Here is a 144,179-nt window from a genome sequence, read left to right on the forward strand (position 1 = left end):
CACACACCAAGAGCTCAATATGTGTCCAGATGGACTGACAAGCAACACGTCCAAGGTTCCCCTCCTATTGCCACCCCCTTTTCGATGGAGGGGGTTGCATGTCCGGACGGCGCATGGTGCGCAGGGACCTGCGCATATGGCTTGTTTGTGTTGAGCTTGCTGGCGTGGTTGTCGTGGATGTGGACGGTTGTGGCTCAGATGCCACAGGACGCCGTTGCTCCATGCTGTTGGCCATGCGTTCCAGTATTTGTGCTACGGATGCAAAGCCCTCATGGACCGGCTTTGCTGTACGGTTTATAGCCTGGATGATGGCCACAGTGTTCTCTCAGTTAGCCCTGCGTGTTGCCTCCCCATCAGACACTTATTGCTTAATCATGTCATGCATTGACTGTTGACAGGCATCCATTCGCGACATTCGTCCATCCATGTCTCGGATTGAGGTGGTTCGGGATGGTTGCATTGCTGGTGGGGACATGCGCAACACGGGCCTGTCCTCTGGTGGAGACCTCTCCTCCTGGCTGAAGTGAGCTTCAGGCTCATGCACAGGGGTGCCCTGTGGTGTGTCCTGTGGGCTGGGCTTGTGTACACCATCCCCCAACATGCTGCCTCCTGCGTTTGGGTCCTACTCTTGACCCTCGTCCTCGTTAGCACTGTGTTGTGCAGATGCTGCTGCCTCACCCACAGAACTTGTGGCTGCCGACTGCATGCCGTCAAGGTTGCTTGCCACTGATGTGGTCTCATCCCCGGCAATGTGTGTCTCCTTGGGGGCCGATGCATGCATGTCGGCAGGCTACCTGCCCGCAACATCTTCATGCAGTTGTGCCTTGCCGGCACGGGTGCCTCCGGACTGGTGCTCCATGGCGACAGGTGCAGGTTGCTGCTCGACCTGTGTTAGGGGCACTGCACCTGGTTGGGCACTGGTGTGTGCTTTGTCAGCCCCTTTGCTCATCCGTGCACCCCTGAACGTGGATGGCCTGGTGCCACCGTCCTGACCCCTGGACTTTCTTGCAGGTGTTGTTTGCTGTACCGCTGCATCATCCCCGTTGCTGTCATTATTCTTGCCTGTGAGAGGATAGAAAAGCAAGGCATCAGTGATGGAGGGACATGCATCCTGCATGCATTGGTGTTGGTGTAGTTTGGCCCATGTGCTTCGTTGTGTGCTTGTTGGAGTGGCGGACATGGTGCTTGTAAGATTGGGGGTGGGGGATTGTATTGGCCTCCCTCAGGTGCAGACATGTTTTCCATGGTGTCTGTTGTGAGGCCTAGATGTGTGTTGTGGCTTGTGTGATGTGTTACATGTGCTGTTTGATTGTGTATCGGGGGTGTATTAGGTATTGGAGAGGCATGCAGCATGCATTTTAATGTGGCGATGGTGGGGCCAGCATGTCAACAGGGATGTGTGTATGTGTGTGTATGATGGGCCATGTATTTGCTCTCATCATATTCACATTTGGTGGCCAATTTTGTACTTGGGATGTCAGGGGTGTGTGGGGACTTACGTGGTGCGCAAAGGGTGACTCACGTCATCATCCGATGCTGGGACTCCATACTCTGCTCCTCCTACTCCTTCAATGGCCTCCATGTCCATGATAGAGATGCAGGTTTCCTCCCACCTGGACAACTGGATGGGGGAGTTTGGACCGCTGCCTGTTGCCTGCCCCTGGCTGCGGTTGGCTGAGAGTATGTTACAGACTCGCAGGCGCAGGTCATCCCATCTTTTCCTACAGTCCTTTACGGAGCGTGTTGTAGTCCCCACCGCACTGACCTTCCTTGCAACGTCCTCCCAAACTTGTTTTTGCGCAACTGTGCTGGACGCTGCAGTGTCAAGATCACCGCAAAAATCCAACCCAAAGTGTTCAACGACGGCTCTTGCCCGTTTCAAAGAAACTCCGTTCCTTTGATAAAAAGCCAAAACACCCTTTCCGAACCCGTGCTGCGAAGTTGCCATGGCGACTATGGCGTCCTCTCCACAAACAAACTATCACGCGGTAAGGAAGAGGAGGGGCCAATCAAGTTCGCGGCTACCCGTTATAACGCTTCCGGGTAGCTGTACTTGCTGCTTCTGATTTTCGTCAAAATCGCTGCAAGCTCCCAAACCCACGTCTTGTTTCCCTTTGACTGCGCTTATCCTTTCCTGGCCTTTTTTGACCGCAGTCTGTGTTTCTTGAACTCTTGTTTCCTTGTCTGTTTACTGTTTGTTACCTCCTGAACTGCTTTCACGTTGCCAGACTCCGGAACGCTATTTAACCTGCCTTGCCTGCTGATTCTGATCTGCATCTCTGTCCGCACGCTGACGAACCCCGGAACGAAATTTGACCTGCCTTGCCTGCTGATTCTGTCCTGCCTTATTGCCGAACCCCGGAACGTTATTGGACCTGCTCTGCCTCTACTGTTCGCACCGGCTTTCCAGCAAAGTCCTTTTCAACATTTCAGATTCAACACGCCGGATTAAGGAACAACAACTGTTTTTACATTGTGGCACTATCATCACCTACCTCAGCAAATCTGCATGCCCGAAAGAATAGCGCAACGAACTAGAGACTGATTCCTGGCGCTCAGGTCGTTATGCGTCCTCGTTTCGTCGGGATAGTCTGTGGACTTGAGACTGCCAAACTCTGTCTAGGCGTCCTCATTTCGTCGTGACTTAGGATAGGTTGGGTTTGCAGAGTTTGCTCAGTAGTGTCCTTCCCTTGTCTACTATTGGTAAGTCTCACTGCCTATTATCTGATTCCTGATTGTCATTTTTGTCCTTTCCTGAAATTGTTTGTTTTCCGCTCTATGCTCTGAGTCTTCTTTAACCCCTACAGCCTCTATTCTCAGTGTACATCAGCCATTGTTCAGTGTTCCTTGATCACCTGCTTGTCTACGCTCCACGGCGCCTGTCTCCATCTCCAGCTGCAACAGTAGAACCATCTTTCGACTAATTGGTTCCTTTGTAATTTTACTTAGAAATACAAAGGGCCACATTGGTAGGAAGAACTCAACGGCTACACTTCGAGTTCTTCTACCAGGCCTCCTGATCACGAGTCGGCCAACTTGACATAATCAGACGCCTACAAAATAGAAAGATGGATGTCAATGATACTCTGGTCAATCTTATGCAGTTGATGGCTGAATTGAGGACCGATATGACGGCCGCTCATAATGCCACTCAAGCAAGAATTGATGAACTACAAGCACGTGCCCCTTCTATGGCGCCAGTGCCCCCACCGGCAGTGGCCTCAGGTTCTGCCTCTCTGAATCCCCAGCCAGCTGTACAGCCTTCGGTGGTCATGGCCACCCATTTTCCATTAGCTCCCCCTGAGCGTTTTCATGGCGACCCTAAAGTTTACCGGACCTTTCTGAATCAATGTCGCCTGCACTTCTTGTGTCGCCCCACGGCCTTTCCCGATTCGGCTACAAAGGCAGCCTTTGTCTTGTCACATTTAGCCGGTACCGCAGCCACGTGAGCTAATCCTCTACTGGAGGCAGGGAGCCCGCTCCCGCTGCTCTTTAATTGTGATGCCTTGCTGGAGGCAATGGGTCGGGTGTTTGACACTCGTTATAGAACCCAAGCCACCGAACTTGAGCTTCTGGCCATTCAACAAGGGGACTCGTCTTTGTTATCATATATAGCTAAATTCAACCAACTGGTTGCTGAAACAGCTTGGCCTGAGGACAAGAAGGCCTCATTATTCTATAAGGGCTTATCGGATAATATCAAAGACATCCTTGCTACGGTTCCAGTGGTGCCTACGGCCTTCCATGAATTGTTAGACCTTGTCCTCCAGATAGATGCTCGGAGAGCGGAGAGAAAGGGTGAAAAAAGAGGAACAATGCCTGTCTTGGTCACCCCTTCCACTGAATCCTCTAATGCACCTGAGCCTATGCAAATAGGTGCCGTGCGGAGTCCTTTAACATCCATGGAAAGAGAAAGGAGACGTTTGAATAATCTCTGTTTCTACTGTGGGTCTCCCGACCATCTTTTGAAGGCTTGCCCAAAGTAGCCCAAGAAGTCGGGAAACACATTGACTCGGTAGTGGAAGGGGTCCCCCTACTGAGTCCAGTGTCCCAAGACTCCATGATGCACTCTCCGGTCACGCTCAATGTCTGTTTCCAACCCGTGTCGGGTTCTTCTTGGTTTGGTGATCCGATTCTGGACTCGGGAGCCACTGGAAACTATATTGATCTCTCTTACGCTCGTGAGAAAGGCGTGAATCTTGTGACCAAAACCCACCCAGAAGTAGTGAATGCCTTAGATGGTACTTCGTTATTGTCCGGCTTAGTCACTGAACAAACCGTGCCCTTGATTATGACCACACTCACGGGTCATGTTGAAACTATCATCTTTGATGTTATCGCAGCACCACAGTTCAGAATCATCCTTGGTTTACCTTGGCTCAGAACTCACAACCCTACCGTTGACTGGATCGAAGGGACAGTTTCTTTTGACTCTAAGTACTGTGAAAAGCATTGTAAAACTCACCAAGTGCCTAAGGAAGCTCTTTGTCGAGCTCTTATTGAAGTAGCATCCGCGGTGGGTGCTCTTGTTGTCATGTCCTTGCCTCCCGAGTATTCGGCCTATCAGGATGTCTTCGATGCCAAAGGAGCCAAGGTTCTACCACCCCACCGACCCTATGACTGCCCTATCGGTCTAATCCCTGGGGCTAAAATACCTAATGGAAGGGTGTATTCCTTAACTACCAAAGAGGATGTTATCTTAAAAGAATACATAGATAAAGCCCTCAGTACGGGCTTTATCCGTCCATCACGGTCTCCTGCGGCCTCACCTATGTTCTTTGTACCCAAGAAAGAAGGGGATCTTCGCCCCTGTATTGATTACTGGGAATTGAACGCAGTCACAGTCCGAAATCAATACCCAATACCGTTGATTTCGGTACTCTTAGACCAATTAGGCAGTTCCAAGATATTCACGAAATTGGATCTAAGAGGTGCATACAATCTTGTGAGAATGCGTTCAGGAGATGAATGGAAGACCGCATTCAAAACAAAATACAGTCTCTATGAGTATTGTGTTATGCCCTTTGGGCTATGTAATGCTCCTGCTACCTTTCAGCATTTCATCAATAACGTCTTTCGAGACATGTTGGACACTTATGTGGTGGTATATCTTGACAACATTCTCATCTATTCTCCATCGTACCAGACCCACATTGAACATGTCTCTGCAGTCCTCCAACGACTAAGAGACAACCAGTTGTATGCAAAGTTAGAGAAATGTGTATTTCATGCTACCTCAATTGAGTTCTTAGGGTATAACATCACCGACAAGGGTGTACAAATGAATGACACCAAGGTCAAAGCGGTTTTAGAATGGCCGGTTCCTTCTGCCCTTAAGCAGCTACAATCCTTCCTAGGGTTTTCAAACTTCTACCGGCGTTTCATAAATTCTTTTTCCACTATCGCTGCTCCCCTTACTTCTTTGACCAGTTCTAAACAAACCTTCCGGTGGAGTCCAGCAGCCCTAACGGCTTTTGATCATCTGAAATCCTTGTTCAATCCGCTCCTGTTTTAATGCATCCGAATCCAGATCTACCATTTGTGGTAGAGGCTGACGCCTCGGACATTGCGGTCGGGGCCATCCTTTCACAGGAATGCAAGGATAGTGGTCAGTTACATCCGGTAGCCTTTCATTCAAGGAAACTCACCACTTATGAGGCGAACTATACTATTACAGAAAAGGAACTCTTGGCCATTAGGGATGCCTTCCTCGTATGGCGTCATCATCTTTTAGGGACTGCTCTACCAGTTCAAGTGTTCATGGATCACCGCAATCTCTTGGCCCTGCTATCAGTGAAATGGATTACCGCCAGACATGCCCGTTGGCATGAATTTTTCTCCATGTATCATTTCCAGATCACCTACAGACCTGGTTCCCGACACTCTAAAGCAGATGCTCTTTCCAGATTGCATGTTGTTTCTCATTCATCAGGGGACGAACAAACAGTTCTTCGACCTGCTCAAGTAGCATGTGCTTGTGGAATACAAAAACATTTACGATTAGCCCTGGGTTAAATCCAATCCACAACTCATTCAAGAATTGACTCTGACTGTGGTCCATGGCGTTCCTTACCATGATGGAATGGTGTATCTCCCTGACTCGGAGACTCGTACCACTGCTATGCGTTGGTGTCATGAGACCATATTCTCAGCTCATCCTGGCAGTCGGTAAACGTTGGAGTTGCTACGACGCTGGTCTTGGTGGCCAACAATGTCTAAGGAAGTTCTGGAGTATGTGGACACTTGTGCAATATGTGCTCAATGCAAGTGTATTCCAACCAAACCTATTGGTCTCTTACAACCATTGCCGACTCCTGGAGAACCATGGGTCATGATCTCGATGGACTTCATTGTCGAATTGCCATGCGATCGAGGCCATGATACCATTTGGGTCATCATTGACTACTTCACAAAATTGGCTCTTTTTGTGCCCTGCAAAGGGCTTCCTACAGCGCCTGCTTTGGCTAAACTATTCTTGCACCATGTTTTTAGATTTTTTGGTCTTCCCCGGGTAATTGTAACAGATCGTGGATACCAATTCACCTCTCGTTTCTGGCGAGCCCTTACCACCTCCTTGGGTATCGAAGATCGTTTCTCCACCGCATACCATCCCCAAACGGATGGACAAACCGAAAGGTTGAATGCCACTCTTGAGCAATATCTTCCGTGTCTTACCTTGCAACACCAAGAATCGTGGTTGCCCTTGTTGGAAATGGCAGAATTTGCATATAATAATTCGGTGCATTCATCCACTGGAACATCACCCTTTTTTGCTATGTATGGACGTCATCCTCGTACCCTGCCCATGCAGCCAAACCTGTCATCCTCGAGCTCTGCGGCCGGGGCCTGCGTCCGGAACTGGGCTAAGATTCGAGTCGACGTTTCTTCACATTTGCGGAAGGCCAAGCTGCAACAAAAGGATCAAGCCGACGCTCACAGACTCCCAGCGCCCAATTATAGGGTGGGTTCCAAAGTCTGGTTGGCAACTAAGAATCTTCATATTCCTGGTCGTCGTTTCCTTTTGCCTCGTTTCGTTGGTCCCTATCGGGTGACTGAGATCATCAATCCTGTTGCAGTACGTCTAGATCTGCCGGACAGTTGGCATACCCATCCCGTGTTTCATGTTTCTTTGTTGAAGCCCTGTCTTCCCTCCACTAGGTTGTCTCTGCATCCCTCTCCGGTCTACGTTCAGGGTTGCAATGAATATGAAGTGAGTCGCATCCTGGATACCAGAGTTCGGAGGGGGGTTCGTCTTTACTTGGTGGATTGGAAGGGCTATGGTCGGGAGGACAGAACCTCGGAGCCTGCTGTGAATATACATGCTCCCCGGTTGGTTGCCGATTTCTGGTCCGGGAGAGGGAGGCCTTCTTTGGGGCGGGGAACTGTCAAGATCACCGCAAAACATCCAACCCAAAGTGTTCAACGACGGCTCTTGCCCGTTTCAAAGAAACTCTGTTCCTTTGATAAAAAGCCAAAACACCCTTTCCAAACCCGTGCTGCCATGTTGCCATGGCGACTATGGCGTCCTCTCCACAAACAAACTATCACGCGGTAAGGAAGAGGAGGGGCCAATCAAGTTCGCGGCTACCCGTTATAACGCTTCCGGGTAGCTGTACTCGCTGCTTCTGATTTTCGTCAAAATCGCCGCAAGCTACCGAACCCACGTCTTGTTTCCCCTTTGACTGCGCTTATCCTTTCCTGGCCTTTTTTGACCGCAGTCTGTGTTTCTTGAACTCTTGCTTCCTTGTCTGTTTACTGTTTGTTACCTCCTGAACTGCTTTCACGTTGCCAGACTCTGGAACGTTATTTGACCTGCCTTGCCTGCTGATTCTGATCTGCATCTCTGTCCGCACGTTGACAAACCCCGGAACAAAATTTGACCTGCCTTGCCTGCTGATTCTGTCCTGCCTTATTGTCCGCACGCTGCCGAACCCCGGAACGTTATTGGACCTGCTCTGCCTCTACTGTTCGCACCGGCTTTCCAGCAAAGTCCTTTTCAACATTTCGGATTCAACACGCCGGATTAAGGAACAACAACTGTTTTTACACTGTGGCACTATCAATACCTACCTGAGCAAATCTGCATGCTGGAAAGAATAGCGCAAGAAACTAGAGACTGATTCCTGGCGCTCAGGTCGTTAGGTGTCCTCGTTTCGTCGGGATAGTCTGTGGACTTGAGACTGCCAAATTCCGTCTAGGCATCCTCGTTTCATCGTGACTTAGGATAGGTTGGGTTTGCAGAGTTTGCTCAGTAGTGTCCTTCCCTTGTCTACCATTGGTAAGTCTCACTGCCTATTATCTGATTCCTGATTGTCATTTTTGTCCTTTCCTGAAATTGTTTGTTTTCCGCTCTATGCTCTGAGTCTTCTGATATATGGTTTAACCCCTACAGCCTCTATTCTCAGTGTACATCAGCCATTGTTACAGTGTTCTTTGATCACCTGCTTGTCTACGCTCCATGGCGTCTGTCTCCATCTCCAGCTGCAACAGTAGAACCATCTTTCGACTAATTGGTTCCTTTGTAATTTTACTTAGAAATACAAAGGGACACATTGGTAGGAAGAACTCAACGGCTACACTTCAAGTTCTTCTACCAGACCTCCTGATCTCGAGTCGGGCCAACTTGACACACAGGTGCGCATAGAATACAATATCGGCCTGCTCCACAAGGGTGTCTGAGAGCATATTCAGCTCATTATCGCTGAAGCGCGGTTTGTGCTTGCTAGAAGTGCCTTTCTTGGTCACTTTAGCCATTGTCTTCCAGCAGAGATTGGGAATTCTGGTGCACAGGTCCTGTCTGCCGAGGATTGCAATGGATTGTGTTTTTCAAGATGGCCGCCGCTCCATTTCCCATTACGGCGTGATGACGTTACTTTCGGTGCCGGCAATGACGTTGCCGGTAATGGCGGTACCGGTAATGACGGTACCATTAATAATGGTACCATTATTTAGGGACACGACGATGACGGGGGAGGTATCAGCGCATTTCTTGATGCCGCTATCAGGGGCCAGGGGGACGTTACCGGCATGGCGGTACATCCGTTACTGGCATGCCGAGACGCGCATGCATGCAAACTCGTAATCAGACGTTGTTTCTGGGGTAAGCACTGCACGGACATGTTCATACCGGCATGCCGGTAATGACGGATTTTTACCGCCAAACTCATAATGAGGCCCACTGATTTTGACAATCCATAGTTTATTTAGGCAGGGCAATCCCGCCATAGCGATGGGACTAGATAGGCATTTCACCGATCATGATTCATTGAATAAAGGGTTTGAAACTGTGTCACCTGTGTATGTGTCTCTCTTGTCTGTCTCACAGTAGAGGGAAGGAGCCGGTGGAAAAGGACTGTTTACAGAAATCACCCAGGGAAGGCACAAGGAAGGCAATATTGTCCTTGATAGTTCTGGAGGAGCAGGAGAGCACCTGTTTGGAGCAGACTTTAATAGAGAGGACTAGTCTAGAGCCCTCATGCAGTGCTTTGGGAGAGAATGAGGAGAGAAGTAGGGAAGGGGAGAGGAGAGTCAAGGGAGGCATGACAGCTGGGGATTGAGGGTGGTAGAGGAGAGTGAGGATGGAATGGCCTGGGTTTTTAGAAAGGAAGTGGGAGGCCAGAGAGGTGCGTAGGGTAAGGGATGGCAGGGGAGATGTGGAGACTGCAGAAGGATTGGTGAGTTCCTTGCAGATTTTAAACAGTCCACCAGAGCTGTTAGATGCAGACTTGGATGTGAGCCCTCTTCTTTGAGTGAATGGAGAGTCTGTATTGCCTTTGGAGGACACAACAGGCCAGTTTGGCGGAGGATGCGTCTGATGCCCATCACTTCCGCTCAGCTACTCTGCACTTGTGTTTCAGAGAGCCTAGATCGGAGTCATACCAGGTGTTGCGCTTGGAGGCTGGCTTCATTCGGATCCTCATAACAGGGGCAAGGATATCCACGGTGTTGGTTGTGGGAGTCAGTGGCAGAGGTGCGAGGGGGGAGGAAGGTGGCAGCCAAGGCAGCAAGTGACACTTGCTTCATCGGTCGAATGACGGAGAAGGAGACAGGCAGTGCTGGCAGAGGCTTAGCAGGGGGACCTAAGAGATCCAGATGAGAAGACATGGGGGAATAGTCATACCAGGAGAGAGTAGTGGTGAGAAGGTTGGAGGTAGGAATGTCTGAGGAGATGAGAGTATCCAAGGCATGTCTGGCAGAGTGCATCTGACTGGAGGGATGAATGGTGAGGGAAAGAACATCTCAGAGGCTGTGGAAGCGTCCAGTGGCCATCTCGGAGGAGTCAAGGTGAATATTGAAGTCACAGAGGAGGAGAAGTTTGCATATAGAGGCAAGAAGGGAATAGGTGAGGTCATACCACTGAGAGAGGAAGAGGGTGACTGGACCAGGGGTCCTGTAGATGGTGGCGAGAATCAGCGAAAGGGTTGAAGAGACTCTCAGCGTGCGTAGGAGGCATTCAAAGGAGGAGAAGGACTCAGTGGGAATGATAGTGGCACGGATCCTGTAAGGGAACATCAAGGCTACTCCGCCTCCAGACTGGTTAGGCCTGGGCTTGGACAGGATCTTGTAACCCTCAGGCAGAAGTGTGCCAAAAGCAGTGACAGAGCTGGCAGTGAACCACCTCTCAGTGAGGGAGAGAATATTGAGGTCAAAGTCTTTGAGGAGGAGATATCAGAAGCATGCTTGATGGCAGAGCGAGAGTTGAGGGTAGTTACCACCTTTGAAGATCTTCCGAGGGGGGCTATAGGGACATGGTACTCCCATCCGAGGTGTAGAAGGGGCGGGGGGTGGCCGCTGGAGGAGTGATGGGAGAAGGGAGGAAGTTGATGAGAGACGGAAAACGCCTATCAGGAAGGAGAAGGTTGGGCTGAGAGCCCTGGTCCATGATAGTGCCATTGTGATAGGCATTAATGATGCACCTGGAGGATGAGAAGCCCGCCATCTGGTGCTTCCATTAATGGGATATGAGGATAAAGGAGAGAGGACAGAGACCATATGTGGAGTCCATAGGTCTGGGGAGGGAGTGACAAAGAGGATGTCGGTGTCAGTCTGCCTGGAAGAAGCGTTGATGTAGGTGTCGGTGATGGGCAGGTCAGGATTGGAGACTAGGAGATCCATTGTGAACCTTTTTCTTCCAGGCTTCGAGAGGGAGGTAGGATAGGTGACAGAGTAGCAGTTAGAGTAAATAGGTGAGATGGAGAGCACCATGGAAGGAGGGAGAGAGCAGAGAGATGGAAAGAATGAGGGAAGAGAGAACGGAGCACTGCACAATGCACAACAAACTCACCATGTGGCCTAGCAGCAGACAGATGCCGATAGACAGGAGCAGAACGTGTCTTTCCGGACTCTTCAGGGCCACAATGGCCAGTCAGGCCCTCCTTCCAAAGGACAGATGCAAGATGCAGCGGGTGAAGGCCTTAGGTTCTTAAGTCAATGATGCCTTCAGGTAGGTAGGTATTGTGCATATCATGACGATTTTACCAACTTTCACAGGGCTGTACATGAGAGCACCACCTGTCCTTTGGATGCATCTGAATCTTGCTTATAGCAGTCCAAAGGTGCGCTCAATGCATGTCCTGGTCCTCCCATGTGCCTCATTATAGGCTATATCATGCGGTGTACTGGGGTTCCTCACAAGTGTCAACCAGTATAACTAATAAGTTAACAAACCTCAACACTTCTACTCGGTGGAGGGACTTCCAAGCTAGTTAGGAAATGTCACACAGACATACTACACTTTCAAACTTCCGTAATTACTCTGTGCTGCTCCTTAGCTTACCCAAATGCACAGACACTTTCTAAGCCTTTCTGAGAATTTCCCATGCGTCCCACCACAAGTGCATTGAGACCATAGCAATAGGAAAAGGCGCTATACAAATGAGTACTACAATACAATATAAGGCAGAGTTAGCGTTCAATAATTGATAGGCATCAAGAATGGCGTGGGTGTGCAAACAGAATACCCAGACACTAGTTCCTCCTCCCCTTGATTGCATAGACACAACCTGTTTACGAAGATGATTAACTCAGGGTTATGCAATGGAACATCTTTAAATCAGCACATGGGGACAGTTGGGTTTCAGCAACTAATAGGCCGGGGGTCTGATTGGGGCACATTTCTCTGGCCTGATGAAATATTGTGGCCTAAGTATCGCACTCAGGCCAAGCCTAACTGTAGCTTATATATGGAAGCCTTGTGACCCTTGTGAGCAAGAACTGTCAGTAGCGTAAGAGTGTCCTGTTCACATGCTTCCAAAAAGGTTGAGGCCAGCAAGAGATCGCCCATGTACTGCACCAAGAAGGACCCTCCTGTGAACGGACCCTCGTGTGAACTCAAGCAAGTCAAGATCTCTTTTCAAAATTTGGGAAAATAGGGTGGGGCTCTCTACGTACCCCATTTGGAGCTTAGTGAACATGCACTGCAGGGTTTTATAAGTAAAGGCAAACAAGTACATGGCTGTTGAGGTGGATATCTGGCAGTGCAGCTCTTCATGTTTTCCTTTTGGTGAACAAAATCCATGGGATACCCTTATGGAACCCATGGGTTAGGGTACACCATGGTACCCCTTAAGTTTCTTTTAGGGCACCTGTGTGTTGACCACAGAGCAGGGTATTGGCTGGTGGCAGCTACATGCTGACTTGTCAGTGGATCTGAGTGTCCTCCATTTCTGGGACACCCCAGCCTTGCCGTAGGAATCAGTGGATTCCTGACAGAAGGCAAGTTGGTCTGACCCCTGTGGTCTCTTGGTTTCTGTTGCCTTTTACCCGGTTATCCCAAAGTCCTGGGGAGTGCTTACACTGTTCCTTATGCCTGACTGGCTGTTGGGTGGAAATACCATATATGGCTCTGGGGCTGCCTCCTGTCAGACTGACTGGAGCCTTCCCAGGGGCTGTGTGTTGTGGGTACACCCTAGGGGGGGAATCTGTGTGAATGGAGTCTGAAATGAACTCACATTCTGTGTTACGGTGCCTGGTTTCTATGTGTGACACCATGACTGAGACAGGCCTGACTGAAACTGACATGAATGCAGTGTAGTGTGCTGAAAGGCTGGGTGCTTACCCCAATCCACATTCGTTGTTATGGGTGTCTGGGTGGAGTGAATGGCCTGAATGCATGTGAGACTGAACTGATTGGCTGCCTGCCTGCATGAATGCCCTTCTGCCTGATTGGTTGACTGAGCCTGGCTCAGCCTGAGTAAATGGGATCAATGTCTATAACAGGGGACCTCTCACTCACCAATTTGTTCAGAAGTGAAGTCGAAGCTGAAGCACGAAGAAGCTGTTGCTTGAAGCCTAGTTGGAGGAGATGTCTGCTGCTGTATTTTCTTCATGGTATCCAAAAGCGGCTGTGTTCCCCCAAGGACTAATCTGGAGAGGACCTGCAAAAGGAGACCTCTCCCCGAGCTATGAGGGACCATTGTGCAGCCTGCTACTCTTCATCAGAAGAACCCTGGAAGCCAGTCCTGTGTGCCTGTCATCCAGAGAAGGCATCTTTGTGAGTCCTCAAGAGGAGTGCCCAGACATCTCGAGTCAAAGAAGTCCATTGGTGTCACCCAGGGTCGGTCCAGAGGTGTGTTGCAGGACCGCTGGAAGCCGTTGCAGTCTACCGCCCGTAAGAAGGGGTAACCTGGCATAGTGCTGCTGGACACTGTGAGAAACCTGAGGGTATTCTCCAAAGTCAACCTCAAGGAGCCCTTATTCTGGTGCCCAAAGGAAGCCTGACATGCTCAGATCCCAGCCCTGAGGATGAAAGAGTGAAAGGGAATCACCTAGGTAAGGGAGTCCCGGGCTGTGCTCGGGGAAATGCCCCCAGTGAGATGCGGTATTGTGTTAGAGAAGGAGAGGAGGGCCAGATATCTGAGGCTTTCATGGGCTGTATTTCATCTGCCTCCCTTCCTCCCATTAGATCTCTCCTGCCCACAACCTACAACCCGTACGTAATCAATCCTATAAAGTCCCAATCCCGGTTGCATCCAAAAAGCAGAACTACCAGAATCCTGGTTTCACCGGTTTCCATTCAAATACTCCCCATCCTTCTTCTTCACCACCTTCTGATTATTATTTTCCGCACTCCCTACCTGATCAGACAAAACACTACGATTCCCACAATACCCTTGTTCATTTCACAGTGCCAGCTATTCCCGTTTGCCCCACAAACCCAACCAATCCCATCCCTCTGATTATCATTTTCAGAATTCTCACTAACACTGCTGCTTATTTCACATACCCTACAAAGTCTACCCTTCCGAGATCACCGTAAACCCTAATTCTAGGGTTATAATTCCATGTATCACCTCTTTCCCTTCCGACTCTGTAGGATGTTTGGAAACTCTACCACCCGCTTTTTCCGATACTCCAACCCCTTCCTTTTCCGACATGAACACTGGTTTACGGACTTGTAATAGAACTGTATACCTGACATGTCCCGACACAAGGGTCAGGCAAAGTCAGGCAATTAACTTTAACCACACACACCTGACGGCCCTTCCTTTTCCCAACAGGGATAAAAGGTGGAGCAAGAGAGCGCAGTATGAGCAAGGCAAGCACAGCAGACAGCACGACGAGGCAGCTACCACGCGGCAGTTCAAGAGAAGGAGAAAGGTGCCAGGAATCGAGAGGAAGGCGAGCAGAGAAGTGACCATGCCCTTTTTGTGCCAGACCTGCGGAACATTCGTGGAAGAGAGCCTAAGACCGCAAACGATAGCACAAGTGTCCTGCAGTAAATGCCAATGGTACACAGGGCAAGCCTATGCCGGTAAGCAGGAGCAAGGGAAGCTACCATGCCTGGGGTACCGGCCTTGTCTCCCGAGAGAAAAGCCAAGTGGTTCATCACAGCCAGTGAGTCGAGGAGAGAACCGATGAGAACTGGGCTGTGTTGAGTGACAATCGCAGGAGTGGCAAGTTTGAACCATTTGAACTTTGAATGAACTGTAGAAAGTGCGAAGGGGAGACCAGCAAAAGGGGGGAAACCGGCACCAGGTGGGTGCTAACTCAAGAGAATCTGGTCGAATCCCATCTGAGAGAAACTACAGTTACCAAAAGGCCGTAGAAGAGCCAGCGAAATAGGTTAAAGTGGTCATACAGAGGGTCAAGTAAAATCCCTGAACAATCGAAAGACTTTGATCTGCAAGCACTGTGAAAGAAAGGGAGGTGAGTCCTGCAAACATTGAACTGTGTAAAAAGAGAACATTGAAATGAAAGAGGAGTCAGCGCCCAGAAGAGGGGGACCCAGGGGTGAGCCACTATCACCCTGATCGAGAGCCACAGTGCACTTGGTGAAGAGAGGGTAAGACTCGAGAGGGGTCGTAGCCCGGCAGAGGGGGATCCAAGGGTGAAAAGTTGTCACTCCAAGATTGAGAAAAGTGAAAATAGAACTTTAATAGGCGGCAAGAGTGATCCTGTAGGAGGGAAGTCAGAGAAGAAGGGTCTGAGCCCGGCAGAGGGAGATACAATACAGAGATGAAGCTATCATCCAAGTACTAGCAGCCAAGAGGGGTCAGATCCCGAACAAGGGTGATTCAGGGGTGAAGCCATCACCCGAGTACTGCCAGTCAAGAGGGGTCCGAACCCGACCAAGGGAGATCCAGGGGTGAAGCTATCATCCAAACATCCATCAAGTAAGAAAAGAACTGACATATAAATTAAGGAATGCAAGGATTGCTCAGTGGAATTTCTACTGAGTTTGGAGATGCCTGATCTGTAGTAAATACTACTTTTAAACTAACATTTCGATTGTTGTAGAATAGTGATATTTCTCACAAGGTCAAACTGCTAAGATTGATAAAAGAATTCACTCCATGTAGATTCAAGTTTCTATTTTGTGTAAGATTGTCTTTATTCAAACATTCATTAGCAGAGGCCCATGCCGATGCATTTCAGACTTGACGTCCTTCCTCAGGGCAGGCTCTAAAAAAACACATTAACAGAAATGGGGTTAACATCACACCCGTTTGCAAAGAATACAATATCATGTCACTTCATTTAAATAAGATAGACCTTTTTCCTTAAATTACTGAACCAAACATACCTGTCAACTGGTTGTATGCTCTTCTGTAAATTACTGTTTTGGTTTCCCTGTAGGCACAGTTATCTGTTTGTAGAGGGTCACAAGTGAAATCCGTCATACGTGTGTTTCAAACAATCCTTATACTTCTATAGCGTTGTTCCAAGGAGCCTGTTGCATTAAAGTTAAAGATTGTATCAGTTTGAATTGCAGGCAAGTTTTTGCCTATATCTTTAACTGTTGTCTGAAAAGAAGGAGAATGCTGTGCTTAAAACCATGATGGGATATAAACTTGCTTTTACCTGTTTATCGCTAAATATGCCTTTATTTTACACTCAATATAACCGTTAGTGGTTACCTTTACTAAGCGCCCACAAAATGTGCCGCCGACCCAACGTGGTAATAGTGGCTAACGTGGTCGTTTGATTCGAATCTCGAGTCCTCTGTAACCAAGGAAGCTCGAGTTAGCTATACGATATAAGGTTAGGGCTGAGTATTGGGATGATAGCACTGTCAGCTTAAAGACATTTACTTGGTCAAAAAGGTTGTTCGTGTGCGAGCTCGCAGGGTCTGGCAGTGTTGCTGTGTCTAGGGCAACGGATGTTACCCCTGACAACACGACGCCGGGACCCTTGACTGAGTTATCTATTTCCACGTCATCGCGTGTCTGCGTGATTACGTGGGTGCGTGCATGTCCTGTATGACAGGAATTGTAGTGGGAAAGTCAGACGACACTTGGGATCACTGTACTGTTCGTGTAATCACTTAACCCAAGCCCTGTTCAGTGCGAGTATACATTTTCTATTGCTGTAATAATGTGCAGTAACTGGAAATGGATGAGTTATTTGTGAGTATGTGATTGTCTACTAAGGAAGCCTTTACCAGTTGTTTGCAAGAACTATAACATTGAGATACTGCAGTCTTTTTTTTGGATGTTAGTTATTCATAATGAATGGACGTTAGCTATTCATAATGAATGATGCTAGTGTTGGTGAGACTTGTGGCCACGATGTTGGTGCGAGTTTGTTGAAATAACACCTGTGCGTTTGGTATTGTTATTCATGTGACTGTAGAGCATCTCATTAAAGTAAAAAAGAGGGGGAGCTTAATGCGTATGAGAAACAAAAAGTATCAAAATATGGTGTCTCTTTGCTGTAATGTTCCCGGTGAAAAATGTATATAAATGATATACAATAATCTTCTAAACATTACGCCCTCTCGCAAGTGATGGTGTGCTCGAAGACACATGCATCGCATCTAGTCGCAAGTGACAGGAAGAGAAAGACAAATTCAACCATCTTCTTAAGATTACATTACCTGTTACAAGATAGTACAATTGAAAATATTAGGATAAATAACATGTTTCATCCTTCCATATCCATTATGTATCCAATACTATGGTTGTGTATACAGGGAATTCTTTTTGCATTAGATGTTAATATACAGGCAGCTCGCTTCATTCAATATTAATATATAACAGTCTAATCATGCAATGTTTACAGAAAACAAAGTAAATCGAGTTCTTCATTAAGACCTGATGGGGCAACAGTGTCAAGTCTATCAATTCAAAACGCTTCTCATTGTTCTAACTTTTTTGTCACATTCATATGTAGATCCTTGGTCTTGATCACTTTCAGAATTTGGAAGCGTATTTGTGCAAGTTGTGGTTTACAGTCATGAAAATGACTTGCAATAGGTGAGTGACGGTTGTTTGTTCTTATGTTTGACTTATGCTCATTCCAACGTATTCAGGCTTTCTGGCTAGTTTGTCCTACATATGTCAAACCGCATGGACATTTGATTGCGTAAATAACGTTCTGAAATTCACATGTTGCATAGTCCTTCAATTGTACTTTCTCTCCTGTTTGAGAATATGTAATGATGTTCCCTTTAATTATATTGTTACAGATGTTGCAGGCAAGACATGGGTAGGTCCCCGGATGCTTGCTAGGTTGCCTCTTTCTACGGTCTGGATGTGTGCTCACAAGAAGATCCTTTAGGTTATGGCTCCTTTTGAATGTGAAGATTGGTTTGGTATTAAAGTGGTTCTGTATTTGCTTACAAACACCAATGGTCTATCTGTTTTAACGTTCTGTCTTATTGGTGTTAACAAATCGCTGCGTTTTTCAAGTTTAATTTAGATCTTGCTTCTTGTAATTCTGATTCTTGGTACCCTCTTGTCTGGAATTTGTCAAGCATTTTGGTTGATTCAGGTCCCCAACTGTTACTGTTGTTTACATTTTTTTTACCCTCAGCAGTTGGCTGTACGGTAGACTCTTGATTGTGGAGGGAGGATGGAAGCTTAATCTCTGTAGAAGGTTATTTCTGTCTGTCGGTTTGTGGTAGATGTTTGTGTCAAAATTAGGGGCAGACGGTATAATCTGTACGTCCAGAAAATGTAAACCAGGGTTAGTGATAGCTGAGGTGAACTGTATTCTTGTATATACTGCATTGAGGTACTTTAAGAAGAGATCTAGATTCTCTGGTGTATCTTTCCAAATCATAAAAATGTAATTGATATACCGTCCCCAATGTTTTATGTATTTCTGCCAAACCGGATGATGCAAAATATGATCTTCCTCGAACTTGAGCATGAAAGCGTTTGCATATGCTGTGGCCATTGTTGTCCCCATCGCTGTCCCGCTTATTTGTTGATAGAAGGTCTTGTCAAATTTGAAGTATGAGCTCTGGGCTATCTTCTCGAGCATGATCATAATGAATTCTGTAGAGGCTCCAACGTTTTCCTTTTTCAGCAAGATCCAATCCACTGCTTGTAGTCCTAAATCATGCGGTATTGAAGTATACAAGATGCATACATCAATAGTGACCAAGATATCTCTATCCTGTGTAGTCTGTTTAAAAAGTCAGTAGTGTCCTTAATACAGTATGGACATTTTTGGATAATAGGTTGTAGAATTTTGTCTACATAGTTGCCTAATGGTTGTAATAGTACATCTGTTGCCGCTACAATGGGTCTTTCTGGTGGTTTCTGTAGGGTCTTGTGTATCTTTGGCAATACGTAAAAATGGGGAACCTTTGGGTATTGTGTTGCCAAGAATGTTTTAGTTTGGTTTGTGATCCATTAATTCTCCTCTGCTGATGTTAACATTGCTTTGATATTCTGTTTGATTTCTTGTGTCGGGTCCCCTGGTAAGACTTTATATGTTCTGGTGTCATCTAGTTGCTTACGGCATTCCTCCTGGTAGTCTGTTGTGTTCATTATTACATGTGCTCCTCCCGTATCTGCTGAGCGGATCGTGATATAGTGGTCTTCATAGAGTTTCCTGATTAATGCCATGTCTTTCTGGTTCAAGTTTTTGTATTTGGGAGGTTTAAAGAAGACTTTCTTTAAATCTTTGAGTACATCTTCTTGATATACATCAATAGTTCCATGTGAGACTGGTGGCATGTATGTTCTTTTTGGGCACAGTTCTAAAAAGTCTGTGTCTGTTGTCGTTGTTTCCAATGTGATATCTGTGGAATGGGCTTTCAATTGAAGTTTTCGTATGAATTTGAACAATTCGATTTTAGCCTAAAAAAAGTTGATATGTACGTTGGTAAATTAAGGAATACAATACGTGAAGTGTCAGCGCCGAGAAGAGGGGCACCTATGGGGTGAATCATTATCACCCTAACAAACTTTCATTTGGTTAAAGGAAATTTTGTTCTTGTTATTGAACACGTCAGGCCCCTAAAGGCAAGAAACTTTCAAAGGAAACGAGACTTGGCCATCGACGGTGCTGAAAACTGCCATTGGAACTATCGTCTCATGCTGGAGAAGCACGATTATACTGTGCTCCAAGCTCCCATCTTACCCTGTACTCAAAACATGGGGATCGGAGACCCAGGCTACCGCATCCTGACATTTATTTGAAAACACTTCTTTCTTCTCTTGATAACTATCACACACCCTGTCTATACTAGTTGTAAGGTTTGGCAATAGATTTTTTAGTATAGGCCCCTTTTGCTTGACACAACACCACTAGGACTGCCTTATTTTCATTTGATGGTTGATGCTTGCTCCCATAGGCATTTTTCCAACCTGCATACAGCATTTATTGTTCAATAAACACCCTTGAACTGTGATCACTTGTATCTGTCTTACTTGTTGCCACCATGAGTTCGTCACATATGGTGTAAGGTATTGAGATATGATCCAATTGATACTATTTGGAGAGCCAACTTTAATAAAGACAAATCCTGTCAAACAAATGTTTCCCCCAATGGTAAGACATTGATGGAGAGCATAACACTTCCCCTCCCACCTTTGGTCAGAAAATGGGAATACAATTTCTCTCTTGACCTCTCAAGCTATTTTCCCCAACCGAAAAACGATAGAGGGAAATAGCTATTACCTCCGATGTCCCTACAATTATCCGATCCGAGAGAAGGATAAAATTGCGACCTCTCTAGACTTACAGATGAGATATTCTGCCACCTTTGCATCTATATATTACCACTCAAACAGCAGGCCATATACATCTTTCCCCTTATATCGTATGGAAATTTGCTAATATTTGTGGTACTCAACTTTTCTCCTCTTCCCAGAACTATTTGACAGGGTGAAATACTGGGAACCCTTATATATGAAAATCTATGGAGCTCCCCACTGGAGAATACCATTGAAGAATCAGAGAGGTTTAGTGAATCTCCCATACATCCTCCGTTCCTATCCCCGGTGAATCACCATCTCTCTAGACATAAGAAATATAGAGCTCCATCATTAGAGAATTCTCCTTCAAATGCATTCCGGGAGAAAAGCGATTGTATACTAGATACATCTACCTCTCACAAGTTGAAAGCAGGGGAGGACAAGAAAAAACCTAGAGGTCCAGAGTGGAAGAAAATACCTGAAAAGAACAACCTACATAAAATCTTAGAGGAAACACCATCTCGTGACACATCAGGAGGAAGCTTTTTAAACAAAAACGTATTTGCATCTAATTGATTACAATTTTTTAGCAAAATATGAAGATACACAATATCCGATCCTGTCCAACAAATTATTTTTTGGAATCTCAGAAATCTCCGTAAAACAATTTAGTTAAAAATGTAACCATTGCAATCACATGTCTGATCTTTCTTCCGTTCATCAAGATAGTCCACGATTCTTTTGGGTCCAGTACCGTAAAATCAGACATCAAGTGTCCAAATTGTTTAATTCTTTCCTCTGGTAGGACTGGACAAAATATAAGAATGTGCTTCATAGTTTCCACAATGTATTCCTCTTTGCAGAAGTGACATTTGTTCGGTTGAGTTAAACCTCTTATCATGCTCTCAGGAATTGGTCCCGGAACTTTCTGCTAGGGAACTGTGTTAAATAGTTTGGTAGGACATTTAGTTTCAGTGACTCTGTCGCCAGATGTGCTGCAGACTGGTAACTGGCCGCTGCTTCCAGAGTCTGGATCCAATCACACTCTTTAAGGTTTTTCTTTACACTACGCAGGTTTGAAAGTAACACTTCAATGGATCCCCCAATTTCTTTCAGTTTTTCGATATTTATCTTTGCCCAGTTGTTCAACATCAAACTGTTTTGAGACATTAGTTCCTTATGGGGGACACTCTAAACATTACCTGCAAAGAGCTAAGCTCATCCATTCCACTGTAAGATAAAAAGACTCAGCTCACGGCAGATGATCTGGATCAGTGTGGGTAGTGGGAGACCTAGTACTTTTTTCCCCCAAAAAAAAATTTAGTTAAAAATGTAACCATTGCAATCACGTCTGATCTTTCTTCCGTTCATCAAGATAGTCCACGATTCTTTTGGGTCCAGTACCGTAAAATCGGACATCAAGTGTCCAAATTGTTTAATTCTTTCCTCTGGTAGGACTGGACAAAATATAAGAATGTGCTTCATAGTTTCCACAATGTATTCCTCTTTGCAGAAGTGACATTTGTTCTGTTGAGTTAAACCTCTTATCATGCTCTCAGGAATTGGTCCCGGAACTTTTTGCTAGGGAACTGTGTTAAATAGTTTGGTAGGACATTTAGTTTCTAGGCCATACAGTCTTCAGAATATTTAACACCGCCTACGCTCCATAAATCAGAGAGGGTCTCGTTTTCGATTTGTAATAGTTTATTACTGGGATAATCGAAAAGCGACCATATTTTTTGTTTAGCGCTGAAGCTCGGCTTGCTAGTGAATTACTTTTCTCTGTCAAGTGATTCAACATTGGCGTTTCAGTTTGTTCGTCACTGAGCCACACTCCCAAGTATTTGAATGATTGAACTTGTTCAATTGGTTCCCTGTCCAGGAACCATGCATACCGGTTTTTCCCTTTGTTTGAATTTCCAAATGTCACAATCTTTGTTTCATCTTTGTTTATTACCAAACCATTAGTCTTGATGTAAGATTGGAGAGAATCCAGTTGATGGTGAAGGCCGACTGGGGTTTGATCACTCAAGACCAAATCGTCAGCGTAGAGTAGACGTGCTAACCGGACCACCCCCCACCGTCGGTGGAAATGATCTCACCAATGGGTTGTGTTGTTTCATGTTGGCCAAATAGAAGTTCAACAAGGCCAGAGCCATCAGAGAGCCCTGTTTCACTCCCATGGCCTTTGGAATTTCGTTTGACAAAAGACCAGACTGGTCCAGGGGAACTCTCATTGTTGTGGCGGAGTACATTGCTACTATTGGGGCCATCCGTGGTACTGGACAGTTCCGAGATTTGAGCTTCTCCCACAATTTATGTTGGTTTACTTGGTCGAAGGCCTGGACTAGCTCTACAAAGGCCATAAAGATCTTTGGCTTCCCTTCCCATACGCGGCCCTTCAGCATGTTAAGTAATAAGAGGTTAACTGCTGTACCAATACCTTTGATGAAGCCTGTCTGAAAGGGTCATTACAGCCTGATGATGTACACCAGTTTTGGAACTGTTCCAGGATTACTGAGCTGTACATTTTCCCTATTACATCCAGGAGGGCGATGGATCCGTAGTTCTTCCGGTTTTTTTTTCTGATCACCATTTTTAAATATGGGGACCACTGCCGCCTTCCCCCAAGAACGCAGTATTTGTTTGGTGGTAGTAACCTGTTCAAGTAGATTGTATATAAATCTGGCCCATTCCTCTAGATGTTCTTTTAACATGGTGTTTGTTAAACCTTCTGGCCCTGGGGCTCGTGAGCCATTTAGTTTTTGAATACGTGTCACGATGCCTACCCCCAGGGACCCAGACCACGTTCAGCAACCCCGGAAGCACGCATCAAGTTATCCTAAGCAAGCCCAACAACCCCTGCTAGGGGCTATTTGGGTCCAGTCCTGGCGCCTATAGCGCCAGGCTCATATGGAGAATCAGTCCTGGCGCCATAGGTGCCAGGCTCATAGATTAAAACTTACCTGATGCAGACCATGCTGCAAACTTACCTGATGCAGACCATACCGCAAGAGCTCCAAGCCAAAAGAGGCTTGGAAGGGACTACTTTACTTAGGGACTATTTTTTACTCGGGCGGGGCTGCGGAGGAATACTTACCTGGGACTACTTTGGAGGCTATTTAACCCACGCCCGAAGAGCAGCACACGCTTCGGGTTATTCTGCATCCAGCAGCGCAACGCTCACCGTGCCTGCAAGTCTGCATCCAGCCTTCTGCCACACCTGCCTCGAGTTTGGAGCTCCTAGAAAAAGGGAGAAAGAAGGAGAAAAGGTTAGAACAAGAGCAATACCTTTGATCCTTACCTGAATTCCCGATCCATCGCACCTTCGAGCTGGAAGAAAGAAGTTATTTTATGCACGTCGCCTCGCCTGCTGCAGCGCCACGCTGAACTCACCGGCCTTCGCAGCATCTTCACATTCCACCGCATCCTCCTGCATGTTCCCGCCGCACTCCGCCACCTAAGGAGAAGACAAGAACAGCAAGGTGAGCTAAGGGAATACACAGAGGAATATTAGTTACCCCCCCATAGACTTACCTGATTTTACCACCGGGGGTATTATTCCTCTTCACGGGTCGGCGCAGCTTCCACTGCATCTTCGCCGAACCCCGGCCCCTAGGGGGAAACAAAAGGACAGCAAGTTGAAACAAAGGGACTAACAAGGGGAACCCTCCTCACCACAATAGACTTACCTGATTTTACCGCCGGAGGTATTATTCCCCAAAACTTCATACTTTCTCTCAGCGCCTGAATAAGGGAGAAAGCAACAGGTTACATATTGACTTTATTTTATCGAACTGTGTTGGAAAATACAAATCCTTACCAGAATACTACCGGTTGCCACGAGGAACTCTTCATTAGGGTCAAGCTGCAACCTGCAAGGAATCGGACAAGAGAGAAAGTCAGGCATTTGAACTCTTACGAACTTTATACTTACGGCATCTTGCCAGGAATCTCGGAGTCAATATTGTTCTGGAACTCACCAATTCCTTCTCGCCAGTGAAGCAACTGGTTATCAACGCGCCCCTGCGCTCAATGCAGTATGGAGAGCTCATCTTTTCAAACCATCAGGTGTGACTATAAGAGGGAACATCAAAGGCGATCTGTGGGGAGAACAGCGGGGCTGGGGGGATTTATGCTCAACTCCACGGGTGGTTAATTTCCTTTCTCCATTTGCAGAAGAATATTCCTACGGGCCAAGCAAACGAAGCTAGGTGGGCCAGTCCAGTCCGTCATCTCGGCCTTACGCGTAACATTGGTGGAGACCGCAGCTGTCCAGTTCCGATCGATGCCTCTGTGGGAGCCAGGTGAGCATAACAATACGCTTCTTGATATCTTCGACTTCATACGGAAAGGCCCAGGATCCTGACCCACTAAAAGAGTGCCAATTTGTTACGGGGTACTCTTTTACAGCATAAAGTTTAGTGAAGTGTTAAATCCATTGTTGCTTGCTTATGGGATTCCCCTTTTCATCACAGGACGTACATACTGCTGATTTTACCAACGCCAAGAAGTCCCTAGTTTTCCGACCACAGATTGCACTAAGCATTATCTCAGCATACTTCTTGTACATTGTTAGTCTGTGAAAGCGTAACCATTGATTGTACTTCCTTTTTTCGATACGTACATTTGCCTCATCGTTTGTAAGTTTACATTTTTTTGCCACTCGTATAAACTTCCTCAATGCTTTCCTTATTTTCACAATTTCTACATTAAATGTATGTAGACTATTGGAGGGCTGTAGGAGACTCTTTCTGTTTTTTGTATGCTATTGCCCGAGAAGGGGGGTATACTCCACTTTTGATCGTTCTTGTACAAAGTCTGATGCGAGTTTCATAATGCTGTGGGTTGCCAGTTTTAATCTGGTTCCTCCACCACAGACTGCTGCTTCCTCAGGGATATTTTGTTTTTCGCCAGATATAGTAGCTGCCCATTGCATATATAGCAAGTGGTGGTCGCTGCTTAGCGTCTTAACTACTTAAAACATTGTGACAAAGGGGAGAAAATCCCTTGAGACAAAAATATAGTCAATTGTTGAAGAATGGTCTTCACTCTCCTGTCCCCCTTCATGCTGCTGTTTAACATATGCATGTCCTTAAATGCCATGAGTGCTCTCCACATAGTGCCTCTAGTTGTTCATGCGTTCCATTGGCCTATCCCTCTCTGCTGATGGACATTGTTTATGGAAGGTGTATTTAGGTCTCTGCATATGATCACGTTGGAGGTCTGCTGGTTTATGTATGCATCATCGATCAGGTCTGAAGTCAAGTTTATAAATGACTCATTGGAAATCGATTGCAGATTCCAGTATAGGTTGATAATTATCAGTTTTGATTATTTGCTTACGCCCAAAGCCTTAACCGGAGCCTGCCAGCCTGCAAGGAGTTCCTGAGAGAAGGGACTTGCTGAGACTGTTCCCATGAGGTTAAGGGCATTGCCTGATTTAACGGCTGTTAGTAACCCTGAGGTTGGTCGTCCTTTTCTACCCTTTAATGCAGGGATATCTCAAATCCATCAAGGGTAGGTTTGTCGCATAACCAGGTTTCTTGAAGGCACAGTAGGTCGTTATCACACAAAGTTGATATCACTGGTTTTCTTGAGATGCAAAAAACCTCTTGTGTTCCATGAAGCCATTTTTAATCGTGATGTCCTCTGCATATCCTGAGTTTTCTGTAAGGTCTCTGTGAGGGGATCTCGGAGCGGGTTGGGTGGCTACAGGTGTTCACTGAGCGTAAGCACTCTTGGCAACCACGACCAATCCGATACTTCCCTTCTCTGATAAGGGAACCGGGGCAAAAAGCTGGCTTTGTTAACTTGACGCACGTCCCTGTTCGAGTTGATGGTGATACTCAGCTCTGTTCCTGTCCCCTCTGGAACTCTGCCCGCCTGTAGCGGATCCAAGTATTTTGAACCAGATCTTGAATTCGCAGATCCTTGGATAGGTTTACTGTATTCTACTCCGACTGCTCCAGACTCTGTCCACAGTGGTTCATGTTGAAGTGGCAGTGAAATAGCTGTCGCTAAGTCCTTTACCTGCATATAGTCAAAACCCAGTATCAAGAGACTTTCGGCAGCTTCAATCAGCATGTCCTTGACCACAGGTGAAGTAATGTGTAGGAAGATAGAATCCATGCAATGTTCATTACCAAATTAAATGATCTTCAAATCATTTGAGGACAGTTGTCTTAAATTAGGAATACATTGGAATAATTCCATCACTGTTCTTCTATTAAAAATCAGGTCATCATCCTTATCCAGGATTCTCTCCAATTTCAGAGAGCAGTCTTTCTGATTTTGCATTCTACTGACAACTGATCGAGAAAATGTGGCTGAGCATAATTGAACCTCACCGCACTTTGTTCTTGTGACCTCTTTATAATTCGTGATCTGAGTCGGGTTGAAGGTGGATCACTGGTTGTAGTCTTACCTGTTTTCACATAGACATCACCAGCGTTGGTATTTTTTTTTTAAACCTTTATTTTAATTCTGACAGGTACTTCACATAGGTACGTTATTACTCCACCAGGATAGACAACAGGTTGTAACAGCAATATCACATTTTCATACTCATTTTTAGTTCAAAATGTACACCACTTTGTTTTATTTTTATTCTATAGTCTCGCTGTCGCTGTCTTGGTTGCGGTCAAGGTATGATTGCAATGGAGCCCATATGTCCTTCGGTCTACATGCTGCAGTCATGCTTTTCACGTACTGTTCCTCCCTCTCTTGGACATACAGTAGATCGCGTAGCCATGTTTTGTGATTTGGGGCTGTTTTGGCTTTCCAGGATTGTAGTATGTTCCTTTTGACAACTGCCCCGGCAATAGCTACAAAGCGGCGGGTCTTGACGGATGCCTTGCCTATGTCACCCAACAAGTACTTCAGAGGGGTAGCGTTGGTAGTTTTTGGCCAAGTTACAGAGACTGTCTTTTGAGATCTTGAGTGGTTTTCACACTACTAGATGGAACCAAAGCTTTTGTCTCTGTTAGATTTAGAGGGCAAGTTGAGGATCTAAGAATTGAATTATTCGCAAACTTTTTCCTTCTCGCCAATAGAGTGTAAAGGGCGCTGATTGCCTGTTTCTGAGTGGAGATTCAGAGGATATTTTGTCCCTTTCCTTGAGAGCTGACAGTCCTGATGTCCCATCCTCCGTCATTGGCTCCGGATCATGCTGATCCATTGAATAGGCCAATAACGTCATAAGGATTTGAAGTGTCGGGCTCACCTCCTTCGCTTTCAATGAGAGGTCCTCTGCTTCCTCCTCGTCAGCTAACACCAAGACTACTGGTGGGGCTTGAAAAAGATGGCACTCACCCGATACATACTTTCTTGCTGCTGGTTTTGGGTGACCCTTGCTGCTGTTTTGTGCCTGGACAGTTGTAACCTTAGACATTGTCAAGTTGCTGACAGTAGTTGTCTGGGCCACTGTCTGATCTCTCATGAGACTGGTCATGTTTTTATTCTCAGAGAAGATGGCATTTGAGGATTCCTCCGGGCATGAAGCCATGTTCTGAATTTCATCGGCTTCTTGTTCTGATAATACACAGGCTCCTTGCTTCATTTTAGGAAGATCCAAGAGACCCCCCTTCTTCAGTGGATTTAGATGTTTGCATGCTGGGTTTCCTGTTTCACCTGTTAAGTCCACTTTATGCAAGGCGTGTTTTGTCTGCGTGGCTTGTGCATACATTAATGGCTGTCTGTCATCTCTAGGCTGCACACTGTTACCGTAGTGAGGTTTTGGATGATCATCAGATTGATTTCTTAACTTGTTTTCTGTGATGAATCCTTCCAAAAAAGTTTCCTGTGCATCACTGCCATTAATGTAGTGTGATCCTTTAGAGTATTGTTTATGGATTCGTAAAGTGAGCGCCATCGCCTCCTCAACTGCTTACACTAACAAGCTAATCAATGCCTGTAAATCCTACCTTTCCTCCACCAGCTGTTTGACATTAGCCAGAGCTCTAGCTCTCTCCAAAATAGACTACTGCAACACACTCTTCTCAGGCACCTCTGAAACCAATCTAAACAGACTCTAGATCTTACAAAATAACTCCTTAAGATCCGCCCTAAACATCTCAAGATCCAACCACATTTCTAGCCACAGACAAAATGCTAACTGGCTCCCAGTGCGCGACAGAATCGCACTTCGCACCTTGGCAATCACCCACAAATGTATTTCACACACCGCTCCTAAATACCTCTCAGACAAGTTCTCCCTACATCATGCCTCCCGCCTCACCAGATCAACCCACACCCACCGCCTCTCAGTCCCCAAATTCAACCTCAAAACCGCTGGTGGAGCTAGCTTCCCTGTCCAAGCGGCCAACCTTTGGAACTCGCTACCCCCGCACAACAGACTAAAACCATCCTTCAATGCCTTCAAAGCCAACGCCAAACTCTAGCTTATTGATAACCCTACCACCAACTGAGCCTAAATGATCCAGCCTCACAGTGATCGTGCATCACAATCCTTGCTTGGCCAAATATCCTGCTGCACCCACCCCTACCGCACTAGCCTCACCTGGTCAGACTAACGCTGACTATTGTCGTTATGTATTTCTACGCTCCTGCCTTATAAGGCCTGATTAATATGTAACCCAGTCAACCTGTCACTATGACTGCGTACATCTGTACTTATCGTGAATGCCTGTTCAATATATAAACTGTAACCTAGATCGACCCTTCCGCCATCACTGTACCTATCCTTATGTAAATATGTATCTACCTTATTTTTCTGTCTGTAATATGCCAGGTTTTCCAGCGCCCTAAGGCTTAGAGTGAGGTGCGCGTTACAAATAATAAACAAATACAAAGCTTAGTGAATGGTGCCAGAGCAATCGTTATCGTTGACATCATTGTTAACAAATCAGGTTTATTATTTCTTGTCGCTGTGTTCGCCTGCTCTGGACCATTCCCCTGCTCAGCCAAATTTGCATTAGAAAAATGTATGCCTGAAGTTGACAAGGAACTCCTGTTTGCCGGTACCTCCGGGGAGCGTCTGTTACAGGAGAGTTCATCCTGGTCCGGGCTTAGATGGTCTTTCCTAGCAAATTTTAACCGACTCTGGGATAAATCTGTGTCCCCCGATGTCCCTTCCTGCTTTCTATTTTCTCTGGTGTAAACAGGTGGCTCTTGCCCCTGCTTTGATAGTAATTCTCCCGTTCCGGGGCTGGATCAAATACTACCTGTCTATGTACAAAATCGGGAGCATGGGTTCTCACTGGTTGTACATTAGGCCCAGGACCCAGTGAGTTTAAGGTTACACTCTTATTTTTGATGTTTTCCTCTGGCTCTATTTCTTGAGAGGAGCCTTCAATTAAGATGACTGATGGATGGTTAGCTACCAATTTATCCTGTTGTTTTGATTTCCCTTTGTGGGCTATCAGTTTATCTTGGGTTATGATGCTACAAGAACTAGGTCTCCCCAGTTCTTGTCCTTCCTCACTGGCTTTTGGCTTTCGGCCAGTCTCTCTGGCGCTTTTGTCAAGGACATCCATGCCCTCAAGCATTTCTGCATCTGAGAGGTCTCCCGGAGACAAATCGTTTGTGATGCTTGCTATTTTTGGCAAGAAGAATGAAGACAAGGTGGAACTTAATCTGCTAACCTTCGGGTTTGTGTTGCGGTATGTTCGGGAGGATTTCCCGGTTTTGTCACTTCCCGAGTGCAGGAGTTAGAAAGTCTAAGGGACAGATGCAAAGGAGTTTGTTTTGCGTGCTTCAAGGCTGAATGTGTTTGATCAGGAATGTATCTGTAGACATGCAATTTCCTTCAATTGCCCCAGATCTCCTTCACAAATTGTATTCGTCACAATTGATCTTTCTTGCTCTGGTGGTGCCGTACGGATTCCAGGTGGCAAAGGTGCTTCCTGCAACTCACTCTCTTTAGATACCAGGAGGTCCGAACCCAAGCCATCTGAGGACTGGTCATATGCTGCATTAATGACCAGCCTGTTTTCCACCTGGCCATTTAAAGAAATTGGTAAGTGGGCCCTCTTAAGTGCTTGGTCATCCTGAGGCAGGCCATGCATCTGTGCCTTTATTGATACCGTTGGTAGTACCATTATTGGGATCGGGATCCTCTGACAAACTGGCCTGCCGCCTGCTTCAAAGGCAGTACCGGCTCTCCGTTCTCACCAAGAAGAGAGCCCTTATCCAAGCCCGCATCTCTGCGGCATCAAACAACTCCGCCGAACTCTTTAAAATCTGCAAGGAGCTGGCCAACCCTGTTGCAGTCTCTACCTCTCCTGTCCCCTCCCAGGCCCTCTGCACTGCACTGGCCTCTCACTTCATCTCTAAAACTCAGGACATCCTGTCCTCGCTCTCCTCCTCTCACCTCCCTCCCCCCCTACCCGGCTCTTCCTCTGGCCCTTCTGCGGTCAACCCTCCTCCCTCTTTCTCTGCCTTTCCACCCTTCTCTGCTGACGAGGTTTCCAGACAAGTCCGATCAATGAAAGTCTCATCTAAACAGGTTCACCCCTGTTCCTCCAAAACTATCAAGGACCACATCGACTCCCTGGCTCCTGCCCTGGCTGACTTTTGCAACCACTCCTTTGCCTCTGGAGTCTTCCCTTCCCCCCTCAAGCACTCCCTTGTGCACCCTCTTCTCAAGAAACCCTCTTCCGACCCCTCCTGCCCGGCTAACTATCGCCCTATCTCCATCACTCCCTTCCTGGGCAAGCTCCTGGAGAAACTGGCCATCTCCAAGCTTAACCTCCATGCTGAATCTGTTGGTAGTCTTCATGACCATCAATCTAGCTTCAGAGCTGCCAGAAGCACGGAAACTGCTCTTCTGAACATCCGTGAAGACCTGCTCCTGAACCTCGATTCCAACACTCCGTGTGTTCTCATTCTGCTCGATCTCTCCTCTGCCTTTGACACTGTCAACCATGCCATCCTGCTCAACCGTCTCCGGGAAAACCTGGGTATCACTGGTCAGGCTCTGGCGTGGCTGACCTCTTTCCTTTCAAATCGACCCTCCCAGGTCCAACTGGGGTCCTTCCTCTCCGACATCTTTTTCTCCACCTGTGGTGTCCCCCAGGGATCTAATCTCTCTCCCTGGCTGTTCAACCAGTATCTGGCTCTCCTTGCCCACTGCATCGCCGCTCTCTGCCCTAATTTCCAGTGCTATGCGGACGATACCCAGCTCATTTTCAGGCTACCCTCAGCCTCCCCCTCTCCTTCCCTCATCTCTGACTGTCTGTCTGCTATCCAAGAATGGTGTGCCGCCAATGACCTCTGCCTTAATGCCAGTAAGACTGAGATTCTACTCATCGGTACTCCCACTCCCTCCTTCCCTGCAGCTCTCTGGCCTGCCTCCCTTGGCCCCCTCCCTGCTCCTACCTGCAAGGCAAAAAACCTTGGGGTCATCTTCGACTCCACACTCTCCTTCTCTCCTCATATTTCTGACGTCGCCAAGAGGTCACACTACCAGCTGCACCTCCTCAGAGGTATTCTTCCCTTCCTCTCCTTCCCTCAGAAGCTCACTGTCTCCCGAGCCCTGGTTCTCTCGAAGCTGGATTACTGTAACAGCCTCTATCTTAATCTGCCTGCCTCCACTCTCCGCCCTCTGCAACTCATCCAGAACAGAACTGCGAGACTTGTCCTTGGCATCAAGCCCAGGGACCGTATCTCTCCAGGACTGAAATCTCTACACTGGCTCCCAGTGGCTGCGAGGATAAAGTTCAAAACCCTCTGCATTGTCCACAAGGCCTTCTGGGGCCTGGGTCCTAAATACCTTCAACTCTCTCTTCCCAAATATCTTCCTCCCCGAGCCCTTCGCTCATCCGCCTCCAACTCCCTCATGGTCAGCCGCTTCTCGAAGCAACGAGCTGGGGGTAGATCTCTCTCCGCGGCAGGGGCCTCCCTCTGGAACAGCCTTCCTGCCTCCCTGAAACTTGAGGAGAACCACCTCCGGTTCCGGAAGCACCTCAAAACCTTCCTCTTTGCTTCTGCTTTCTCTCTCCCTCTCCCCTGCTGAACAGCTAATTAAATTCTTCACTAAACTGCACTGATCCTGCAACTTGACCACTCTAAACTGCCTTCGGTCCTGGTCCCAGTCACTGATCCCCTGGAACCCCTCTGCACTACGGGACTGTCTCTGTATCCCTACAGCCCCCCCCCTTCCCCAGCACTTGCTCTGCACTTACCTTGCACTTGCCACTAGCTGGCCCTTTTTTATTTATTACTTACGCCACTTACCTTTACTGCACTTCCCCCCCTCCCCTTCCCCTTGCACTTTTCCCCCCTCCCCCACCCCTGCACTTGCGCGATCTGAATGACACCTGGCCTAGTAGGATCGTTTGTTTTGTCTCCCCTTGTTCCTCCCCTCCCTGCCTCGTCGCGCCTTGAAACACCTGTGTATAGGCGCGTTACAAATACCATATCATATCATATCATATCATCATATCGGTCGCTGAGGTCGAACTGTATCCCTCCCGATCTCATTGGAATTTGAGTCAGCGGGTCAGTCGGAATTCACTGTTTGGGGTGGTCTCACAGCATTCACTGAATCCCCTGCTACTCCTTCCGCAGCGGGCTTGTTTGACAGGGCATCGTATATCAAAGTTTAAAGGGCCCATTCTGATAACTTTTACAGGAGTTCGTGGGGCAAAGTGTGTGATTCCCCCCTTCTGCTTCTCCACTGACGGCCATACTGACTGTGTGTGGTTATGAGTCGTGTTGGATCCAAAGACAAACAGGGAGGACCCGTAGTTGGAGATCACAGATGTGCCAGGTTTTGGGCAGTACAGCACAGAGTACAGCTCCTTGCCTCCTTCAAGAAATCTTGCCTCCTTGACAGGGGATAACAAAGAAATTTCGCCAGGAATCCGTGTCAGTGACTGAGTAGATAAAAGAATTAGAGGCAGTGGGTGAGCATATGTAGCAGCAAAGGCTTAGGCAGAGGGAGCAACAAGATGTTTAGTGTAGCAGTTTTATTCAGTTGCTTACCTGTAGTAGCCGCCGCCGACACGTGGAGCCCTTGCAGTATACAACTCGACGATTTCGGACTTTTTGCTGTCCTCTGATGATTTAAAATACTGTCGTCCTTCCACAGCTTGGAGCTTCTCAGAGTCTGGCCTTCCTCCATGGAGCCACCAACACTGTCCAGATGCACTCCCTGCCCATTCACCGGACACTAGGCACTCTTCCACACTCTGCCTCGCTCCGCTCCGGAAGAGTATATTTATGCGGTAGTAGGCAGGAGTGGCAAGTGAGTGATAGAGGTAGAAAGCAGACTAGTCAAATTTCCAAAATGCTCCCCAGCTCCAGCAGCAGAATGAATGACACCAGCCACTCTTCTACCCTCAGCTTCAAAACCCCTTATAACGAGAATAGAATTCAGGAATCTCATTCTTATTGCTTAGAGAAACAAATAGAGAATTAACTGTTAAGAGAAGAGGTAGAAAATCCAAGCGAAGGGAGGCAAAATCTAGAGAACACTAACACCCGGGAATAATTTTTTAGCCCCATGAATAAAAATAGGAGAGGGTCACCATCTACTATCTCCCTGAATAACTTAGAAATCTCTCAGGCTGAACAATGCCTATTCTGTGGAGAGTGGGGCCATTGTAAAGAGACTTTCCCCGGAAGCTATAGAGGAAGAATTAATGGACACCCAAGAAAGGGAGACAAAAATACAAAGGGAAAGGGAGGTGAAAGAACTCTTTAAAACATCTCCTATGCAAACCGGCGATACCCATCTAGGTTGTATGCTGGAAGACTTGGACCATCACTCTAGGTGTTCCATGGTGGAATTCCCACATGAAAACCCCTTGTACAACCAGCATAGGAGAAGGGCATGCGAGAAACCTAAGTAGGGGAGCCGGGGTTGTGCTCAGGGAAATGCCCCAGGTGAGCCGTGGTTTGTGCCAGAGAAGGAGAGGAGGGCAAGATATCTGAGGCTGTCATGGGCTGTATTGCATCCGCCTCCCTTCCTCCTATTAGATATCTCCTGCCCAGATCCAACAACCCCTCCGTACATAATCAATCCTCTAAGGTCCTAAACCCAGTTGCATCCAAAAAGCATAACTCACAGAATCCTGGTTTCACTGGTTTCCATTCGAATACTTCCCATCCTTCTTCTTCTCGCCCCTCTGATTATTATTTTCCGCACTCCCAACCTGATCAGACAAAACACTACAATTCCCACAATCCCCTTTGTTCATTTCATGGTCCAAGCTATTCCCATTTGCCCCACAAACCCTGCCAATCCCGTCCCTCTGATTATCATTTTCTGAATTCTCACAAACCCTCCTGCTTATTTCACAAACCCTACAAAATCTACCCTTCCAAGATCACTGCAAACCCTAATCCTAGGGTTATAATTCCATGTATCACCTCTTTCCCTTCCGACTCTGTAGGATGTTTGGAAACTCTACCACCCGCTTTATCCGACCGCATACTCCAACCCCTTCCTTTTCCGTCATGAACACCGGTTTACGGATTTGTAATAGAACTGTGTACCTGACATGTCCTGACACAAGGGTCAGGCAAAGTCAGGCAATTAACTTGAACCACACACACATGATGACCCTTCCTTTTCCACACCGGGATAAAAGGTGGAGCAAGAGTTTGCAGTACGAGCAAGGCAAACACGGCAGACAGCACAAAAAGGTGGCTACCACGCGGTAGCTCAAGAGAAGGAATTGAGAGGGAGCCAAGGAGAGAAGTCACCTTACCTTTTTCGTTCCAGACCTGCAGAACTTTCATGGAAGAGAGCCTAAGACCACAAACGATAGCACAAGTGTCCTGCAACAGATGTCAATGGTACACAGGGCAAGCCTATGCCGATAAGCAGGAGCGAGCGAGCGAAGCTCCCGCGCCCGTGGTACCAGCCATAACTCCAGAGAGAAAAGCCAAGCGGTTCATCACAGCCGGTGAGTCGAGCGGTGAACCAATAACCGGGCTGTGTTTTTTTTTTTAAATATATTTTTATTTTATATATAAACCAAACAACAATACAACTGAACATAGATAAACACATTTAACAACAAAAAGCACTGCAATCCCCATCCCTCCCCCCTATGAGCCTGTATGGTGTTCGCCATCGGTATCCGCTGTGAACGGGGGGGCGTCATCGCTCTCAGATTCAATTGGAGCCAACCCCGTTCCAAACAGTTCAGCTATCAACAATTTCCATGCCGCGAGGGAGCACATTTCCTCCTCCTCCCCTGCAATACTGGTATCCCGCCACACAGCCGTCTCGGCCTCCGCCCATTTTTGGAGATCCCTCCACCAGACCTCCATTCGTGGCTTATGACACTCCTTCCATCCCATGGCAATCCTACGTTTAGCAAGCACATAAGCCAAATCTTTCAATTTCTCGACATGTCTAAGTTTACGCGCTCTGGGATATCCCCCCAGTAAGCAGGCCCAGGCTGAATCCACTTTGAGCGTGACACCCTTTCCTGCCAGCTTCTGCGCCACTTCACCCCAATAGCCTACAATTACTGGGCACGTCCAGAACATGTGTATCATGTCTGCATTCTCCTCGTCACAATTGGGGCACGCCTGGCGTCCAACATCCCGAAATTTGGATATTCTCAAGGGGGTCATGTATGCCCTGTGCGTTATATAAAGCTGTATTTGCTTAAACCTGGCGTTTCTCGATACTTTTTTATGATACCCCAGGGCTCGCTCCCACAACCCATCTGCCATCGGGGCCCCCATCTCCGTTTCCCATTCCAGTCTCAAGTGCACTAAATCGCTCCCAACCTTCGTCATCAACATCTCGTACAACCTAGAGACCTCATGCCCGCCCTCCGATGTGTCATATAGTATCTCCACCGTGGCGTCCGGTTCATCGGCCAGGGTAGTTTCGGGCCACCTATTCCAGATCTCCTGCACTATCCTGTGATATGTCATATATTGACCCCTGTGCAATCCCGACCCTGCCTCTAATTCTTCGAACTCCAAGATGGTCCCATCCTGCCAAATATCTCCCATGGTGACCAACCCCACTGACTCCCAGTATATCCGGATGATTACTCTGAGCTGTCCATCTCCCTTCGCCAGTGCAACCAATGGGAACTGCGACACACACGGCAAAGGGTTACCCATCATCCGGCAGGCCCGTTTCCACATGTTCCGTCCCAAAGCTAGCATTCTAGGCCGCTCCCTCATGCATGCATTAGTCACCCAGATCACCTCTCGCAGATAAAAAGGGGAGCAATCCCTCCCAAACAGCCTGTGTTCAGGGGTCTCGTTGTCAGAGAGCCACCTGGACACATATTGTAGCTGCGCTGCCACATAATAGGCCTCAAAGTTCGGCAGTTTGACTCCGCCCTTCTCGTAGAAGTTCTGCAGCTTCCACAGTGCAACTCTGTTGCGCGTGCCGTGCCACAGGAATTCTCTGCAAACACTATGTAGCCTCACAAAAAACTTCCCAGGAATCATGTAAGGGATGTTGTTAAAATAATGCAGAAGCCTGGGCAGTACCACCATTTTAAGCATAGCTCCCCGGCCCATCATCGCTAGTGGCAATCTTTCCCAGAACCCCATGCATTTCTCGATCTTCCCCACAGCAAGTTCAGTGTTATGCTTGTGCTCTTCCACAGTCGTGTGATACACGTCAATTCCCAAGTATCTAAAGGATCTCGTCGCCCACGGGATCTGCAACACTGGCAACCTGTCTACCGGAGTCCCCACATAGCCCCCTAGCGGAAATAGAATGGATTTCTGGGGGTTTACCGCTATACCGGACAACCAGGCATACCTCCCCATCACCTCTAAGACGAACTGCAAATTTTCTTCTGGGTATCTTAGGTATAGCAGCATATCATCTGCATACAGGGATATAAGGTGACACTCTCCTCTTACATCGATGCCGACCGGGTCATATTGCTGCCGGAAGTAAATCGCTAAGGGTTCTAGGGCCAGGATGTACAACATTGGGGACCAGGGGCACCCCTGCCTAGTGCCTCTGCACAACTGCCATCTCTCTGACACCACTGCATCCGTGCGGACCCTGGCTAGTGGTGCACTGTATAACATCTCGACCCACCTAACGTAACCTGGTCCCATCCCGTACCATCTCAGAGCCGCCAGCAGCCAAGGCCACCGAACAGAGTCGAACGCTTTAACCGCGTCCAATGCCACTATCGCCATTTCGCTGTCATCACTACAACCCCACTCGACCACCCTGTGGAGGCGTCTGTGGTTGTGAGTAATGTTCCTATTAGGGACATAGCCCGTCTGGTCAGGGTGGATCAACTTGCTGATCACTCTACGCATTCTAGTAGCCAGGACAGCTGTCAGGATCTTGCTATCTTGGTTCAGCATCGACAGGGGCCTGTAGGAGCCACAATCCTGTCCCGGTTTATTTGGCTTGGGGAGCGGTATTATAATCGCCTCCCTAAGTGACTCCGGCAACCGTCCCATCTCGTACGCTTCGTTGAGCATTTCCAGCATGGGCGGGAGCACTTCCTCCGCATACACTTTATAAAATTCACTGGGGAACCCATCTGCCCCTGGGGCCTTGCTAGTGGGCAACTGTCTCACAATCTCCTTCAGCTCTTCCAGGGTGATCGGAGCCTCTAGCTCCTCTCGCTCCTCATCGCTGACCTTAGGCAAGCCTATATCTTCCAGCACTTCGTCTATTTCCTCCTGGCTGCCCCCTTCGCAATCTTCGTATAAGACCTTATAGTATTCCACGAATGCCCTGTTCACGCCTTCTTGGGTGTCTACCTCCTCCCCCCTTTCATTGGTTACCAATCTGATCGGGGATCGTGGGGTCTCGCTCTTGTACAGCCAAGCTAAGAGTCGGCCCGTTTTATCTCCCCCCGCATGCAATCTCTCGATATACTTTCTATAGTTCAAATTACAGAGCCTATCCCAATGGTCCGCACACTCCTGTTGCAATTTGGAGACCGCCTCCGCATCTGTCCCACCACCTTTCAACTCCTCCTCCAGCTCAGTCTCAGCTCTTTGCAGATCCGCCAGGACTCCCCCCATCAATCCCTTAGACTTCGCAATGGCGATCCCCCGCATTACGACCTTAAAGGCCTCCCATAAGGTGCCAGCCGACTTAACGCTCCCTTTATTCACCTCAAAATAAGCAGTTATCTCTCCCCTCATATCCTCTCTGAAGGCAGGGTCTTTGAGCGCCTCCGCCCTGAGGCGCCATGTTGGTATACGCGCTCGTGGGGAATACAGCTGCCATCGCATGACCAGGGGCGAGTGGTCAGAGAGGACTCTCGCCCTGTAGTCTATATGTTCGCACTCCGCGACTATGTCTGGCGTAGCGAAAAAGTAATCAAGCCTCGTGTGCAGTAGATGCGGAGCCGAATAGTGTGAGTATTGCCTCACGCCCGGGTGTTTCGCTCTCCACACATCTGCCAGGCCAAAATCCGCCAGCAGCGTCTGCAATACCTTAGCCGCCGGACTGGGCTTAGCCATCTTGTCATCCGACCTATCCTCCCTGGGATTCAACACGCAATTAAAGTCGCCACCCCATATCACCGTTCCCCCCATCCCGACACTGAGCTTGGTGCACAGCGTCGTAAAATATGTCGCCGTTTCCTGGTTAGGCGCGTATGTGTTTACAATGCACACTACTTTGTTCTCTACCAGCCCCCTCACCATAACCAACCTCCCATCCTCCTCCACAACCTCCTCAATTAGCTTAAATGGGACGTGTGGCGCCACCCACACCAGCACTCCTCTGGCATAGGCGGAGTACGTTGATCCTACCACTATTCCTTTCCACTTCCTCCCTACCAGCTCCAGTTTCTCTCGCTTTAGATGTGTCTCCTGTAGAAGGGCTACGTCTATCTTCTGCCTCTTAAGATACAACATGACTTTATTTCGCTTAAGATAACTGTTAAGCCCTCTAACGTTCCACGTTAATATCCTGAGGTCTCCCATGGCCTATCAGTAGTTTCCTCCCCCCATCCGAGGCAATCCCTCCCCACTTTGCGAACACCCAATCCCGGTTTCACCCCCAGGCTCATACAAAAACTAAAACACCCCCCCAAACTCCTACCCCAAACAACTGCCCAGCTCCATCCCTGGATCTCAGGCATCCCTGTGTTCGGTCCTCCTTGGAAAACCCAAATAGAGAACCCGACAGGGTGTCACCCCACTAACAGTGACTAAACTAAACACAAAAAGGGGTGTAAAGAGCGGCTTCTGGAGGCTCCTCAACTTCGCAACCATGTCCGTGCTCACGGACCACGTTTCATAACCACTGACGCACGCATGTTCTCCAGCGAGTTCAATGACTATATTCAAGTCCCAATGTTCGTGACCCGACCGGGCCTACAGCGTTACTTATCTCGTCTTTTATTTTCCAACGGCCGTCTGAACATCTGACTCCTGAGGGCAGTTTTGTGCATCCAACCACTCCATAGCATCCTCCGGGGTGACAAAGAACAGCAGCTTGCCCTGAAAGAAAACCTTCAGTTTGGCCGGATAGAGCAACATGTATTTAAGCCCCGCTTCCCGCAATCTCCTCTTCACCGATCCAAAGTTCATACGACTGCGCTGTACCTGCAGGGTGTAATCGGGATAGGCAGTTATGTTCGCCGCTCCTCGTTGTATTGTGCCTCCCTTACGGAAGTGTTCAAGGATCCTTTCTCGGTCCGGGTAATTAAGGATCTTGGCTATCACTGGCCTGGGCGGGTTTCCCGGCGGCGGCTTCCTAGTTAAGGCCCTGTGCGCTCTCTCTACCGCAAAACCCTGCGACAGGGTGCCTCCCGTGATCTCCTGCAGTAGCATGTTTTCGATAAATTCCGTTGGATTATGGCCCTCAGTTCCCTCCGGTAGGCCCACGATACGAATGTTGTTCCTCCGGGCGCGTCCTTCTGCCTCCTCCGCCCTACTCTCCAAATTGCCCACGCGTTGCACCAGGGCATGGAGTTCACGCTTATGCACAGCGCAGTCCGCCGCGGTAGGGCCCATTTCTTTCTCCAAAGTCTCCGTGCGCTCAGCCAGAGTATGCACATCCTGCCATAGGAGGTTCACGTCCTCCTGTACTGCCCCAACCTGGAGTTCCATTGCGGTCTTCAGTTCAGCCACAGCGAGCTGGAGCTTGGTCTCCCAGGTCGCTTTCAGGTCTGCGATTGCAGCGAGAACCTCCTGGTTCGCACCCCCGGCGGCCATTTCCTTGGCTTGCGTTTTATCTTTGCTTTTGTCTCCGTCTGGGCCGGGAGGCGTCTTAGCGTATTCGTCGAGCGTGGGCTGTTTGGTCTTCGTTCTCAGGGGCTTGTTAGACATGTCTCCCGTCCTACTATCCCCGCTCGGATCTAGGGCAGGGTGTCACAGTGCGCTCTTCGGGTGCCCCATCATTATCGCCACATCTCTGACACAAAGTTCCTTTGTCCTCCGGCTCCCCCGGCCATCTGGCTAAGCCAGGTCGCGTCTCACCCTTTGAAGCGCACTTTAGGCCATGAAGGGCCCGGGGCACAGTTCCAGGTCACACCGCACGCTCCGGTTACAAAGTATCTTCGGCCAGGCCCTGCTCCCTTCCCAGGTCCGCGCCGTCGGCCTCGCAGGACTGGGTGTCTTTAATGACCACGATGCACCCGAGTCGTGCACCTTCCCCACCACCACGCTCCAGTGCGACCGTCAGGCGCCCAGATCAATCACTCCTTTGTTCCTTCGTTAGGCGGCGGCGGCCATTTTCTCGTTCATCGCACTCTCGCCTCCAGGTCTTCTTTTAGCTTCTTGTTGCGCTCTCACAGTGCAGGCCCGTATCGAAACGTGTCCACACGTTCACCTGAGATTCATGTACGCAGTCATATCAGTCTCAGCCAAATTACATCGGTCCTTGCACGGTTTTCAGTCGGATGATGTACGGATCTTCGGGAGCCCCCGTACAGACACGTCCTTTCACATGGCTTCCTAGCCACGCCCCAACCGGGCTGTGTTAAGTGAGAATCGCAGGAGTGGCAAGTTTGAACCATGTGCAATGAACTTTGAATGAACTGTAGAAAGTGTGAAGGGGAGACCAGAAAAAGGGGGGAAACTGGCACCATGTGGGTGCTAACTCAAGACACTCCGGTTGATCCCCATCTGAGCGAAAGTTCTGTTACCTGAAGGCTTAAGAAGGGCCAGCGAAATAGGTCAAAGTGATCATACAGAGGGTCAAGTAAAATCCCAGTACAATCGAAAGACTTTGTTCTACAAGCACTGTGAAAGAAAGGGAGGTGAGTCCTGCAAACATTGCACTGTGCAAAAGAGAACATTGAAAGAAAAGAGGGGACAGCACCCAGAAGAGGGGGACCCAGAGGTGAGCCACTATCAACCTGATCAAGAGCCACAGTGAATCTGGTGAAGGGAGGCTAAGACTCGAGAGGAGTCGAAGCCTGGCAGAGGGGGATCCAAGGGTGAAAAATTGTCACCCCAACATTGAGAAAAGTAAAAGTAGAACTTTAAGAGACGCAAGAGTGAACCCGAAGGAGGGATGCCAGAGAAGAAGGATCTGAGCCCGGCAGAGGGAGATCCAGAGATGAAGCTATCATCTAAGCACTAGCAGCCAAGAGGGGCCCGAGCCCGACTGAGGGAGATCCTGGGGTGAAGCCATCACCCGAGTACTGCCAGTCAAGAGGGGTCCGAGCCCTACCGAGGGAGATCCAGGGGTAAAGCTATCATCCAAACTTCAAGTAATAAAAGAACTGACATAAAAATTCAGGAATACAATACATGAAGGGTCAGCACCCAGAAGAGGGGGACCAGGGATGAAACCATCACACTATCTGAACTGTGGAACTGTAGATTACAAATGAGAAGGGTCAGCGCCCAGACGAGGGGGAGCAAGGGGGCGAATCGTTATCATCCAAACAAACTTTAATTTGGTTAAGGAAATGTTGTTTTTGTTATTGAACACCTCAGGCCCCCGAAGGCAAGAGACATTCAAAGGAAATGAGACTTGGCCATCGACGGTTGTGAGAACTTCCATTGGAACTGTCGTTGCATGCTGGAGAATCCCGAGATTATACTGTGCTCCAAGCTCACATCTTACCCCGTACACAAAACGTGGGGAAGGGAGACCCTGGCTTCTGCATCGTGACATTTATTTGAAAACTCATCTTTCTTTACTGGAAAACTATTCCACACACTTTTTGTACTAGTTGTAAGGTTTGGCAATAGGTTTCTTAGTATAGGCCCCTTTTGCTTGACACGACACCACTAGGACTGCCTTATTTTCATTTGATGGTTGTCGCTTGCTACCATCTTATATTTAGATTTAGATTAGGTGTTTTTCCAATCTGCATACATCATTCATTGTTCAATAAACATCTTTGAATTGTGATCACTTGTGTCTGTCTTTCTTGTTGCCACCATGAGTTCTTCACAACACCTGGAGCTGCGAAAGTTCCAAACTGCCTAAGAACATTTCAAGGGACATCCTTGCCATCATCACTGACCATTTTTACCTCCTGCCGGAGAGAGTCCATAGTCGCTGAGTGCAGACGAAGGTCCGTCAGTGGGTTTCCCACCACCAGAAGCTAACATAGCCGTTCCTTAGGATCCAGACTTGGTGATGGTCCTTAGTCCACTCCAGGGGTCGAGGTAGGATCACCAGAAGGCATCCAGAGTTCTGTGCTGTGGCTTCAGCACCGAAAACCGTAAGTCAGAAAACCGCGATATTCCAAAACCTGATACCAAAAGTGACCTATGCACCCAGAATCCACCTATGAGGATAAAATATTACTAATGCCCCTGAGGCGGCAACATCACAAGTGGGTCATAGAGTGATAAGAAGGTCTACACATGCTTCAAAGCATGGAAAGGCGCACAACAGTGGATGAAAGACATAGACCTTTCCAGTTTGCATGGAAAAACAAAAAGAAAGCACAGCGGATTATGTTGAATGCGATTGGAAGCTCAAGAACCCACCTGTGAGGATGAAAATGAATAGCGCCTCACTAGGGGCCATATCACAAGTGAATCAGAGTGAGATAAAAAGGATGATTAAACACAGTGGAACAGGATCACACGCCGCACCACAAAGGGACCAAGGGAAGGACAATGTCCCAAAAAACTGAAGGCAAGTGGAAGGCAAGCCAACGCTTCAGATTCCACCTCTGAGGATAAAATATTACTAATGCCCCTGAGGCGGCAACATCACAAGTGGGTCATAGAGTGATAAGAAGGTCTACACATGCTTCAAAGCATGGAAAGGCGCACAACAGTGGATGAAAGGCATAGACCTTTCCAGTTTGCATGGAAAAACAAAAAGAAAGCACAGCGGATTATGTTGAATGCGATTGGAAGCTCAAGAACCCACCTGTGAGGATGAAAATGAATATCGCCTCACTAGGGGCCATATCACAAGTGAATCAGAGTGAGATAAAAAGGATGATTAAACACAGTGGAACAGGATCACACGCCGCACCACAAAGGGACCAAGGGAAGGACAATGTCCCAAAAAACTGAAGGCAAGTGGAAGGCAAGCCAACGCTTCAGATTCCACCTCTGAGGATAAAATATTACTAATGCCCCTCAGGGGGCCACATCACAAGTGGGTCACCAGAACGATAAGAAGGTATGCACATGCCTCAAAGTGCAGAAAAGTGCACAGCAGTTGATGAAAGGCATATACCTCTCCACCTTGCATGGGAAAGGACAAAAAGAATTCAGAGGAAGGTCAACTGCAAAGTCAAAGAAGAGACACCAGACACAGCTCACATGCTGGGTCCACCAAATGCACCAGACACAGCTCACACTCTGGGTCTGCACCTTTCCTGCAATTGAACTTTGTTTTTTGAAACATCCTGAATTGGTTCAGAGGAAAGGGATCCAACCCTGGTCACAAGGATTCCTGTTTTCTTTATGTTTGAATTCCTATGTTATTTTGTAAAGTTGAAACAGCCAAATGATTCCTGTGTGACTTTTGTTGTATGTGTTAGTGTGAGGGACAGACATTTTTCAGAAATTAGGTCATTTTACTTTAGCCTTAGTTTCATAGGTAGGGAGCTCCTTGTTAGGTATGGGAAAGTTAGGCGGAGGAGTAACATCTTCTTTCCCCCTATTGCTGCCCAAAAACGTAATTCTTTTCTATAGAGATGTGCGTCTCCTGCAGCATTACTATGTGGGAATTGTGCCTTTTCAGATATGCCAGCGCTTTTCTTGCCTTGATTGGGTTGTTTAAACCTCTAACGTTTCAGGGTTACAAATGAGATCTGGTTTTGGCTGTTGTACCCCTTACTATTACCTTGATCCACAAGAGTGATATATCGATCCTAGTATAATTTCACACAGAGATGAATTGTCACACAATATCATTTCTTTCCCTATACCGGCCCTCGGTTACTCCCACCTTGGCCCCACACAATGGTGCTATATATAGGTTGCGTTTGGCTAGCTTATCGATGATGTTTACAATAACTACTGGTGTCATATGATATTATATGATTGCTTATTTATATCGCGGCAATACACAAGTATAAACCCCTGTACCCCCTTCTCCCCACAAGTCTGTCCCCAACTACCAGTGTGTGTACCCCTTCCTTAAAAACAGAAATCAATAACAAGCACATTAACAGAAGAACAAATAATATAGAAGTATTTAACTACTATGCCTAGCGATTAAACTAAGTAATACGCCATGAGTGTGTGTCCTTACTAACTTGGGGGTTTGGAGGTGGGGTGGAAGAATGCCAACTATCTCACAAACTGATGCTTCCATTATCAGTAATATTCGCCTAACAAGCTCTATTTGGATTGAGGCCTGATACGCTGCGGGTTTCGCAGAGCCGTTTCTTGAATAACCACCAGCGAGATGATTGTGAGCCTTGGGTCACAGATTTTGAAGGAAGGGCGGCATCCACGTTAGCAGCCATATCCGCCGGGTTTGTAAAAAAAACAGGCTTTGCCATCATGTTTTATTTTCAGCCTAGAGGGAAATATCAGTTGGTATTTTGTGCCAGCCCCTTGGAGTCTTCCTTCAATGTCTTGAAAGGTTTTCCTCGCTGCTTGCATGGCAGGTCTAAAGCTGTTGACTATCTTTAGCAGGGATATACTGGCTCCTATCTTCTCTTCGAGTTTTCTTTCATCTATTCTATTTCTCTGCTTAGCAGAAACTAAATACCCAAGATATCTTATACATTCCACTCTCTGGATTGGTACATTGTTTATCTCCCAAGTGTAGTTAGTTTTTGTTTTCCTCTTGCTACAGGTCATAATATACGATTCAGCTGGATTCACTGTCAGATGGTTACTAGTAAGGTATTTCATCATGCCAGTTAGGCTGCGCTGTAAACCTGCGGGGGTATAGTCTACCATTACTAGGTCATCAGTATATGCTATGCATACTACTCTCAAACCTAGCCATCGGGCTGCATATACTTCCCATTTAGCTGCCTCCTCCCACATGTAGGAGAAGTACAAGTTAAAAAGAGTGGCTGCAATTACGCAGCCTTGCTGTACTCCCCTTGTTACCGGGATATTCTTTCTGTTTAAGGTCCACCACATTGCCGTTGATTCTTTTTTATTAGACCGGACATTATCTCTTGTTTGTTTATAGATGTTTTTGGGCCGTATGATGTTTTATCCATAGCCTACATCTTTGCTTCAGCGATTTTATTGCTACCCGCTTGGATTCTTCACTTTCTGCAATATTCTTATTTACCAACCTTATCTCTCCTCTCAAACAACCTCTTCTCTTGACCACCTCTCTGTCAAACTTTGTATCCAGACATATTCTCTATATGGGTATACTCGCTTCCTTCCTTACATTACCCAGTTTTTCAAGTAGTATTGGGAAGGATTTTTGGGTAGTAAATCTTCTTCTTTTGCCCACAGGTAAGCCATCCCACCATTTCGACAACCTTATGTTAGATATTTCTACATTGCTACTGTGCTGTACAAGTCTTCCCTTTGCTCCTTGGATGACTAGATCTCTTTTACCAATAGAGTCTGGTTTTTCCCACGGTGCATTTCTGGCAAGGGCCAATAGCAAGATCGAATGGTCGCTTAAGTTATTCTTTACTACTTTTTATTTTCAGATCTTTAATTCTTTCAAGTTTAATGTTTTTAGTGAATATATAATCAATAGTTGAAGATGTCATGGCATGGGCCCACGTTGGTATGTCTTCTAGGTCACAGTCCTCACGTAAGTTGGACTGAAGGAACCCCCATCTTGACAAAAACTGCAACCAATCTCATCAACTATTCACTCTTCTGGAGGATAGTAACCTTACTTCATCTAGTTCTGACTCGTCTATATCTTCCCTGGCTATTGTCACCTTGCATTTGCAATTAAAATCACCACCCAGGATGATGTCACCCCCAGTCTTTTGCCATTCAATCAAATTGTTTTCTATCTCATTCATTATTTCCCCCAGGTCTCTCCTTACATACAGGATTGTAATAGATATTAGTAATAAGGGTGGACAATCCTTTACCCTCAATCATGTCGGTTAGGCTTCTTATTAATATGTCATCATGGCAGGTTTTTACACAATTAATAGTTCTGAAGGCAGTCATCAGACCTCCCACAGGGCATCCTCTCAGTCCCTTTTTTGCATTTTTGGTATTGATTACATAGCTATCAAATGTCGGTTTTGTCCTTAACCATGATTCTTTTAGGCGGATTAGTCTGCATACTGGACCAACTCATTAAGGCCCGCATGTAGAAACGAGTTATGACCCCTTGTGTTCCAGCTTCCCACTACATAGTAATTTCCTCTAAGAGCCGGGTCATTTCTTAGAACTTGCGGGCAGAGATTGGGGGAGCCATCCCCACTCTGATTGGGTTTCCTCATGATTGATTTGCCTGTGTTGGTCAGAGCCATATGTGCAAATGCCTTTAATGTTCATTCATCCCATGGCATGCCATTCTGACTCCTGTCCTATAGCATAGTAGGTCTCAACACCATTCAACAATAGGTCTTCCTGACAATTTAATACCATGGTTTCCACCAGCTTTGTTGAGAAATTAACTGCATATTTTCCAAGACAAGTACGATCAAACATGTGAACAAATTTCATGTCCGCCGAGGAAATATTTTTTAGAGATGGCAGTGAGGCTAATAGAGCTAAAATGCTCCATCTATTCAGTGGGGTGTTCTGCTCTTCCCCAAAAACCAATTCAAAGATGATGGGACACAACCTATGCGACTGAATCAACGTTGCTCCGTCCTTCTTTATTGGATGGTCTGAACCGCCATTGTCCGGGCTTGCCTCTCTCTGCGCCTTCGCTGAATACTTATCCGGACTATTATTTGGAGGCTGGATACTATTTGCTCTGCATTCCCGATCTTTGTCAGATTAATCTCTCATTTGCTTTGGTGGCGCCCTGTCGGTCTCGTTTCCATTTTTTGTCCAAGATCTGTCTTGTTTTTTCTTTTGCCACACTTTTATTTTATCGTTCCCTTGAGGACGGTGGAATCTGTGTCTTCAGCCCTTGCACTAGAATGGGTTCTGATTCTCCCACAATTACCACTTCCTCAGATTCTCTCCTTGTTCTCATGTTGCTGCTTTCCACATGTTCCTAAGGAATTTGCGTGAGCCCCTGTTAGGTGGAATTGATCCCTTTATTAAGGTCCTAGATTTCTTTTTTAACGGTAGGTTTGCATTGGTTTGCTTTGAGTTGCACTTATCTCTCTGCTTCACGACCGGAGGCTTTGGCAACAGTATTTCACTTTCAACCCTTGTTTCTTTCAGTCTTTCACACACTTTCATAGCTGGTTTTTCTCCTTGATATTCTGGAACTTTATCTCCGTGGATCAGTGCATAGTGCTCGCTATTTGTCATGTGATTTTTAATATCTATCAGCATGTTTGTGTTATTTTTAACATCAATGGCAATAATATCATAGAGCCTTATAAATGATTGCAGTACACTGTTCAGTGCTGCCAACGAGGTCATGCAGCCATCCGATTTATCTTGGCTAAAGGTTTAATTTCCATGAAAAGGGCGAGCGGACCGCTATCAATTGAGTCAATTGATCTGTTCCACCATACAGTTTTGTCCATGTTATTTTTGGGTTCAGAATCGCAAATAGATAACACTCTGTTTGGTGAGTCTTAAAGAGGGCAGAGCTTAAACTTAGGCGCTCATTTAGATTTTCGACGGCTCTTATTTCATTTTCCAAACTCATACATATGTCCATCAGGGGGGGGCTGGCCTCTAGTTTGGCTAGTGCCACCCCTGAGATGCCTTGTTTTCACCTCTGGTAGTCTGCATTGATTCGAGAGGCATGACTGCTTGGCTATATAGCTTAGCCGCTTTAGGCGGAAAGTACTTGGTTCATTTAGATTGGACCTTGATGAATGGTGTTTCGGTGCCTTCACTGGGTCTCTTCTCCCTCTCCTTCGGAGCTGATACCACTTCCGTTTCAGCACTTCTGAAATTATATCTTTTACTTTTGTTCTTTCCGCGCATATTTGGGCTGGAAATACCAGTTTGGGGCTCTAACTCACTAAATGGGGCAAAATAATGGACGCTCAGTGATCTTGATTTATGGTAGCTTGTCACGGAACACAAGTCTTACACCTGACAAGGATTCCACGTGTCTGATGGACACAGTCTCCCCTTCTAGTCTGAATTATTGGTGCTCTTACAGACTCTCGTTGTGAGTTAATCAAATTCCCAAAGCCACAAAACACCACAACGCTCAGCTTGTCACTTCGCTTGCTGTTCCGCTTGACAACAGAGTTTTTAGTGAGCTCTCCCTCCTGTAGCACAGTTACCCGAACATCAAGCTGCAACTAGCCAAGTCATTTATCACGTTGTTAGCAAGCGAGCTCAAAGGCTTTCCAGAAGCCTCTATCACACACCATGTAGGTGCACCACACACAGCGTTGCTTATTCACCAGCAACAGGTCAGGCTCGAGCTCCCAGAACCCCCAAAGGCCCCCTTCTGTATCCAGATAGCGATGTCACCTCCCTGCAACAACAATACCTGTGCCGCTTGGGTCAGGGAAAAGCAGTAAAACAGTAAGATTGGATGCCTGCAAGCCAATCGACTAGTCAGCAGTTTTCTGGAATTCAACTGCTCACTCCAGGCCCACCCTCCTTCGTTCAGTGTTCTTTCGATGTAGTGGACAGAGCTAGACAGCGCTAGAGGAACGGACCCAGCAACGCACAACAGCGTGTCAGCTGCACTGATTGAAAGACAGTTAGCCGCTTCCGACAACGCTTTCCATGTAAGTAAACAACCAATGGCCCATATACGTGCATCATGGTTTGCAAATTTTTTCAATAAATTGTTAGGACAAGCTCCTTGGTGTGCATTTTGAGAAAATAAATGACAAATTAAAAGACTTGGGTGCGTGGGGATGGAGGAGGGAGGGGTGAGGGGGTTGCATGGACATCTACATCCCAGTGACACTCATTAATTAGGGCATAGCCCACTTTTGCCTAATGACAACTCACCAAATTCGTTTTTGCTGCTTTATTTTGCCATTTGTTTTTATACCACAAACAGGTAGATGGCAAGTATGGGTAAGGCTTATAGTAGGGAAGTGGTGTGTGGAAGGGTGTGTAGGGTCTCCCCATGGGGTGTGGCAAAACAAAAGCAGCAAAATCATCCCAAAGAAATGTGTCGATCTAGCCATGAGGCAAAAGAAATTGGTTAACATCCATAGAATCATTATTCTGGGGATGAGCACTGAGGCTGGACGTTGTCCTGCAGTTAAGCACGTAAAGAGAAAGCTACCAACTGCACAGTTCACCGAGGGCCTCATAGAGTGTTGTCGTCCCACTGTATGACTGCTGACTAGAATGCCAGGAACTGACTAAACCCAGCAGTTAAACATATGATTTTGACTGATGCACCTCAGTGGAGCAATAGCAGTGTATGATACACCTGTCTCTACTTGTACGCCGGAGGTCCCACTGATGTCAATGATGGTTGGACCTCCGCCTTCACTAGAAGTGAAGTGCACCAGCATCTGGCATCGTATTGAACTCTGGCAGAAGTGACATTGTCACATCCGTCACACATGCCCGAACATATTCCTTTCCTATACATGAACATGAGGCCACAGTCAGAGGGCATCACACCAGCATAAAATGCAGGCAGCACAGGACCAAGTAGTCAGGTAGCCATATTTCTATGCCCACAGCAAGGGCATAGAAATATGGCGGTGCCAGCATCCCAAATTACACACCAACACTGAATTGGGGGTTCTGTTGGACCAGGTGATGTCAGTGTAGGCTAGTCTTCTAGATGCAGATGTTCAGACATCTAGTGGAAGTGAGAAAATAGATGTGGGTAATGGAAGGAACTCATGGTGGCAACAGTAAAGACAGACACAAGTGATCACAGTTCAAGGGTATTTATTAAAAGATATGCAGGTTGGAAAAACACCTAATTTAAACCTAACTCTAAGATGGGAGCAAGCGTCGACCATCAAATGAAAATAAAGCAGTCCTAGTGGCATTGTGTCAAATAAAAAGGGGCCTATACTAAGAAAACCTGCCAAACCTCACAACTAATACAAAAAAGGAAGTGGGATGGTTTTCAAGGAAAGAAAGAAGTGTTCTCAAATAATATGTCAGGATGCAGTAGCTTGGATCTCCCATCCCCACGTTTTGAGCACAGGGTAAAGGGGGATTTTGGAGCACATTACACTCTTGAGATTCCCCAGCATGAGACGACAGTTCAGTTTTGATTGTTTAAGGGACTTAGGTTTGGTCACCCTAAGTTTCCTAGGGTCATCCAGACGTGGACCCTTTGCACACTGTGCTCAGAGAGGCACAGCTCCACTTCACTGATGAGGACCAGCAAGGCTGAAACACGTGTATTGGGTTCCTGTTGGTACTCTTGTTCAGAAGAGAATTGCCATGGCATTTTGGTGCTGGACTAAGACTGATATGCAAATAGATATTTCCCTTCTGTGAAAGGTACAGTGAGCTACAGTGTGGCTGCGGACTCTTGAGTGGGTACCATCCCAAAGAACAGGTCATTTAGCCATGTTCGTTCTCAAAGAGGGGCACCTATGGACTATTTTTTGATTGTTTAAGTGACTTAGGTTTGGTCACCCTAAGTTTCCTAGGGTCATCCAGATGTGGACCCCTTGCTCACTGTGCTCACAGAGGCACAGCTCCACCTCACTGATGAGGCCCAACAAGGCTGAAACACGTGTATGGGGTTTCTGTTGGAACTCTTGTTCAGGGAGGAATTGCCATAGCATTTTGGTGCTGGACTGCCCATGTGGGTGGGACAAAGACATATATGCAAATGGCTATTTCCCTTCTGTGAAAGATACAGTGAGCTACAGTGTGGCTGCGGACTCTTGAGTGGGTACCATCCCAAAGAACAGGTCATTTAGCCGTGTTCATTCTCAAATAGGGGCGCCTATGGACAAGTCTTTGATCATTTTATAAAGACTTTGATAGCCTACTCATGGTAAGAGTGCTACGTTAGATCTCATCTTAATCTCAGCCGACATGTCTCTCTTATCATCTGTTCAGACCCATAGGATCACTTCAGCTGATCACCTTTTGCTGTCTTCTTCTTTTTCTTTACCGCTCTTCGACTCTACTGTATCTTCTTTACCTTCTACCTTTTACCGGCGGGATCTTCTGAACATGAGCACCTCCGTCCTTATGGATTCTGTTTCTTCTAAACGTCCAGCCAGTCTGGATGCCATGATCAATGATTTCAACTGTGCAACGCTCTCATCTCTTGGTGCACTATGTCCTTTGTCACCATTTTCCCCTAAGGGCAGAGCCCCACTTCCCTGGTTGTCCATTTCCTTGAAACAACTCAGGATTCGTCTACGTTGGGCTGAACAGAGATGGTTGAAGCATTGCACTGAAGCTAACTTTCAGGTCTTTCCGTCTCTCTATCAGTCCTTTTCTATTTCGCGGACACAAGCTGAGTCAGACTACTTCCATTCCCTTATTCATCTCAGACATCCTCTCCTAGATTATTATTCCCCACTCACAATGAATATTTGCCTCCTCCTACTCCTAATTCTTCATTAAATTCTAATCATGATTCTAATGATTTTGAAAATGTTTCCTTAACAAAGGTTCATAACATTTGCTCTTCTCTTGATCACTTGGGTTCCCCACCATCATTATGTTCTTCTAGGGTCGTTGGCCCAGCCATTTCACTTTCTTCCTTTCCTCCCGTTCTAGATAGTGACGAGCTAGCCATCCTTTCTTGCTCTCATCCTCTTCCAACTTCCTTGTTTACGGCTGTTCTTCTTTCATTTGTTCCCTTTAAAAAAATGTTCTTGTCCTTATTTATTCTCATTTTATTTGTGACATTCATAAAGCGCCTAAACCCGAGGGCATTCGGGTGCTGTTATGGAACCAGTTGCACACAGGGGCATCAGGAGCAGGCGTTTAAGTCGAACACTTAGATATTTCGAGGGAAGAACATTGCCGTTTAGGCAAAGAGACAGGTTTTTAGGGCCTTATCATCTGGCTCCTTCCCAGCTTCTTTTAAAATAGCTACTCTGGTGCCTTTACTGAAAAAACCCTCACTGGATGCGTCAGATCCCGCTCATTTTGGCCCTATTTAACTCTTGACTTATTTGTTTAAAATTCTAGAGTGCATCGTTCATCTCCAATGTACTTCTTATTTGAGTTGCCATCACCTTCGTCCCTCACATCAACCTGGTTTCCATCTGGGTCACTCCATGGCAAATGCCCTTCTGCCTGTTTCTAATTCTATTCTTCATGCCCGGCACCTGGATCTTTCTTCCACTTTCGTTTTAGTAGACCTTAGTGCGGCATGTGACACAGTAGACCATTCTATGCTGCTCACTACTTTGCCTTCTTTGGGCATTTCGGATTGGACTCTTCAGTGGTTTTCTTCGTACTTTTCCTGTCGTTCTTTCAGTGTGTCCTAGAAAAATCTTCTTCTCAATCTTACCCTCTCTCTTTCGGTGTTCCGCAATGGTCTGTCCTTGGGCCCCTTCTTTTCACTCTTTGCACCTCTCCTTTGGCTTCTCAGATTTCTTCTCATGGGTTTCAGGTGCACTTTTATGCCGACGAGACCCACATCTTTCTCTGCTTTCCTTCCTTTAACCACACTATCCACAAGCGCCTTTCTGACTGTCTTCTGGTGGTGAAAAAGTGCACGGCCTCCCGGTTCTTATGTCTCAGCCCAAAGAAAACGGAAATTATTTTCTTTACCGCTTCTCTTTCTGTTACTTCACCTTCTTCTTTTTATTTTCCCCCTCATGACCTTCCTATTTCTCTTTATGTCTGTAATTTGGATTTATTTTTGATTCAGCATTTTCCCTTCAAAATCAAATCTCTATTATTGCTCAATCTTGCTGCTGCTATCTTCATAATATCACGAAAATCTTCTACTAAACTTGTTCTCTCTCCTCTTAATTGTTGATGTTCTTGATATGTTGGATTTTCAGCGTACTCGCTTTCCCTCTTGGTTCTATTCTTCATTCAGCAGTCAGACTCTTGTTTGGACTGCGGTATTCTTTCGCTTTATCCCTTTCCCTAATTCAACTTTGATGGCTCCCTTTCAGATTTAGATTCGAATTTTACTTTGAATGTGTTCATGCTCTGGCTCCCATCTGGCTTCCTCAATGTCCTTCTATCACCCTACTCGCGTTCTTCGCTCCTCATTTCAGTTTCGCCTCTCGGTCCGTCACCCTCCCTGCGCCTCATCCAGTTTCCCTTCTTTTCAATTACTTGCCCCTAAATGGTGGAATTCCCTTCCTTTTGACATAGGATCCTGTTCTAATCTTGTTCTTTTTAAATCACGCCTTAAACTACAGCTCTTGCTTTCTGCCTTTCCTGGTCATGTGTTTTCCTGATTTTTGGCTGTCTGGTGTTTTCTCATTCTTCTTCATGGAGTAACTGTCATTTTTCAGAAATGTTCTGTACTGCTTTACCTTGTCCAGTGCCTTGGATAAAGATGCTATGTAAATTCCATAAATAAAAGATGATGCACACAAAAGGTGAACACCCCTCAAGCCCACCATGCACAAGGAGACAGCAAAGGCTGAGAAGTCAAAGACAGCATGAGCATGGAAGGCCTACAGATCACGTTAGTAAAGTATCAACTGTGGGCATACAGGACAAAGACCCAAAATGTACCAAAGAAATACCTCATCCAGTATCACACAGAAAACTCTGGTAATGAATATCACGCATCCCTTCCTCTGAAACTGTCATGCAGCCACACAATCTACCAGAGAAAGAATGCCCCTAAAGCAACCCATGACCGGCCTCTCATAGCATCTCCAGTGCAACAAATATAAGAAGCATGGCATGGTCCCAGCAGTGACACTGCACAGTTCGCCAAAGCACACAAAAGACACAAAAGTGGCTTAGGGTGCAGGCACACAATGATACCAAATTACCCCTTGTCCAAATGCTGAATAAATCCATGTGGCTGAGTCTCCCTTCATGAGATCTCCATAGTCCACCGGCTCTTGTGCTGCAGAAAAACCCAACCGACAGCAGGAGCGAAGAAGCAAAGCTTTATCTGAAACCAACCCTGCAGCAATATCCACAGACACCAACCACGGCACACCAACGTGCACCGGTGGCGAGGCAGAAGTCGACCAGGCACATCCACACACATCAGAGGCCATTGACATGGGCAAGTGCTTCCTCCCAGGCAACATCAACAGCAACCACCCCTGCAGTTGCCACCATCTAGCCCACTCCATGAGGGCAGAGGGGCAGGAGGAAGAGCAGCCAGCAGCAGAGCCTGACATTCAGGGGCCTGGTCAAGGGGCTGACCTACTAGGCCCCCATGATGATGTGCCTGTTGATGATGACCAGCCCTACCATTAGCCCAACACTCTGCTGCTCATGGAGACCCCCAGCTTTCTGGATCGCAGCCATATTGGTGGTGGGCCAATGTGTATTGGTCAGAAAGGCACCAAGACAAGCAGCTAGAGCCGAACAACAACTGCAAATACGAGAACAGGTTCTGATTCAGCTTCAGGAGCGGAGCCAGGCCCCGGTCATCCTCAATGATATCCTGGTGTTGTTTGTGGTAAACGCTGGACTGGTGAGTCTGCATGATCTGGCAAGGCAGAGCCTCTGGTAGAGCAGGACAAGCATAACAGGCTGCAGTGGCAGAACCCTGCCTCGGCATCCACCATCGGAGCGTTCACCTGTGCGGTATCTGCCATCAGAATGCTAGTGTGGGGGGGATGTGCACGCGGTGCCCTTTGTGGGGGCATTATCGAGGGCACCAGACTGCCTGGCATGTGTGCTGGACCAGCACGGCCAATCTGTCCAACAGGCCCAATTGCAACTGAAGCAGGGACCACCCTCCTCATCACAAGGGTCCTGCATTGGTGACTGCATCAGAGATACTAGGACCATCTGCAAAGAGAAGAACCACAGTGACCTGCGAGAATTACTGTGTGTCCATTCATGGCAACCTTTGCAGCGGGGTACATTGGGTATGGATCAATGTGACGTCACATGCCCAGGATTGGACGCTGAAGGCCATAGTGGTGGGCTAGTGTCATCATGGCACAGTTGGTGCTGCATGTGATGTGACGTGCATAGGATTGCACACACAGAATCCCCTGTTGGCTTCGTAGCGTGGCACACAGGGCGCTGCAGGCGATGGACATTTAAAAGCCCTTGTTGGGCGAGTGGTATGGCACGGGTGGGGGTTGGCCACCAACACACGGTGGGGTGTGTGCAGAGAGCCTCTACGGGGGTTATCGTGCATCACGAAGAGCCCCCCCCTGTCCTTCTGGTCACTATTGTCTTGTATTGCATTTCACTGCAATTTGGCCTGGCTAATGTTGCATGTTTGCATTCGCTACATACGGAGATATTGACCAGTAAACTTCCATTCAGAGCGTCCACCCCCTTATTACTTGCACATGCATGTCCTTGGGCGTATGCTCTGGAAGTTGAATCCATGGTGCACTTACACTACTCCAAACTCGTAAGCACCCTGCCCCCTGGGTGCCTACATGATTCTGGTTCGACTCACCTGGCCTCTAAACGTAAACCCGTGTTAACGCCCGTCTCCCGGTTGAGAAGTCCTATGAGTGTGCGGGTGGTCAATTCTCTCCTGTGTCCTTTGTGCCATCTTCTTCATCCTCACTGCCTCCATCCTCATCCAGTGATAAGGGCACACCCTACGCAGGGGCAATGTTGGGGGAGATGCGGCACATGCGAATAACACGCAACTTGACAGGCGCATACACGAGTCTGCCTCCAAACACGGTGCACATAGCACCAGTGGTTCTTCAACATTCCGGATGCATGTTTAAACGGATTTCCGTGAAAAAAAACGAATGGAAAAATGTATGCATCTTTATTTCTTTTTTGAAATGCGGAGGGGGGTGTTGGGTCTTGGGGGTGTTGGCTCGGGGGGAGTCCCTGCCCCTCATCTACCCCGCACCTTAACAATTTCCCTTATCCCACTCAACCCCTATATTTTCTTAACATGCCCCAAAATTGGAAACATAATCGCAAACAAGATGCGGCCATTTTTCCATTCGTTTTTTTTTTCTCGCGATTATTTCTACTGATGCATGTTTAATCACATTGGGCCTCATTACGAGTATGCCGGTAAAACCGTGTTCATTACCGGCATGCCGAAATGAGCGGGTCCGTGCACGTATGAACCCGCTAATAGCGGGTCATTACGAGTGCGCGAGCACGCGCGTTCCCCCATGCCGGTAGTGGCAACACCGCCATGCCGGTAAAGGGCCTCCAAGCCCCCTATACCGGCATCGCGGGGCCCGCCCATTGCGCTACCGCCTCATACTAACCCCTAAATACCGGCACGGTAATACCACCATGGTATTACCGTGTTTGCAAAAAACAGACCCGGAAATTACGTCATCGCGCAGGAACGGGAAATGGGCCGGCGGCCATCTTTAAAAACACAATCCATTGCCATCCTCCATTACTACCACTACACCCGTGTTGTTGAGTGCCAAAACAGAACCAGGACGTCAAAGGCCACCGGAAAAAGCAAACAAAGCAAACAAAGGAAGAGGAAGCAGCGCTTCTCAGATGCAGAATTGACAATGCTAGCGGACACCCTACAACAGCATGCTGACATTATCCGAAGCACGGACCTGAAGCATGCGGCCCAAACGCATAAAAAACAGGTGTGGCAGGAGGTTGCGCAGAGGGTAACAGCAGTGGGGGTTACCCCAAGGAGTGTCCGGGATTGCAGAAAGCGCTGGGACGACCTCCGCCTCTGTGTGAGAAGATCCTTGCGGAGAACTGGAGGGCCGCAATGGCGACAGGCGGTGGCACACACTCCCCTGTTAAGCTCACCACATGGGAGGAGATTGCAAGTGGATTCATCGATCCAGAATCCATCGAGGGGATTGGAGAGCAGGAGTACGGGGCAGCTACTACAACAGAGGAAGGTGAGTGAACCATCACATCCACCTATAACAAAACATGATGTGACACAAGTGAGGTGGGAGTCAGAATAGGCAAGGCAATTCCCATACCCAAGGCAACATCAACTCACCAACAGAATATTGATTGCCACCCCCTGCACCACACGCATGCTGCGTGAAATCTGTAAACCCATCCATGCCCATGTCCCCCCCACATCTAGACAATCCATTGCCACCAGCCATGCAATCATTGCCAACATGTCCCCTCAGTACACCAAATGCCACACAACAGAAATGAAATCATGCCTGAATGTATCAAGATATAACACTGCCACAAATCACAGCTGCCATTTGGCAATCTCACTGATGACCTGCATCTCTTCTATCCCCCAGGCACCGATGAGGAATGTGGAACCCAGGACAGGGGGCCAGGCACATCCAGTGCAAGCAAGGGGACCAGGGACACCGCAACCCCTGCCTCCAAAAAATTTCCTCTGACCACTCCCAGTGTGCCACGCAAGGCATCATCTGTGCAGGGGGCACCTGCTGCGACAGTGCCAGCTGTACCGCTGGCCACCACAGACATCCTGTCCACAGAGGTGGTTGAAGAGGCCGAAGAATTTTCGGGATCGCCCAGCCCAACACCCATTGGCCCCCCCTCCCCCCCCTGCGGAGACAGAGAGCCTGGATGACCCATGTCTCCATGACTCTGACCTAGGGGACTCGGACATCGGCATATTTGAGGACGACAGTGCCCAGGACGAGGGCCCCACGCTGGTGCCTGCCACCACCCAGCCCTCCGCCACCCAGCCCTCCGCCACCCAGCCCTCCGCCACCCAGCCCTCCGCCACCAAGTCCTCCACCACCCAGCCCTCCACCGGTACACCTGCGACAGAAACCCCCTTTGAGGTCCGTCTGGCAAGGGTGGAGGCCCGTCAAGACGAGATGCTGCAGATAATGCGGCAACAGGTCCTTGCCGGTAATGAGGCCATGAAGGCCATTGCCACGGCCATTGCTGCAAATACAGCAGCCGTGGAGGCGTCCACGTCTGCATTCAGGCAGTGCATGGGGTCACTGACCGAGGCCCTACTAGCCAACATCAGGCAAGTGCAGCAGCCACACCATGGGTCTGACAGAGGATTGACAATTGACACCTCGACCACGTCAACACCTTCCACCTCTGTCCAATCAAGCCCCGTGCGCTTAACGCGCAGGAGTGCATGGTGCATGGCCATGGCACCCCCAGACCTGAAAGTCGCCAAAAAGTGACTTTTTGAAAAATGGAAGAAATGTGAGGAGTAGGATTGTTGACGGCAACACTGTTTGTTGCACACATGGGGACATCTGGGATCTGTGGGGTGGGTGAGGGAGTTTGTTGGGCTGTTCACTGGGGTCTGTGGGGTGGGTGAGGGAGTTTGTTGGGCTGTTCACTGGGGTCTGTGGGGTGGGTGAGGGAGTTTGTTGGGGGATCGTGGGAGGGGGGAGTGGGCACAGTTTTGCACTTTCATATAATACACAAGTTTTCTGGAGAACAATCCATGGCTGGGCATTGTCATTTTTGGTGTGCATCCATTTAATGTGTTACGGTGTTCAGTCTCAAAATTACAACATTCCCTTTGTGCATTTTCACATTGGCCCAGTGTCTGACTGACAAAAGTCATTCATGGTCCCTGTGTCTTAAAAGTATTCGTTAATTAGTGCTTGGCGTACAGCATGGCCATCCCGTGCATCACGTACTGGCAGGGGGGCTCCTTCGCCTCCGTCTCCATCCCCTTCATCCTCACCCGGGCCATGCATGTCAATGTCAGGTGGCAATGGTACATTCCTTCGGACGCACATGTTGTGCAGCATGACACAGGCCATGGTGATCTTTGCCACCTTCTCAGGCCTATATAGGAGTGCCCCACCAGACCTGCTTAGGCAGCGGAACCGCGCCTTCAACAGGCCAAAGGTCTGCTCAATCACGACACGGGTACGAGTGTACACACGATTGTACTCCTCTTCATGGCTGTTCTGCGGGTTCCGCACAGGGGTAAGTAGCCACGGCCTCAAGGGATATCCTCTATCACCTGCAAGCAGATACAAATAGGTGTGTGTCACTCTGAACTGACACCTTCAGGGAGCACGGTCATGGCAGCAGCTATTAGGTGTGAGCATGCACATGTCCCTGTACGTGTACCAAATAGTCACCTATATGGGATGTATACTGGAAAGAGGTGTGGAACACTGGATGGGGTTGAATAGATGATGCAGGGTTTAATCATGCATGCTGAGGCAGATGTGCTGTGGCAGTGCAACAATGTTTAGCCTCCAATTCATGCTGTGTACTCTTTACTTTGCATGGTCACACTGGCCGCATTGGCACAGTTGCCATCCTATTCAGTCATGCATTGCTTGCCATCACCATGGTGCCCCGGTTGTGCCTCTTACTTGTTGTCATCCATTTGCATTATTTGTGATATGTGGCCCAGTGATGTGTCATTTTCCGTTTGGCTGTGTCAGGTGAGGAGTGTTTAGCTCTGCATTCATACTCCACTCACTGCTATTGCCACCCAGGTGTACTTTTAAGCCCCCCTTTCCCACCTTGGTAAACTACCCCCCCTTTCCCACCCAGGTGTACTATCCCCCCTTCTGCATCCGCACACATGAGTACCCCACAGCATGGCCATGGACCTGTTGTGCAACTCACCGAGCAGCCAGGCACGTGGTCCAGCATGTCGCTCCATGTGACGGGGTAGCGTGGAGTTACGCAGTACCATGGCATCATGTGTGGATCCAGGAAATCTGGCGCAGCAATGGGTGATGATTTTGCTGGAGTCACATACCATTTGCACATTGATGGAGTGGTATTGCTTGCGATTGCGGTACACCGCCTCTATGGCATGGGGGACTACCAATTCCACATGGGTGCAGTCGATGGCACCAACACAATTGGGCATGCCGGCCAGTGCATGGAAGCCTACTTTGGTTTCGGCTATCTCCTGGCCAGTCCGTGGTAGGGATATGTGGGTGCTTGCGTGCTTCAGGAGGGCATCGAGCACTTGGTTCAGCATGCGTGAGAATAGTGGTTGTGAAATGCCATGCAGCTGGCCCACTGTGTGTTGGTAGGTGCCTGTGGCCAGGAAGTGTAGCACAGACACCACCTTCAGTAGTGGGGGGATGGCAGTGCGTATTTGTATGTGGCTGGCAATGTCGTTGTGTATCATGTCCACTATGGTGGTGATGGTGTCACGGTCCAACCGGTACAGGGTGTGGATCTGCTCAGGGGTTAGGTTGAATGGGCTGGGTCTGGTGCGAGGGATTGGTGGCTGCCTACGAGGCGCTGGTGGCTGCGCTGGTGGTAATTGCTGGGCATGTCTCACCATCCTTCTCCTCCTGCGTCTCCTCTGTGCTGCCTGTTCTTGCTGTTGTAGTTGTTGTTGTTGTTGTTGTTGCTGTTGTTGCTGTAGTTGTAGCAGTATAGGCATGTCCTCCTGCGCCATGATTGCAAATGCTAGTGGTAGCATTTTGGTGTAGGAAGGGGTCTGGTGTGTAGGTGTGCTCCTTTTGTACTGGGCCACTCTGCATTGCCTACACCTGGGGGGGGGGTTGTGGTGTGTGGGTGTGATCAGTTCATACTGGCACAGCCTCCTTTGACTCCACCTGTGGGGATTGTGTGCACCTGTGGCAGCTGCCTTGTATCTTGGTTGCTGTTTGCGGGTGGTCCGCGATGCCTGTTTTTCCAGCATCATGCAGCCCGTTATTACCGTGTTCGCGATGCCGGTATTTGCATGTTTGCGTGGGTTGTGATTGCCCCCTATTACCGGCATGCCGGTATTTACTACCTGAGGAGGCGCGTGTACGCGCCTATGCCGCTATTAGCGGCACCGTAAATAACGGTGCCGTTAATACCGGGTTTGTGGGTCAGAATGCTACGGAACGTTAAATGATGCCGGTATTTATATACCGGCATCATTTTTCCCTTACCGGCATAACTCGTAATGAGGCCCATTGTGTGTCTTCATGCGAGCCACGTTATAGCAGTGCGATGTTTGTGGATTCTGCACAGGAGTCAGGAGCCATGGTCTGCAGGGAAAGGCTGCACCATCTCTTAAGGGAGAGGTACCAATATGTGAACTCATCAGGAATGACGTCTCTCGTGTTCTTTGGCCTCATATTTTAACCCTGTTCTGACAGTAACCAAGCAGCATTTTGAAGCATGGCACGCCACTGTTCTGCATCACCATAGTGTCATGTGTGGATCCTGGTACGTTGGCACCTGCATGTGTGAACATGTTGCTTGCTACTTATGATGACTGCAGTACCCATGCCAATGAAATGACCCGGTGGAGGTGAAGTATTCAAATAACAGAGAGTGGTGTGCAGAGGAATCCAGCGTTAACTCATCCTATCAACAGTCTGAAGAACTGGTCAATCACTCTAATCAGTGGGCGAAGCCCACTGCACTCTCACTCATGGTTAAATCGCCCTTCCTTCAAACACTCGAGACCATCTTTTTACAATTGTGTAAAAAAAACTGACTAGCTTTAACGTAAAAATCTTTTCCATCATGTCCAAAGCACTACATGTAAACAGTCAAATTAATAATACATAGGAAAGTGTACAATATATTTCGAAATAAGCCAATTTTTCAATGCAATTTCAGAAATAAATCCAAATCAACATTTGTTACAAAAAACATTTCTGTCTAGAGTGTGTTTTTACACAAACATGTCACAACAGACGTGATTTTCTTTAGGCCATAAATGTTTTGGGAGCTCCATAATAATGTGGAAATAGTATAGTTATTCCAGTTTGATAAGCATATCCTAAGAGTAGGCGTTAAGCGTTCACTTTACACGTGCTCGACAAGTTTCAAGTCAAACAGTGATTCTTCTTCAGGAGAGATAGTACCTGTCTGCCAAAGATTTATAAACAAAAATGCCCTTCTTAAGGTAAATGTGTATATCGCAACAAATGCACTAGATTAGAACTCCAAATATATTATTAACCCAGAAAGTAACACCGAAACATTATGTGTTTGTCCCGTCTCAATCAACAGGCCTTACTTGGAACCAACCTCTCATTCCTCTACTTAATGTAGGCATCCAGAGAGCACAATGCAAAACATAGCTACAAGGCCAATATGACCGTTTCTTGTTTTTGTTCCTCTATACCCATGATTCATTTGTCCACCCCCCCTGGACCCCCCCACGTCTTGTCTTGTGACGCCTGGAAACACTTGTGTATATGCAAATGCCCAAAGAATAAATAAAATAAATAACTGTGTTTACATCCCTGTAATAGATGGCAGCCTGTAATATCCCTACAAAAGTCTGGAAATACTGTAAAGGCAGGGTATTTGTGACATCACAACTGACCTGTAAGAAAATAGCATCCCAACTGCACAGTTATTACTCTTCACTTGTGACGTCACAATGCCTGCTGCTTGGCCAGCAGAGAGCAGAATTCCAGCTTTCATGGCAGAACTTCATTAAAGCAGTGTCAAGCTTTTCAAATTCCTTGCCTGAAAAAGAGTTTTCCGTGAAACTTAACAGCCATTAACTGACAAAGAACTATTTATGGTAGATTGTTTAATTTGTGCACTGCTGGAGTTTAACACACGTGAACAAACATGTGCATATTGTCACTTATTTTAAAGCACAAAATGAGAACGTTTTTCGAAGGTTTTTATTCGCCTGCTTAAACTATTTTTCTGCAGAACATTAGGAGCTGCATATGAGCTTTTTTAAAAATACAAACACATTCTTAAATTCTTAATTGATTATATGGATCTGTTACGTTAGATTAGGTAACAGTTCAGTTATTAAAGGGGGTGGCTGTATGTGGCCACGCATTAGGAATATAATACCTACTACCATATGTAAAAGGAATATTGTAGGTAACCTAAGAATTCTGTGACCTTATAAGCAACTCAGCTTTAGGCCTCGTTCCTCTATTTGGCACAGAACTCCTTTGCAATATTTCTTGTAATGGTTGGGGCAGTGCTTTAAGTGGGCCGGGGGGCCAGCTGAGGCTGGGCCCCGACAGTCTCCAAGAAGTGGGGCAGAGCCCGGGCCCTGCCGTGACCCCCCAGTCCCACCGCGCCATGATACATTATCCCGCCACGGCCGTAGCCGTGACTGGCGATCCGCCCGCCATTTTAATGTCAGGCAAACTGACAGAAGTGCCAGCCAGCCACAGCAATGCTGCAGTTGGCTGGCACTTATGTCAGTCACTGTAACTTCCTCTTGTTACCCCCTCACGTGAGGGGTCCATAGCTCTCAACCATTTGCCTCGCAAAGGCGGGTGAAATCACCCGATTTTGTTTTTGACGGGTGAGACGCCCATTGGAATGAATGGGAGTGCAGGAGGCTTGGCAGGTGAGTCAGCCCTTTGCAAGGCGGGTGACACCCGCCAAAAGCGGGTGAGTTGAGAGCTATGGGGGTCACAAGAGGAAGTTATGGTCGCTTTGTTTGTCCTTCCCAGGTCACTGACCCTCAGCGAACCCAGGGGCTTTGTGATCTAATCCTCAGATTAGATCACAGAACCTGCTGGTTCACTGAGGGTAAAAGACGCCTCAGGCTCTGTGATCTATCTGCTCGGCAGAGCAGAGCACAGATCACCGTGCCCGAGGCGTCTGTGTCCGATGGCATGTTAATAAAAGATGGTTCGAAAAGTACACAATTCAAGCCATCTTTTATAAAGCTTTGTCGACGGACAAAGACACCTCGGGTTTTATCCGTCCTCAATGCTTTATAAAAGATGGCTTGAAAAGTAAACAAACCATAGTAAGGTGCCTACAGCTATAAATGCTTACATAACTTCATATATTTGTTTGCGCACCTTACTATGGTTTGTGTACTTTTTAGGCCACGACCACCATGGAAGCCACGACCCCAAATGAGGGTCCACCTCAATTTCTTATCCCACTTAACATAGCTCTCAACCATTTGTCTCGCAAAGGCGGGTGAAATCACCCGATTTTATTTTTGGCGGGTGAGACGCCCATTGGAATGAATGGGCGTGCAGGAGGCTTGGCGGGTGAGTCGGCCCTTTACAAGGCGGGTGACACCCGCCAAAAGCGGGTGAGTTGAGAGCTATGACTTAAAGCTCTGTGTAGGGGATACTTTTCCCCATATGGACAGTAGATTATTTCTTACTGAAACAGACACGTTTCTCTATACTTTTCTATAATGAAGTTCACATGGACCAATTCACCAGATGTTTATCGCCAAAACTGTTTATCAACTCGCTGTTTAATCAGAAAAAACGTACATCTCAGTTTGTAGATCACTGCAGGATAGTTCTACGTCAGCAAGTCACGTGATTTAGAGCACGCACGTTACAATCTCCTCTGATGTTTACTCCTCAATCTACAGGTTAAATGTAAAAGTACTTCACCAATTGATCGTTCCCTCTTTCCTTGGATTGTGGGAAAATATGCGCAGATATATTGATCTGTGCATTGACCGGAAGCACTCAGAGGTTTGCACTCGAACATGTCAAAATGTACTATTTAAAAAATGCATCAACCTTCAAAATATCATAAAGGCGGTAAATCCGAGTGAACAATGTTAACATTCCTATTATTCATACGAAACATTTAAAACGTGGTGTATTCACACACGGATCAACGTTTCACCCTTCAGTGGCTTAGTCGTTGAGTTTCACAATCCTAGTACCTCCAACAATCTATTAAAAACAATGAATAATTCAAATTGACTAAGCGGGGACTTTTTTTTTACCCAATAGTTTAAAAACGGTATTCCCAATCCTAATCAATGTTACGACAAAATGTTTGACAAGTCTGCCATCTAGTGGCTCAAATTAATTCTTCTCCAAGGTTCACTCATACTTTGTACACAAGGTAGATATTTTTACACAATTACCTTATATACAGTCCTAAAGGGCAACGAACACCTCGAATAGCAAATAACACAATTACTCATAGTGAATACCATATTTCAAGTGAGATGATTTATTAAAAAATCATAAACTGAGGATGTTCTATCTTGCATGCATAAATATCGAGACATGCATACCCTTCCAATGAAACTATTACATGCCAGACACACACATAATCAAACATATAAATTATATATTATTATTATTATTTGTATTGTTATGTGGTTAACAAGTAACCTTTAACAAATACAATAATAGTACAATAAGAGAAAAAAAGCAAACTAATGCGTACAATAATTCATTTAAAATGTGCATTAAAACAAAAGGGAAAATTATCTTTACATTCAGAAATCAAATTTCCATTAAGTTAACGCATTTACCGTTTCATAGACATCTAAAACGTCCTTTAAAAGTTGAATCGCAGCATTCATCCATTTATTGTGGCCAAAAGAATTCATAATCAACTGCCATACTCTACCAGCATGTACCTGAACATAATGTTGAATTAGATGACCAAAGTGTAACATTCATTTCTGCTCTAATTATTTGCAGTGTTGCAATACACGGCGTAGCATCTCCACCTCTGCCCAATCGGAGCAGAATCTGCATACTCTCAAGTTTCTCGGAACTCTGCTCCATGCCCCAATAACTTCATTAGTAAACACCAAGTTTAATCTTACTCTCATCACCCTAGTCCGCCACGATGCAATGGGAGATCTGTGCAGGTATTCTATTGGATACAAGGGTAACAGACCCATCTTGGGGTATGTATGGACTATATTATCCACCGCTTTGAATTTCCTACCAATGATACCGACTCATGCAGAGGAGAGATGGATGTAACACACTTGAAGGGAGACAGGTGTGGGGGGGGGGGTGCAGCAGTACACTTTTCCTTACTTATAAATACTCAACCTGCCTCTTACCTGTCTCCAGCAACCGCCGTTTAACTGAGAATCCCTCACAGTGTACCGCTGTAGGAAAAGGACGTGAAGGAGGAAAAGTAATAGGTATAAAGGCTTCCCAAACGACCTTGGAAGAAACATGAGGGCATGAGAAATATAGGTGTTTCGCGCCTAGAAGCACTTGTGTACAGGCGCGTTATAAATGCCACCTCATATCATACCACACAAGGAAACGCAGGCAAAGGAATTCTAGTGTACAGGTTTCTTTTAGCTGTTGATTGTAAAATATAGATCTTAACTTCACTTCAACCCCAGTCCACCAGCAGTTTTGTATTTTATTTACATAAAAAAGGCAGGTCACATTATGCACCAAAGAACACTATGCCTGTTCTTAAGCAGCTGCGTTAAAACCAAAAAGACTAACACATTTTTTGAGTTAATCACCTAGGCCAGAGAAGGGGAGGGGCAGCCCTAATGACCAAAAAACATCTAGACTGCCACATTATCAATGCCTTAAGTCCAGAGGGCTGTGAACGTCTTCTTGTCAAAGTTAAAATAAACGCTAACATAACCCTAGGCGTCCTGGTTATCTATAGACCACCCATGGACATATCACAGTTCGAGGAACAATTCCTTGATCTCCTTAACAACGTCATCAAAGCCAAAACACTCATGATTGTACTAGGTGACTTCAACCTATGGGGTGAAGACAATCAAGATAAGCAAGCCACCCCCTACTTCCTGCAATAGATTCTATCGGATACATGCAATGGGTTAAAGGACCAACACATGGCGGGGGACACATGCTGGATTGGGTCTTGACGCATCGCCTGCATATTACAGATATTGTGGCTCTTCCCTGGTCTGATCATTTTATGGTGATCTTCTTAGTTCACCCACCACCACCACCAATGAGACTGGTTACACAGCCTAGAAACTACAAAAAAAAGGAGGAACCTTAAAAATGCAACTGCCTTATTGGCAGCTAGGCTACTTCCGCTAGGTTCCTTTAAAGACTCCACCAAACTGGTGACTCACTTGACAGCTACTATCAACTCTTCTATAGAGACCCTTGCAACAGAAAGTGTCAAGAGGATAAAATCTGAAAACAGCAAGAACTCTTGGTATAATGACACCATCATTCAACTAAGGCACATGAAAAGATCCCTGGAAAGAGAATGGTACAGAAACCCATGCCCTCAAACCCTCAGTCTCTAAGCAGTTAGTGAAAAAGTTTAAGGCAGCCACTATTGAAGCTAAATCAACAAACTTCAATACAAGGATATACCACGCTAGATCCAGTGCAGGCAAACTTTTCAAAATTCTTAAATAATTTGAGGGAAAGTCCACAGTGAATTAAATCCATAGTAGGCACACAGCCTGGTGCAGGAAATACACAATGAATTTTCATCTAAAACCGCAGGGCATCAGCTGACTATTCCTGACCAACACGTGACTCTTATGGGCTCTGGGGAGGCTCCACACTTGTCCCATAGCCCTAATAACCTCCCAAATAATAATGGGTCACCCAAATTCGATTTCAAGCAGTGTACCGAACTCGAAATCCACAGAATAATTCTAGACATGAAACCCACGTCCTTCTTGGGAGATAGCGGTCCCACTAGCTTATGATCCCTGGATGTATTGGTCCCATGGATCAGCAGACTAGTTAACCTCTCATTCAGGAGATGCCAAACCCCACTCTCACTGATCACGCTGCTTATGAAAAAGAGCAACCTTGATCCAGCTGTAGCAAAAAACATTCATCCCACAACAAATGTGCCATTCTAGCTTACAATCATGTGTAGAGGGGCACATTTACAGTTCCAGGAATGTATTGATAACAGCGACATCCTGGGCTCATGGCAACTTTAGAGCCAGGCATGGAACCAAAACTCCTATGCTGGATCTTAGGTCCAACCTAACAAACATTGAGGACAGAGGTCACCCAGCCTTGCTGATGCTGCAGGATCTCTCAGTGGTCTTTGATCTGGTCGACCGTACCCTCTTGGTGGCCATATTAAAGGACCAGGCCTACAGCTCCAGCATGGCGGCTGAATGGTTCACTTCTTTCCTAGGACTACGTACTGCCGGATTGGCGACAGAAGGTGCTCAATCCACACCAACAGTTATGACATGTGGCATCCCACAGGCTTCCTGTATCTTTCCCACATTGTTTAACATGATATGATATGATATGATATGGCATTTGTAACGCGCCTATACACAAGTGTTTCACTTGTGGATCTACATCAGGCCCTTGCTCAGTTTCCTGGATCACCTGGGTGTGCAATTTACCAACTGTGCCTATGAGACCCAGGCCATCCTTGAGCTGTCAGGTGATTACATACAGGAGTCCCATGCCCTTAATGTAGTCTACGATGCAATACACATTTGGATGGCCTAAAACCCCTTAGCCCTCAACAGGGATAAAACCAAGCTCCTCATCGTGGCCTCAGAACAACGATTGAAGAAACTAAATCCAGTTTACGAAAGCTTTGTCATCACTGGCAGCAGAATCAAGGGAGCAAAATGTATTAAGACACTGGGCGTGTATTTAGACGCAGGAGTTACTATAAGACCTCAGGTTTCACATATTCAATCCACCAGCAGGTATGTTACCAAGCCCCTCAACCATATCCACCCCTACATTTCTACCAGCAGCAGATCTCTACTGGACACTGCATTAGTGAACACCAGGCTAGACTACTACAACAGTCTGGTGGCTGGTACATCATAAACCAATAGGCAATCAATTCAAATCACCCAAGATGGTGATGCCCGTGTCATCCATGGTCTCACTAGACGAGACCATATCACAAATGCCAGAAAGGCTCTACACTGGCTTCCGATAAAGCACAGAATCACACATATGCTCCTGACACTATCCTAAAAATGTTGGACTGCCACAGCTCCCAAATACCCCACAGACCGCCTGACGGTGAGCCAGCCAAACCGCAACTTGTGGTGTCAGGACAATTTCAAACTGGTGGAACCCAGGTTTAAATTGGTTACATTTGGTGACACCAGCTTCGACGTTCAGACACAAAAAGCCTGAAATGGTCTCCCCCTGACAATGAGAGCTGCAGGTTCTGTCACCGAATGTAAAAGATTGGTCAAAACTCACCTGTTTAATCTTAAACAAGGTTGAACACTACCTGCCCCTCACCCCACCTCCACCCAAGCATTGACCCTTTGTTTTGTCTTGTCCGCATGCTTTTGTTTTCTGTGTGCCCTGAGGCCCCTGGGCATGCAGCGCTCTATATGAATTAAATAGTACTGAACATAATGATAATAAATAAGAGTCCTTTAAAAATATATTATCTTTATATTATCAAAACCATATACAAAATTCTTTACTTGGGAGACAGCCTGACCAGGTCTGTCTCAATGTCCTTTGTGCAGCAGGTATTGTCAGGCGCTCTTGGGTCTTATGCTGTGCAGACAGGGCGGCAACAATGTTTCAGAGGGCCCAGAGTTCTCTTAGGCCAAGCTACTTATGCCTGGGCAGACCGGCACGATGGCAGTAACACGGTATTCCCTGGCAGGGATTCTGGGCCAGGCTGCATCAGGAGAGGCCCGGTTTGATTGCAGTAGTGGGGTTGAGGGGGAGGTCACGAAATTCACCTGTCCCAGCCCGCCTCTGCCAGCAGCTGCCTGGGAGTCAATGGGGACAGTCTTGGCATGGCCAGGCCCAGTACCAATCTTACAGCACTCCCCTTCCCCTCATGTAGAGCACCACCTGCAACTAAAAAGCTCAGGCATCAGTGGTGAAAGCGCAGCACTCCCCAGCCCTATGAGGAGTGGCAAACAAGACGGCCGTGCCACGGAGGTGAAGTTCAGAGTGGTGACCCTGCTGGCAATGGGGAACCATGTATTAAGGCAGGATGAAGCATGCATGTTTTTGTATAATTCAGGTGGTTCTGACTGGAGTGCCAACTCGGCCCTCTGGTGTGAGGGGGGTTTTCTTAACTGTCGATCAACAACGCTTCGCTCGTGTCACTTTCAATGTTCTGCTTGTTTTTGTTTGAATTGTCTCCCAAGTGCAAATGTACAGGGGGGATGCTTCCATATGTTTTTTAGAGGTGGAGTTTACAGGAGGTTACATGAACTATTCTCGGCCCGGAGGATATCCTTAGCCTGATTAATGAATCTATCTAGCCATGATTTTGATTTACAGGCCACCAGTTGCCACCAACTACTCTGAATCTCTTACATCACCTCTGAACTCAGGAAACTGCTAGAAAGAAGGAGGAACAGAAAACTGCGAGGAACGGGCAATGGGATTCTCACACTGGACCCTGATGAACCACATGTTAATTTCATAAAAGGTCTGCTCTCCCTGTTGGAATGACAGCGAGCCGCTGGGGCCTCATCTAGGGGTTCCCCCTGGTCTGGTGGTTCACCCTGGACTGAGTTAGGGCTCCTACCTACCATTGGAGAAATGGGTAAGGGTTCCTCTGTCACGTCCAGTGTAGCAAGGATGTAGGAAGCAGGATGAGGATGCATCTCAGGAGAAACACTTTCAGGTTGGGGATCAGGCTCCTTAGAAGTGGGAGCTGGACCCGTTGGTGTAGGAACCCACACTACTGCCTGATCAATAAAAGGGTCCTGGTAGACACCCAACTGATTGCCCCCGGCATCTTCACTGGATTCCACGTGGCCTTCTGATGATCTCATGCTCTCAGAGCTTGAGGAGCTTTCGAATATTGAGCCAACAAAGGATCTTCCCCTTTGGGCCTGTCGGAGTGGAGTTGCTTCTATCTAGTCATCGGTCTATGCTGTCTCTCCCTGTACTATCTGGACCTCAGCCCTGACTAGGAGGAGGTGGTTCTTGTGCATGTTCCCGATGGTTCTTGGCCATCCTTCCTCTCTGTCAGTAGATAGGGAGCTCTCCTAAATGATGGTCTACAATGAACAATTGTGTCTCTCACTTATTACCCAGCTTGTTCCATCCTCACTTTCCCAGGCTGCGGATCAATACACGATTGCCAGGCCGAAGAGCGTGGAACTTCACCTTGGTCTCGTATCAGCGTTTGCTACCTTCTCGATCTTCTCCACAGCAGCCTGGGCGAGCTGATAGGCTTGCCCTAGTTGATGTTTAAGCTGCATCACATGGCTGGCATAGTTCTAGCTTCCTGTTTCATCTGTGGCCACTCCAAAATACAGGTCTATCCTGGCATCCCTTCTGAACATCAAATAATATGGCGTAATCATGGTGGCATCATTCTTTGTACAGTTGTAACTATGGGTCAGGGTAGCCACATGCTAACTCCAATTGGGCATCCCCGTGAGGGTGGTATGGAGTCGTATGAGTCTTCTTGATGCCAACCAGCTCCAGCATCTCACTCTCATTCGCTAGCAGTCCATGTTTAGAAAGAATCCTGGTCAACCAACCGTAATTCACAAAGTACTTTTCCCATAGCAAGCGAGCAACTGTGGTGGCATGCTGATCTTTGCTGTGGAAGATTTGCGCGTATTAAGTAAAGTGGTCAGTCACCACCAGGATGTTCTCCATACCGCAACAATCCATCTCTAAACCGAGGAAGTTAATGTAGATGATGTCCCTGGGCCAGGAACTATTTAGGTGATGAAGATCTGCTGCAGGATAGAGCTGTGGTCTTCAGAGTGACACACCTGGTGCAGTGCTTGCAATAATACTTTACGTCGGCTGATTGTCGAGAACAGAAAAATCTTGAGCGGTCCAACTTGAAGGTTCTGTGAATGCCAAGATGTCAATGCTGGTCACGCAGTGCATACAACACAGCTCAGTGGAATCGCTGAGGTAGCACCAGACGATGTACTAGTCAGTCACCAAACTTTGGTACAGTACTCCACTCTACTGCCTGATGTTTTCCACTTTGTCAGCATTTCAGCCTGTTCGGGATCTAAGGAAACATCTTTGGGGTTATCCACTCCTGTGGTCTTGCTTTTAAAGAATGGAATGAAGCCGGGATCTGCTAGACACACTGATCTCATCTTGGGTCAACCACAGTAGCTCAGATACCTCCAGACTGGTGACCGGTGATGTAGCATTACAGAGCAGGCATAGCTTCAGCTGAGGATCCTAAGCAGTCCACACCACTGGCTCTGTCTGCATCCTGCTGACTCGCAGCTTCACTCCCACTGAAGGCAACTCCGACCAAGAGGAGGACCCAGCTGTATTGTCCAGAGGGGCATGAGACCTCCAAGAGATGGTATCAGCATCAATGTTAGTGCGCCTGGGCTGGTATTGTAGGTTAACATTGTATGTGGAGAATGTGGCGAGCCATCAGTGTCTGGTAGCATCAGCTTTCCCGAGTTGGACACACTCATCAGGGGGTTATTGTCTGTTCTCACTAGGAAAGTGGTGCCTTTGAGGTAACCCAGGATCTTGGGCCTGATCACGAGTTGGGCGGTAATGCTTTGGTTTTCCCATCGAGCGTAAATAGCGCTAACGCCAAGCCCCTCGGCGGATAGTCCTCCAGATCACGAGTTTTCATGCACGCGCACAGGGACATGGCGGTAGCGCAAATAGCGCTCGATGGGAAAACGGTCCAAAAACCCATAAATCCAGCGCTCCGTGCGCTACCGCCATACTGCGCTAAAAGCACGCGCCATGAGGGCGTGCTATTAGCGCACGGGAAATGCGTCTCCGCCGGAACGGGAAACAAAGCGGCGGCCATCTTGGAAATCACAATCCGTCGGATATAACAGCCCCTGCAAGCCATCCACCCCTGGGAAGAGTGAATCATGTCACAGGAGCACACTAGGGGCAAGTCAGCACTGGACAGGGTGAGAAAGCCCAAGTTTAGTGACCAGGACCTGGCCGTACTGGTGGAGGAGGCAGAGATCCACCATGAATAAATGCAGCAGCGCAAGACCAGTGGCCAGCGCCGAGCACAGATCTGGCGCAACATCAGCCAAAGGGTTTCTGCAGTGGGGCGCATGCCCCGGGATGGCAAGGATTGTCGCAAGCGCCTCAATGACTTGCGTGTGAGAGTCCGCGGCATCCTCTCACAGCACAGGAGTGCAAGCAGGGGCACTGGAGGAGGGCCACCACCACCACCACCACCACCCAAACTCATACCTTGGGAGGAGAAGATGACTGCCCTAATTGACATGGGGAGCATCGAGGGAATTGGTGGAGTGGAGGCAGGCACTGGCATTGATCCGACTGCAGGTGAGTCCCACCCCGAATGCATGCAACTGAAAGTACCACACATGCAGACCCTGAGTGAATGAATGTGAAGAAATGCTTGTGAGGCACTGCAGACACCCATAAGTGAGCCCTTGAACCATTGAACCGTAGTGCCTAGACTACCCTGCACGTGCAGTGCATCAATAGAAGGGGTAGGGGACAGACATCCATAACCATGGGACAGCAATGTAGAGTGTGAGTGTGCAAGAATACACTCCCACGGCCCTGAGCATAGTGCACCCCAACCCTGCATGTGATCTTGTCACACAAACATTCCCATTGTACCTCCACACTCACACATCACACCAATCACCACATGGTGACTGAACAATATGCAAGTGGCATGCATAATTGATACTGTCTACAATCCCACTTGATGGCATGAACTGCTTGATACTTATGTAGGTTGCCTTGAACTCAATCCACACCCTATGTACCCCACAGGCACACGGCGAACCACACAGGATGAAGATGACGGGGAGGAGGCCACTCCATCACAGTGCCCGAGGCAGCGTGTCTCGACCAGCACCACCACAACACAAAGAGGCCGTGCGGAAGGGAACCATCGCCGGACCCATCCCACATCACCACAACGCAGCCCAACTAGACCGCTGCAGCACCCACATGTCCGCAGGGAGTCCCAAGCCACCATGCAGACTCCCGATGTAGAGGGAGTCACCTGTGGGTCACAGCCCGATGTGGGAGTGACACCTCCACGTGCGCATCAGGCAGGACATCTGCATTCCCCCAGAAGCAGTGACGCCGAAGGGATGGGCACACCACAGGGGACCCAAGGGCCAGGCACACAGGGAGCACAAACCCCACGTGTGCATGTGCGTCGTGTCCGCACACCACAGCCAGACGAAGACACACCATCATATGGCAGCCCTGAAGACCGGCACTCAGAGCCCGGCAGCCCAATCCAAGCCGGCAACATGTCCATACAGCCCCCCCCACAACAGCGCACAAGTGGCAGGCCGGTACCTGCCACACCAGGGTTACCCTTCGTCACGGGAGCAGCAGTGATGGGACGACTGGACGTAATTGAGGCCAAACAGGCCAAAGTTGAATCCATGGCCAAAGTGCACAGCCGGCACATCAAGGCCATCAGTGCATCCATATGCCATGGCTGCAAGTACATTGCGCGAGACAATGGGGGCACACACAGAGTGGTGGAGCAATGCACCTCAGCCCTGACAGGGTTTGGTCAAAGGGTAAGGGAGTTGTGAGATGCAGTATCAGCACTTGCTGAGCAGACAAGGGAAGGGAACAACCTTCTCCGTCAGCATATGCAAGCAACAGGGTCAGTCTCATCAACCTCCACTACACCCACGGAGGGATCCCATGAGCCTTCTCCTAGGCGCCGTTCAATGCGCCACCTGAGGTCACACACAGTAGAGGGGCCTGGACATGTAAAGCGCCCGCGACCATCGTAGTTGGACATGGCATCGTTGTGGGTGCCCTGAGAAGAAACATGCACCTACCTGCACTGTTGTGGGGAGTTCACTGGGGGGAGGAGGGATTGTGTGCTGGGTGTACACTGGGGGGAGGGAGGATTGTGTGCTGGGTGTTCACTGGGGGGAGGGGGTATTGTGTGCTGGGTGTTCACTGGGGGAGGGGGATAGTTAAACTTAGAATAAATCACGTTTCAAAATTCACAAAGCATGGACAGTTGTGAGTGTGATTAAGTGCTCTTTAATGTTGAAGTGACATGGGCAAAATTTAGCCGTCACCCGTATCAAAAAAAATCATCAATCAAGCCCTGTCTGGCCAACCTCCCCTCCCTCAGCCCAACCCTTTGTGCACATCCAACACCTTCAGGCACGTCATCAGCTTCACTCCCATCCTCATGTGGCTGCACATGAGCATCGGGCGGAAGAGGCACATTCCTGCGACAGCAAATTTTGTGCAGCATGGCACATGTCAGTACAATTTTCCCAACTTTTTCAGGTGCATACATCAATGCCCCTCCCGTACGGTCTAGGCACCGGAGGCGTGCCTTCAGCAGTCCAAATGCCCTCTCCACACAGATCCGTGTACGACCATGGGCAATGTTGTATGCCCGCTCTGCTGCAGTGTGTGGATGACGCACAGGGGTCATGAGCCATGTGTACAGGCGATATCCAGAATCACCTGCAGGGGAGAGAAAGCAGGTTTGGGGAGAAGGTGAGTTCAGTGGGTGTACAAGGCTCAGTCATCAGTGTCATTTTCAGCTGGATCAAGTTTCTGTTGTGTAGGTCATGCCATCTCATTGCAATGTTGGCATCCGACCTTTTACTTCCAGGACATGCATGGTGTGAGGTTGCCTTACAGCTGTCTATCTATGTATTTGTGAGTTGTCATGTGCATCACACTCATATATCACATGAGGCCTACTTGTCATTTGGTCACTGACATTGTGGAATGTGCTGTGCTATGAGCAGCATTGATTCAATGGAGTACTCACAACTTGGTACGCCTCTGTTTCAAAATGTAACAGTACTCATTCCTTTGTCACTGGGGAAGGGGACCCTTCCATCTGCTTGTGCATGCGACAAGTGGCTACCTCATGTGTCATTGTCATTCCCTTTGGCTGCTGTTGCATTTGCTGGTTGCCACTATTGTGTACTGTTCTACAGGCATTTCATTGGCCAATCAGGGGACAGTGTTTGGGGGATGTACATTGGCATTAATCAGACTACTTATGTGTAGTGCTTTTGTCAATGTGCCGAATTTTGTGTTACATTTCCATGACTGTCGGGTGGGCAGGGTGGGATGTCTGTACTGTGTCAGTGTGGGAAGACATAGTGCAACTCACACAGGAGGCTTTGTGGTGGTAGGCCTTCCATATGTCACTGTGCTGCCACATGTCTTTTATATCCTGAATGGGTGTCTTCTGCTGTGTTGGACATGTGCAAGGTTTCTCGTGCAAAGTGCTTGAATGGAAATGCTGCAGTGATGGTGCTGCCTATTAACATTCAGGCATTTCACTGTGTGTGACCAGCCCCATCAGATGTGGATAAACATGCATTACGGTATACATTTGTACTGACCCAGCAGCCTTGTGTTTTGCCCTTGGTGCCTTTCCATGTACGCTGGCAGGGTACTGTTGCGCAGGACCATGAAGTCGTGGGTGGATCCTGGGTAGCGGGCACAGCAGTGGCTGAAGGTGAGGCCAGGGCCACATGTCATCTGCACATTCAGGGAATGGTAATTTTTCCAGTTTCTGTAGGCTTCCTCATGTGCCTGGGGTGGTACGAGTGCTACATGTGTGCAGTCCAGGGCTGCTATTACATTCGGGACTTGGGCAATGGCATGGAATAGACCCTTCAGCTGGTTCACCTGTGCCTGTGTGGCTGGCAATGCGATGTGCTCATTCACATGATTCAACAGTGCATCCAGCACCTGTCCCAGCATGGCACTGAATGTGGACTGGGCCATGCCATGCATCATGGCAATGGTGTGTTGGTAGCTGCCAGTCCCGAGGAATTGTAGCACGGACACGAGCTTCACAAGCAGGGGTACTGCTGGGCTGATGGCTATGTGGCTGCCGATGTCAGCCTGGATTGTGTCCAGCAACTGGGTGATGATTGCCCTGCCCAGCCAATATTCAGTCACCAACTGGCCATCAGTCAGGGCCCAGGGTGTTGGCCTGACCCTGGGGATGGCTGGCCGCCTTGCTGGAGCTGCTCTACTCCCCCTTCTCGTAATCCTCACCAACCCCTGCGCTCCCATGGCCCTGGCCTGGTTGGCTGGCCTCTGTAGCTCCAGGCGTAGCAGGTAAATGTCCACATCAAGGCTCCCGGCTCCAAATGGCAGAATGGTGTTTGGAAGTATGTGTTGTGCATGGGTGGGTCCTTTGTAGGCCTCTGATTTGCATTGGTTTCACCTGGGCCCTTATTGCTGTGGCCTGTGTTCTTTTACCTCCAGCATTTTGCTGGGCGTTTTTTCCGCGCTAATTGCACCAGACTCGTGATTGCTATGTTTTAGCGCGAATGGATACTGGCGCTTTTACAGCCGACGCTTGTACAGCCGGTTGTACTTGCAACGGCTGTAATGGCGCCGGCGGTATTTGGACTTGTGATCCGACGGACACTTAAAATCGGCACTGATAGCATTACCACCGATTTTAAGGGTTACCGGCCAACTCGTCATGAGGCCCTTTCTCGAATATTAATGTTTGACTATTGCATTGATTTGGGTTGTGAAATTAGAGTCGATGCCGCCGAGGAGTCTATTTTTCACAGTCTTGAAATGGACATGTGCAGAGCCTAACTCAGGTGGCCAGTTCCGAGAGAGGCCTTGCTGAAAGTCAGGATTTCAATGTGAACAGGATGTAGTTTAAGATGACTGGGAGCAATCCCTCAATCCATGCTGACAAGGCATCTACCCAGATTTCCTCAGTTGAAAGACATTTATGTCCTGAAAGAGAGGAGTCGGGGATGAGAGCAGAAAGGAAGAAAGGACACTATTTGGTACAAGCAGAATGCAGGCCGCAATCTACTTTGGGGCTAGATCATGGTTTCCCAACTGGCACAATCTTTCAGGTAGTAGGGAGTGGAGGTCAAACCAAATGCAGCCCCATCTGTCTGAGTTGGATAGCAATCAGGACTGATTCAGTACCACTACTTGGAGGGGACGCCATTATGCCTGGCTCGATGGGTGCTTGGGTATAATGAAATCCGGGAATTCTGAACAGGTAACACACACCAAGTATTTGTCCAGAAATCAACTATGTTTATGGCCCTACAGTAATGAGGTAAGGGCTCTTAACAAGAGTACCCAATGAAAGCTCAACAGAAACTACTTCTTGAGCGATGAGACCATTCTAAGTCTTGCAATAAGCCAGCGACCACTTTACTTTTTGCGAATATTTTGCATTGTTGCATCTTCTTGCTATAGGAATTTCCAATCACATATGTAATGTTTCCGGGTTGACTAAAGGTTAGGAGAGCCAATGGAGGTCACAACAATATGTGCAAAAAGTAAAGTGGTCGCTTATTTATTGCAAGACATAGAACTGTTCAATCTCTCAAAAAATAATTTCTGTTGAGCATTCATTGGGTATTCATGACCACTAACCAGGATTAACAATAGAGACAGAACTAAGACATATGCAGATCTAGCGTTCCAAGCGCATGCAGATAGGTACAAGTTCAGAAAGCCCCCACCAGCTAGATATTATGCCTTTAATGTTGACCAGGCTGTCATGTGGACACGTGTAAGTTTAATGATAGAGGTGACATAAGTATATATTAGGCTCATTATAATAGAGTTTTAGGATGATAGTTAAATATACATGCAGCAACATGCACTAAGCAAAAAATATACACGCAGCCAAGTATTGAAAGACACATGTAGCAAAGCCTTTAAACATATTAGGGAAGGTGTTTTTCTTTTTTGAAGTAAAAGTGCTTTTCTTTCTTTCTGCATTTCTTTTTTATATATAGTTTTCTTTTATATTGTAAGGAACTCATGTTGGCAACAGTAAAAACAGACACAAGTGCTCACAGTTCAAGGGTGATTATTGAACGAGGAATGTGGGTGGAGAAATGCCCAATCTAGACCTAAAACTAAAATGGGAGCAAGCATCAACCATCAACTGAAATTTAAAGCTGTCCTTGTGGCGTTGTGTCAAAATAAAAGGGCCTATACTAAAAAAAACAACCTATTGCCAATTCCTTACAACTAATTACAAAAATAAATTGGGATAGTGTTTCAATAAAGAAAAACGTGTTCACAAATAATACGTCAGGATGTGATTGCCAGGGTTCTCCCTTACCCATGTTTGTTTTGAGCACAGGACCGGGTTCACTCTCGCCAACTTCTATAAAACAGTTCACGGTGGACACCCCGTGGTTGGGTTCCCTTCGATTGACACACTGTTAATAGGGACTTCAGGCTTCGCCCCTTTCTGATCAGCATCCCTCTACCGAGTTCACTCTTGCCAACCTTTATGAAACAATTCACGATGGGACTTTAGACTTCGCCCCCTCTCGTTAGCATCCCTCTGCCGGGTTCACTCTTGCCAACCTTTACGATACACAGTTCATGCATTCACTTCACCAAGCGGGATTCATTTCCTTTCGCTTCACAATCATCTGTCGGCCAAAGACTGTCAGTAATACAGAGGATTTAGCAAGACCCCTGTATGACCACTTTAACCCTCTTTTTTTTGCCTTCTTCTAAGGCCTTCTGGTTATTGTAGTTTCAACAACCGGATAATCGCCAGAACTTCCTAAGTGAGCACGCACGTGGTGCCAGACTTGTCTGAAGCTCGTTTTCCCCTTCTTTCTCAACAGTATACCTTTTGCCTTTCAAAGTTCAAATTAGTCATTGGCTACTTTTCGTTTAACACAGTTTGGTTTCTTATTGATACTCACCTCGACTCACCGGCTGTGATGAACTGCTTCGCTTTCTTTATCCTTCGACTCAAGGTTGGTACCACGGGGACCAGCGTCTCTCCCTGGCTTGTTTTATCAGCAGAGGAGCGTCTCACGTACCATTGACATCTGCTGTAAAACACGCTGGCTATTGTTTGCTGACTTATTATTCCTTCTGCAGAGATTCCACTGGCTTTGGCCGGAAAGGGCAAGGTCGATTCTCTCCTTGTCACCCTCTCGGTCTGTGCCGTCTTTCTCCTCCTCTTGAACTGCTGTTCTAAGTTATCTCTTATGTTGTGCTGTCTGCCTTGCTCTCTGTGTGCTTTCGTGCTCCACCTTTTATCCCTGTGGGGAAAGGGAAGTGCCATCAGGTGTGTGTGATTTTGGTCAATTTCCTGACTTTGCCTGACCCTGTGGGATATTTCATCCCATGTCAATGCGCCACACTCCATCCCTTTTGCCAATGGGGGAAAGAATCTGCCAAAAATGGAGGTGATAACCCCTGCGCACGCCAAATCTGCAAAACTGCTCACGGTTCAGAAATCACAAAGAGGCTGCACATCTTGCCACACACAGGCAAAGTTGAGGTCAAAACAGAACTCCCTGCAGGAGAATGCCAGTGGGTGCTGTTACCTGTCACATGAATCAATCCCACAGAAGTGGGTTAAAATTCAAAAATGCCCTTAAATGCAGCTTCCTAATCAATGGAAACCTTCAAAGTGCTGTTTTGGCGCTAATTTCAGTCACTTCCCCAGTGAGCTATTGAAATGAAAAGTGCTGAAATCATAGATTCTCCAGTGCAGTCAGAGGAATCCAGGCCTCACTGACTGACAGCTGCATCATAAAATTAGCTGTCAAACCCAGTTTAAATGTGTTTCTGTTTCCTGATTAAAATGGCAAAATTCATCTATTCAAAGCATGTTTGTGAAGGGCTAATTCTTTTAAATATCCAAATCCCTTATAAACTGTGCTTATATTTTATATATGAAATGAAAAGACTTTAATTTAAAGGAACACAGTCTTGAGCTAATCAACTATTTAATTTTGATCTGACAGCCCGGCCTAGGAAAGATTCACATTTCAGATTGACACTCAATTGCTACAGGAAGGCTAATGGCTGCTTAATGGTTCCCCCATAATGAAAACAAAGAGAGCCTCAGACAGTCATCTCTGGCTGAGCTAAGAACAATGGCAAGCTGCCCAACTGATCTCTACAGGGGAGCTTCCCTCTCCAGGAAGGGGAGGAACAGGATGCTTCCCTCTACACCCCACCCTGATCAAAGGGATGTTACAGCTGTTTGTTGAAAGGAGAAAAAGAAAAAAACTCTGAATGTTAGGCCAATGCTTTTAAGACATTGATGAAATCTGTGCCACTTAAGGAACCAAAGTTACAAAAAAATCCTTATGGTAGCAGAACTATTAATGTTGCAAGCCTAAGATTGTATGTACATGATCCACTGATAAGCACCCAGAGGTGTACCGAATTCGAAATTATTAATCCAATCTGTTATGATTAAAATTGATGAAATCCCATAAAATGAGAAAGACATCTCTCACTGAGATGGAAATTGGACGCCAGGATAAACCATAAAAAATGTAATGCATGTGTCTGATTTTAGTAGAGGGCATAATTGTAAAAATGTGTATTTATGGGAAAGCGAAATTGTGGTCAAAATCAATGTGGGAGTTCCTAAACCGCATCATAAAGATGACAGCTCTGTTCAGACCACCAACCAGGACAAATAATGTGCCTGCAGCCACTCACAGCCGTGGGAGTGTGTTTTTGAAATTCTGCCCACACCATAAACTGGGGGATGGCATTTGACAGTATAAATATAGGAACTTCACAACACATAAGACACACTGCTTCCAGAACCCATCCAGATGTCCGCGTAGCACCTTATTCCAGAACTCTTCATCTTGTAGCTGACTCCAGAATTCTTTGACGATCCAGATTTCTTTGCAGACTCCAGACTTTAGCATTGCTGAACTATTGCTAGCTAGACCCAATTTCAAACATCCAAAACTTGAAAGAATAATTCTGATTCGGCTTGGCTTGCTACCATTAAGGCTTGCCCGCTGAAACTTGCATCCTGTAATCTGCTGTGTCCAGCGACCAGAAGGGCCCATCCAAATCCAGTCAGAGGCGCAGTCCAATTTAATTACCAAGGACTATAGGTTTTAATAGGAAGGACAGTGATCCATAGTATATCTGCATTGTATTATCCCAATATCAACCCATATTTAAATTCAGAACCCTAGTTTTGTTAGAATCCTTCTTGCGCTGATTTTTCTCATCTGAGTGATTTTGAGTAACTTAAGTAAATCCCAGAAATTGAGTATCCACCACGTGAATGGTTGCGCTGGCCACATAGCTGTGAAGATTCATGTGTGGCCTCCTCTTTTTCATAGTCATTAATATAGTGTAAAATAACGTATCTGTCATTTTTAAAAACCGAATTCCTGTTCCATTTTCACACCTGTTTTGCAAAAACGCCTCTCACTAAAACCTCTATAACTTCTTCAATTTTAAAGATAGAAATGATACCTAAGACCATTAGCTACATCCACAACTAAACACCGCATCACAGAACAGTGTTTTTGACCTGTTTTTCTCCAATATCGCATAGTAAAAGTTTGCCGCTAATTTGCAAAGTTCAAAAGTTTACACGTGTCTTTTCCCCATTTCAAAGTGCTTCTTCCATCCCATCCTGATCTAAAGTGTGTACTGTTGTTTATATTATAGCTCATGTGTTTTAGGACCTGTTTAGTGTTGTTTTCCTTAGAATTTTTCTCCTGTTAAGCATTGTTGCACCCTTTTTCATTATTTCACAAAGCCATTTTTCACCTGTCATTTTTAAAAGAGTCCATTTCCAAAAACGGTTTTCTCTCTTGTTTGGGGAGGGAAGATTGCCTATAAACTCTAGACCTTGTCTTTCATTCCTGAACACCTGCTGATTACTTACATCTGTGTGGGATTGCTCATTTGTATTTAAAAAACTTTGCAGGGGGAATATTAACCTAAACGCTATCTGTTAACAAACCAAAACTGTTCTTTTTCCTGTGTTCTATTCAGCATCATTATAAGTGAATTCAATTACTTTGCTTATTTTCTGAATTGTATCATCACCGTTAGGTGATTGCTGTCCTATATATATATATATATATTCAGTGAAAAAACTTTGTTAAAGGGACGTTATGGTTAAGTTGCGCTACTAAAAACCTATGAAATTCAGTGAAAAAACGTTGTCAAAGGGACGTTATGGTTCCAAGTAAAACTGAAAAACCCTTGAAATTCGCCAGTTATGGTAAGCTAAGCAACCATAACTCGCGCCACCACCATGCACTGCTAAGACTAACACCCAGGACATCAAAGATGACATCCCAAATGTCATTGATGACATCACTGATGACATCACATGTGTATGTACTTTTCATCAAATATGTGTACAAGGGATTCTTATTATAATGTTGTGAAACAAGTGTCAAGGATCATTGCAATAAATATCATACCTTAATTAGTGCATTGAATGATGCATTGATATAAATACCATTCTATTATGGGGTTCTATCTGGTATACTAAGCTACTAATACAGAAACATAACATTGTGTGCAGCGTACAAGATGAAGGTATAATATTCGTAATGTTAATATGTTGAATAATGAAATGATAATTGTTTTCTTAATAGATTTTTGTATACTGTGAAATATGTAATACGTAGCTAATAAAACACATGTATTACATAATTGCATTACTATAGACAAAACACAAAGACACAAGAACACATACCAATATGGGTATATACAGGGAAAGTGAAGTTAGCAAAAAAGCACAAGTAGTAGCAGAAACAATTCATAACTGAACTGATTATTTTCATGCAAATAAATGATTGCTCTATTTCAAAGCTGCTATTTACCCTATGTATATGTATCACTTGATGTGATTCGACCCACAGGGAAAGTACAGCCATAAAAAAAAAACAACAGAACTATCAGGAAGTGCTCATAAGTCTGTTGATTATCTTTATGCACAAAAAGGATTGCTGTCTTTCAAGCTTGTGTCTTCTCGTATGTATATGTTTCATATGATGTGACTGGACTCTAAGGGAATTACTGTAAGAACCTACTTGAAGGATACGTCTACAAATAAAATAACATTTTTAGTTTCTGACTGTTACCGAAGAAAACCTTGTGGCCTAGACATGTCAGCAAAAGAAAAAAGAGCGAGCCAGACATGTGATGTCATCAGGGATGTCATCAATGACATTTGTGATGTCATCTTTGATGTCCTGGGTGTTAGTCTTAGCAGTGCACGGTGGTGGCGCGAGTTATGGTTGCTTAGCTTACCATAACTGGCGAATTTCAAGGGTTTTTCGGTTTTACTTGGAACCATAACGTCCCTTTGACAAAGTTTTTTCTCTGAATTTCATAGGTTTTTAGTAGCGCAACTTAACCATAACGTCCCTTTAACAAAGTTTTTTCACTGACTTTCATAGGTTTTTAGTAGCGCAACTTAACCATAACGTCCCTTTAACAAAGTTTTTTCTTCATTGAATTTGTAGGTTTTTAGTAGTGCAACGTAACAATAATGACTTTCACTTTATATACATATCATATGGAACTGACTGAATCTCTTCTACTGTATTTGATGTCCGCAAACTCATTTAATGTTCGCGGACATGTTCGAAGAACAGTACCACTTCCTAAAAAACTCTGGGGGGGGTATGTTTGATTGTTATATCATAACATAGGAACATTTAACAAATTTAAAAAAAAGCACACAAACACATTATATGTACTAATACATAAGAAATGTAACCCATATATACAACACACTAACCATTCATTTAAATGCACTATGTTCTAAAATGGAATATACCACAAGAAAATAAATTGGCTTCCAACATAATTACCTCACAAACACAACAGAACTGAGAACAAGAGCAGACCCACTGAGTACATAGGACATATCTTACCTGAAATAGTAAGTGTACTTAATTTTATTCATATATTTATAAACTTTCTGTATTAGATAAAAAAAATATATTAACTTTTTTTTTTCTCTCACAGAAATGTCTACTACTCTGGAATGGCTAGAGGAACATTTCCCACATGAAGAAATGTCACAAGATAGTGAAACTAATGGTAAACACTTTATAATCTAAACCATTTAATTATTATTATTTTGTATACATTTAACATATATGTATTTTTTTTGTACAGAGCATACCAAAATAGAAAATACTTCAGAAAAACCTGTTGTGGATAACACTTTTCACAGTATAGAAGAAAAAATGGATTTATAGTTGACTAATTTTAATAATTTGAAAACATTTGTGGAAGATCATTTTAAACCAAAAACCTCATACCATTGCCCCACATGTACTTGTCCATCCTCACCATATCCCAATCAATTATCCCCAAACCCTCTCCATAACCCAAAATGTTTTGATGAGACTTCCATCCCTTCTTCACCTAATAACAATCATGATGAAACCCCTAATTCTCCTGTATTTGTTTCTGTTTCTGCCTCACCTTCTCTGTCATAAATTATTAATATATGTTAAATAAAGTTTAATTTTTATATTGTGTTGTACTAGCTACAAAACCATTATATTAAAAAAAGACAGTCACAAGGGGGTTTAGGGGGACTAAATAGTTTCGTTTTAAAAAAAAAAAAACAATGTAGGTGTCCGCGGACAGTGCAGGTGTTCTGAAATGTTCGTAAATAAACGAAAATGGAGGTGTCCTGAAGAACACTATACCTGTTCGTACTGTTCGCTAGCAAGATGAAACTATTCTAAGAACACACGCGGTGTCCTGAAATGTTCGTAAAAAAAAAAATTAAAATGTCCTAAAGAACACTATGGCCCTCATTACGACCCTGGCGGAATTCGGAAAACGATGGCGGAAATGCAATACCGCCATCGAATAGCGCTCGGTGCGACTATGACCCGTCACCGCAAAGTACGAAGCCATTAGCGACACCGTAGTGAACGCCAACGCTAACTGCACCAAGCACGCGCGCGCGCGCCATGCCAAACCGTAAACACCACCATGGCGCAAGGGTACGCTAATTCCGACCCTAGCGGACATGTACCTAACGCCATCAAGCATGGCGTAATGTACCATTCCGCCATGGTGAGAAGTACGGCATCGCGAATCAACCGTAAACGGCCCCACTGAGTGCCTGTACACCGCTCCCTGCCCACAAAGTACAACTCCCCGTAGGTGCAATGAAGTCACAATGCAACCATTGAAATGTACAAGTCACCCATGCATGCCAACGAACAAATGAAACACAAGAGGGGCCAATGGGAGCTGCAGGGCACAGATGGCACGAATACAGAAGCCATCCCAATGGACATGACCACAGTCCACCACCAAGAAACGCACGCAAACACAGGCACCTGTGACCAGCAATATTCCGAAAATCACATCATTCCACCAGTCCACCTGGCTGACCGGCATCTGTTACACAAAACCCAATCCCCCGCCCCTGAGCATGACAACATCCAAACAGTCATATTGGCAGCCCCCATCCCTGACCTCACGGGCTTCGTAGGCAAACGCGCCCAGTACAGTACCACGCAACTAAACTCCGAAGCTGGAACCCAATGCAGATCTCCTCACAATACATCGCTCCCCAAATAGGAATATGCCACATCACTTGCAAAGAAGAACGCTACACGGGCCAAATCAGAATAGAAATTTAATGCACAACAAAATCACCAAGCCCATACAGCCATCAGGCCATGAACTCCAAAACACATTTCACCATTGTGGGCTGCATCCGCAACAAATGACCAGCCACTACTTGTGTGACGCTCTGTTCCATCATGGTACACAGAGCCACATTCACGTACGAAAAGGCAACATGGAAGCGCACAGAACCGCAGGGCCGTCCCAATGGGGAGGTACTAGTCCAGCTGAAAGGCCGAAATGTTGCTCCGAGCCACTATTACTGCGTAAGGGCATGTGGCCCATTGGCGATCGTCCCATAAGATCGTAATGCTGCTCCACTGATTAACACGAAGCAGCAGGTGTCGGGAGTAAAAGCCATCTGCAGGAGTGGCATACAGATGGCAGTGGCAAAAGGGGAGGAGATACCTGTCAACCAAAAGAAAAGAAAAAGAACAGAATGGCCATCAGAACTACATCCGAACAACTCACTTCAATGATCACACTGAATCCACAGCCATATGCATGCTAGCCCACTCCAAAGGATCATCACCACCCCAAAACCACTAGCGACTCATAACCATCTATATCGAGGTGTAAACACCATCACAAACGAGTGTACCTGTGCATGCGTCTGTGAAAACAGAATCCATCTGATGGGATTGTTAACGTGCATGGACACAAGTGTCTGAAGGCGCGTCGAGAAAGGGAGGGCTCAACAAGGCCAGATAGACGATGGTCCCACTATGGCAGCCCTGCATCACATAGCGCAGGGGAGGCGGATAGATTCCAAGAAGCCCTGAACATGGCAAACTCTGTATCAAATCATCTGCCCATGCATCCATTCATCATTCCCTCATCCCGGTATAAAAACGCCAGAACATTTACTCACATAACATTAGAAATATCCATTGAGTCTGTGCGTTATGCAGCCTGCAAAATCCACAGTGCCCCAGCCCGTAATTCCAGTGTTGTGAAGTAACATGTATTTGGGAACGTCCGGCCTCATCGCCCACGTCGCTATTGCGCATCCCAAACTATTCATATCAATCATTGCTTCCTCGCCATGGCCCCTGTCTCAAGGACATTGAACAATAGAACGTTATATTTGCAGTCAGACCTGTGGGCATCTCCTCGCCGCGAGCTGAAAACCGAAAGCGCCGCCCTTCGAATTCCTCATTTGCAACATCACGTCGAAAAGGCATCTGTGGCCGTTTGAAATCACAAATTAATCCATCTAGTGCGGCTGTGTGTGAAAATGGCAACTGCCTTCACCCACAAATGGGACGCCCCGCCCGTCGGTGCAACTCGGTACAGTGATGCATGAGGGCCCACCGTTACTCGAGTACTACGTTCCACTGACCCTTCACAAGTCTGTTCGCGACGGCAAAGATTGTATGTGAAACAATGGGACCATAGCCGAATGTACATTTCAACAAATGTTACACGGCCATCGGGTACAAATACATGATTGCAATAGCAAGATGCCATTACCGAATTGCAGCGTTGTGTGCGGAACGTGCTCGGCCAAAGGGGAGAGCAGCTTGCACAGGTGGAATGAATCACCACAGGTGGAGGCCATACAGCCTGAAAACACATAAATTGCACACCCAGTCTCCTCCCACAACCACACCCACTCCGAAATGCTACCGGCAGGACTCGCGATGTTGGCCCTGGGGGACCTGATAGCACTGCAAGTACTCCAACTCCAAGAAGAAGACGAACACCAACTACAACCGGCCGCACGGAGGAGACGCAGGAGGAGGAGGAGGGCAAGGCAGGGCCAGCAAGGGCCGCCAGCACAGCCACTACCACCACGCAGGCAGGCCGCAATCCCACGCCTCCGAGCACATCCGTTCAACCTCACTGATGAGCAGATCCACACCCTCTACCGTTTGGACCGGGACACCATAGCCGCCATTGTGGACATGACACAGGCTGACCTTGTCAGCATGATAGATAGCCCAACCGCCATCCCACCCCTACTGAAGGTGGTGTCTGTACTCCACTTCCTGGCCACAGGCACCTACCAGCACACAGTCGGACAGTTGCATGGCATTTCTCAGCCACTGTTCTCACGGACACTATTGCAAGTGCTCGATGCCCTCCTGCAGCACGCAGACGACTACATCTCCCTACCACGCTCGGAGCAGGAAATTACAAACACGAAAGTGGGATTCCATGCACTTGGCGGCATACCGGGTTGCATTGGTGCCATCCACTGCACCCATGTTGAATTGGTCGTACCACATGCCATGGAGGCCCAGTACCGCAACCGAAAACAATTTCATTCCCTGAATGTACAAATGGTGTGTGACTCCAACAGGATCATTACACATTGTTGTGCCCGATTCCCTGGATCAACCCATGATTCTATGGTCTTGAGGAACTCTACAATACCACGCTACATGGAGCGACACGCAGGGAACAGATCCTGGCTACTCGGTGAGTCTCATTACATGCATGATAATGTGGGGTATGTGATTCGGCAATGACCTGGCAGGAAGGGGGGGGGTGGTGTGCGTACGTAGCAATGGCATTCCACATAATCCGTTTATCGTCCACATACAGGTGATGCTGGATATCCACTGAAGAGATGGCTCCTCACACCAGTCCGGAACCCACGGGACCAGCATGAGGAGGACTACAACCATGCCCACTCACGTACCCGTGTAGTCATTGAACAGGCATTCGGCCTACTGAAGACTCATTTCCGCTGCCTCAGCAGGTCTGGCGGGGCACTCCTGTACCGCCATGAGAAGGTTGCAAAGATGGTGATGGCATGTGTCATGCTCCACAACATGTGCGTACGTAGAAATGTGCCCATGCCCCCTGACGCAGAACTGCAAGCACCTGATGATGGTCATGATGAGGGTGGGGATGTGGCAGCACCTCAAGGAGTCTGCGAGGCACCGGAGGGCCGTGACATTCGTCAGCATCTCATTGATGCATGCTTCTAGCACTCACGCCTGGTGGCTGATACATGGACACGGTACTCGTGGCACTGTGTGTGTCTGGTACATGCACAATATGGACTGTACGCCTATGATGGCCTAGTACACAATGATCATTGTCCACACATCACATTGGTTGATCGTGCACTGTTTATGGCATATGTGATATCATATTGAACACCCTATCGACCCGCCACCCAAGTGAGCCCAACACACCCCCTCCACCCTCCTACCTCCCCCCCGAACACCAGTGTCCAAAGATGCTCATTGTCAGTGGGCTGTCGCTATTGCAAGCCCCCTCTGCGGGTATCAGGGGCACCCCTGCCTGTGGAGCGCAGGTTCCTCCCAGATCTACGTTGGGGGCTGCCCTGGACGGAACTTGCAACGGATGATGTCTCTGCCTGCTCACGTCCATGCATGTCCCTAAGGGTTTGTGAGAGCTCAGTGAGCACACGGCGCACTGCGGCAAGTTCGGCACATACGTCTGTGGACGTCGCATGCAGTTCCCCCCTCAGGCTCTCGGTGCTTCTCTCCATTTGGACTCTCAGGCTCTCGGTGCCACTCTCCATTTGGACTCTCAGGCTCTCGGTGCTAGTCTCCATTTGGACTCTCAGGCTCTCGGTGCTACTCTCCATTTGTGCCCTTAGTGTCTCTGTACTTCTCACCATTTCTGCCCTAAGTGTCTCAGTTGATGTTTCTATGTCTGCCTTAGTGCCCCCACATTCATCGGCATGGTCCTTGAGGAGCGTGGCCAGTTGCTGCTGTTGCACGATTAACTGGTCGAGGGACTGTTGCCTCTGCTGGGCCATGGCCATTTGCGGGGGTGTCACAGAGGGGCTGTTGACCTCATGTTGCCTTGCCACAGGGCTTGTGGGGGATGGCCAGTCGTCGTCTTGTGGGTGCCCCTGCGTGGTATCCTCATGTTGTACGGGATGGGACAGACAGGGGGATTGGGACAGGTCATGGATGGATCTGACTTCGACATCCCCGTCTTCTGTGTCGGAGCATGCTGCCATCAATGGGGTGTCACCTATGGTGCTGCTGCCACCAGAGGCAGTGCCTTCTGTGGCATCCGTTGGGGGGACCTGTGGTGGTGGTGTTGTGGGCATGCTGGCTGCTGGGGTGCCTGTTGATGTTCCCTCCTCTGTGCTGCCACCTGATTTGTGCTGCTGCCGTGTCTTGATGCGTGCAGCTGAGGTGGAGGGTCTTTGGCCGTTGGTCTTGGCCCTCTTTGCAGGTGTGCTGGTAGGGGTGTCCTGATGCTCGTCGTTTGGATCGGACCCTGTGGTGGAGTAAAGGAGGGCGAGGGTTATTAATGGGTCTGTGGGTATTGGAATGGCATTGTATCACATGCATTGGGGTGGTACCTGAGGGTGATTTGGGTCGGGGCCTTGGAGGTGCTTTCATTTGTGTGTGGAGTGAGGGTGCAGTTGTTTGGCAGCCTGCAGTTAGGGTGTGCCTGCTGCACGTGTAGTGGGTTTTTTAGGGTTTTTTAATTATTTATGTATTTGATGTGAGTTTTAAAGTGCGCTATCAGGCCGATGTGTGTGGACGTTCTCCTGGACATGTGTTTCTGTTGCACTATGTGGACACATGGTACTTCACATGATTGGACATTGTGGATTTAGCATTGTTTTATTTGGCCCACCTACCTGAATCTTCGGATGTCTGCACTCCTTTCTCCATCCCTCCGACTCCCTCTATGCTCTCCATTCCGATGGTGGAGGCACAGATTTCTTCCCAGGGGGTCAACTTGATGGGTGATTCAGGACCTCCCCCGGTGGCTGTGGCAATGTTGCAGTTGGCAGAGAGTATGCTGCGGACGCGTATCCGCAGGTCGTCCCATCGCTTTCGGCATTGCTGTGGGGTGCGGGGTGCGGTCCCCACCGCACTTACCCGCTGTGCCACCAGAGCCCATATGGCCTTCTTGTTTGCAAGTGCCGTCCTGGTCATTTGTGTGCAGAAGACTACGGCAGCATTCTCCTGGAGGGTCTCTGTTAGCACGGTGAGTTCCTCACGGGAGAAGTGGACCTGCCGCTTGCGGTCGCACGCTTTCTTCGCTACTTTTCCCATTTTTCTTGGTTTCGCTAGGGTGGATGACGGGTTGGGGTGTGTCTCAGGGTAGTGTTTTTAGTGGTTGTGTGGTTTTAGTGGTTTTATAGGTGTACGGCGGGATGTTTCCCGTTCCGGGCCCATGTTTTTACTTCCGTTTCCGTATATTTACGGTCACCGTACTTTCCGGTAGGCGCACACTGCTGTGTCCGCTGTGATGGGTGGCGGTATTGCACCTAGGGCGCCGTACGGCGGCGGTGTGGGCCGTTTTGGGGTCATTTCCGCCATCGCGGACTTTGCACTTCCGCCATGCCGTGGTGCTCGTGCCCGATAGGTCGGAATGGGCCGCACTTTGCTCCTTCGTGCAATGGCGGAAACGCTATTTACGCTGTGGCGGTCCGGTCAGTCACTTTCCGCCAGGGTCGTAATGAGGGCCTATATCTGTCCGTAGTGTTCGCTAGCAAGTTCAAACTGTTCTAAGAACACACGCGGTGTCCTGAATTGTTCGTAATTAAACAAAAATGGAGGTGTCTTAAAGAACACTATACCTGTCCGTACTGTTCGCTAGCAACTTGAAAATGTTCTAAGAACACAATTGGTGTCCTGAAATGTTCGTACATAAACGAAATTGAACGTGTCCTGAAGAACAGTGTATCTGTCCTTACTGTTCGTTAGCAAATTTAAACTGTTCTAAGAACACACGCAGTGTCCTGAAATGTTCGTTTCACGTGTGACGAAATTTTAATTAGTTCAGTACCGAACAGTGTCCGTAGAACATCAACGCGCATGCGCTAGCCAATCTCTGTGCATTTGACATGCGCTTCCTTCTTGTTTGCGACCCGATCATATGACTGCTCCCACGCTGATCCCATGTTCTGAATGAGGACACTGTTCGGGTCCCCGAACAAATTAAAAGTACATTTTCAATTAATCCATAATATTTTTCAATAAAATCTCACCATGGCACAAGTCCCACATAGTAATCCTGAGTTTCTACATAACGTTTGAAACTTTTCAAACTTTTTTTGTGTTTGATCTGTCCGCGGACAGCTCGCATGTCCGCGAACCGCGCACAAGCACCCCTATAAAAGACCACGCCCTAGAGCTTATTCTCATTGTGTTTCTGGCTATTCTTCAGAGCACAGCTATTTCTCCAGCAACTTGCTGATTACACCATCGAGATGGCATCCCTGGCTGCAGAACTGCCACCTGGTGCTGCACCTGCTTCAGCACCACCCCCACCCCCACCCCCTCCACCACCACCACCTCCCCAAGGGCCTGAAGAGGGGAACAGGAGTGAGGATGCGGAGGAGGAAGAAGAGGATGATGAGAATGAGGTAGAGGAAAACCCTACTACCCGCACTAGGCGTGAGTCTTGGGTGTGGCGGTTATTTACCATTCATGGTAATGTTCCTAAGGCTTGTGCGAACCGTGTTACCTGCAATGAGTGCAAAATGATACTCAGTCGCAGGAAGCACGGTAAGTACAGCTTTGGGACCACTACTATGAAGCGACACCTGAGGTCATTTCACTCTGGGGCTATTCGCAGGGTTGTACCTTGCGAAGAACGTAGCAGGTTGATTTCCTCTACTTCATCCTCTGTTTCTGTTCCTGTCACCACAAGGACCACCTCTGTGGGACAGCGTCTTCCTCAAGCTGCCTCACAGGCCATACAGAATGCTGATGACCCTTACCTTTCGAGGGTCACAGTTGTATGTATGTACTGTGACACAGTACTCTGCAGAGGGGAGAGACTTCATAGTGCTTTTGAGACTATCGTCTCAGAGCACGAGAAGATCTGCTCACTACCCAAATAAAACCCACTCTACATCCTCCTCTCTCAGCTCACCCTTTCTTATCCCTGTGGTTGGTGTCCCCCCTTTACCTTCCTTTCCCCTCCTCTCCTAGTGTGTCGTGTATAAAAAATAAAAAAAAATACAAAATATCAAAAATAAAAAAAAAATAAGGCTCTTTTTAGAGCCGCCTTTCACAGATAAAAAATAGAAGTGAAAATAAATGAAGCAGGGCCCTTTGTATTTTTTAGAAGTCCGCAGACAGTTCGCGAACATTTAAAAAATTGGGTTGCTACCCCATCACAAACATTGCAATTTTCTCTGGGAAGAAGTGGTGGCTCTGAAAAGAGCCTTTGGGTGGTGTTTGTAAGTCAAAAATTATAAATGCTTAACACCTACTTCAAAATGGTTGTTGTAATTCCAAAAAAGGTCGCAATGCATTTTGTACATTTCTCAGAAAAATCTGATTGCCAGCATAAGTAAGATGGACTCCATCTCTGCGAAAAATGTATGTACTACGAAACATAATATTTTCATTGTGAAAAGAGGACATGCCAAAATCTCTTAGAAAGGCACAAACAGCCTTGTTAACATTGCGCCTTGCTTTTTCCGTTTGTGGACCAAATGAAGAAGAACGAAGCCACATTTGTCTCTGCGCAATCCGTGAAAATATCACTTGAGAATTAGGAAACATGTCCATAACCTTCCCAAGTCCTTCTTTCATAGCAAATTGCAAAAAAATTCCATTCACATGTCCTAAACTGTTCCCTCCACAATGAATTACAATTATGTCTGGATGTTGCTCTGTCTCCAAAGTAGCACAGAGAGGTAGCAAGTCTAACCACTTCATTCCACGTACTCCATGCTAGTGTACTTCCACATGTGGGAATCCAAGATCTACAGCTACTCCACAGCTTTCTGCATGCACCTTCAACCAATGTATCTACGAATCTCCCAAAATCCAAACAATCTGTTTTCTGAAACACACAACCATAGCTATCTTTTGTTCTCTCAGCAAAAAGAGTATCTGAGAAACTCTCTCCTGGCACAACACACCCACTAAACTTTCCTGACCAATCCCTTTCAGTGCTTATTGTCATTTGCATGACTTCTGAACCCAAAAATCCCCGGATGTAACTCCCGATGTCCGTGAACTACCGCCATGTCTGCGGACATATCGTAACATGGACAGCCCTTCTACCATTTCCACTTCAATCTCTCTGCCATTCCCTCATTGGATGTAGCTAAAAAATCACATGACCATGCACCAATCACATTCAAGACCTCTAGATCTAACTGCATCATCATAGATCAGCACTGCAAATGTACTGTGAATCTCTCTGAGTACAAGTGTCATTTCATTGGCAAGCACCATCTACCAGAAATACTGTACAAGTCTCCAAGATTTCTACTTGCAGCTCCATGCATATCCATATGCATGAACACAAACTTCAGGTATGCATATTTTCTGTACAGTAGATGAACACATTTTCAAACAGACTTTTAGCTTGTGTAATCTGTAAAATGAATTTACTCTATTTTTTCAATATCCTAAAATCAACTATCACTTATAAACCTTGATACTATTTACTTTCTTTATACACACACACTCAAATCATGTTAAACTAACATTTTTTAAATGAAATATATAGACTACATATATTCAAACAAAATTGCATGCAAGCACAATCTATGTTTAAATCTTTAAAAAAATAGTTATACAATTTCATATTTTTTTGTTTTTATTTATTTATTTACTTAATTACTTTAATTTAGACATGACATTGAGGCGCTATTACCTAGAACAGCTTAATTACAGAAATAGTGGTATTCACTGGTATATTATAAATTTCACAAGACATAGTAAAGATATTTTTCTTTGCTACAGTTAGTCATTCAATACAATTTGTTCATTAAGAACATATCATATGTACTGAACTGATGCAATGTATCTTATATAAATTAATTAGTTTAATGGTTTTAAAGAAGGCACTGAGGATTTCAATTAAAAAAATCAATATCTAGATTAAAAACAGCGCTATATACAAACAAAGTTACTAATTTGAAGCTTTTACAATTGCAGTGAAGACCAGTCTACTGAAAAGAAGCAGCCGAATTCGAAGAACAAAGCAGAACTAAGAAGTTACCTGTTAATTCAAGAAAAAAAGTAAGTAGAATATCACCATAATATTTGTATTATTAATCAAACATACTATAACGTTAATACAAGCTATTTTGGGGCCTAAAAATAGAGATTGTGTACCATTTTGTCCAAAAATCTCCATGTCTTAAACAGCGATTTACAACCAGAATGGCCCACAAATTCTTATTTTTGGACACACAAATTACCCAACTGCACCGCTACAATTTTCATATTATAGAACAAACAACTGTTTTAATTGTATACATTAGATTTACTATTTGTACTTTTCCACACCACTAGCTTACTTTTTTTGTCATCTGAACCCCAGTTTAGTAACACATAAATTCAAGAATACCTATCCCTACTAGTTGTAGTTCCCAATGCACAATCACACACCATTACATACATCTTTATCATCTTACTCAAACACTCATGCACACAGCACACATACATTCCAGAACACCCCAACCCATATCTTATTTATTTTTTTCAACAGACCCTAAAGAATGCCTACCAAAAGTCAAGTCCGTAGAAAGCAACGCAAAAGTAGAGCAAATGAAAATAAAAGTGTCCAACATAAGCATCCATCCCTAGCAGAATTTGTAAAAAAAGTTGAAACAAAACAGCTAATACAGTCATTTAGTGAAACACAAGAAGTTTCAAGTACAAAAACTTTGCCTCCTCTATCAAAATGTAAAACAAACCAAAAAACAATTAACAGAAAATCAGCTATCACTACAGATAAAACTACTTCTTCAAATTTGAATATAGTGCAAAGTAAGCATACCAAGAAAAGTATTTTAGCCAAAATGTACCGTCACAAAGTCCTTCACAATCTTATAAAAACAGGAGAGAAATCAGGTTCAATGCTTAAAACCTATCGTAGGAAATTAATTTTAGAAGCGTTGATGGACAGTGCAATTCTTCTGAAAAGAAAGTCATTTATTTTACTGTTCAACAAAATGAAACCACTAACAAAACTAATAACTAAATTACAAAAAAGACTTCTCAATAAGCGAAATGTCAACAGAAAGAACTTCTTAAGTATCTGCGGAGGTGAATGGAATCACACTACGAGCACAGAACCATATTTTAATGAAGAAGCGTACAAACAAAAGCAAACAAATACAATTGCCATACATAGCAATGGTCGAGGTTATGAAAAATTGAATAATACCATAATGGAACAGGAAGTACTCCTTACAAAAATATGCCCTGAAAACTTAGAATTACCCCTCCATTCAACTGAATCAGAACGTCTAGTGTACAAATGGCCATGCACGTCAATGTGTAACATTCCCAAACAATGTTTCAAATCTTTACGCCAATTCCTCAATAAATATGTAAAAAGCAAAGACAAAATCAAAATTAAATTACTGCAAAATATGAATACGTGTCCAGTGCGCAAGTACACAGGACTACAAGGACATTCATTGGCCTGCATTACAGGACCTACTTGTAAAACCACTTTCCATGATATCAAAAGGATATCAACACATCATTCAACTATAAGAAATCTAGTCTATAAACTGTACTATGCTAAAAGTCCTTCTTTAGCACTAGCAAAGTTAAATAACATCCTTCTGCATGGTACAGCAAAAGACCTACTTGAAGAAATTCACTATATCCAGAAAAAATATTTTGGAAGTGAAAGCCATTTACAGAATGAAATAGCTTTAAACCAATTAAGCAACAATTCTACACATGGCAACTTTTTGCTAAACACATACAAAAAAGAAATACTAAAATTTAAAAGTACATCAGCTGAAGTACCAAACCATGTATGTGTATGTTGCCGTAGAACTTTTTATAAAAGTAACACAAAAACTGTAGACCTATCATACAAAATAGAAGACAATGAAGATTCTAAGGGGGTAATTCATAGAATTCAGCGCACAAGTGTCGCACGGGCTGGCGCACAGTGTGCGCGTGCGAATCCCTGCGCCAGCCGCGTGCGCTAAAATCCATTTCCGCGCACAGCGTATTCATGGATTCCAGCCACCAAAATCAGCCGTGGCGCACAGTGGCGCAGCGACCCTGCAGCAGCGCCAGTTATGCCCCCAAGAATGCCTCTCGCGCAGGGAAAAGCTATCAATATACCCAATCCAGCACAAAGGGCTGCGCTAACCCTGTACCAGCACGGCAAGCGGGCTACGTGTATCACTGGGGTGCGCGGGAAGTACCTCAGGCGATTGGCCCCGTGCGAGCAGGGTACGCGTATTTTAGGGGTGCGCGGGAAGTTTCACACGCGATTTCCACCGGGTATGCATATCTCAGGGGTGCGCGGGAAGTGCCACACGGGATTTCAGCAGGGTACCTGTATTTCAGGGGTGCGCGGGAAGTTCCACACGCGATTGGGCCCGTGCGAGCAGGGTACGCGTATCTCAGGGATGCGCGGGAAGTGCCACATGCCATTTCAGCAGGGTACATGTATTTCAGGGGTGCGCAGGAATTTCCACACGCGATTGGGGGTACGCGTATCTCAGGGGTGCGCGGGAAGTGCCACACGCGATTTCAGCAGGGTACGTGTATTTCAGGGGTGCACGGGAAATTCCACACGCGATTTCATCATGGTACGTGTATTTTGGGGTGCGGGGGAAGTTTCACACGCGACATCAGCAGGGCACGTGTATTTCAGGGGTGTGCGCAGGAAGTTCCACACGCAATCTCATCAGGGTACGTGTATTTCGTGGTGCGGGGGAAGTTTCACATGCGACATCAGCAGGGTACATGTATTCCAGGGGTGCGCGGGAAGTTCCACACCCGATTCCATCAGGGTACGTGTATTCCAAGGGTGCGCGGGAACTTCCACACGCGATTGGGCCCGTGCGAGCAGGGTACGCGCATTTCAGGGGTGCGCGGGAAGTTCCACACGCGATTCCATCAGGGTACGTGTATTGCAGGGGTGCGCGGGGAGCAGCACACGTGTATTGCACGTGTGGGTCCTCCCAGGTGTTCCCTCTACACCCTCCACGGCCCCTGCAGGTGGCTCACACCACAGGGGCCTACCCTGCAAATGTCCTGCAGGCACACCATCCACCATGACCATGACCCCCAGCCAACCCACATGTCAACTTGCACTACTGCCCACCAACGCATGTCCCCCTGCACCCCCAGCCACCAGGGGCACCCTCCACCAGGCCCCCACCCATGTCTCCCAGCACCCCCACCCCCCAGCCACCAGGGGCAGCCTCCACCAGGCCCCCACCCATGTCTCCAACCACCCCCACCACCCTCAGCACTGTGGGGCACCCACCACCAGGCCCCCACCCATGTCTCCCAGCACCCCCACCTCCCATCAGTGCAGGGGCAGCCTCCACCAGGCCCCCACCCATGTCTCCCACCCCCCATCCCCCAGCAGTGCAGGGGCACCCACCACCAGGCCCCCACCCATGTCTCCCACCACCCCCACCCCCCAGCCACCAGGGGCAGCCTCCACCAGGCCCCCACCCATGTCTCCCAGCACCCCCACCCCCCAGCCACCAGGGGCAGCCTCCACCAGGCCCCCACCCATGTCTCCCAGCACCCCCACCCCCCAGCACTGTGGGGCACCTGCCAGCAGGCCCCCACCCATGTCTCCCACCACCCCCACCCCCCCAGCACTGTGGGGCACCCACCACCAGGCCCCCACCCATGTCTCCCAGCACCCCCACCTCCCAGCAGTGCAGGGGCAGCCTCCACCAGGCCCCCACCCATGTCTCCCACCCCCCACCCCCCAGCAGTTCAGGGGCACCCACCACCAGGCCCCCACCCATGTCTCCCACCACCCCCACCCCCCAGCCACCAGGGGCAGCCTCCACCAGGCCCCCACCCATGTCTCCCAGCATCCCCACCCCCCAGCCACCAGGGGCAGCCTCCACCAGGCCCCCACCCATGTCTCCCACCACCCCCACCCCCCAGCACTGTGGGGACCCACCACCAGGCCCCCACCCATGTCTCCCAGCAGCCCCACCCCCCAGCAGTGCAGGGGCAGCCTCCACCAGGCCCCCACCCATGTCTCCCAATACCCCCACCCCCAGCCACCAGGGGCAGCCTCCACCAGGCCCCCACCCATGTCTCCCACCACCCCCACCCCCAGCCACCAGGGACAGCCTCCACCAGGCCCCCACCCATGTCTCCCACCACCCCCACCCCCCCAGCACTGTGGGGCACCCACCACCAGGCCCCACCCATGTCTCCCAGCACCCCCACCCCCCAGCAGTGCAGGGGCAGCCTCCACCAGGCCCCCACCCATGTCCAACTCATGTCTCCCACCACCCCCACCCCCCAGCAGTGCAGGGGCAGCCTCCACCAGGCCCCCACCCATGTCTCCCACCACCCCACCCCCCCAGCACTGTGGGGCACCCACCGCCAGGCCCCCACCCATGTCTCCCAGCACCCCCACCCCCCAGCCACCAGGGGCAGCCTCCACCAGGCCCCCACCCATGTCTCCCACCACCCCCAACCCCCAGCACTGTGGGGCACCTGCCAGCAGGCCCCCACCCATGTCTCCCACCACCCCCACCCCCCCAGCACTGTGGGGCACCAACCACCAGGCCCCCACCCATGTCTCCCAGCACCCCCACCCCCCAGCAGTGCAGGGGCAGCCTCCACCAGGCCCCCACCCATGTCTCCCAGCATCCTCACCCCCCAGCCACCAGGGGCAGCCTCCACCAGGCCCCCACCCATGTCTCCCACCACCCCCACCCCCCAGCACTGTGGGGCACCTGCCAGCAGGCCCCCACCCGTGTCCTACTCATGTTCTCCACCACCCCCACCCCCCAGCCACCAGGGGCAGCCTCCACCAGGCCCCCACCCATGTCTCCCACCCCTCCACCCCCCAGCAGTGCAGGGGCAGCCTTCACCAGGCCCCCACCCATGTCTCCCACCACCCCCACCCCCCAGCACTGTGGGGCACCCACCACCAGGCCCCCACCCATGTCTCCCAGCACCCCCACCCCCCAGCACTGTGGGGCACCCACCACCAGGCCCCCACCCATGTCTCCCAGCACCCCCACCCCCCAGCCACCAGGGGCAGCCTCCACCAGGCCCCCACCCATGTCTCCTACCACCCCCACCCCCCAGCCACCAGGGGCAGCCTCCACCAGGCCCCCACCCATGTCTCCCACCACCCACAGCCCCCAGCACTGTGGGGTACCTGCCAGCAGGCCCCCACCCATGTCCAACTCATGTTCCCCACCACCCCCACCCCCCAGCACTGTGGGGCACCTGCCAGCAGGCCCCCACCCATGTCCAACTCAAGTTCCCCACCACCCCCACCCCCCAGCACTGTGGGGCACCTGCCAGCAGGCCCCCACCCATGTCCAACTCATGTTCCCCAGCCAACATGTCATCAAAATCTAGATCCCTGGTCCCTATGGTCAGCCTCCAAATGCAAAACACCCACCCGAGTATTGCATCCACCCACTCATAATTTGCAATTACATCACAGAACACCAATTGCAAGTTCCGAAACAAACACATTTCCCTCACATACACCCAATGGGTGGCAGTGAATCTCAAAACACATATCATGAAATGCATGAAACCAATGAGATACCATACATTGAAGTTCACCAAAAAAAATATGTATTAAAGGAAACATAAATAGAATCAAAAATGAAGAAACAGAAATGTGAATGTACAAAAATTAAAAGAAGCATGTCCGTGAAAAAAAGCAAAACAAAAAATAAAATTCCAAAGTAATGTTGTCCAAAGTCAATGTCCACAAAACAAAATCCAATGGGAAATAAAAAAGAAAGCCATTGCCCCATGGTTAAAATGTGAAAAAAAAATACAATCCAACAGTGAACAATGTACATGGGAACAAGCAAGGCTACATTATCCCAACAAAAGAAAGGAAACCTATCTAACTACACTAACTAATAAAATAAACTATATACAAAAATGTGGCCAATGTCCGAAAGGTCCAAATAAAATCAAAACAAAAATGAAACCTAACACTACCTACATAACTATGTATAAGGGCAGCGGGCTAGTTTCACGGTTCACTTGTGGATGTCCCGGGCCAGGGCATCATCAAACTCCTCCTCAATGTCCCAGAGGCGGTCCTCCTCCATGGCCCCGAGGGTCCGCAGGGCCGTCGACGTCTCCACCTCCAAACCCCTGCGGATTGCCTCGAGGCACTCGGCCCGCCTCAGGGCCCTCCGCATGGAGTTCTCCGCCCTGAACATTGTGCGCCGTGCCTCTTCCACCCCCTGCCGCCCCGCATCTATGGCGTGGCCCAACCGCTGCCACACGGAAGACACGCTCTGTCCTGGGTCCTCCTGCCCTCCGGCCGATGCCTGCCCCTCCGATGTTGAAGGCCCCGAGCCTTCATGGCTCCCACCACGTTGCTGCTGCTGCTGTGCCTCTGCCCGTGCACTGCCTCCTGCTGCCTGCACATCCTCCGCCGGCTGGGGTTCAGTCGTAGATGTGGCCACCCCTGCTGGACGTCCGACTCCCGACTGTGGCAGGGATGCCTCCTCCACCAGCCTGGCCGCACCGTCAGAGGCAGCTCCACAGGGCACCCAGGTGACTGATGGGTGGGAAGATGGCACGGAGGACGACTGGCGCGTAGGGGGTCCAGTTGAGGAGGGGGTTGTAGCAAGCCCCATCAGACGGAGGAATCCGGCCTGGGTGACCTGTCCCAGCAGGCTGACGTGGTCAACGAGCCATTCGAGATGACGTGCAGTCTCCTCATGAAAAGACTGCAGGTCACCTTGCATGGCCCGTTGATGCAACGCCACACCAGCCAGGACAGGCTCAACCCGGACCTGGATAGCCACGTCCGCTGGCAGAGGAAGGCCAGTTGACGTGAGCTCATCCCCTGCCTGAAAACGGGTCTGGACGTAGGCATCCCTGCTGGTGCAAGATGATGCAGGGACAGGATCAGGGACAGGATTGCACACAGGCACCTCCGCGGCGGCCTGTGCTGCCTCCTGTCCCTGGTCCTGCACTGCACCACTAGCACCACTGGGATCCCCACCTCCAGACCCCGTCTCTGGTGCTTGCACGGCCTCCTCCTCCACCAAACCCCCCACCAACCTGGATGACTCCGTGCCATCTTCCCCTGTTGGGCCCTGTGGGGTCCCAGCTGCCCCTTCTGCTGCCGAGGAGTCCAACTCCAACCTCCGCCTCTTGGACCTCCCCCCGGCAGCTGCGGCCTGGGACGCGGCACCGGACTCCTCACTCCCTGACGAGATCACAACATGGGAGGGGAGCCGGGCCTTGCGTCTCCGGCTGGCGTTGGGATCCCCGCCGCTGTGCTCCACAGCACCTTCTCCGCCCTCTTCATCAGTTGACGCTGCAGACAGGGAGAAACAAAACACAGGCATCAGGGCACTGTACAATGGACACATACACACATGACAGTTGTACATGAGTGGCATTGGCAAACCTCAGACATGTCATCACAATCCCCAACACACATGTCATTACAACTCGCACACATGAGCCATACCACAGCCATATCGCAACTGCCACCACCATCCATACACATACAACAGCATGAGCAGCCAAAGGTGAGACAGACATCACATGCAACACAGGAAGTGCACCACACATGTACACACACCACCACACTTGCATGCATGTGTACACCTCTCCCAAGTGTCGCAGTGTTCAGACGGGCATCCATGTCACATCTGCCAATCAGGCTTCCACATACCGCTGTCACATGCATCCATGTTGCATCACTGTTGCACCCTTGTCAAATACACACAGTGCTGATACATGCAGCCGAAAACAACATACATGCGTGACATCACGGACATGTCTACTTACATACACATTCATCCAAACATGTGTGCCCACACAACTGCATTTGGCATGCAAGCCTACACACACAAGCACCATCCATGTCTCACACATTCCAGCCCTCGCATGTGTTAGCCCCACGGCCCTGTACACCCCCACCCATACTCGACCCCATACAAACAGATGTGCAACCTGCACACTACTGAATAATCACCACACGCACTGCTCACAATCAGGATGCATGTACACTCACTGCTCGACTCCAGACGGGTCTGCCACTCAAGGACCTGGACGTGGCGCGCTGGGGATATGCGTTCCAGGACCCTCATCTGTTCTTCCGACAAGTGGCCCCGGCGCCCCTTGGCATCCGCTGTCTTCAAGAGGCGCCGGGCCTTGTTCAGGGTCCTGGACCTGAAGTCCTCCCAGTGCTTCTTGACATGTTGTAAGTCGCGGACTGCCACCCCCTCCGCGTTGATGGCAGTCACAATGTCAGTCCAGATCCAAGTTCGTCCTTCCTTGTCGGCGCGGGAACTTCCGAAGAGGACATCATACTGCCCCAGGACTTGCTCCACCAGGACACCAACTTCGGTGGCACTGAAGCTGGTGCCCTTCTGCCTCTCTGGCCGGGGGTTGTCAGTGGTCTCAGATGGTGTTTGCCCCGACATGACAACCCCAGAGGCAGGAGTGGGTGGGCAACTGGGTCCTGGGGTTGGGCTGTGGAGCGATGGAATCCCAGTCGGGAGTCTTCGGTTCCAGCAGGGGTGGTCACAGCAACAGTACCCCTGGCTGATGTGCAGGCAGCAAATGGCAGGGCACGTGGGCAGCAGGCAGTCAGGCAGCAGCAGATGGCAGGTGGGAGCGTGTTCGGGGCTCTGGTTGCAGTAGTTCGGCCTTCTGGCAAGGAGCGTGGTCTTCCGTGTGCTTACGCGTGGCCAGCTTGATACGGAGTGATTTGGCACGTGAAAAATCTGCACGTCAGCGTGTAATTCGAGGAAAGGCCCTTAGCGCGTAAGCGCGTCTGCACGCATATGCATTTTCATTGGACAGAAGGCCCCTCAAGCGCAAGCGCCCCTGTGACGTGATGCGTACAGACGTGCATGGGCATTTCACCGCGCGTGAAAAAATCCACGTCCGCGTGTAATACGAGGAAAGGGCCCATGCACGTAAGCGCGCGTGGAAAACTGCACGTCCGCGTGTAATACGAGGAAAGGGCCCATGCGCGTAAGTGACGTGACGCACGCATGCGTTTCCCTCAGCACAGGTTTAAGGTGAGCGGGCCCAGCAGTTCGCTGTACGTGCCTTTCGTGGAGACCGACGTGTGTTGCTGCTTCCTGTTGTTTCGCGCGCCATCGCAACTTCACAGCTATCAAGGACGTATCTCTTCTTTTGGCGGGGGTATTGGCTACGCGTGTTTTTCTGCATCGCGCTAGTCAGACGGTGAGTCGCACACGCTCTTTTTCCCACTGCGGGTGCCCCTGTGTATCGCACCCATTTTCGATGTCATAGTAGCCTGCGTGTCCCACGCGTACGCGTTATTCGTGTTACTGGGTGCCACCGCGTACTGCGGGAGGTTGAATCCACGCACGTAGGCTGCAGGGTTGCGTGCACGGTTTCACTGCAGTTTTGGGGTGCCTGAGCATTGCGTGACCCGTCACCACATCACCGGGGTCACATACAGCCTTGCAGGTACAGGGGGGCTGTTAACATCTTGCTTCCCACCCCCTTCACCCCAATTGCCCAGGTCAATTGTGGTGTACACCTCCCATTGGCACCACTCCATCTGTGCCAGCACTACTACATCTGTGCCATGGTTGGGAGGCCACCAAAGGTGAGGGGCGCCTCAGATGGGCGTACTCCTCATGGTGGGCGTGGTCGGGGATGTGGCCGTGGTGACCAGGGAGTAGGGGGACTCCAGGGTGTCCAGGGCAGCCACAGAGGGGGAAGAGGCAGGGGTGCGCCACTTGAGCACAATGTTGTGCCATGTGTCGGTGCAGCCATGCCACCACCCCCTGTGGTTCCGGGGGATGCAGCTCCTGCATCTGGCACTGGCACCCGTATGACCCGGCAGTCCGTTCCATCGACTGCCACGGGCCCAAGGGTAGTGGTAGCTGCAGGTGTAGCTGTGGACACCGCCACCCAGGCTCAGGGTCCGCCAGCGCAGGCTGCGTTGGCACTTGAAGAGCCCTTGGTAGATCTCCAACAGGCCAGGGGGGAAACCATAGGGGCAGGCCGGGCTGCTCAGACCAAGACACGTGTCCCTGGGGCAGTCATGTCATCTGCTGCCCCGAACAGCCGGGTGTTGGGGCAGATGCACCCAACAGCACCCCGGTTGTGAGTCTGCCAACCAGGACCGTTGCGGTCAATGACCCTGCCACAGCTGATGTTGCTGCGCAGGGTCCATTAGTGGGCACCCAGCTGCCACTGACACAAGTCAGGCCTTTGGTCATCCCTCCACCTGCCACTCCCTTGGCTCAATCCACCGAACCCACTGGCCATACTGGTCAGGGCGGCATTAGCCAGCCAGAGTCTGCGCCACAGTCCAAGAGGAGGAAGGTTGCACCTGCAGCACAGGCTGGGACCCCACACACAGCCACGACCTCCTGCACGTCGAGGAAGAAGCCTTTCTGTAAGCAGGAACTGGACTTCCTCGTGGACTACGTGCGGGGCCACAGCCGTGACATGCTAGTGGGTGCCAATAGTCATACTACGGCTGCCCAACGTGACACCCACTGGAAGCATGTTGCGGAACATGTCCGTTCATTCGGCCATGAGGTACGCACGGCGCAGGAGTGCAAAAAGCGTTGGAATGACATCAAGCGCAGCACTAAGGCCAAGCGTGCCTCAAATTACAACTTGACTCTGGTGACTGGCGGTGGGCCTGCACCAGAGGAGGAAGAACTCACTCCGCATGAGGCTCTCGTTGCGGAGTTCATACCACCTGAATTGGTCGAAGGAGTGGGAGAGATGCTGGACTTTGATGCCCAGTCCAGTGAGTGTTGATGCGTGTTTGTTGAGGACGTGTGTGTTTCACTTGTGGGATGTGTTGTGCACGATTGCTGCTACGTGTGACGTGTACATGGTTCTGATGTGTAAGTAATGCAATGCTACCGTCATGCATGTCTCCTCTGCCTGCATGCGGGACTCCATGTGGGCATGCTCCCTTGCCCCTCCTCCGCCACTCTGCACTCCAGTTCCACCTTTGCACTGGTCTGCTTCAATCTTGCCAATGTGTAGTTTCTTGTTCATGTGTCCTGTGTAGATGCTAACTTCCAGCGTAGAAACTGCCAGACATATGCCATGTGGTACAGCCTTAGTACTCGATGCAGGGTATCTCACTTGCACTGTGCATGGGTCAGATGTCCCGCAGGGACATGAGTGCCCATTCATGCTCCATGTGCATTGCACGCATACCCCTATGTGTCCTTGACTGGATGATCACTGTAATATGAGTCCTTGGTTACATACATTGCCTGCCATCTCATCGGCCTCCCCATGTCAACTGTGGCTCAGTCCTGCGTTGCAAACATGTTTAGGCCCTGACAATCTGTGTGGCTCACAGGCCTCAGCCTGTTCAATGGCCAATGACTCTGTCCAACTCTTGTGTCTTCTTCACACGTGGGCGGCCTCCGCAGTTTTCATCATGTGTCCTGCCCAGTGTCCCAGCATCATTTGCAGTGTTGTAATTTGAATCACATTAAGCTGTTGATGCCAGTCAACACTGCCTGTCAATACACAGGTGTATGGTCAGCCTTTTGATACCATGCTAGGCATCCCTGCTTTGGTACTGGGGTGGAGGGGTGCTTGGCTTCTAGACATGGTACACATTGAATGCACAATGCACATTATGTCTGAATTTGACACTGCACTGCCTTCACATTTCCTGGCACACACCATGTAGTGCTTGTACATATAGGTAGTGAGTGGCGTACACATTTTCTGCACTGCATAGACCCACTTACATGGAAACTGCCACCTTTCAACAGGTCTGATCACTGAAGCTATTCAAAGTAGACCCAGCATGCATGCCAGGTCATATGTTGTGTGTCACATGTCTGCCGGATGCCTTTGCTGTCAGTGTGTGTGTGTGTCGTGTGTTTCTGACATGTGTAGTAACCTTTTTCTCTCTATTTTTCAGGTGATGACGCAATGGAGGTGGAGGATGGTGTTGTCATGCCAGACACAGGGTTGGTAACACCACATCAACCCGGCATTAGTGGGGGTCGTGGGGTGGTAGGCCACGAAAACCCCCAAGTGCTGCAGTCCATCTTGTCTCTGGCTGCCTATGAGTCCAGCCTTGATGACTACTCTGACGTCCATGTTGAGTTGGATGAGCATCAAGTCCATGTGTCAGGGGTGAGTGATTCTGATGTGGACACTCCTCTGTCTGCGACACCTGCACTGAGGGATCAGACAGTCTTGGTTCCTCCGCCTGTGGTGGATCGGGACACAGGGTCACCCTCCACACCAGTCACTGATGTGCCTGGGACATCATGTCGACGGGGGCATGTAGTCGTGTAGCCGCAGGCGGTGCCAACACAGCGAGGACCCCCGGTCCTTGGGTCCCGGAGGGGTCAAGCCCGGCAATGCGGTCGCCACGCGCAACCGCTGTATACTGAGTGGGAGCAAGACATGACTGCCAATTCCGAACGGCAGGGGGCAGCAATGGAGAACATCGCTGAGAGCATGGAGCGTGTGGCCCGATCTGTGCTCCCCCCTGCTAGGCAGGTGCTTCTCCAGCAGCAGGCGGCACGGTCCACGGCCCGCTCGCTCAGGCTGGGCATGGCGGCCTCAGACAGGCACGCCATGCTGAAATGTCGTCTCTGCGTCAAGCAATTGCTGCTCACGCAGAGGCGCACATGGATGCCCTGAGGCAGGAGTATGCTTCCCTCAGATCCACTCTGGGTGTCCTTATGATGTCCCAGAGGCAGCAGGCAGAGGAGAGGTTTGCACAGCTTGAGCGTACCATCTCGGCTGAGCTACAGGCTTGCCGGGAGGTGCAGCGGTTGTCCAGCCAGGCCTTGCAGGAGGAACTCTGTGTTACACGTGCTACCTTGCAAGAGGAAGCACGTGTATCACGTGAGGTTCTGCATGCAGACCTATGTCACATCGCCACACAGAACCAGGCTCACCCGTACGGCAGACTTGCTGCCGACGAGAGGCAAGCTGCGGCTAGGCGTGGCCAGGCTACTGTGCCACGTCCTCCTTTCCAGGATGAGCCAGACTCGGACGACCATCTATCTCCCACATAGGTCGTGCTGTGCAGGCGTTGAGCCCATGGAGGATTTTTTTTTTGGCTCAGCATCATCGCATGTGGATGTTGAGCAGCACCCTGTACCTCCCCCCTCCTGGGTGCCTCCCCTCCCCCCTGGGTCGTATGTGGCCATTTTTGATTTTTCTTTTAGTTTAGTTAGTTAAATTTCTGTTTGATAGTTAGTTTAAATAGGTAATGTAGGTTTTCCATAGTTAGTGTAATTAGTTAATAGTTGAGTTAGTTTAGAATTGCTAGTCTATTGTGCTTTCATGTGACGGTGCGGTGCTTTGTGGCTTTTGAAGGCATCCACTGTCTGTTCCAGCTGGGCCCGTCATGGTTGTCTTGTGTATGTGTTTGCTGCTTGGGGTCCTTGACTCACATATGCCACTCCTGCCTCCCTTATCCATGGGCTCGCAAGGATGGTTCGGTGTTACAGTATATTACACAAGGGCTTTGGACTGTCATATCTATGGCATGTCTGGTGCTGTGTGACTTGTGTTGACACCCCTAGTGGGGATGATTTAGGTGTCATTGTCCACTGTTCAGCTTTTGCTAGATGGGGTGTGTCATGATTAATGTGGACATTGATTGCTATGCATTGTGTAGTATGTTTCATATTTTTCCTGTACACGTGCTTGTTGCAATTCATGCTGTAGATAGTGTTCCACACTTTGGAGGTGAAAGACGGACTGATGGTGTGATTCGTGATGTGACTCTCTGACATGGTCAAGTAATGAGATGCCTGATGAGACACACACAGATGACTTTGAAGCATTAATCATGTGTTTCATGCCCTTTCTGCAGGGGGATGAGCCTACAGAGCACCTTTGCCAGCGGACATGGCCCATTGGACGACGGAATTCTGGGCCCGTTTGTTGGTGCCCACATGCACATGTGTGCACAAGCAGAGGCACAGTGTTTGCAGACCCACATCCTAGAACTGCTGACATGTTCCAAGGAACTCCAGGCAAGGTGAGCATCACAGGGGGGCCACGACACAGCAAAGCTTGCACCAGGCGAGTTGCACATGCAGGCTTAGTCACAGCACTGAGGGTGAGCTTAGACGAATATTGGTGTTGAAGCACACAATGCAGCTCAGATGTGTTTGTGGACTGATGGCTGTTGATAGTAGGGTTCTCTGGGACACATGCAGGGGCAGTGGCACATACCCTCCGGTACACCAAGGTCCATTGAGGCACTTGTATCAACCATGTAGCCTTCCGAGACATGGAAAGGGGCAGCTCACAGGGACATACAGCAAGGGACATACTCGGGTGCAGTGCATGTCTTTTCCACGTACTTCATGATAAATGCACTGCCAACTTTGTTTCGGTCATGGTGGTACGCAACTTGCTCTGTAGTCATGGCTTGCTATATGGGTCTGTCTGCTTACCCAGGGAACATTGCATGTTGTGTGAATTGTGACACATTGGTGTTCCATTTGCCACGCACCCACCAGCGGCTGACTTACTGCATTGACTGTGTATGACCCGTCACAGGGGTGATGTTATATATGGGTATGAAGCATCGAGCACAGATTGTCTGTTTGTAGAGTAGTTTGTTGCTATGGGGCATGTTTGGTGTTGTGTTTTTGTGTAATTGGCACGTACAGGTTGTTGACTGTGGCTCTCTTTGCAGCATTGCAGTGCTCCTGTAACCGGACCTGAGAGTGCGCAGGCAGGAGGCCAGCACTCAAAACCAGAGCTAAGTGTCTTGTTGTTTTTCTTTCGAACTGCTCTACATAGGCTTGCTGGGGAGTGTACTGATGCATGGATGTATGTGTGGTTCAATTTGGTATGTTTTGTCTCCCTAATCACCTGTGATCCTATGCAATTTTGAAACCTGTACCCTCTACCCCGTGTTCCTGCTTCCCGTGCCTATCCAAGCAACGTTCCCTGACCCTCTTTCCCCACTGGGGTTGCGGATGCCTGTGTAAGCCCCGAACTTGCAGGCGCCAAAACCCTAGAGGGGGTGGTTGGTTCGTACCACTCCTGAGCCTGGACTACACAAGGCCATGGCAATGATGTCCAAGTTTGTTTGTATTGTGTATGTGTTCATGCAGGTTGTACATTTTCGTGTATTCCCTTGTTTCATGTGTCATTCCTCCTCCCCTCTCCTGCCACTCATTCCAGTCATCCAGTGTGTCAACACCTGTCCCGACTGCATATCCCTGAACCTCATTCCCCACCAGGGTCTCAGGGGCCTGTGTGAGTTTGACCTTGCAGGCACCCGGGACATGGTGGGGGTGGTTGTTTCGTGACACTCCCGTGCCTGTACAGGGGACCTGTGACAGTACACATCCATTCATGGTGCATCATCCTATGTCATGTACCACACATGTCTCACATCCTGTCGTGACATTGTTTTGCTGTGCTACCTTGGTTGTTGCATCATTGTGGTAGTACTTGGCCTTTGTGAGGTACTGCTACGCCAAGTCATCTACTGGAGGGTGTTTGGGTTCATTTTTATGCCTTGGATTTTGTGATTTTGGAAATGAGTGTGGATTCTGAGGGTTCAGGCATCTTTTTACACACAAGGTGGGAGATGGTGACGGAGGGTAAAGGTGATCCTGTGGCCAGGTGGAATTGAGGTTTGGAGGCACCATGACCCAGGTGCAGTTTTTCAGTGGGTAATGGTCATTTGTGAGGGAGGGGGTAGTTGTTGTTGATAGTTGCCTTGTCCTGCAGTGTGATGGGAACTCTGACATAGTAATGGTGGTATCCTATGTACATGTTGTGTTCTGCTGATCAATGCCTGTTCATGTGTTGTGTTTTCCTTTCAGGTGCGAGGGGATAGTTGTGGTTTGACATGCTGGGGTGTACACATGGTGGATGTTCACATGTGATGTTCAGGGAACACTGATGGTCACTTGAGTGCACATGCATATGTGGAGGGCATGTCCTTGCAGAACCACACACTTCCACTCTGATGCACTACATGTACTCCCACCCTTGCATATCCACGTGTACACTGTTTGCCTTCTGGTGCCCACTGTGTCCCGGCAGCACATGTTCTGTGACCGATTATGGATCCAGTACATGCCTAATTTGATGTTTGATGTGTCTGTCACTTAGATGTGATGCTCAGGGTGTGCATCACACACAATGGCTGTTCACTGTGCTGTGCGCTGAGCAGTGTGATGCAGGAGTAGGACACTGCACACATGAGCTGCAGTGTTGATTTTGTAATGCATAATGTGCATGTAGACAGGCATTCATTGTGATGTTACGTCTACGACTGTTGTAATGCATTTGGAAATGACTTATTTTGGGTGGGAGATTTTGTTGGTCTGTCATTTCATCTGATTCCGGGTCAGGCATCATTGTCCGATGCCACTGTACATTTAGGACATGGCAATGTGTACCTTATCGTTACTGCGTTGGTGTATGGGTATTGCTTGCCATGTCATGTTGATGTTTGGGAGGGTTTGAGTGACATGACAGTGATGGCGATGGCCTGTTTTGCAGGTGTGTGTGATGCACACCTTGCATGTCCGGGTCTGCAGCAGGGCCCTCCCCCTGGAACAGACTTCCTGCCTGACTTGAACTTGAGGGGAACCATCTCCAGTTCTGGAAGCACCTCAAGACCTTCCTCTTTGCTTCTGCTTACTCTCTGCCTCTCCCTTGCACCCCCACCCCCCAGCACTGTGGGGACCCACCACCAGGCCCCCACCCATGTCTCCCAGCAGCCCCACCCCCCAGCAGTGCAGGGGCAGCCTCCACCAGGCCCCCACCCATGTCTCCCAATACCCCCACCCCCAGCCACCAGGGGCAGCCTCCACCAGGCCCCCACCCATGTCTCCCACCACCCCCACCCCCAGCCACCAGGGACAGCCTCCACCAGGCCCCCACCCATGTCTCCCACCACCCCCACCCCCCCAGCACTGTGGGGCACCCACCACCAGGCCCCACCCATGTCTCCCAGCACCCCCACCCCCCAGCAGTGCAGGGGCAGCCTCCACCAGGCCCCCACCCATGTCCAACTCATGTCTCCCACCACCCCCACCCCCCAGCAGTGCAGGGGCAGCCTCCACCAGGCCCCCACCCATGTCTCCCACCACCCCACCCCCCCAGCACTGTGGGGCACCCACCGCCAGGCCCCCACCCATGTCTCCCAGCACCCCCACGCCCCAGCCACCAGGGGCAGCCTCCACCAGGCCCCCACCCATGTCTCCCACCACCCCCAACCCCCAGCACTGTGGGGCACCTGCCAGCAGGCCCCCACCCATGTCTCCCACCACCCCCACCCCCCCAGCACTGTGGGGCACCAACCACCAGGCCCCCACCCATGTCTCCCAGCACCCCCACCCCCCAGCAGTGCAGGGGCAGCCTCCACCAGGCCCCCACCCATGTCTCCCAGCATCCTCACCCCCCAGCCACCAGGGGCAGCCTCCACCAGGCCCCCACCCATGTCTCCCACCACCCCCACCCCCCAGCACTGTGGGGCACCTGCCAGCAGGCCCCCACCCGTGTCCTACTCATGTTCTCCACCACCCCCACCCCCCAGCCACCAGGGGCAGCCTCCACCAGGCCCCCACCCATGTCTCCCACCCCTCCACCCCCCAGCAGTGCAGGGGCAGCCTTCACCAGGCCCCCACCCATGTCTCCCACCACCCCCACCCCCCAGCACTGTGGGGCACCCACCACCAGGCCCCCACCCATGTCTCCCAGCACCCCCACCCCCCAGCACTGTGGGGCACCCACCACCAGGCCCCCACCCATGTCTCCCAGCACCCCCACCCCCCAGCCACCAGGGGCAGCCTCCACCAGGCCCCCACCCATGTCTCCTACCACCCCCACCCCCCAGCCACCAGGGGCAGCCTCCACCAGGCCCCCACCCATGTCTCCCACCACCCCCAGCCCCCAGCACTGTGGGGTACCTGCCAGCAGGCCCCCACCCATGTCCAACTCATGTTCCCCACCACCCCCACCCCCCAGCACTGTGGGGCACCTGCCAGCAGGCCCCCACCCATGTCCAACTCAAGTTCCCCACCACCCCCACCCCCCAGCACTGTGGGGCACCTGCCAGCAGGCCCCCACCCATGTCCAACTCATGTTCCCCAGCCAACATGTCATCAAAATCTAGATCCCTGGTCCCTATGGTCAGCCTCCAAATGCAAAACACCCACCCGAGTATTGCATCCACCCACTCATAATTTGCAATTACATCACAGAACACCAATTGCAAGTTCCGAAACAAACACATTTCCCTCACATACACCCAATGGGTGGCAGTGAATCTCAAAACACATATCATGAAATGCATGAAACCAATGAGATACCATACATTGAAGTTCACCAAAAAAAATATGTATTAAAGGAAACATAAATAGAATCAAAAATGAAGAAACAGAAATGTGAATGTACAAAAATTAAAAGAAGCATGTCCGTGAAAAAAAGCAAAACAAAAAATAAAATTCCAAAGTAATGTTGTCCAAAGTCAATGTCCACAAAACAAAATCCAATGGGAAATAAAAAAGAAAGCCATTGCCCCATGGTTAAAATGTGAAAAAAAAATACAATCCAACAGTGAACAATGTACATGGGAACAAGCAAGGCTACATTATCCCAACAAAAGAAAGGAAACCTATCTAACTACACTAACTAATAAAATAAACTATATACAAAAATGTGGCCAATGTCCGAAAGGTCCAAATAAAATCAAAACAAAAATGAAACCTAACACTACCTACATAACTATGTATAAGGGCAGCGGGCTAGTTTCACGGTTCACTTGTGGATGTCCCGGGCCAGGGCATCATCAAACTCCTCCTCAATGTCCCAGAGGCGGTCCTCCTCCATGGCCCCGAGGGTCCGCAGGGCCGTCGACGTCTCCACCTCCAAACCCCTGCGGATTGCCTCGAGGCACTCGGCCCGCCTCAGGGCCCTCCGCATGGAGTTCTCCGCCCTGAACATTGTGCGCCGTGCCTCTTCCACCCCCTGCCGCCCCGCATCTATGGCGTGGCCCAACCGCTGCCACACGGAAGACACGCTCTGTCCTGGGTCCTCCTGCCCTCCGGCCGATGCCTGCCCCTCCGATGTTGAAGGCCCCGAGCCTTCATGGCTCCCACCACGTTGCTGCTGCTGCTGTGCCTCTGCCCGTGCACTGCCTCCTGCTGCCTGCACATCCTCCGCCGGCTGGGGTTCAGTCGTAGATGTGGCCACCCCTGCTGGACGTCCGACTCCCGACTGTGGCAGGGATGCCTCCTCCACCAGCCTGGCCGCACCGTCAGAGGCAGCTCCACAGGGCACCCAGGTGACTGATGGGTGGGAAGATGGCACGGAGGACGACTGGCGCGTAGGGGGTCCAGTTGAGGAGGGGGTTGTAGCAAGCCCCATCAGACGGAGGAATCCGGCCTGGGTGACCTGTCCCAGCAGGCTGACGTGGTCAACGAGCCATTCGAGATGACGTGCAGTCTCCTCATGAAAAGACTGCAGGTCACCTTGCATGGCCCGTTGATGCAACGCCACACCAGCCAGGACAGGCTCAACCCGGACCTGGATAGCCACGTCCGCTGGCAGAGGAAGGCCAGTTGACGTGAGCTCATCCCCTGCCTGAAAACGGGTCTGGACGTAGGCATCCCTGCTGGTGCAAGATGATGCAGGGACAGGATCAGGGACAGGATTGCACACAGGCACCTCCGCGGCGGCCTGTGCTGCCTCCTGTCCCTGGTCCTGCACTGCACCACTAGCACCACTGGGATCCCCACCTCCAGACCCCGTCTCTGGTGCTTGCACGGCCTCCTCCTCCACCAAACCCCCCACCAACCTGGATGACTCCGTGCCATCTTCCCCTGTTGGGCCCTGTGGGGTCCCAGCTGCCCCTTCTGCTGCCGAGGAGTCCAACTCCAACCTCCGCCTCTTGGACCTCCCCCCGGCAGCTGCGGCCTGGGACGCGGCACCGGACTCCTCACTCCCTGACGAGATCACAACATGGGAGGGGAGCCGGGCCTTGCGTCTCCGGCTGGCGTTGGGATCCCCGCCGCTGTGCTCCACAGCACCTTCTCCGCCCTCTTCATCAGTTGACGCTGCAGACAGGGAGAAACAAAACACAGGCATCAGGGCACTGTACAATGGACACATACACACATGACAGTTGTACATGAGTGGCATTGGCAAACCTCAGACATGTCATCACAATCCCCAACACACATGTCATTACAACTCGCACACATGAGCCATACCACAGCCATATCGCAACTGCCACCACCATCCATACACATACAACAGCATGAGCAGCCAAAGGTGAGACAGACATCACATGCAACACAGGAAGTGCACCACACATGTACACACACCACCACACTTGCATGCATGTGTACACCTCTCCCAAGTGTCGCAGTGTTCAGACGGGCATCCATGTCACATCTGCCAATCAGGCTTCCACATACCGCTGTCACATGCATCCATGTTGCATCACTGTTGCACCCTTGTCAAATACACACAGTGCTGATACATGCAGCCGAAAACAACATACATGCGTGACATCACGGACATGTCTACTTACATACACATTCATCCAAACATGTGTGCCCACACAACTGCATTTGGCATGCAAGCCTACACACACAAGCACCATCCATGTCTCACACATTCCAGCCCTCGCATGTGTTAGCCCCACGGCCCTGTACACCCCCACCCATACTCGACCCCATACAAACAGATGTGCAACCTGCACACTACTGAATAATCACCACACGCACTGCTCACAATCAGGATGCATGTACACTCACTGCTCGACTCCAGACGGGTCTGCCACTCAAGGACCTGGACGTGGCGCGCTGGGGATATGCGTTCCAGGACCCTCATCTGTTCTTCCGACAAGTGGCCCCGGCGCCCCTTGGCATCCGCTGTCTTCAAGAGGCGCCGGGCCTTGTTCAGGGTCCTGGACCTGAAGTCCTCCCAGTGCTTCTTGACATGTTGTAAGTCGCGGACTGCCACCCCCTCCGCGTTGATGGCAGTCACAATGTCAGTCCAGATCCAAGTTCGTCCTTCCTTGTCGGCGCGGGAACTTCCGAAGAGGACATCATACTGCCCCAGGACTTGCTCCACCAGGACACCAACTTCGGTGGCACTGAAGCTGGTGCCCTTCTGCCTCTCTGGCCGGGGGTTGTCAGTGGTCTCAGATGGTGTTTGCCCCGACATGACAACCCCAGAGGCAGGAGTGGGTGGGCAACTGGGTCCTGGGGCTGGGCTGTGGAGCGATGGAATCCCAGTCGGGAGTCTTCGGTTCCAGCAGGGGTGGTCACAGCAACAGTACCCCTGGCTGATGTGCAGGCAGCAAATGGCAGGGCACGTGGGCAGCAGGCAGTCAGGCAGCAGCAGATGGCAGGTGGGAGCATGCTCGGGGCTCTGGTTGCAGTAGTTCGGCCTTCTGGCAAGGAGCGTGGTCTTCCGTGTGCTTACGCGTGGCCAGCTTGATACGGAGTGATTTGGCACGTGAAAAATCTGCACGTCAGCGTGTAATTCGAGGAAAGGCCCTTAGCGCGTAAGCGCGTCTGCACGCATATGCATTTTCATTGGACAGAAGGCCCCTCAAGCGCAAGCGCCCCTGTGACGTGATGCGTATAGACGTGCATGGGCATTTCACCGCGCATGAAAAAATCCACGTCCGTGTGTAATACGAGGAAAGGGCCCATGCACGTAAGCGCGCGTGGAAAACTGCACGTCCGCGTGTAATACGAGGAAAGGGCCCATGCGCGTAAGTGACGTGACGCACGCATGCGTTTCCCTCAGCACAGGTTTAAGGTGAGCGGGCCCAGCAGTTCGCTGTACATGCCTTTCGTGGAGACCGACGTGTGTTGCTGCTTCCTGTTGTTTCGCGCGCCATCGCAACTTCACAGCTATCAAGGAAGTATCTCTTCTTTTGGCGGGGGTATTGGCTACGCGTGTTTTTCTGCATCGCGCTAGTCAGACGGTGAGTCGCACACGCTCTTTTTCCCACTGCGGGTGCCCCTGTGTATCGCACCCATTTTCGATGTCATAGTAGCCTGCGTGTCCCACGCGTACGCGTTATTCGTGTTACTGGGTGCCACCGCGTACTGCGGGAGGTTGAATCCACGCACGTAGGCTGCAGGGTTGCGTGCACGGTTTTACTGCAGTTTTGGGGTGCCTGAGCATTGCGTGACCCGTCACCACATCACCGGGGTCACATACAGCCTTGCAGGTACAGGGGGGCTGTTAACATCTTGCTTCCCACCCCCTTCACCCCAATTGCCCAGGTCAATTGTGGTGTACACCTCCCATTGGCACCACTCCATCTGTGCCAGCACTACTACATCTGTGCCATGGTTGGGAGGCCACCAAAGGTGAGGGGCGCCTCAGATGGGCGTACTCCTCATGGTGGGCGTGGTCGGGGATGTGGCCGTGGTGACCAGGGAGTAGGGGGACTCCAGGGTGTCCAGGGCAGCCACAGAGGGGGAAGAGGCAGGGGTGCGCCACTTGAGCACAATGTTGTGCCATGTGTCGGTGCAGCCATGCCACCACCCCCTGTGGTTCCGGGGGATGCAGCTCCTGCATCTGGCACTGGCACCCGTATGACCCGGCAGTCCGTTCCATCGACTGCCACGGGCCCAAGGGTAGTGGTAGCTGCAGGTGTAGCTGTGGACACCGCCACCCAGGCTCAGGGTCCGCCAGCGCAGGCTGCGTTGGCACTTGAAGAGCCCTTGGTAGATCTCCAACAGGCCAGGGGGGAAACCATAGGGGCAGGCCGGGCTGCTCAGACCAAGACACGTGTCCCTGGGGCAGTCATGTCATCTGCTGCCCCGAACAGCCGGGTGTTGGGGCAGATGCACCCAACAGCACCCCGGTTGTGAGTCTGCCAACCAGGACCGTTGCGGTCAATGACCCTGCCACAGCTGATGTTGCTGCGCAGGGTCCATTAGTGGGCACCCAGCTGCCACTGACACAAGTCAGGCCTTTGGTCATCCCTCCACCTGCCACTCCCTTGGCTCAATCCACCGAACCCACTGGCCATACTGGTCAGGGCGGCATTAGCCAGCCAGAGTCTGCGCCACAGTCCAAGAGGAGGAAGGTTGCACCTGCAGCACAGGCTGGGACCCCACACACAGCCACGACCTCCTGCACGTCGAGGAAGAAGCCTTTCTGTAAGCAGGAACTGGACTTCCTCGTGGACTACGTGCGGGGCCACAGCCGTGACATGCTAGTGGGTGCCAATAGTCATACTACGGCTGCCCAACGTGACACCCACTGGAAGCATGTTGCGGAACATGTCAGTTCATTCGGCCATGAGGTACGCACGGCGCAGGAGTGCAAAAAGCGTTGGAATGACATCAAGCGCAGCACTAAGGCCAAGCGTGCCTCAAATTACAACTTGACTCTGGTGACTGGCGGTGGGCCTGCACCAGAGGAGGAAGAACTCACTCCGCATGAGGCTCTCGTTGCGGAGTTCATACCACCTGAATTGGTCGAAGGAGTGGGAGAGATGCTGGACTTTGATGCCCAGTCCAGTGAGTGTTGATGCGTGTTTGTTGAGGACGTGTGTGTTTCACTTGTGGGATGTGTTGTGCATGATTGCTGCTACGTGTGACGTGTACATGGTTCTGATGTGTAAGTAATGCAATGCTACCGTCATGCATGTCTCCTCTGCCTGCATGCGGGACTCCATGTGGGCATGCTCCCTTGCCCCTCCTCCGCCACTCTGCACTCCAGTTCCACCTTTGCACTGGTCTGCTTCAATCTTGCCAATGTGTAGTTTCTTGTTCATGTGTCCTGTGTAGATGCTAACTTCCAGCGTAGAAACTGCCAGACATATGCCATGTGGTACAGCCTTAGTACTCGATGCAGGGTATCTCACTTGCACTGTGCATGGGTCAGATGTCCCGCAGGGACATGAGTGCCCATTCATGCTCCATGTGCATTGCACGCATACCCCTATGTGTCCTTGACTGGATGATCACTGTAATATGAGTCCTTGGTTACATACATTGCCTGCCATCTCATCGGCCTCCCCATGTCAACTGTGGCTCAGTCCTGCGTTGCAAACATGTTTAGGCCCTGACAATCTGTGTGGCTCACAGGCCTCAGCCTGTTCAATGGCCAATGACTCTTGTGCCTTCTTCACACGTGGGCGGCCTCCGCAGTTTTCATCATGTGTCCTGCCCACTGTCCCAGCATCATTTGCAGTGTTGTAATTTGAATCACATTAAGCTGTTGATGCCAGTCAACACTGCCTGTCAATACACAGGTGTATGGTCAGCCTTTTGATACCATGCTAGGCATCCCTGCTTTGGTACTGGGGTGGAGGGGTGCTTGGCTTCTAGACATGGTACACATTGAATGCACAATGCACATTATGTCTGAATTTGACACTGCACTGCCTTCACATTTCCTGGCACACACCATGTAGTGCTTGTACATATAGGTAGTGAGTGGCGTACACATTTTCTGCACTGCATAGACCCACTTACATGGAAACTGCCACCTTTCAACAGGTCTGATCACTGAAGCTATTCAAAGTAGACCCAGCATGCATGCCAGGTCATATGTTGTGTGTCACATGTCTGCCGGATGCCTTTGCTGTCGGTGTGTGTGTGTGTCGTGTGTTTCTGACATGTGTAGTAACCTTTTTCTCTCTATTTTTCAGGTGATGACGCAATGGAGGTGGAGGATGGTGTTGTCATGCCAGACACAGGGTTGGTAACACCACATCAACCCGGCATTAGTGGGGGTCGTGGGGTGGTAGGCCACGAAAACCCCCAAGTGCTGCAGTCCATCTTGTCTCTGGCTGCCTATGAGTCCAGCCTTGATGACTACTCTGACGTCCATGTTGAGTTGGATGAGCATCAAGTCCATGTGTCAGGGGTGAGTGATTCTGATGTGGACACTCCTCTGTCTGCGACACCTGCACTGAGGGATCAGACAGTCTTGGTTCCTCCGCCTGTGGTGGATCGGGACGCAGGGTCACCCTCCACACCAGTCACTGATGTGCCTGGGACATCATGTCGACGGGGGCATGTAGTCGTGCAGCCGCAGGCGGTGCCAACACAGCGAGGACCCCCGGTCCTTGGGTCCCGGAGGGGTCAAGCCCGGCAATGCGGTCGCCACGCGCAACCGCTGTATACTGAGTGGGAGCAAGACATGACTGCCAATTCCGAACGGCAGGGGGCAGCAATGGAGAACATCGCTGAGAGCATGGAGCGTGTGGCCCGATCTGTGCTCCCCCCTGCTAGGCAGGTGCTTCTCCAGCAGCAGGCGGCACGGTCCACGGCCTGCTCGCTCAGGCTGGGCATGGCGGCCTCAGACAGGCACGCCATGCTGAAATGTCGTCTCTGCGTCAAGCAATTGCTGCTCACGCAGAGGCGCACATGGATGCCCTGAGGCAGGAGTATGCTTCCCTCAGATCCACTCTGGGTGTCCTTATGATGTCCCAGAGGCAGCAGGCAGAGGAGAGGTTTGCACAGCTTGAGCGTACCATCTCGGCTGAGCTACAGGCTTGCCGGGAGGTGCAGCGGTTGTCCATCCAGGCCTTGCAGGAGGAACTCTGTGTTACACGTGCTACCTTGCAAGAGGAAGCACGTGTATCACGTGAGGTTCTGCATGCAGACCTATGTCACATCGCCACACAGAACCAGGCTCACCCGTACGGCAGACTTGCTGCCGACGAGAGGCAAGCTGCGGCTAGGCGTGGCCAGGCTACTGTGCCACGTCCTCCTTTCCAGGATGAGCCAGACTCGGACGACCATCTATCTCCCACATAGGTCGTGCTGTGCAGGCGTTGAGCCCATGGAGGATTTTTTTTTTGGCTCAGCATCATCGCATGTGGATGTTGAGCAGCACCCTGTACCTCCCCCCTCCTGGGTGCCTCCCCTCCCCCCTGGGTCGTATGTGGCCATTTTTGATTTTTCTTTTAGTTTAGTTAGTTAAATTTCTGTTTGATAGTTAGTTTAAATAGGTAATGTAGGTTTTCCATAGTTAGTGTAATTAGTTAATAGTTGAGTTAGTTTAGAATTGCTAGTCTATTGTGCTTTCATGTGACGGTGCGGTGCTTTGTGGCTTTTGAAGGCATCCACTGTCTGTTCCAGCTGGGCCCGTCATGGTTGTCTTGTGTATGTGTTTGCTGCTTGGGGTCCTTGACTCACATATGCCACTCCTGCCTCCCTTATCCATGGGCTCGCAAGGATGGTTCGGTGTTACAGTATATTACACAAGGGCTTTGGACTGTCATATCTATGGCATGTCTGGTGCTGTGTGACTTGTGTTGACACCCCTAGTGGGGATGATTTAGGTGTCATTGTCCACTGTTCAGCTTTTGCTAGATGGGGTGTGTCATGATTAATGTGGACATTGATTGCTATGCATTGTGTAGTATGTTTCATATTTTTCCTGTACACGTGCTTGTTGCAATTCATGCTGTAGATAGTGTTCCACACTTTGGAGGTGAAAGACGGACTGATGGTGTGATTCGTGATGTGACTCTCTGACATGGTCAAGTAATGAGATGCCTGATGAGACACACACAGATGACTTTGAAGCATTAATCATGTGTTTCATGCCCTTTCTGCAGGGGGATGAGCCTCCAGAGCACCTTTGCCAGCGGACATGGCCCATTGGACGACGGAATTCTGGGCCCGTTTTTTGGTGCCCACATGCACATGTGTGCACAAGCAGAGGCACAGTGTTTGCAGACCCACATCCTAGAACTGCTGACATGTTCCAAGGAACTCCAGGCAAGGTGAGCATCACAGGGGGGCCACGACACAGCAAAGCTTGCACCAGGCGAGTTGCACATGCAGGCTTAGTCACAGCACTGAGGGTGAGCTTAGACGAATATTGGTGTTGAAGCACACAATGCAGCTCAGATGTGTTTGTGGACTGATGGCTGTTGATAGTAGGGTTCTCTGGGACACATGCAGGGGCAGTGGCACATACCCTCCGGTACACCAAGGTCCATTGAGGCACTTGTATCAACCATGTAGCCTTCCGAGACATGGAAAGGGGCAGCTCACAGGGACATACAGCAAGGGACATACTCGGGTGCAGTGCATGTCTTTTCCACGTACTTCATGATAAATGCACTGCCAACTTTGTTTCGGTCATGGTGGTACGCAACTTGCTCTGTAGTCATGGCTTGCTATATGGGTCTGTCTGCTTACCCAGGGAACATTGCATGTTGTGTGAATTGTGACACATTGGTGTTCCATTTGCCACGCACCCACCAGCGGCTGACTTACTGCATTGACTGTGTATGACCCGTCACAGGGGTGATGTTATATATGGGTATGAAGCATCGAGCACAGATTGTCTGTTTGTAGAGTAGTTTGTTGCTATGGGGCATGTTTGGTGTTGTGTTTTTGTGTAATTGGCACGTACAGGTTGTTGACTGTGGCTCTCTTTGCAGCATTGCAGTGCTCCTGTAACCGGACCTGAGAGTGCGCAGGCAGGAGGCCAGCACTCAAAACCAGAGCTAAGTGTCTTGTTGTTTTTCTTTCGAACTGCTCTACATAGGCTTGCTGGGGAGTGTACTGATGCATGGATGTATGTGTGGTTCAATTTGGTATGTTTTGTCTCCCTAATCACCTGTGATCCTATGCAATTTTGAAACCTGTACCCTCTACCCCGTGTTCCTGCTTCCCGTGCCTATCCAAGCAACGTTCCCTGACCCTCTTTCCCCACTGGGGTTGCGGATGCCTGTGTAAGCCCCGAACTTGCAGGCGCCAAAACCCTAGAGGGGGTGGTTGGTTCGTACCACTCCTGAGCCTGGACTACACAAGGCCATGGCAATGATGTCCAAGTTTGTTTGTATTGTGTATGTGTTCATGCAGGTTGTACATTTTCGTGCATTCCCTTGTTTCATGTGTCATTCCTCCTCCCCTCTCCTGCCACTCATTCCAGTCATCCAGTGTGTCAACACCTGTCCCGACTGCATATCCCTGAACCTCATTCCCCACCAGGGTCTCAGGGGCCTGTGTGAGTTTGACCTTGCAGGCACCCGGGACATGGTGGGGGTGGTTGTTTCGTGACACTCCCGTGCCTGTACAGGGGACCTGTGACAGTACACATCCATTCATGGTGCATCATCCTATGTCATGTACCACACATGTCTCACATCCTGTCGTGACATTGTTTTGCTGTGCTACCTTGGTTGTTGCATCATTGTGGTAGTACTTGGCCTTTGTGAGGTACTGCTACGCCAAGTCATCTACTGGAGGGTGTTCGGGTTCATTTTTATGCCTTGGATTTTGTGATTTTGGAAATGAGTGTGGATTCTGAGGGTTCAGGCATCTTTTTACACACAAGGTGGGAGATGGTGACGGAGGGTAAAGGTGATCCTGTGGCCAGGTGGAATTGAGGTTTGGAGGCACCATGACCCAGGTGCAGTTTTTCAGTGGGTAATGGTCATTTGTGAGGGAGGGGGTAGTTGTTGTTGATAGTTGCCTTGTCCTGCAGTGTGATGGGAACTCTGACATAGTAATGGTGGTATCCTATGTACATGTTGTGTTCTGCTGATCAATGCCTGTTCATGTGTTGTGTTTTCCTTTCAGGTGCGAGGGGATAGTTGTGGTTTGACATGCTGGGGTGTACACATGGTGGATGTTCACATGTGATGTTCAGGGAACACTGATGGTCACTTGAGTGCACATGCATATGTGGAGGGCATGTCCTTGCAGAACCACACACTTCCACTCTGATGCACTACATGTACTCCCACCCTTGCATATCCACGTGTACACTGTTTGCCTTCTGGTGCCCACTGTGTCCCGGCAGCACATGTTCTGTGACCGATTATGGATCCAGTACATGCCTAATTTGATGTTTGATGTGTCTGTCACTTAGATGTGATGCTCAGGGTGTGCATCACACACAATGGCTGTTCACTGTGCTGTGCGCTGAGCAGTGTGATGCAGGAGTAGGACACTGCACACATGAGCTGCAGTGTTGATTTTGTAATGCATAATGTGCATGTAGACAGGCATTCATTGTGATGTTACGTCTACGACTGTTGTAATGCATTTGGAAATGACTTATTTTGGGTGGGAGATTTTGTTGGTCTGTCATTTCATCTGATTCCGGGTCAGGCATCATTGTCCGATGCCACTGTACATTTAGGACATGGCAATGTGTACCTTATCGTTACTGCGTTGGTGTATGGGTATTGCTTGCCATGTCATGTTGATGTTTGGGAGGGTTTGAGTGACATGACAGTGATGGCGATGGCCTGTTTTGCAGGTGTGTTTGATGCACACCTTGCATGTCCGGGTCTGCAGCAGGGCCCTCCCCCTGGAACAGACTTCCTGCCTGACTTGAACTTGAGGGGAACCATCTCCAGTTCTGGAAGCACCTCAAGACCTTCCTCTTTGCTTCTGCTTACTCTCTGCCTCTCCCTTGCAGAATTCTTCACTGGAACTGCACGGGAGCTGCAACTGGGCCACTCTCACCGACCTCGGTCCCTGGCCCAGCCACTCTCCACTTGCACTGCCTCCCTGGCAACCCCTGCACTGCAGTACTGTCTCTCTATCCCTACAGCCCTCCCTTACCAGCACTTGTCTGCACTTACCTTTGTAGTTGCCACCAGGCGACCTATGTATTATTTTTTTGGGCTACTTCCCCTGTACTGGACTCCCCCTCACCCTTCCCCTTGCACTTTTCCCTTCCCCCTACCCCTGCACTTGCACGATCTCAATGACACCTGGCCTAGTAGTACCATTCTCTGTGTTCCCTTGTTCCCCCCTCCCTGCCTCATTGTGCCTTGGAATACTTGTGTATGGCCCATATCATGTCATATGTCATATGTGTGCCTTTTGGTCACACAGGATAGCTTGTGTTTAAGTAGCTAGGGATGCAGACGATGTGGCACTTCCATGGCAACTATCTCAGGGTGGTAGGGTTGTGAAAGTTGACTGTCTCTTTGTCATCATCGATTGTCACCTGGTATGTGCCAGGCCTGTGTGCACTCCGCAGGGGTGGGAGTTTAGGTGAAAAATGTGGCCACAAGCTGGGTCCGGGCTTCCTCGCCACGTGCCCTGTCCCCTCCCATGGGCAGCGCCTGTGCCTGTGGTTGGGGATGTGGGGGCACCACCATGTCCACCGGGACGCCCTGCCGTGTTGCAACATTGTGCAGGACACATGCTGCCACAATGATCCTGCACACTACTGGTGGTGCATAGAGTAGTTGCCCACCAGAGCGGTCAAGGGAGCGGAAACGTGACTTGAGCACTCCGAATGTGCGCTCCACTATGCCCCTGGTTGCAATATGGGCGGCGTTGTATCTTACCTGGGGTGGTGTGGTGGGGTTCCGGATTGGCGTCATCATGTGGTTGCTCAGAGGGTAGGCACTGTCCCCTGGGGAGGTGATAATAGTTGAGATTATTAGGGTTTGGATATTTGTCTGTGTGTGACTTGTATGCATGTGCAAGGGCATTTGTACTGACCTAGGAGCCATGAGTCGCCATGCTGCCCAGCTTCCAGGGCCCGGCTCAGGGCGGACATTCTGTATATGAAACTGTCATGGGTGGAGCCAGGGTAGTTTGCATAGACAGAGGTGATGATTCCCTTTGCATCACATACCACCTGTACATTGATGGAATGCCAGTGCTTGCGGTTTAGGTAGATGTGCTCAATGGCCCTAGGTGGACGTAGGGCCACATGGGTGCAATCTATGGCACCGAGCACTTTGGGGAAGTGTGCCACCCTGAAAAAATCCAGGACAACGGCCTGCCTTTCTGCGGGTGTTCTGGGCATGTATATGTGCCTGCGGACTGAGGGGCACGCTGTCATGATTGCCAGAACCTGGTGTAGGCAGCGTGACTGCGTGGCCTGTGAAACCCCCCCCACTATGGCAGTGGTCTGCTGAAATGACCCAGTGGCCAAAAAATGCAGGACATTGAGCAGCTTCTCCAAGGGGCTCAATGCTTGGGAGCAAAGGGTGGAGGATGTGAGGTCATCTTCCCATTCCCTGACCAGGTCTAGGATGATATGGGGTGGAAACCTATACCTGCCGTAGACCTGGTCGTCAGGCATCCCAAAAAGGCTTGTCCGTGGTGCGAAAATGCGTGCCCTGGCTATTCTCCTCCTCCTGCGGTGTCCCACGATCAGTGCAGCGACAAATGGGGCATTCATCGTAGCTGTATATACGCGTTTGTTGTTTGCGCGCACTTTTATGCTGTGGGCGGGGACGCCTCCGCCTGCCTTCGTGTGGGCGGACGCGTTGACGCCTGTGCACGTCTTTTGCCGTGCGCGGGTTTCCCGTATTCGGATACGTGGTAAGACTGTAGGTCCGAGTGTCATCGCGTGTGATCGGAGGGGAGTGAGCGTACACGCGATTGGCCTGGGTACGTGTGTTTCGGGGTGCGCGGGAAGTTCCACACACGATTAGCCTGGGTACATGTGTTCCGGGGTGCCGGGAACTTTCACACGGGATTGGTGGAAATCCACGTGTGTTCTGTCATCACGTGCAATGAGGGAAACACCCGCGCGCGTCACGTCACAGACGCGCTCACGCGCTAAGGGCCTTTGGTCCAATGAAATCGCATATGCGTGCTGCCGTGCATACGCGCTAAGGGCCTTTCCTCGTATTACACGCGGATGTGCAGTTTTCCACGCGCGCTTACGCGCATGGGCCCTTTCCTCGTATTGCACGCGGACGTGCATTTTTTGCGCGCTGAAATGCCCATGCACGTCTGTACGCGTCACAGGGGCGCTTGCCCTTGAGACGCCTTCTGTCCAATGAAAATGCGTATGCGTGCAGACGCGCTTACGCGCTAAGGGCCTTTCCTCGAATTACACGCTGATGTGCAGATTTTTCACGTGCCAAATCACTCCGTATCAAGCTGGCCACGCGTAAGCACACGAAAGACCACGCTCCTGCCCAGAAGGCCAAACTACTGCCCCCAGAGCCCCGAGCACGCTCCCACCTGCCATCTGCTGCTGCCTGACTGCCTGCTGCCCACGTGCCCTGCCATATGCTGCCTGTACATCATCCAGGGGTGCTGTTACTGTGACCACCCCTGCTGGAACCGAAGACTCCCAACTGGGATTCCATCGCTCCACAGCCCAGCCCCAGGACCCAGTTGCCCACCCACTCCTGCCTCTGGGGTTGTCATGTCGGGGCAAACACCATCTGAGACCACTGACAACCCCCGGCCAGAGAGGCAGAAGGGCACCAGCTTCAGTGCCACCGAAGTTGGTGTCCTGGTGGAGCAAGTCCTGGGGCAGTATGATGCCCTCTTCGGAAGTTCCCGCGCCGACAAGGAAGGACGGACTTGGATCTGGACTGACATCGTGACTGCCATCAACGCGGAGGGGGTGGCAGTCCGCAACTTACAACATGTCAAGAAGCGCTGGGAGGACTTCAGGTCCAGGACCCTAAACAAGGCCCGGCGCCTCGTGAAGGCAGCGGATGCCAAGGGGCGCCGGGGCCACTTGTCGGAAGAACAGATGAGGGTCCTGGAACGCATATCCCCAGCGCTCCACGTCCAGGTCCTTGAGAGGCAGACCCGTCTGGAGTCGCGCGGTGAGTGTACATGCATCCTGATTGTGAGCAGTGCGTGTGGTGATTATTCAGTAGTGTGCAGGTTGCACATCTGTTTGTATGGGGTAGAGTATGGGTGGGGGTGTACAGGGCCGTGGGGCTAACACATGCGAGGGCTGGAATGTGTGAGACATGGATGGTGCTTGTGTGTGCAGATTTGCATGCCAAATGCAGTTGTGTGGGCACACATGTTTGGATGAATGTGTATGTAAGTAGACATGTCCGTGATGTCACGCATGTATGTTGTGTTCGGCTGCATGTATCAGCACTGTGTACATGTGCATGTGTGTGTATTTGACAAGGGTGCAACAGTGATGCAACATGGATGCATGCGACAGCGGTATGTGGAAGCCTGATTGGCAGATGTGACATGGATGCCCGTCTGAACACTGCGACACTTGGCAGAGGTGTACACATGCATGCAAGTGTGGTGGTGTGTGTACATGTGTGGTGCACTTCCTGCGTTGCATGTGATGTCTGGCTCACCTTTGGCTGCTCATGCTGTTGTATGTGTATGGATGGTGGTGGCAGTTGCGATATGGCTGTGGTATGGCTCATGTGTGCGAGTTGTAATGACATGTGTGTTGGGGATTGTGATGACATGTCTGAGGTTTGCCAATGCCACTCATGTACAACTGTCATGTGTGTATGTGTCCATTGTACAGTGCCCTGATGCCTGTGTTTTGTTTCTCCCTGTCTGCAGCGTCAACTGATGAAGAGGGCGGAGAAGGTGCTGTGGAGCACAGCGGCGGGGATCCCACCGCCAGCCAGAGACGCAAGGCCCGGCTCCCCTCCCATGTTGTGATCTCGTAGGGGAGTGAGGAGTCCGGTGCCGCGTCCCAGGCTGCAGCTGCCGGGGGGAGGTCCAAGAGGCGCGCCAGTCGTCCTCCGTGCCATCTTCCCACCCATCAGTCACCTGGGTGCCCTGTGGAGCTGCCTCTGACGGTGCGGCCAGGCTGGTGGAGGAGGCATCCCTGCCACAGTCGGGAGTCGGACGTCCAGCAGGGGTGGCCACATCTACGACTGCACCCCAGCCGGCGGAGGATGTGCAGGCAGCAGGAGGCAGTGCACGGGCAGAGGCACAGCAGCAGCAGCAACGTTGTGGGAGCCATGAAGGCTCAGGGCCTTCAACATCGGTGGGGCAGGCATCGGCCGGAGGGCAGGAGGACCCAGGACAGAGAATGTTTTCTGTGTGGCAGCGGTTGGGCCACGCCATAGATGCGGAGCGGCAGCGGGCGGAAGAGGCACGGCTCACAATGGTCAGGGCGGAGAACTCCATGCGGAGGGCCCTGAGGCGGGCCGAGTGCCTCGAGGCCATCCGCAGGGGTTTGGAGGTGGAGACGTCTACGGCCTGCAGACCCTCGGGGCCATGGAGGAGGACCGCCTCCGGGACATTGAGGAGGAGTTCGATGATGCCCTGGCCCGGGACATCCACAAGTGAGCCGTGAAACTAGCCCGCTGCTCTTGTACATAGTTATGTAGGTAGTGTTAGGTTTCATTTTTGTTTTGATTTTATTTGGACCTTTCGGACATTGGCCACATTTTTGTATATAGTTTATTTTATTAGTTAGTGTAGTTAGATAGGTTTCCTTTCTTTTGTTGGGATAATGGACCCTGGCTTGTTCCCATGTACATAGTTCACTGTTGGATTGTATTTTTTTTCCACATTTTAACCATGGAGCAATGGCTTTCTTTTTTATTTCCCATTGGATTTTGTTTTGTGGACATTGACTTTGGACAACATTACTTTGGAATTTTATTTTTGGTTTTGCTTTTTTTCACGGACAAGCTTCTTTTAATTTTTGTACATTCACATTTCTGTTTCTTCATTTTTTATTCTATTTATGTTTCCTTTAATACATATTTTTTTTGGTGAACTCCAATGTGTGGTATCTCATTGGTTTCATGCATTTCATCATATGTGTTTTGAGATTCACTGACACCCATTGGGTGTATGTGAGGGAAATGTGTTTGTTTCGGAACTTGCAATTGGTGTTCTGTGATGTAATTGCAAATTTTGAGTGGGTGGATGCAATACTCGGGTGGGTGTTTTGCATTTGGAGGCTGACCATAGGGACCAGGGATCTAGATTGTGATGACATGTTGGCTGGGGAACATGTGTTGCACATGGGTGGGGGCCTGCTGGCAGGTGCCCCACAGTGCTGGGGGGTGGGGGTGGTGGGGAACATGAGTTGGACATGGGTGGGGGCCTGCTGGCAGGTGCCCCACAGTGCTGGGGGGTGGGGGTGGTGGGGAACATGAGTTGTACATGGGTGGGGGCCTGCTGGCAGGTGCCCCACAGTGCTGGGGGTGGGGGTGGTGGGGAACATGAGTTGGACATGGGTGGGGGCCTGCTGGCAGGTGCCCCACAGTGCTGGGGGGTGGGGGTGGTGCGGAACATGAGTTGGACATGGGTGGGGGCCTGCTGGCAGGTGCCCCACAGTGCTGGGGGTGGGGGTGGTGGGGAACATGAGTTGGACATGGGTGGGGGCCTGCTGGCAGGTGCCCCACAGTGCTGGGGGGTGGGGGTGGTGGGGAACATGAGTTGGACATGGGTGGGGGCCTGCTGGCAGGTGCCCCACAGTGCTGGGGGGTGGGGGTGGTGGGGAACATGAGTTGGACATGGGTGGGGGCCTGCTGGCAGGTGCCCCACAGTGCTGGGGGTTGGGGGTGGTGGGGAACATGTGTTGGACATGGGTGGGGGCCTGCTGGCAGGTGCCCCTGCATTGCTGGGGGGGTGGGGGTGGTGGGAGACATGGGTGGGGGACTGGTGGAGGCTGCCCCTGCACTGCTGGGGGGTGGGGGTGGTGGGAGACATGGGTGGGGGCCTGGTGGTGGGTGCCCCTGGTGGCTGGGGGGTGGGGGTGCTGGGAGACATGGGTGGGGGCCTGGTGGAGGCTGCCCCTGGTGACTGGGGGGTGGGGGTGGTGGGAGACATGGGTGGGGGCCTGGTGGAGGCTGCCCCTGCACTGCTGGGGGGTGGGGGTGCTGGGAGACATTGGTGGGGGCCTGGTGGTGGGTGGCCCTGGTGGCTGGGGTGTGGGGGTGCTGGGAGACATGGGTGGGGGCCTGGAGGAGGCTGCCCCTGGTGGCTGGGGGGTGGGGGTGCTGGGAGACATGGGTGGGGGCCTGGTGGTGGGTGCCCCTGGTGGCTGGGGGGTGGGGGTGCTGGGAGACATGGGTGGGGGCCTGGTGGAGGCTGCCCCTGGTGACTGGGGGGTGGGGGTGGTGGGAGACATGGGTGGGGGCCTGGTGGAGGCTGCCCCTGGTGGCTGGGGGTGCAGGGGGACTTGCGTTGGTGGGCAGTAGTGCAAGTTGACATGTGGGTTGGCTGGTGGGCATGGCCATGGTGGATGGGGTGCCTGCAGGACATGTGCTGGGTAGGCCCCTGTGGTGTGAGCCACCTGCAGGGGCCATGGAGGCTGTAGAGGGAACACCTGGGAGGACCCACACGTGCAATTCACGTGTGCTGCTCCCCGCGCACCCCTGTAATACATGTACCCTGATGAGATTGCGTGTGGAACTTCCCGCGCACCCCTGTAATACACGTACCCTGATGGAATTGCGTGTGGAACTTCCCGCGCACCCCTGGAATACACGTACCCTGCTGATGTTGCGTGGGATACTTCCCCCGCACCCTGAAATACACGTACCCTGATGAGATCGCGTGTGTGACTTCCCGCAAACCCCCGAAATACACGTACCCCGCTCAATCGCGTGTGTAACTTCCTGCGCACCCCCGAAATACACGTACCCCGCTCAATCGCGTGTGTAACTTCCCGCGCGCCCCCGAAATACACGTACCCCGCTCGATCGCGTGTGTTGCTTCCCGCGCACCCCTGCAATACATGTGCCCCGCTCGCACAGGCCCAATTGCTGTATGTTGCCACTTTTGTGATGCGCTGGGACTCTACCGCCTGCCTTCGTGTGGCAGACATGTTTCAGCTTGTGCGTGTCTTTGGCTGTGCGTGGCTTTGCCCTATTCGATTCTATGAATACGTGTGGTTCGAGTGCGTGTGGGCGTTCCGTCTGCTTCCCTGCAGTACATCCCCAGTTATGCCCTTATTTTCGCGCGTTGTTCCCCATTCCGCGCGTTACGCCCCGTGTCCCGCCCACTTTCTGGTGTATGCGCCGAGGTTGTGCGCTTTCACTGTGTGCGTCGCGCACGCCTTTCGGGATGTTGCAGTGACTTGTGCGCCATGCACGGGTTTGGCGCACATCCCGAGGTGTACACGTGCAGGGACTTCCATGAATCGCACGCACACGCGCCTGTTTTTTTCCACTTGCGCCTGCTTGCGCCTGCTTGTGCGAAGATTTTCGGCGCACGTTTGTTCCATGAATCGGCCCCTAAATGGTTTGAATTAGCTCACTACCTTGTAGCAGATAACAAATACGAAATAACTGAGCCCTTAATACTTTGCAGTTACTGCACTACAAAAATTGACAACAACCAAACTCCTTCACGTGCTATCACAAATAATTTGGAATTATACCCAGTACCAAAACCCCTACAACAACTTGATTTATATGAGAGCATCATAATTCAAACAGTACACCCATTTCAAGCAATAATACGCCTTCAACCAAAAACAGCAAAATTACCTCCCTCTGAATTGGTAAAAGGCATTCGTGGAAAAGTAGTTTATTTACCATTAGATCTAAAAGAAAATGTGCATACTCTAGGAGTGCAACGTCCAATGCAGCAATCTTTAATTATCTTAGTAAATGGAGTACCTACAAAAGACAAAAAAATATGGCAACAGCTGGTAGATTTATATAAAGTTAGACAAGCCTTCCAATATCTTAAAGAGAATAATGAATATTACAAAGAAATTAATATTGAAGAAAACCTGAAAGATACAACTGAAATAATTCAAGAAACACAAGAAGCTGGTCAATTTGAGCTACTAGATCCTGCTACAATATCAAATACTTTAGAACATTATACAATTCATCCTTTGCACTGTAATGCCACCATAGAAGATGTACTGGAAACTTACAATGCGTCAAACAAAAGGATCGCCAATCAGCATATGGGAAAAAAGTATAGAAGCACGTGCTTTTCCTCTACTCTTTCCTACTGGCAAAGGAGGAAGGTATGATGATAGACCTATTCAAATATCAGCTTCAGAATACCGCTCATAACGGATGTATTCTGAAGATCCCAGATTTAGACAAAATGTGGAATACATATTCCACCTACTCTTTGAAAGTGAACTAGCAACTTTATGTTACGGAGTTGCACACATATTAAAATCAGGATCACACTTTCAAAATATGACAGCTACACAATTATTAGAAAAAGTGCAACAAAAGGATGAGGTTTTACAATCAAATATTACAAATCTATTAGCAAATATGCGTGGTGCTAAAGAGTACTGGTTTCGACGTCATGGAGATGTACGTTGTATGATCAGAAACCTTGGCCCACCCACTTGGTTTGTTACATTTAGTTGTGCAGAATATGCATGGGAAGATTTACATGATTTCCTACGCATATCAAATAAAAACAAAACAAACATAGATATACTAACACCTGGATAACTTTGTTCTTTGGATCCTGTTAATGTTTCAAGATATTTTCACCATCGCTTCATTGCTATGCTACATTTTATTTGTAATAAAACTTTTCCTCCCCTTGGAGAAGTGCAACACTTCTTTTGGAGAAAACAATACCAAGCCAGAGGAGCACCACATATCCACATGCTTTAATGGATTCAAGATGCTCCTAAATTTGGTCAAGACAGTGATGCCACTGTTTTACAGTTTATTGAAAAATATGTCACTTGTGAAATTCCATCAGAAGCCACAAATAGTGATCTTCATGCACAAATTTTACAATTTCAAAGACACAAATGTGGAAAATATTGTCGTCGCAAATACAAAAACAAAGGGAAATACTACACCAAATGCCGATTTGGTTTCCCTAGACCAGTTACAAATGCAGGTCAAGTGAACAACCTCATGTCTTCAGTTAGACATAGTGTTAAAGGTAAGTCACCTAAAAATACATTTTACATAAAAAGAAAAGAAGAAGAAAAATATATCAATGATTATAACGCAATCATTGCCCACTTATGGAATGCAAACATAGATGTGCAGTACATTGCAGACAATTCTACTGCAGTTGCACGATATGTCACAGCATACTTAACTAAAGCAGAAAAGACAGAGCTCCAAGACCTCTGGAATGACCTGTCATCAGATAAAACAGTATCTCAGAAATTATACAGCTTGGGCATAAAAATGCTCACCCATAGAGAATGTGGATCATATGAAGCAGCTGATCGTTTAACTGGTACTGCATTGTATGGTAAATCTGAAAATATAGTATGGCTAAGTCTTGGTCCAGCTAAATCTACAAAAAGAGTTCTAAAATCATATGAAGATATAGAAACAATAGCCAAACATGATCCCAACAGCCAAGACATTTTAAAAAACAATTTATTGGACACATACTACCCAAACAGAAGTAATACTTTGGAAAACATGTGTCTATACCACATAGCCCAAAACTACACATACAAAAATAATATGAACCCTGATGAAAAAAAAGGTAAATATAGAGTAACAAACTGTGAAGGCAGCTTAGTTAAACTCACTTAACCAAATTTAATTAATCATATCAAATTGTCATTAAAGACTCCTCAAGATAAAGACGTATATTAGATGTCCCTGCTACAACTCTTCAAACCATGGAGAAAAGAAGAACAATTACTAGATAACTATGACTCATATGAGGATGCTTTCAAAGCAAATGAAAGCACTATAACTGATGTAAACTTTACACAGTACAAAACAATGTTGCACAATGAACAGCAAAACGAAGAAGAACTCCAAGCCCAACTAGATAAGGACACTCCTGACAGTAGTCAACCTTCTGTAACAGGAAGCCAAGAACCACTGGGAGAACCACTAATAATAAATGAGGCAGAATTAGCTATGATAGAAGTAGTGGCAGAGTGGCGGTGAGTGGCAGTCTTGCAGTCTGCTACCCCCATTCCAGTGTTTCCAGTTTTTCTTCAGTGTCTACCTTTGCTGGGAGGAGTGTCTGCAGTCAACCCTTCAAAACCTCATTGACTCCGCGGAGCTGACGCGTTGTGGCGGTGAGTGGCAGTCTTGCAGTCTGCTACCCCCATTGCAGTGTTTCCGGTGTTTCTTCAGTGTCTACCTTTGCTGGGAGGAGTGTCTGCAGTCAAACCTTCAAAACCTCATTGACTCAGCAGAGAGGACGCGGAGTGGCGGTGAGTGGCAGTCTTGCAGTCATGCCAGGCAAACTGGCAATGACTGCTAAGATGGTCACTCTACCGGCCCGTCACGTCGACCAGGAAGAAGAAATAGACCGTTGTCTAAGAAGTTCAAGAAAGAACTCTGCATCAGAAAACACAAACACCTCTTCTGAACACAATCAACTCCCCGGTCTCTTCAATCCTGTGATCACGCCGCACCGACCAACAAAGGGTGCAGCGCTTACTGTTACACCCTTGCTCGACCGCGAAAAGAGAAAACCCAGACCACCCAGCAACCCTCATCCGCATCACATCCCTCAACTTCCCCATGGAGCTGAATCTCCTACCTTGGACGGCCCCAGCAATGTCCCTCGATTGTTCTCTGCGGCTCCCGTGGCTCCCGCCTGCTCGCACGCTCCTCCAGCCAGAACCGAAGCTCCGCTGCCCCCCGGAGGGGGGACATCGTTGAGACCTCCGGTAAGGCTGCCTGGCGCGTGTCTCGGTGCTCTGCAACTCGGCAGAGCCGCATCCCCGAGGGGGGTCGAGGTCGCGCCTGCCCTGTCGGCGAGGGTGGGCCCCGATGAGGAGGAAGTGGGCTGCCAGATCGCCCCAAAGGCCCGGGGGACGCAAGAGGCAGCGCATACACCAGAGACAGTGGAGAGTGAAACCACTCCAGCCGCGCCTATAGCCCCGCCCCCTACCGTAACAATGGTAGCTGCATAGATCCATCAAAGTGCTAAACGCAACGTCAGCTCAGTGGATGAACTACAGTCCCCAACCGACGTTGATTCCTCGACTCAACCACCTAATGTCCTAGAAGTGAACCTAACTTTGACAAACCTGAGAAAAAGATCACGGACTGCAGGTGACTTTCCTAATAAACAAAAAAAAACCCACATAAAAAAAGACCAAAAGAAGACACCAAACCCACTGCCCAAACAAGGAGAAAACGTAAACCAGGGCAAAGCGAACAAGAAAACCTGCGTGGGTTTAAAAAATTCAAAAAGGCTAAGAAACCACAACCGCCTTTGAAGTTACTATCAGACTTCTTCCGCAAACATTCCAAGGAAATTCAAGATAAATGCCAAGAATTAACAGATGCGGAAATGTTGGAAGCTGTAAATGAAAACCCCCCCCTCGAAAACAGCGTAGCCTGGCGCCTCCGCTAAGAAACCTCTCCCCACCCCCACTAAGAAGGGCGGACTACCTCTCCCATAACATAAACAAAGACAATTGGCAATTCGCAGGCAAACCTGCACCATCAATCTCTTCGCCAAAACCTGCCTCACAGCCTAGGGAACAAGCTCCCGTCCAAGATGAAGCTGTCATCACTCTTGCAGCCTCGTTGCCGACAAGGATTACAGCAGTCACGACAGAAGCGCCGGCTTCAGCCCAGGAGAACCCAGAAATTTTGACCGTCAAAGAGCATGAACTGGTGTCGCGGGATCTGACTTAGCCAGACAACGACCTTCAAACGACGACGCCGAGCGCCTCTATGAAAAGCCCAAGTTCAGTCTGTATAGGTAGAAGCCCGTTAACTAGACCAAATTCTCCTCAAGAGGCGATACCAATGCACGCTCAAGACATCCTAACAGATGCCTATGTCAGCGAAAAAGATTTAGTGGCAACGCCTCCTTTCGTGGGGTGGTACGAGCCAAAATCAGCAAACAAACAAGTCTCAGGAAGCAACCGGAGCAACAAGTTACCCTCAATGCCCAAACCAAACCCACAGTTTGAGAGAACCCTGGATTCCTTTTACTCAAACCTCAATAACTACAACAACCAAAGAAGACACTTGTTAGATCACCTCCCTAGAACGCCCACCACAGGGCATGCCTCAACCTGCCTATCGTACCCCCCACGAAATAGACTTTCTTCTCAAAGCTCAACAACCCCAAAAGACCATCCACCAAAAAAAGCTGATGTCAGCTTTAACAATCGCCCTCGCTCCATTCACCAAACTTTACGAAACAATCGGTGACACCTTGAAAGACCAGATCTCAATTCAAGCGTCCATGTCAACCAAATTGACCTTCCTAGAAGGATACATAATGGCCCTTGATATGAAACAAAAACACACTGAATGTCTTCGGCTTCAGCAACCTGTTCCATCTGACACAACTATAAATTGTGCCGAGAGTGTGGATTCCTCGTGGCAAGCAGAGACACCAGGCGAATCTAAGGGGACCCAAACAACACCGTTCATTGATTTAACAACATCGGTTCCTACACCAACAACAACAGAAAAGATCACAAAAGAGCCATTAGAGGCCATCTCAAAACCCAGAACAATCACAACCGTCGCATCAATATTTCAACATCAAGCCGCCCTAAAGGGCAAACTCCCGCCGCTTCTAAAAATTCCAGCAACCCATCCCACCCAATTGTCTGCAGCAAAAGAAAAGCAAAGAGTAATATCGGAAGAAAGTGACCCTATTAACCTTTTGCCAAGAGGGGTCGAGGCCTTTCTAAATAACGAGGATTTGATGAACATTTCACAGCACTTAACGGATTCGACAACACCTCAGTCATTGAACGACAAACTCACGCCAGAAACAGCCAAGTCATTAGCTCAACTACAAACAGGATCCAATGTTGAAGATTCAGGGCCTGAGTCTCCATTCCTCACCCTTGAAAATCGTAGAAGGAGAGCCACCAGGAACCATGCGGACTTGCGGAAAACCGAACCTCATCGATCGAACCATAATTCAAAGAAAAGACCAACCCACCAAACACACAGAGTAAGAACGCGAGAAAAACGTTCTTACAATTCGAAAGGGCGCTACGAAGAAACTCAACGCCCCAGATCTGATGTCCGACGATCAAGTGACCGCTTGCAAAGAACTACCAATAGATCCACTGAAAGCCAAAAATCCCTCTTAGACCGCCTCCATAAAAGACCTCAAATTAGATGGATCCTGAAACTAGAACAAATTTCAGGCAACCGGGATAATGTAATTTTAAACAGAGGAATAGTTCTTGACCTGTTTAGTTACATCCCGAAACTGTGCGCGGTGAAGTCCGCTGATCTCCAGACAGTGGACCCAAGCCATATCAATCTTAAGGCAATTTCTCACCTCTTCATCTCATCCTCAACTACACACAAAATATTAAGATCAGCCGCAGAAGACTTGTTAACGATGGGCTACAACCTAACGGAATCTTCAAGGAAAATAAAAATACTCAAATCCTCAGACTCAGAAGAGTGCTCTAACCCTTCAAAGGGAATTACGTATCGGATACAAGCCCCTCAAAAACAACACTGCTCCACAAAGAGATCCCGAGTTATTCAAACGCGAAAGAGCCCGAAAACCCGATTCACAAGAAAGTCCACCCGATGTCATCTATAAAACCATCTGATCAACAGTTATTATCTCGTGATCAACCCCAAAATATTCCATCCTCTTCAGCACCTCAAAGAGATAAGCTGGAACAACGCCAAACGAAAAGGCCCACAGAAAATACAGAGGATGGTTCAAAACGAGACTTACTCCAACGTGGTAAAATCTCTTCCAGTGTCCACACTTGAGACAATGTGGTCATGGCTGCCAAAGGCTCTCAAGCCTAAATGCCAAAATTAGCCACTCAAGCACAAGACCTACAGCGACACGAATGAAGATCAACAAACTTCGAAGCACGACCAAATAAAGATTTGCTCATGGAACACCAGAGGCTTCTGCCACCTAACTTCCTCGGGCTCAATAAATTGGAACGAATACGATATTATTTGTCTCCAAGAGACCTGGCTTCTCCAACCTCCGATCATCGATGGCTACGAGACAAACATAAGCGCGGCCAAAAAAGGCTCAACAGAAAGGCCGACCGCCGGCCTACTCATGGCAATCCGAAGTGGCTGTGTCTTAACAAACATCAAAAAATTAAAAGAGACCCACTACATGTTAATGATGAAGCTAAACTGGTCACCTGCTACGGAGACTAACACACTCCAGACTATCATCACCATATACTGGAACCCGGCCACAATAAATACCCGAAAAGTCATCAAGGAAATGGAACGAGAAATTGACTGGATTCACCTAAACCAGCAAGTAGACTACATACTCATATGTGGGGATCTCAACATCAGCTGTCAAAATCTCGCTGACCCTCCTACTTTAAAATCTAAAGGTCCACCAACAGATGAGAGGGTATCCAAATGGTCGAACTTAATGGACTCCAGAGCATTCTCCAACCTTGACCATGTCTTTTACGACCCAAAAAGATGTCCAACCTGGGAGAGATCAAACTCTAAATCAACAATCGACTACATCTTCGTCTCCCGGCCGTTAGTAACATCATTCAACGTCATAAGAACAGAAGAGAGTGACCACAACCTCTTAGAAACCACCTGGGCTTCGGCCCCACCTAAAAATATCTCGATGCCAACCAATATAGAACCAACAACCCAAGGCACAAGACTGAGAATGAATGAAAGAGCAATAAGCACCTTGACGGCAACTTATAAACTACACATGAACAGCTTCCGTCGGTCGACTACATTCCATTGTTGACCTCATTTAGACTCCCAAGTGGAAAGAATAGCCACACTCGACCCCAACAGAAGCACACTTTCGATAAACTAATCTCAGAAAAGAAGAGGGAGCTAGGAAGAGCAAAAAGACAAGCATGGAAAGTTAATCCCCAATCAGCACAAACCGTCATTACAACAGCAGTCAAAGCCTACAAAAATTGGTTGACAGGCCATCGCCATAACCTCTATCAACAGGACGCAAAAAACATTCTCACGGCGATAAACGGCAACCATGCGAGAGACTTCTGGACTCTCATCCACTCAGTTACACCTGGAGCCCTCCCTTGCCAACTTAACGGAATCGCTGCCGCAGTTTGGGAGACCTACTTTGAAACCCTATTCCAACAACCAGCCACCACCCAGGATCTAGCGAGCGGCACTGACCCCCCATGGATCAAGTTAGATGACCCTGAAGACATCCAAATTCAAATAAGAAAACTAAAACCAGCTTGCACCCCTGGACCGGATGGAATAACAAACTTTGATCTAAAATCACATCCGGAAGCGTGGTCCTCACTCCTGAGCATAATCTTCAGCCGCTGCTCGGCTTCCAAATCTAGTCCATCATCATGGACCTGCGCGAACATTGTACCGATTTATAAAAAAGGAAACAGGGCTGATCCAGCAAACTTTCGCCCCATAGCCCTTCTGGATTCAATAGGTAAACTTTTTGGTTCCCTTCTCTTGCAACACTTCACCAGGTGGGCAAACAACGCCCCTTGTCAAGACAACCTTCAAACCGGCTTCAAGAAGAACTTAGGCACGAACACCAACATCTTGATATTGAATACACTGAAAAATAAGATCCTGGAAGGCAAACCCAGCCTATACATCACGTTTGTGGACCTAACCCAGGCGTTCGACAAAGTGGACCGTACAAGATTATGGCAGAAACTAACTCAATGGGAATGCCCTCCCGAGCTCTTGAACCCAATCAAGGCATTATACTCCAATACATCAATGAGAGTCCGGTTAAACCAACAAGGGACCCTATCTGGGGTGATAAAAACAGCCAGAGGGGTAAAACAAGGCTGCTCGCTGGCACCCGCCCTATTTTGGACCTACCTAGGTGATTTCCAAGACTCAGAAAAACGAATCCGTTCATTTCCACCAAAGTTAGGAGGAGCACAGATCAGTCGCCTGCTGTACGCAGACGATCTGATCCTATTGGATCACACCCCAATAGGTCTCCAACGACAACTGAATAACCTGCAAAGGTACATGGCCGAAAACAACTTGGAAATCAACGAGTCAAAAACAAAAACGATGGTGCTCCAAAAAACATCTAAACTGAAGGAAGAGATTCACTTTCACTTGGGACCGGCCCAAATCGAAATTGTGACAAACGTTAAATATTTGGGTGTCACGTTAGACAGCTCCTTGAAAGAAAAAGCTATGCAAGAAGTTCTCATCGCGAAAGCTAAGATGCTATCCATACAGGGGAAGGCTGTAGACATCAAATTCGGACGTTACTCGCTAATCCCAGGGAGAGACTTTTATAAGCAAAAGGTAATACCATTGCTAACTTACGGGATGGACGCTATGCCAAACCTTCCACCAGATCTTTGGCCTAAACTGGAAGCCTCGTTCTGGAGAAGAATTCTTGGCCTCCCAAAATCGACCCCGATCGCCTCGATCAGGAGAGAACTTGGCCTATTATCCTTGGGAACCACAGTAGCGCTAAACAGCATCCTATTATATAGGAAATATATCATGCCAGATTCCCTGTACGCCTACCGTCTGATAAACCAAGAACTTGAACTGAAATCATGCAAAACACTCCAGAACTGGGAATCCAAGATGCTCAACCTTTTATACTCAGTGGATAGCTGCAAGGAAGAACTGATAACCAACCCAGTTAAAACCTCTAAAAAATTCAAAGAGTAGGATTGGATAAAAACTCTAGAAACAGCAAATAAATACAAACTGACCAGCCACCTTCCACCATTCTTCAACAAACTGGACACGTTGCAAACATACCTCAAACTTTTCCCAAGTAGATCTACTCTACTCTATTTTTTGAAAATTCGACTGCACCTCTTGGGGACAAATGAAATCCTGGCTATTAGAGGCTTAACGCCAACAAACGTATGTCGCTCTGCAAATCCACCACAGAAAGAGAAACAATCCGCCATCTCCTCCTGAACTACCCCGAGACACGCGACATCTGCCTCACTTACTTGAAGAACAACATCTCTGACTTTTCTTCACTAGATGAGGAAAATTGCTGGAATAAGCTGATCGCTGGCGACAAACCAGGCTGGGCCCTGGCGACTGTAAACATCATGAAACATATCATCAACGTGAAGCTTCCACTCTATGTTCCGAACATTCTCCCCATCATGACCAACTAACCTAAAAGGGACTCACGAGATACACATAACTTGACCCTTCATGTCCCTGACGGGTTTGTTTGGCTCTTGTTTCCACTCACCTGCCTTCTTTTTGGTTTTGGATTTGCATTGATGGTCTACTTTCTCTCTCTCTTTTACAAGAAGAAAACCTGTTAACCCGTTACCCTTTCTGTTTTGGCCTTCGGACTAGAAATAAATTCAATCCACTGCTTTGTTAAAAAATCCGAAGTGATTAAATAAACAAAAGAAAAAAAAAGAAAAAGAAAAATAAAAAGAAGTAGAAAACACCATGTGTCAGTATGAAGATAAGGAAGACTTAACTATACTACAATCAAAACTAAACAATGAGCAAAGTAGCATTTTTCAAGAAGTAACAAAACAAATTGCACATGGTGTAAAACATGAAAATAAAGAATGTTCCTGCCATAATTATAAACCTATACTACTGTACGTCAGTGGTGAAGCTGGTTCTGGCAAAACATTCCTAATCAAAATCATTAGTAAGTTCCTTCAACAATTGACAAACAACAAACTGTCAGCTGTTGTCACTGCCCCCACAGGTTTATCTGCCTACAACATAGGTGGTGTTACATTACACCAATTACTACTATTACCAGTAGAACACCAGAACAAATTAGACTATTACAAACTTTCTGCAGAAGCTGCAATGGAATTACGCAGAGTATTGAAACAAATAAAAATGCTACTAATAGATGAAGTGAGCATGGTCTCCAACCTGATGTTAGCTTTGATTCACCTCAGATTACAAGAAGTACTCAAAACAGACTATGAAGATGTCACGTCTCCTACACCTAACACCCCCTCTGCAAGTGCCACACCCCCACCCTCGGCCTCTTGCCATCCCACTCGCTCACATACACACCCGATTGCACGCACTTTCATGCGCCCGTTCAGTCATCACAACCGGGGGCTTACTCATAGACCTGGCATTTACCTTCCCTCCCGCTCCTGGCAGTTACACTGGAGGCTACCACATCACCATGGTGTCCTGAATGGACCTCGGAGGATCCGCGCATCACGCGTCACGTGACTCTCCATTGCAGCAATACTTTCGTATCACGTGATTACTGTCATCCCCATCACGTGATACGTCATCACAACAACTCCGTATCATGTGACTTCTGCCATCCCCATCACGTGATACGCCTTCATTGGTTAAAAGCTTCCGGAAAACAATGAGCGTCCCTTCACAGCTGTTTCCACCTGGATTCCGTGACGCTCGTTTCGCTTTTGACTTTACGGATTTGCTCGACCACGTTTTTTTTTGTATCACGGATTGCCATTGCCTTGCCCAAGTATTGACTTTGGATCACCAGTTACCGGACTACCTTTACCCAATCGGATTCCTATTGCCTTTGCTTCTTGTTACCTCGTTTTGGAACTGTTGGTTTTCTCGCTGCCTGACCATTGGACTGTCCCTGGTTTACCCTACGGATTCTGTTTTTGTCCTGGATTCTTGGTCTCTGGCCTCACGCTGGGCGCTTGCCTGTCTACATACCCACCATCTGCCCTCCACCATTTGGGGAATTCCCAACGCCTCTCTGCTGTTATTGAGCATCTTTTCCAACACATTAGGTAAGCCATTTCGGATCATTTCACTGGGGTTCTGCTCTTGCTAACTGCTCTGTGCTTATCCTATAACCTATTGCCTTACAGCGTTCGAGGGGTCCTTTTCCGGCTGTTCCCGAATCCAGGCCTACGAACCACTTCACCTGTGGCCTCAAAGACCACACAGGCAGTATTTCTGGTGTTGTCTGTGCGGTACTTGGGGACAGAGGTATTCCTACTCTGCACGACCATCAAGTCTGTAACAGAAGAGCTCTTTGCAGGAAAACACATTATTGTTTTTTGAGATCTGCTTCAATTAACACCAGTAAAAGGTGAGCCTATTTTTAAGGACACAAACTCTGCCGTAAAACTGTTGGCAGCATTGAAAATGTCAACCTTTGGCAACATTTCCAATACAGAGAATTAACAGAAAACATGCGGCAATCGGCAGTCTGCCAACATTTTAAAAAGTT

Source organism: Ambystoma mexicanum, chromosome 3p (assembly GCF_040938575.1).
Source record: "Ambystoma mexicanum isolate Mex_15411 chromosome 3p, UKY_AmexF1_1, whole genome shotgun sequence".
Taxonomy (NCBI): Eukaryota; Metazoa; Chordata; class Amphibia; order Caudata; family Ambystomatidae; genus Ambystoma; species Ambystoma mexicanum.